At 47.8% G+C, this 110,829-nt stretch overlaps 2 protein-coding genes and 1 long non-coding RNA gene across 4 annotated transcripts; 2 read left to right on the top strand and 1 right to left on the bottom strand.

Annotated features, from left to right (window-relative positions):
- Positions 1–10,550: 10,550 nt before the first annotated feature.
- Positions 10,551–76,918, bottom strand: LOC135908555 (endothelin-converting enzyme 1-like). Of its 2 annotated transcripts, XM_065440350.2 has the most exons (5): positions 76,588–76,918; positions 73,703–74,034; positions 16,399–16,590; positions 11,971–12,228; positions 10,551–11,278 (listed from the first exon to the last, which is right to left on the bottom strand). In XM_065440350.2, the coding sequence occupies exons 1-4, from the start codon at positions 76,903–76,905 to the stop codon at positions 11,982–11,984; spliced, it is 1,089 nt and encodes a 362-aa protein (XP_065296422.1). In that variant the 5' UTR covers positions 76,906–76,918; the 3' UTR covers positions 10,551–11,278; positions 11,971–11,981. The 2 variants fall into 2 exon arrangements, with proteins under 2 accessions (XP_065296422.1, XP_065296414.1); XM_065440342.2 differs by lacking the exons at positions 10,551–11,278; positions 11,971–12,228; positions 16,399–16,590 and adding an exon at positions 65,932–68,048.
- On the top strand, positions 38,985–41,215 carry LOC135907358 (uncharacterized). Its single transcript, XR_010565982.1, has 2 exons — positions 38,985–39,411; positions 40,844–41,215. It is a non-coding gene; the product is annotated as an uncharacterized lncRNA (long non-coding RNA).
- Positions 44,510–50,127, top strand: LOC135908564 (mucin-1-like). The gene is made up of 3 exons (XM_065440366.1): positions 44,510–44,942; positions 46,868–47,294; positions 49,456–50,127. Exons 1-3 carry the CDS (start codon positions 44,671–44,673, stop codon positions 49,858–49,860), a joined length of 1,104 nt encoding a protein of 367 aa, XP_065296438.1. The 5' UTR covers positions 44,510–44,670; the 3' UTR covers positions 49,861–50,127.
- Positions 76,919–110,829: the final 33,911 nt, after the last annotated feature.

Raw genomic sequence — 110,829 nt, forward strand, 5'->3', positions numbered from 1 at the left:
CAAAATTCAATTCTTGGGTTTTACGTGCCAGAACCACGATATGATTGTGAGGCACGCCGACGTAGGGAGACTCCGGAATAATTTTGACCACCTGGATTTGGCGGAGCCACCAACTTGATCGGGGAGCCTTCGGTTCCCCCCAATCGAGTTCCTCAGGACACCCTAATAAAGTTCTTGTCACTGTCACCTGGAGTTCTTTACCGTGCACCCACTACACCGGACAGTGGTGTTTTTGCATTTCGCTCCCATCGAGATGCGACCACCGTGGACCGGATTCGATCCCGCGACCTCGGGCTTATAGTAACGCAACGTCATAGCCACTATGCCATCTCGGCGAATCAATCCAATCCACCATTTGGCCTTTATATAGAGTGCTTTCTAGCTTAGCAAATAATTTATCGTGTTAGACGTGATCGAATGTGTTGGAAAAATCTAAAAAGATTAGATCTAATTGTGGTCTGTTATCAATGCAAGATGATATATCGTGTGCAAGCTCGATTAGTTGACTGAAGTTGGACCACTTGGGGTTATTTAACGTGCAACTAAGTCTAAGTACACGGGCGTTTTCGCATTCCGCCCCCATCGATATGCGGCCGCGGTGGCCGCGATTCGATCCCACGACTTCGTGCTTAGCAGCCAAACACCATGACCAGAAATCTCGCTGACAGATTCTTGGTGTACTCTGCCCCTTATCTCTATTTTTCGGCGCTTGAAATCCTTGTGCTTTCATCAAGCTAGAGACTCAGGTCCTCTAAAGCCTTTTTCTTTCCTTAACATTTTTTTTTCAGTCTTTTCGTATACGCACCCTGCCACAGTTGAATTGTTGACCACAATATGACATATGTGCTTCGGGCACGTATGCCCAAAGCATACGTGTGAGAATTAACTGCGCCTAAATATTCGTTCTCGATCGTGTACTTTTCAGGTGGCTCACGTATGCGGAGAAGACAGCGCACTCAACAAATACATACAAGTACGGTGTGCCCTGGACAATACCGTGGAACACAGGTACGCGCCGAGAGAAGTGTCACGAGGGAAGTGATCCCATAAGGAGATGACGGGGGCATCGACACGTAAGCCCGCTGCGCGAACACACGCGCTGTTCGTAAGAAAGTGGCGTACGATTTCATATGCTGTAATGATACGCAAGAACGCGCTCGCCCAATGGAGAGTGCGACGATTCCAGCCATCGAGTCTGTTGCAGAATCAGTTACGGAGTTACGTGGCGAGGTCAAGGTTTAATGAATAGGGAAACTACCCTGCGACAGGCTATAAAAAAAGCAAGCATACGTCAGCACTCTTCTGGCGGACCAACTCTGGGCTGTGCAGCAGGCCCACGATGCGGCCGAGAGGCTCGGCCTTCCGGTTCCCACGTGGGAGCGGCCCACTTCGTGAAGTCTCACGATCTGCAGAACTTCATTAAAGTTTTGCCGTAGCATACCATACGACAGCCCGTAAACGTTTGAAGGTGAATGCCAAATTACTTTAATGTAAGAATTTATCTATATTTGATAAAACCATAAAACATAACAGTTCATCAAGTATAAAGCAAAACTGTCATCACTGCGGCCGGTTTTCGCTATTTCTATGCTATCTTGGCACATTGTAGTTTGGGCACCTCGAACAATGTTACGGATATCTGACGCTACCGGGGTCACTGTTCTTGAAATATACGACGTGCGACCGCAAGCATGTCTTGTCATGTGCTTCCTCCGCTGACAACAAGAAAGGCTGAGCCAAGCAGAGAAGCGTACAAGGAATGTCGGAGATAGAACGCCTCGTCGCCTTCTATTGTGAGACAACAGGCCTTGCGTGGCGAAAGAATCACCGCTGCGCGGCGTGTCTTACCGTTGTGCCGCGGTGACCGCAAGGCGCAGGGACTTCAAATGCCGCGGGAGAGAATCTCAGTGCGCCACCTACGGCCGACGCTACAAGCTATTTCGGCTTCATTCGTAGGGCAATGCACTCTATACTGTAGAACAACAAAGTCACATCATTCCTTGGTTTAAACGCAATGGAGCGAAGTTAAAACACTCGCTAAACTCGCGAGTACTGGGTGCCATGCTGCATTGTTGTTTGAAGACTGGCCCTATATGCCCTTCTATGAGGGAATAAAGCTAGGCTGTATCACACTAAGTCGACAGAACAATGCCGACAAGACGCCAACATGACCACGACGTCAGCGATGAGTGGACTATACAGTCGTGAGGCCTTGTCGCTGAGAGACATTTTGTCGCAATAGGAAAACAGCAATGCCGACCCGACCAATGACAACGACTCGTCATAGTGTGTCAGGTTTTCGTGGAAACAACACCGGCAAAAACCAGTCTGCCACCGTCGTTCAGCCGGTTTCGGAGTAGGCGGCCGCTGAGCGAGGACATCGTACAGGCAACGCAATTTACACAGCAACTACGCTTGTATATTTGTTTATTCACACTCAAAGTGATTCGAAACGTTCTGATGACGCTGAAATGCACGATTGTCCGCCCTGGCCAGCTGCCCGCATAGAGTTTTAGCCAATGTCGATGTTGTTCAGCGGATATAAGGCCTAGCATAGCGTACTATTTCGTGCACTCATTTGTGACCGGCCTGAACTAAAGGATAAGAAGACGTAGGAAACTGCTTTTATAGTTCAGTCTTGTCGATAATGACTTCAAATACAGCGCGCTTTACTTCGTATCGTGCCCACACAAGATGCGGTAAACGGCGACTCGGCGCGGAGCGATTGCTAAGTCACCGTTCTCGATTGAACTCGCCAGCGCTTCCATGAACGAAAGGCGACTACGCAGAGGCATAGTTTCATATTCATAGTTAGGTAGGCCTATTTCTTCACATCCTATGCCAAACGGGCAACAAGTGATGGCTGCTACAGCACCGATAAAAATAGAAAGAACGAGTGTTACCAGCCGGAATCGGCGGGGAAAATTCTACGGCAGCCTTGTCGGTGACGGCCCAGCCGTCGTATTACCTTCTGTCGACTATGGGCGTCAGCGCCGTGTGACAGGGGCGTCGATACTATGAGTATTGGTGCCGCGGGAAGCCGGCAGAGGAAAATCGGTGCCTTGTCAACTTAGTATGTGACCAGATATTTAGGAAACACCTAGAGTTATGCTGTTTCCTCATAGAGTGATACTAACTTTATGAGGAAACCTCTTTGTTAACAGTTTAGCTCCACCAAAAAAAAAATGAAAGAAAGCATGCAACTGCATGTAACGACAGAAAGCTGTGCTAGTTGCTAAAGATTCATTATGCAAAAAAGGGCGTTCGTGTTGTCCACTTCTCTACTCTTGTGTCCTGTCTGCACGCCTCAACTCTTTTTCGCATAATAAACTGCATGTACATACTGAAATAGCATACGCCTCACTACTCAGCCCAAACCATGACCGCCATTCCAGCAAGGGTTAAAAGATAGAAAAGGAAATGCACTAACGCAATAGTTCTATTTAAGAATGAAAAAATGTATGTCTGCGTTTGTGACGGAAGGAGTGCTGTTGGGGACCTTTTTAGCCAATGAGGTAATGTGGGCTCTGCATAGCAGCGGCATTAATTATGAACGAGCTTCTGTTGCTCTTTTTAATGCTCGTCGAAGTATAACTTCGCAGTCGTATTATTTTGAATGCGTAAGGTTTAAAAAAATGATAAAAGCAAATATACTTCAGTTTTGACCCTTAGGTTTTTTCTTTGCTACTTGGATTACTTAGGCTTACATTTCAAATTACCACAGGAGTTTGTACTTCCTCAAGTTTACTCATGTAGCGCAATATAACGCTCATAAATATGCATAGCGGGCCTTTACCGATCTCTGTTTTAAAGATATCAATGCTCATAAATGAGAAAATCTACGCAGCAATTGAGATTCGCGCGTATACGTTCACAACCTATGGCTATCGTTACAAATACCGCCTATTCCTGGACAGGTAGACAAACTGCGCAGTCGCTCAAACTGATAAATTCACTGAACGTCAAGCAGTGTAACCTAAAAAGAATGAACAGGTATGCTATCTTACATACCAGTCGAAAGGAATTGCTCAAAGCGTCTACAAAAGCGAAACATCACATGTCTTATAAGCGTGCCTGAAGAGAATAACTGCTGCCTCACAAGAGCCGGCAATGTTTAGTGAGGCTATTAGCAGAAAGGGTGATTTTGCATAAATTGAATTGGTTTCTGCAGGGATAGATACTCTTATATTTACTACGGACTCGCTTTCACATCACTACGACGTGTCTGAAATAAGCAGCATTGCTAGAAACGTTGGCCTTTAACAAAGGTAAGTAAGGGTTGAAATGATGTAACAAAAATATATCAAACATTATTCTATCATAAAAGAGAAAATAGAACGTATTTCAAGAATGATTCAACTATTTCACTTGCACTAACTTCAGAAAATGGGTTCTGTCCAGAGTTTACAATAGCTTAAGAGATTAATTGAATTTTGTTCCTTTGCAACTTCTTTATCAAGACTTAGGACTAATAGCTCTATTCTTAAACTAACGTTTCTAAATGTTATGATTATCCAGGCTTTTTACACAAAACAAACTGCATGCCTTAAGGGAACATAGAACAGAGCGCTTGAATAGCACGTGGTATAAAAATGTAATATGTAGAAATTTAGTGCAGTCATTGTTAATCCACATTTCTGGGACAAGCCACTAGAGTTTTATTTTACGCGTAGCCGGATTCTGCAAGGATTTCGCACTCATTCATCGTGTACTAGATGCGTGCATTTCATTTCCACAATTACATTGAACCACAGCCATAATCACGTGTGATAGCTTTTTGAAAAGTAGTTTGCTGAGGCCAATTAAAGGTACAAAGTACGAAATCTCACAACTGAATGCTCATTTGCACGCACCGTTTGACGCTGTAGTAAGTGTGTTCTGCAAACGTCTAAATAAGTAACTTGAAAATCAGTGTGACTGAAGGGTTACTTGAAATTCGATGCATTCGGTTCTGTTTGACCTTACCATTCTAAAAAAAACTGCTGAGCACTGTTTTCCAACGTCAGAATTTCCAATCCTTGTGTGGTTTGCGCACTGGATTATGGTTTTGTAGTGCTGCACGGATATTAAAAACTTGAAATATAAAGGACAATCTCGCAATTCATGCATTCACATGTTCACATATCCACCGTTTAAGTCAGCCTGCACGAAAACTTTAAGCCTGTTCTGCAATAAGTTACAAATCATACTGCAAACACTCGGAGCATGTGTTTGAATATGTTCAAAGCATACTGTGGACAAAAGTTTCAGGCAACAAGTCGCACGTCTTCGGAGCCTGGCTATTCAAATCATTTTGCGATGTCAGCGAAATAAAGTGTCCTCCTAAATTGTAAGAAGTACCAGCATCGACAAGAATGTCACTGTAGACTCTTACGCCTATCGTGAAGTGCTGTGTTTTCCCGCTCCGTACAAACCAGGCAGCCTTCGCCGGAAAACAAAACCGGAAAGTGATCGGAATGACAAAATGTAAGGAAAGCAAAGAAATTAGCTTGTTCAGTGCAGTTTTTAAGTCTCTTACCACTTCAATGTTAATTCGCGGATAAAGCCACGAAGGTCAAGTGGCAACACGTTCAAATAATAGACTGTGCGAGCACTTCGTTGCGAGGCATGGAGCTGTCACCGCAGTTTTTAAGATGTTATTGTGCTAGGCATAGGCGTGGTGTGATATTAGTCCTTTGACCATAGAAGCTGGATTGATAGCGATATTTGGTTATGCGTATGTTAGTAAATTCCCCCTTGTCATGTCAAGTAAATAATTAGAGCTTCTGCCCATGAGAAGAAACGTGACTAAGCATTTTAATGCATTGGCATTTCTTTTTTTGTGTGTGTACAAGTGGTACAAGTGGTTATGTTTACTCAGGAGGTATTGGTGGGCTAGGTGGTAGGCCGCTATCGTTTCAAAGACAGCACTTGCTGAGACCTGGTCAAACGCTAAATCCTACACTCGTCAGCGGTCGTGTTTGTGTGTTTTAATGTTCGTCCATACCTCAACAAGTGCGTAGCTTTTGAAACGATGACGGTCATTTTTACGCACGTGTTATTTAACGCACTTAGCAGGGGGTATAGGTACTGCTTTGATACTTGCAAATGAACGTAGTTATTGGAAATTAGGATCACATGCGTGCGCTAATATGCATTTACTGTGTCCCCTTCTTGTTTGCGCTACACTGGCATTGCAACAGAAAATCATAAATATGGTTCAAGGAAGTTTGGGAGCCAAGGCAGTAATGTTTGAGGGTGTCTTCGTGTTTTCTGGTACGTGCGGCTGTACTGCTTTGAGACGTGCTGTACAATAATTAAGGGAAGCAGCATAGCTTCTTCTCAAGATTTCACAAAAACTTTGTACTATTTCGTCAATAATCATGACAAATGAGTGAAGTCAATGCAGTGCAATTTAGTGTTCAGGAATAGGGCAGCTAAAATATTCATTACAACCGCTATGGGAGTTAGTTATCCGAGTGTATAGCTCCTCTTCCCTCCCGCGATTTCTTATATCCCTTACACACGAGGCACGATTGATCACGATCGAGCCCTATGGAGATCGAATTGTTCGGTTGTGATTGGCTCTGTTCCACAACTTGCGCAAAGGAGCTAATCGCGCTAGACAAGATATATCTTGATTAGGCTCGAATGCGATCGAAAGTACCCGTGTGACACCTGCATTAATAATATGCAGAGATTTAGGAAATTCTTCTTGGTAGCTGAGAAAGATCCTAAAGACAAAGTTGGAGTTTAGCATTCAGCTTAGTATTCAAGGCCCTACCTTATCCGACAGGTTTAACATCATTGCCACAGTGGATGACCTTGGCCAGCACTGTCCCAAACCATAGCTTAGCACCGGCTTCGTTATTACGACGCGTTAGACCAGAAAAACTAAACCGCTGGTCACCACCCGATAACCCCGTTTACTGCAGATCGCTTCGCAGCATGAAAGCCTCCGGCTTTCCTCTCGTAGACATGACGACACTTACCTGAAATATTTTGACAGATTGCCTGCCGATAGTCCGAACAGCTGGTTTCGCTCCTTTTCCACAGTGGTGACACATGTCGTCTGCACTGTAACGAAGGCACAGAACGAGGCTCGCACAAGTGGGAGCATCCCAGTGGCGAGATGCCTTTTATGCATCGTTACGGGAGCGATCGTGGGAGAGTGCGCGTTGTTATGAGCGCGGTGCAGGCCGCAGCGACACGGATGAGGTGCCGTCCCGGAGGAACTTGGTGTTCCGGATGCTGCCGTCTGCCTCTGTTTCGGCTGGCCGCCTGCGGGCACAAAAGGCTTACTCGCGCGCACACGCCATCCCACAGTCTCGAGGCGCGAGAATAGGCGTCTTCTCTCTCTGGGGCAGCACAGGCGTCGTGGCCGTGGCCGTGTCGCGGCAGAATTGCTCACGCGAGACTTCGCTCCTGCTGCGCTGTGCAGACCTGCGGGACCTTGCCCGGCCCCGAATTCGGCCACTGGCTTGATCTAATGCGGGCTACGCTTTCTTCGATTCGCATTGTGGACAATACGCAAAGAGCGTCGTTCCATTGTCTGTGAGGGAGTTCCCGGATAAGAGCCACATAGAAGGTCTAGTGCCAATGGACTTTTCTGCACTGTGATCTCATCTGTGTCCCTGCCTTGGTAGAATCGTCGAGACGGGATCGGGCTTGCTCTTGGCTTCATCCGCATGTCTCAGAGGATTCAGACACATGGGCGTAGGCTACCCGTGCTTGAGCACTTTCTTTTTCTGGCAGCCTGCCTTCACCAACCTTTCGGTGGCCTGTAATTTCTTAATGTCGTCTTTCGTTTTTTTTTTTCAATTTGTTTTGGTATTGTGCTCCGAAGACAGCGCAAAGAGAAAGCCGCCGCGCTGTTTCCTAGGATACAAAAAGAAAATCTCCTTTCTCTGTATGCTTATCGAATGCTTCGAGCAATCCGGATTCGGTGACGACATGACACATGATAGAACCCGCCATGGAGCACGCCACGTGGTATATTAAAGCGGAGGTTGGTGGGATTGCTTATACTGCCCAAGGAGCGCCGTCGTTCTCCCTGCTGGCTCTGGATTTCCTACAGTGACACACCGCGAATGTCTAACATTGAGCGCTCAAGGTATATTTTTTGTGGCTATTAAATCATCATAGTAAAGTTTAACCTTAATTGGTGCTCCGCAACAATAGGCTCTCCAGCTAGGAGCCAGCATTGGTCAGAACCACGGGACAAAAAGATTTATGAACGTGTGAGAAATATCATGGCGCATGCTAATGCGGTGTTTACGTATGTGCGTGAAACTGCCACTGTCCGTACTGAAAAGCATAGCGTTGGCAAGTCAACTTAACAGGAAAGTATATTTGTTAATTTGATACAATAAAACTTCTGATTCACTTTTTTGAGCAACAAGTATATTATAAATTACTGTAATATAACGAAACAAATTTGAGATTTAAAAAAAATGATTTCCATTGTCAATGTCATAGGTGTATCTGCAGCCCAGTATAAACAAAGTAAGTGAATGTGCTTTGCAATTTAAATTCACTTTTATAAGTAAGATATTTTGAATTTTGGTTCAGGAGAGTTTATAATCCTTTTTGAAGGCCCGGGAGATAGATATATACCGCATTTCTGACAGTACTGTGACACGCTCCTTAGCATTACCCTAATTAACATTCCACTGTTATTGCCCTATTATTCCCCTATTCTGTTTCTTGCTACATGAGCAATACTGGCACAACAGAAAAAATTATTGCGGATAATTTCAAACAAGGTTCATAGTTTCATGACACATGTCTAGGCCTCTTTTTTATTAAAACGTGATGTCTGTATGTCGTTCAAGCGAATAGAAATGCCGTTTATAGGCTGCTTGCTTAATACTGAGGTACCTGCATTTCATATGTACATAGCTTTATGCATCAAGCAACGCCATCAATTGGCAGCGTTAACTTTCGTTACACCGCTTTTTGTCGTAATCCTGTCGCTAAGGCGGTCTATTGCTGAGCCCAGGCTTACGAGGGGGTTCGATACCCTGCCGCGACGGCTGCATTCTGTTGGCGGTGTGATACAAAGCCACCATCATGTTTCTGCACTTGAATGGTCTAAATCCATCCGGCGCCGTTCCCACATATATAGTGACTCTCAGAGACTACGTATAATGCGTGCTTGGAAGCCAACAACAGTTGCAAGGCACTACGTGGGCCAGTAGCCTCACCCAAGCAATACAGCAAAGGCCAGAAAGGCCGTCTTAGATTTATTCATTGGAATCTACTGGACTCCCAGCTTTAGCTTTGTCGCAGAATCGTGAAGTTGTATACACGCACCGCCCTTCTCTTCATTGTCACCTATCGAAACTGGTTTTTTTTTACTTCACCCATTTCTCCAATGCAGAAGAGCACGCTACTAGGAGCCGGCTCTCCCTGCCTTCCTGTTCATAAGCCATTCTCTCTCTGCCGTGTTACTGCCTGTTAATCAGTCAACCAGCTTGCCTCTCACGATTACTTATCATAGGTGAGTTTTTCGTTTTGAGAACAGCCGATCAAAACATCGCTTGTCCCGTTGAACAGGCCCGGCAGTCGAGGATGATATTGACACGTGTACTTGTCTTTGTCGGGCGACCACGTTTCACCTCTTAACTGTTGTCGCACAGCGCGGGACGCGCCTGCGTGCGTCCGACGTTTCTGGGGGGGGGGGGGGGGGGGGTTGTCGATGCTTCTACCCGGCTGTCTGCTGTCGCTGAACCTTGTGTTGTCTGGTTTTATCGCGTGGCGCGGGTGGTGTGGAACTTTGTGGAAGGCACGCGGGTCCGAACGATTAGTCTGGAACATTCGACGAATGCTCTATAAAAGCCGACGGGCTTGACCCGCTGATCAGATTTTCGACGATCGCCGACCGTGTTCGCCGCTATCGTTGTGCTATAAGTGTAGCCTGTTTTGTGGGCACAGGTTCGCCCAATAAAAGTTAGTTTTGTCTATCACAGTATTGCTACTGTGTTCTTAACGTCACCAGCACGTGACAATATGAGTACGATTGCAGCACGCAAAAGCACCAGCGGGCATAGAATGGGAATAGTGTGCACACATACTTGAAATTTTCCTTACTATAAACTTCTCTTGAGGAATGCACTAATACGGAAACGCTGATGGTCAACTTTAGAATAATGGTGGCCATGTCTGTTGTTGTTTTACGTGACGAATTGTATAAACAGTTGTGCGCACAAAAGTGGGTTTGTTAGCCTTCGCCCTTGGACTGAAAACCAACAATATTTCTACGTGCTACTTTACCAATGCAAAATTTTTATCTTCGGAGAGCATGAAAACCAATAAGTCCATGTTAGGGCCTGCGTTTTATAAGGATGGCCTATCGCGTAAGTTTTTGGCACCGTATATATTTACAGACAGAGTAAACAGACTCATTAAGAAATAAACAATGGAAACATAATGAGACCATTTCGAGCCGCACACTAGCTCAGGACACTCGCCGTACAAGAGGAGTATACAGTGTTGGCCACAAAAAAAAGGCAAAAACAGATATCCATAATTTTCACATAGCCATTTTATTAAAAAAAGGCGATACACGGAAATATGTTACTGATTGACGAACGCACACACACAGACAGCGAAATACTGACCCACGAGATAGCAACGAACATTTTGAAGTGATGAAAGTTGTCGACTGTGTGGCGTGGACTCATGGTTTACGGACACAAAGGAGAAAGCTAACACACAAAAAAAAGGTACGAAAAGGTTCAACTTGGCCGGGCCAAGTTGAAGAAATAAAGTCGTGTTGGGTGGAATAATTTTCGTCGCTGATAACTTCTATGAGCTCCGAAAAGGGAATCAAAATTGAGTGTTTAAATGTGCAGAAAGCATTGAGTAAAGTGCGTATCAAACTTCATACTCTGAGAGGGAAGTGCATTTCAGTCATCACAGTTGCACTTTTTAATAAGTAGATGTCTGTGAGGGCGAATATGTAAGGACGGCAGAAAGAAACCTATACAAATCTATCATTTGACAATCTGTAATCTCCAGATTGACAGTTGGGAATGAACTTTAGAAGGACGAAAGCACATTGCATAAAATAATTTGCCTGAAATTAGGTGAACCATTCTGATGGCTAACGTGGTGAGTCTTATGGCGCGTCGCTCACTGCTGACTGACGAATGCCCAAGTGGAGGTACGACTCTCCTCAAGTGACTGACGCAGGATGGGTACCGACGCTGGTGCAGTCATGCAAAATTATCGTCAACCTTCGGTGTGGCAGGTGTCGCAGAATCCAGTTGCGTTGAATGTGGAGCCCTTCCTTTGCCTGGAACACAGATGCACAGAAATCGATTGACGGAAGGAATTTTACACGTGGGAACGAATTTAAGCAGGCTATGATAAGTGCCCTAGAGACAGTGTCACTAATGACAACACTTTTGTGGAACATACAGGTGTATTTCGCTTTGTTTCCTTTTCAGCCTAAGCTTGCAGTGAGGATTCAAAACAACTATTCGCTAACCATACTGTCGAATCCCGTGAATGGCCCACGCGATCGCACTTGTTAAGGAAGTGCACTACGACAAAGAAGTTTTGTGAATGGGGGACCATACTCACAAAACAGATGGTACGCTGGAGCAGTCCGTAAGCATGGGTTCGGTTATTCACGACCCCGAACATTTTATTGGTGGGCTGGTGCGAAGCAATGGGTACGAGCCAGAAGTTTTTAAAAAATCACGACATTATTCGAAGGACACACCTCTTGCCGCCAAGCCAGTAAGAAAAAAAATTACAAATGATAATACCGGAAATCAGTGTACAAGCAGACCTGATTTAGGATTTGTCTTTAAGTTTTCTAATGTTAAGAATCGTACGCATCCCGACATACCCAGGAACAGACGCTGGCGTACCATAGATAAAGCCATACATCCGACAAACGCAACAAAGATTGTTGTTGGTCACGTTAACGTTAATTATCGAGAGCGTAACTTGCGCCTTCGCTGCCTAGAGGACACTCACCGGTCTCGGAACTACTGCTTGGCTCGCACTACTGTCGGTTGTGGTGACAGGCTCTGCGCGGCTTTCTTGATGGAGGTCGGCGCCTCGGTCGCGTAGTTGTTCCGACTGGTCACCGTGCCCTCTCCGTCACCAGCGAAGCCCGTGAGCCCCTGGACGCGGCCAAGCAGCCCCCTCATGTGCAAGTCGCTGAGTCCCCGGCGAATATCCTTGGCCCGGCCGTGCACCGAGTGGATGTTGGAGAAAGGCATCAGGATGATTCTGCACGAAGGAACCCACAGATGTCATCGAAGGCGCGTGAAAGGGTATTAGTCGTTAGGCTCAACGTTTCCGTCGAATTCATTGACGTTTATATGGCATTCCGGTTTTGAGCCAACGAAACACGGCTGCATACTGTGGCTGTGCATTTCAATGCAGCGATGCTGGCTACACCATCGACGAGAAAGGGCAAAGCGCGAGCTTATACGCGCGTGCAATGCATATCGCAACGTAGTAAAACATTCTTCTTTATCGTAGCGACATCATTCTTATTAGCTGGGACCACATCAGATCGGTGCAATGTATATCGTAACGTAGTAAAACATTCTTCTTTATCGTAGCGACATCATTCTTATTAGCTGGGACCACATCGGATCGGTTCGCTATCGTTATTCTGTCATGAGTCATATCGTCTTGATAGATTTCGCTTAGACGTTTGTCCTCTTCAACGAGGGAAGTCTCACGCATTCAACAAAAAAAAAACGCCATCCATCAAATTCAAGCAGAATTGTGCTACACTCGCAAGGATGGAGTATCTTCTTCCTAAAGCTCCCACGCATGACAAAATCTAGTGAATTCTGTCCCTTTTTGTGCTCTATATTCCTGCACTCGCACAGAATAGTGTTCATTTTTACAATTCACTTGAGCGCTAGCATTCTGCTTCTGTTCTGTGTCTTGCCTTCTCTGTACGAGAGAAATATAAAAATTAAAGGCACGGAGGTCAATTAGACGCACGTCTGGTTTGATATACCGTGCACTAAGTGCACAGGCCGCCATTGGAATATGAACGTGGCAACGCTTAACGCTAGAACGTTATCTAGTGAGGCGAGTCTAGCAGTGCTATTGGAGGAATTAGAGGGAAGTAAAGGGGATATAATAGGGCTCAGTGAAGTTAGGAGGCCAAAAGAAGCATATACAGTGCTAAAAAGCGGGCACGTCCTGTGCTACCGGGGCTTAGCGGAGAAAAGAGAACTAGGCGTCGGATTCCTGAATAATAAGAATATAGCTGGTAACATACACGAATTCTATAGCATTAACGAGAGGGTGGCAGGTCTTGTTGTGAAACTTAATAAGAGGTACAAAATGAAGATTGTACAGGTCTACGCCCTTACATCCAGTCATGATGATCAGGAAGTCGAAAGATTCTATGAAGACGTGGAATCGGCGATGGGTAGAGTGAAAACTAAATACACCATACTAATGGGCGACTTTAATGCCAAGGTAGGCAAGAAGCAGGCTGGAGACAAGGCAGTAGGGGAATATGGCATAGGCACTAGGAATATCAGGGGAGAGTTATTAGTAGAGTTTGCGGAACAGAATAATATGAGGATAATGAATACCTTCTTCCGCAAGCGGGATAGCCGAAAGTGGACGTGGAGGAGCCCGAAAGGCGAGACTAGAAATGAAATAGACTTCATACTCTGCGCTAACCCTGGTATCATACAAGATGTGAACGTGCTCGGCAAGGTGCGCTGCAGTGACCACAGGATGGTAAGAACTCGAATAAGCCTAGACCTGAGGAGGGAACGGAAGAAACTGGTACATAAGAAGCCGATCAATGAGTTAGCGGTAAGAGGGAAAATAGAGGAATTCCAGATCAAGCTACAGAACAGGTATTCGGCTTTAACTCGGAAAGAGGACCTTAGTGTTGAAGCAATGAACGACAATCTTGTGGGCATCATTAAGGAGTGTGCAATGAAAGTCGGTGGGAACTCCGTTAGGCAGGATACCAGTAAACTATCGCAGGAGACGAAAGATCTGATCAAGAAACGCCAATGTATGAAAGCCTCTAACCCTACAGCTAGAATAGAACTGGCAGAACTTTCGAAGTTAATCAACAAGCGTAAGACAGCTGACATAAGGAAGTATAATATGGATAGAATTGAACACGCTCTCAGGAACGGAGGAAGCCTAAAAACAGTGAAGAAGAAACTAGGAATTGGCAAGAATCAGATGTATGCGTTAAGAGACAAAGCCGGCAATATCATTACTAATATGGATGAGATAGTTCAAGTGGCTGAGGCGTTCTATAGAGATTTATACAGTACCAGTGGAACCCACGACGATAACGGAAGAGAAAATTGTCTAGAGGAATTCGAAATCCCACAGGTAACGCCGGAAGAAGTAAAGAAAGCCTTGGGAGATATGCAAAGGGGGAAGGCAGCTGGGGAGGATCCGGTAACAGCAGATTTGTTGAAGGATGGTGGGCAGATTGTTCTAGAGAAACTGGCCACCCTGTATACGCAATGCCTCATGACGTCGAGCGTACCGGAATCTTGGAAAAACGCTAACATAATCCTAATCCATAAGAAAGGGGACACCAAAGACTTGAAAAATTATAGACCGATCAGCTTACTGTCCATTGCCTACAAACTATTTACTAAGGTAATCGCAAATAGAATCAGGAACACCTTAGACTTCTGTCAAGCAAAAGACCAGGCAGGATTCCGTAAAGGCTACTCAACAATAGATCATATTCACACTATCAATCAGGTGATAGAGAAATGTGCGGAATATAACCAACCCTTATATATAGCTTTCATTGATTACGAGAAAGCGTTTGATTCTGTCGAAACCTCAGCAGTCATGGAGGCATTACGGAACCAGGGTGTAGATGAGGCGTATGTAAAAATACTGAAAGATATCTATAGCGGCTCCACAGCCACCATAGTCCTCCATAAAGAAAGCAACAAAATCTCAATAAAGAAAGGCGTCAGGCAGGGAGATACGATCTCTCCAATGCTATTCACAGCGTGTTTACAGGAGCTATTCAGAGACCTGGATTGGGAAGAATTGGGGATAAAAGTTAATGGAGAATACCTTAGTAACTTGCGATTCGCTGATGATATTGCCTTGCTTAGTAACTCAGGGGACCAATTGCAATGCATGCTCAATGACCTGGAGAGGCAAAGCAGAAGAGTGGGTCTGAAAATTAATCTGCAGAAAACTAAAGTAATGTTTAACAGTCTCGGAAGAGAACAGCAATTTACAATAGGCAGCGAGGCACTGGAAGTCGTAAGGGAATACATCTACTCAGGGCAGTTAGTGACGGCGGATCCGGATCATTATACGGAAATAATCAGAAGAATAAGAATGGGCTGGGGTGCGTTTGGCAGGCATTCTCAGATCATGAACAGCAGGTTGCCATTATCCCTCAAGAGAAAAGTATATAATAGCTGTGTCTTTCCAGTACTCACCTACGGGGCAGAAACCTGGAAGCTTACGAAAAGGCTTCTACTCAAATTGAGGACGACGCAACGAGCTATGGAAAGAAGAATGATAGGTGTAACGTTAAGGGATAAGAGAAGAGCAGATTGGGTGGGGGAACAAACGCGAGTTAGTGACATCTTAGTTGAAATCAAGAAAAAGAAATGGGCATGGGCAGGACATGTAATGAGGAGGGAAGATAACCGATGGTCATTAAGGGTTACGGACTGGATTCCAAGGGAAGGGAAGCGTAGCAGGGGGCGGCAGAAAGTTAGGTGGGCTGATGAGATTAAGAAGTTTGCAGGGATGGCATGGCGACAATTAGTACATGACCGGGGTTGTTGGAGAAATATGGGAGAGGCCTTTGCCCTGCAGTGGGCGTAACCAGGCTGATGATGATGATGATGATGATGATGATAATGATGATGATGATGATGATGATGATGATGATGATGATGATGATGATGATGATGATGATGATGAAGAAGAAGTAAGGGAATAAGGAAACAAACGGAAAGAGAAAAACAGGGATCATTAGCTTCTTGCACACACTAGATGTGCACATTGCACCAAATAAACAGATACTGGGGCCATTCAACTTGGGACATTCAAGCGAACTAGTTACTTCCTGAGTTTGCGACAGACAAGGCTATACGACCCAATAAAGCATCGTTGTCTGTAAAGCGGGCGATAAATTTACAAAAAACAACAACCACAGGAGGGTTGTCAAGCAACTTTTCAAGCTTGACGCCTCTCCGGCAGCAAGAAAAGAAAATACTTGGCTGAAGTAAGGGTATGTGTGCTTGAGAGAGAAAGATATCGCTATTCTTTTTGCCAACTCTCCGAGCCGTGGTCGCTAGTAACACGCCGTGCGCTGCTTTCGACTTTGGAAATTCCTTTGAAGTGTTGAACGCGCTTTAAACGGAGTCGCGTAGGCCTGCTTTGCAGTGAGAATCACTTGCGTACCTGGGTATATTGTGGACGTGGAAGCGGGCCAGGTGGATAACCTTCTCCCATAGTGTGAACCATCGGTTCAGGCGGTCGGGCTCGAACACGTTCTGCACAAACCGGTCGAGGATGGGCAGGGCCTGCGCCCTTTGCGCAAGCACCAGGCACACCAGCAGCGCCAGGGCCCGGCCTGCCTCGCGACGCCGCCGCCTGCAAACGGAGGCAGGGACCGGTCAGAGAAAGCCGTGTGGGCGCGCACACTGTTCAGTACATATCCGCCTCTGTCGCAATGGCTCCGTTCCACTCTTTTTCATTGATTCATTCATTCAATTCCCACTTCTATTGATTTATATACTCGCACATGCTACGTCTGAACCTTAACGTTAGATTGTGGCCAAGCCTCACAAGCCAAGAATTAATTCCAGTAAGCACGAATTGCTCCTTCTTTTGGGTCGGGAAGAGCACAACACAGCGCGTAGTTAAAAGTGGTGAAGAGAAATCTAAACACCCCCTTACGCTGTGATAACGGGTGTGGGGAATTGTATGTACAAAATGTTCACAAAGATATCTAGCAATTACGTTTCTTCTTTTTTAAGCTCCACTACATTTACGATTTTAAAGTGTATTCGATTTTATTCAGTTATTTTTAAACGAGTTGTCGTGCTCACTGGTGAAAAAAAATGCCGTGATTAGCATTGCGACAACGAAACATTCACCCTTCATGAAAATTTCTAATGTCTGTCGACATGTTCATACACTTTCACATTAGTCAGGAGAAATTTTGTGTAGTCTTCTAAGTGCTTAACAAGGTTCCAAAGTAAATTGGCTACCACGTTTCTGGTTCATATCACATGTGCAAATTTCTTCTGTGTTTCTGACGTGCTGCTTTACAGATCAATTTCTTTTATTGGGTGACAAATTTTCTTATTGTATAGTGCATTTCATATGAGGATTCGTTAGAATTTCTTTAAATCTTATTACTAAGTGAAAAAGGTGCGCAAACGCACTTCGAAGCGCCAGCTACCATGACTAGGATAAGAATTAATCACGAACTCGTCACATTCCGCCAGCAATTGCCGCCGGAACGCGGCAGTTGCTGGCCATTCTACCATGTCGATGGTCACACACACTGCCTACACTAGTGTCAGCATATTGCGCGTCGGCTGGGCAGGTGAACTTTCGCTTTACGAGTAGAAACTAGAATAATTGTTACCCCTTTAAAGCAGAGGAAAGCGCTTAATCACGCTCGCCACCTTTTGAGCTATGAAGGGTCATTGTACAAAGGAAGCAACACTTTACTTGAAATCATTGTGGCCAAAACTGAGCTCTGGATGCTTTTATTCGTAATCGGAATTGCTTATGTTGGAGCCCAGGCGCGCTGATCACTAACTCAGTCAGTGCGCTAGGCCTAGTGCCCGGCAGAAGGTAATGGTCACAACCTTTTAACGGCGTTATTTTACCACAAAAGCGTAAAAAAAGAAGAAAAAAAAATACTGCGCTTTCTGGTTCCTGTCTAGTTATGGAAAAAGTATTCGATGGACATTTTTTTGTAGTTTCTTGGTTAAAATTAAGAAGCCCGGATCTTAACTATAACACGTCCAGGTGTTGCATTACAGTGGAACATTACAGCGAGTGTGTGCGCGCGCGAGTGTGCGTCCAGGCTTGCACACGTTAGAGAAAAAGAAGTAACGGATTAAAATGAACATTACCTTATCCAAAATGTAATTGATTACAGTGGCTTAATGGTCAATTGTCTTATGAACGCGATTGAGTAATGACAAAAATGTGATCGATTACGCTTACGTTAATTTCCTCCCAGTTTTATTAACATCGCACGAATACTGTAAATAGAACGAGTTGGCCTGCATTTTTAAGCGTGCCCTCTGCAGTCCGTCACATGCATGTGTTCACTAACAAATACTCTTCCAAATTTTCCTTCATCATGCTCGTTTCTTGTGAAGACAACAGCAGTGACACTGAAAACTCGCTCAATGTGTGCACTGGAGGGAAGGGCTTCGTCGTAGCGTAGGAACACCTGTAGTGCTGAGCGCGGTTGCTATATTAGTCGGTGCCAACCTAAGAGTTACAAACAAGCTCCACCCACGAACATGCAGTGCATCTGCTCTTCACCTCCGAAAGGGAGCCGAGCAAGCTGGAGTCAGCTTTAATTACCAAGCTCTGCTAATGCAAACGCTAGGCTAAGGGGAAAACAAAAGATGGTTGTATGAAGCTAAAATGTCACTTTTCGCTGAGCTATGACATCAGGATCTCTCATAAAATTTGCTGAGACGTTCAGGTTTTATTCTGAAATCAGTCGCACAGAGACCGACCTGTACAGAGAAGACAATTGTTTTCAAAAGCACACGGGAAACCACTTTATGTCAGGTAAATAAGCGAGCCAAATTGTCTGGCGAATTGAGTTTTTGAAGCTTAAGTGGCGAAGCCACTGTCGAGCAGACACCATTTACAGTTTTGATTGCTTCTTTATTTTCGTTATCAGAAGTACGATGCGTTGTATGTGCGATACCTTATAGTGTACTCCAATTTCATATCACAGTTGTATGCGTGCCTGCGGGTGAATAAACTTTGCTGTTATGAATGCAAACTGCGTTTGAGTCGGACAGTGTACAGATAACCCTTTAATTCTTAACTCGTCACCGGCGGCATATGCCGCGATGTTCGCGTCTGTGTTCTCAACGAAGTGCGGCGGTTGATTGTTTCTGGATTTCGCACAAGGCTCTCCCGGTGGGGTCAATGAAAAGCTGAATAAATTGTCCGCATGTAATTTTCTGGCGTCAACTTCCCAAGTGGCCACTGCTGTCGAGCATCAGGAGCACTGGTGCGATTCATCGGCCAAGATTTGCCGGAGCTTTGAAGGAGCGTTAGCCATTTCGAATGAAACTGCAGAATTGTAAAGGGCCGTCACGGATCTATATATATATATATATATATATATATATATATATATATATATATATATATATATATATATATATATATATATATATATATATATATATATATATATATATACACACATATATATATATATATATATATATATATATATATATATATATATATATATATGTGTGTGTGTGTGTGTGTGTGTGTGTGTGTGTGTGTGTGTGTGTGTGTGTGTGTGTGTGTGTGTGTGTAGTGTGTGTGTGTGTGTGTGCTAGATTACCGAGGCCCAACTCGTGTACAACTATTCTCGATTAACTGTTCAGTCGGGCACCCCAAACAAGTGAGAAAAAGAACGCTGCGTAGTTGTAAATATTATCATAGCCTATGGCTATGATACTGTTCACAGCGCTATTCACGACACCACATTGCTCATGCGAAATTTCGTGCAACATCTGCACGCGAAGGAGCATGGCTTGCGGCGAATATCGCGGTGACTTGATATCCAGTGTCTGAAAAGGCTACCATATGACCGCAAACAAATAAATGGAAATATAAGCGCCACTTTGCCAAGAAATCACTGTATCAAGAGTGAGGAATCACGCGGTTACCTTGAGATACATGGTGATAAGCTTCATAAACGCAAAACTAATATGAAATCAATCTTCTCGAGGTTTAGATGTGGGACATCTAACCTTCAGCGAAAAGCGAATCAACCTTCGCGCTGAATATGAAAGAAGCAACCCGTAACGCTGATTTCAGTTCCTAAAGCAAATGGGAATAACGTTGCAATCGTGAGAGGGGTATTTATTTACAAAAAGTCGGAGAGGTGGGCCTGAAGTGCACTGCTGAAATTGAGACTGTCAAGTGTTTTGCGCGCCAAAGCCGCTCGAGCAGGTCCAATGTCATCATTGGGAAAGCACGTCTGGGCTGTTTAATGTCACGGCCACCTCATTTCTATAAACGCTGCCCTCTCGTGCTCAAGTCTAACATTCGGCATTTGCTAATGGTTGTAAATATGGGAGCTAGATCAGACAATAAGCATAAGCTTCTGGAACGGAGTGGCAGCTTACGGAAGTATCTCTGGCGCATGCCCTTCATCATGTCTCGCGGAATATGCCCCGAAAACTCTCTCCCCACTAAAGATGCTGGATGTCAGCACGTTTTTTACGACAATTTTCAATTAGTACGCAGCTTAGGAGCGAAGTGTAGCTGTACTTCATCGCTGGCAGCGATTCTTATAAATTCTGTCTGTAGTTGCATGGAATTTAGTAACGCGCCACCCGCCGTGGTTGCTCAGTGGCTATGGTGTTAGGCTGCTGAGCACGAGGTCGCGGGATCGAATCCCGGCCACGGCGGCCGCATTTCGATGGGGGCGAAATGCGAAAACACCCGTGTGCTTAGATTTAGGTGCACGTTAAAGAACCCCAGGTGGTCAAAATTTCCGGAGTCCTCCACTACGGCGTGCCTCATAATCAGAAAGTGGTATAAACTTTTTTAAAACAGGGTTGAAGTGCCTCAGACAGGCTGGCCAACGTTTCGATAGGTGGACCTATCTTCGTCAAAGGCGGCCTCGTCATCCTCGGCGTGTTAGTTTTAAAGGGTTAGTGTAGTGACGTCACGTGCGGGTGTTGTCGCTGGCGGCTGGTTTTAAAGAGAGAGATTACAAGAGGGAACAGGCGTTCTCGTCCGACGTCTGTGAGCCTCATTCTCAAGACGAAGGGACAAGAGTGTGAGAGTGGGCACGCGGGGAGGAAAGAAAGGAAATAGAAGCGGACAAAAGGGGGGAAAAAAGGAAAAAAAAAAGAAAGGCAGGGGGAGCCAGGGCCGTGCCAAGACACAACAAAGGGGGGGGGGGGTGAAAGAAAAAGAAAGAGAAAAATGAAATCTTTAAGAAATACGGGGGCTTGGGAGCGTGTTGGGGATGCGAAGGGTTAGGAGGTATTCTGGGGAGTCGTTGGCGGCATGTTTTTGAGGCATTAGAACGGCCGGTCAAGCAATAGACTCGACCTATTGCTTGACCGGCCGTTCTAATGCCTCAAAAACATGCCGCCAACGACTCCCCAGAATACCTCCTAACCCTTCGCATCCCCAACACGCTCCCAAGCCCCCGTATTTCTTAAAGATTTCATTTTTCTCTTTCTTTTTCTTTCACCCCCCCCCTTTGTTGTGTCTTGGCACGGCCCTGGCTCCCCCTGCCTTTCTTTTTTTTTCCTTTTTTCCCCCCTTTTGTCCGCTTCTATTTCCTTTCTTTCCTCCCCGCGTGCCCACTCTCACACTCTTGTCCCTTCGTCTTGAGAATGAGGCTCACAGACGTCGGACGAGAACGCCTGTTCCCTCTTGTAATCTCTCTCTTTAAAACCAGCCGCCAGCGACAACACCCGCACGTGACGTCACTACACTAACCCTTTAAAACTAACACGCCGAGGATGACGAGGCCGCCTTTGACGAAGATAGGTCCACCTATCGAAACGTTGGCCAGCCTGTCTGAGGCACTTCAACCCTGTTTTAAAAAAGTTTATACCACAGTGTGCCATTCCATCTGCCAGCCCCTTTCTTGTTTTTGGACTTTCATAATCAGAAAGTGGTTTTGGCACGTAAAACCCCAAATATTATTATTATTATTAACGCGCCAAGCTTCGACGTGCCCGCCAAGATTTCTTAAGTACGAAAGCATCCCTAAATACTGACGGTGTGGCGGGATTCACGCGTCATAATTATGTGCACTATCATGATTGATCAGCGGCTGCGGTCGCAGCGACCGCGGCACGCTGATCTAGTTCTTCGGCTCATCGCTATGAAGACTCCACCAGCGCTTCAAGAAACTAGCGCAAGGAAAGTCGAATATCGACTTCCAGACTTACTGGGTGTCCACGGCAACACTCGATGCGCGGAACCAACCTGTGGCTCTTTCCGGTGTGTGGACGCCACGCACACGCGCCATGCTTCAGAAGCATCAGTACACGTACGCGCTGGCTTGGATTTCGTGGTTCTTGGCACAGACAACATTTCTGATGATGAGTTTCAGTGTACAGGTGTTACTGTGAATCTCAGGGGTGGGACTACGACGGTGGCAAGTATATACAATCAGCCTAGAAGTTCTTGAGATACCTAAACACATGAGTGCTTAGTGTCTTGGCGTGGTGCAACATTTGTGTTATGCGCAGATTTTAATGGCCACCATCCGCGATGGTGTTCCCGTCCTCAGGGCAATCGTGGGGCAAAGATTAACGAGCTCATTAACAAGAATGATTTGCAAATACTGAATGATGGTTCACCTATACAGTTATAGGCAGATCAAAGGAGCAACGTACTATAGACCTTGCGATGTCAGCGAGAGCCGTGTGCTTAGCCTGGTAATGCGAAGCTGACCTGTGGTGTTCAGATCACCTACCCATTCAGTCAACACTGTGTCGACGACATTGTGTCAACACAGACAGACTACGACGTTAAGTTCCGTCAGGTGATCTTAGAGGCACTATCTCAGGACAGTTTGTTCAAACTGATGACTGAGTGTTCGCGACGAACTACAGCACAACGACGACGGAGTATTGGCAAACGAACTCCGATCTTAAGCTTTTGCGGCTCCGCGCAAGTCGACGTCGCGCTTAGAGGCGGGCACAGCACTCTAAAACGACGCACCGACTGGACTGTATAACCGCACTGATGCAGCCGTATGGCTGCATACAAAACAGCTTTGTCGCAAGAGCGGGGCAGCCTTATGTTGTTTGCTGCCTACTGGAAGTAGTTTTGTAAGTGTATGGCACATTCAAGTCTTAAAGAACCCTATGGCTGTTTTGTGCATAGCGACTGGCCAGTCACCAAAAATTCTAGCGGAGGCATTTGATGAACTTTGATGAACGAGAGCCGTGTGCTTAGCCTGGTCATGCGAAGCTGACCCGTGGGGCTCAGATCACCTACCCATTTAGTCAACACCAACACATACTGCTGCCCACCAAACTGATGACTATGCAGTGAAAACTGGGACGTTAAGTTCCATCAGGCAATCTTAGAGGCACTATCATAGGACAGTTTGTTCAAACTGATGTGTGAGTGTTTGCGACAAGCTACAGTACAACGACGACGGAGTACTGGCAAACGAACTCCGATCTTAAAGGGACACTAAAGTGAAACAATAAATCAATTTACACTAATAAAGCATTGTTTGAGAATCCTGCAGGCAATCATTTCAACATAATAGTTTGATTATTAGATGAGAAAATGAAGGTCGAAGTATCAGTATTTGAATTTCGCGCCGAAACCCCGACGCCGGTACCTTAGTGTGCCGTCAGGGATTCCAAAGTATGTTTTCGCATTTGGGCCGCGTTGGCTGAGTTAAGCTTCCCAAAACTTGTCATGTTGAATATTTGGTTCCTTTAGAACACAATGTAGTCTATCTGTACAGCTATATATATTTAGTAGCCCCTAGAAGATGCCATCAAAATCCATGACGTCACAGCGACCAGGTGCAGGAACTTGAAGGAGGCGTCGTCACCCTTCTTGCGTTTGTGCGCTTTTTCAGGCTTACCAACCGTCTTATCGTGGTGCGAGTGGTGCTTTTGGTGTCGTAGAAAGGTAATATATTGATGCAGAAGAAATCATTTTTCTCTTTGGTGTCCCTTTAAGCTTTTGCGGCTCCGCGCATGTCAACGCCGCGCTTAGAGGCGGGCACAGCACTCTAAAACGACGCACCAACTGTGCTGTATAACCGCAATGATGCAGCCATACGGCGGCATACAAAACAGCTTTGTCGCAAGAGCGAGGCAGCCTTATGTAGTTTGCTGCCTACTGGAAGTAGTTTTGCAAGTGTATGGCACATACAAGTCTGCAAGAACCCTACAGTTGTTTTGTGCATAGCGACTGGCCAGCCACCAAAAGTTCTAGCGGAGGCATTTGATGAACTTTTCGTCTCTCCTATGTCTAGTGACACCACAAATGGCGACCGTTCTTCTTTGGCAAGTCAGAGTACCAGAACTGCTTCCTATGGCCCATCCTGCCAGATGGACGAGGCAGATTTCACTCTTGAGGAGCTGCGACACGCGCTCAACCTCTCCAAACGCCGCACTGCCCCAGGTGAGGATGGTGTGACGTGCCAAGCATAGCGCAACATTGATAAGAGTTTTCATGACCGTATATTGGACGAGTATAATAAAGCATGGAGAACCTGCGTAATCCGCGCTGAATGGAAATCGTCCGTGGTAATGCCAATTTTAAAGCCCGGGCGCCCTGCAAGACACCTCAAGTCCTACCCTCCAATATCCCTAAATTAAGTTGTCATCAAGTTAAGGGAGCTAATTTCCCTGTGTCGCCTAGATGTCACGGCTAGGGAAGCTAATTTTTTCCCTAATGTCATGAGTAGCTTTCGTCGCCGCCGTTCAGCTCTGGACCGCATTGCAGACCTTGTCTCAGCGCTTCAATTTGCCAGAGGAAACAAGCACTCCGCCAACCACGCTCTTCCTAGATATACAACAAACTTTAGACTGGGTTCCGCATAAGGCGATATTTGCGCTCTTGCAACCGTGGAAATTTCGGGTCGTCTGCGCCGCTTTGTGCATAATCTTCTAACGGAGCACCAGATGAAAGTGGGTGTCGGCGGATTAACAAGTGAAGTGCGGTCTCCCACAGGGCAGGGTATTATTGCCGCTTCTGTTCAACACAGTACTCACCGCGTTTCTATGTCGCTAGCCCCGGGACAGTGACCTCCCTGCTGACATAGCTAGCTTTGCAGATGAACTTGCTCTGTGGATAACTGGCCCTTCGCGCCTTGATCCGCAGTTATGCGCGAGCTTGCCAAGAGGTCTGAACATGACTTCGGAGTACTTGACTGAAGTTGTCCTGCAAATATCACATGCTATGTCGTCTGCAGTAGTATATCGTCCAAAACAACGCGCTCGTCGAACAATGAGCTGACCGTACCTCAGACACTATTTGTTCTATTTCGGCATTCCTTAGTGGCGTGACCTGAAGTGACCGGCCCTACGGTATGTGGCCTGTGCTGTGCGTGTTCTGCTTAATCATTTGAGATTTGCCACCTTGCTCTTTCTTTTCTTTTCTCTCCCCTTCTTCCTGTCTTCCATTTCTCTGTTTGTCTCCTCCTTTCTGAAGAGTACGCAGGCGGTGTGCCTCTTTCGGTGGCAGTTTCCAGCCTGCTCCTCGCTTTCCCTCTCCTATCTAGTGTATATATGTTTTCAAACAAATAATAATAATAACACTTAACTCATTTGCTTTTTTAATGGAGGCCACAAATTTGGCGAGAAAACAAGCATTTTGGCTACTTTTGGCCACTTTTGGATAGTTTTGACTTCCGTGTTGTTTCCTTTTTTTTCAGTGCCCAACGGCAACACTGATCATAGGCCTACCAAGTCGTCGCGTGCCAACGCCACAGTTCACTTGGTGCAGGCACAAGGTCAAAGATACAACAATGACATTGGCACCGCAGTGATAGCTGTTTCTTGCCACCTGTGATCCCTTCTATTTCCCTTCCCTCCGAACCCCGCTCCCGTCGTCATCGCCTCAGAATCTCTGCTTTCGTGGAGCACGCGCGCCCTATTTTTCCCGCGTGCGCCTTCGCCACAATTTTTGTCGGCTGAAAGAAGTCTCTCTGCGGAGGCTTCAAACCAAGATAGCCCTACACCGTCCATCATTTGGGCCTAGTGTCTCCCACCTGAAGACAATCTACGCAGTGCCCCGCTCCTGTCATTGCAGGGGATGCACGTCGTCCATTTACGATCATGCCTTGGCACACAGACGGTCCGTGATAATGATCTCAAGGATGGTAAGAACGAATACTAATGGCGTTAACGTTAATAAATTTATAAATGTAATGAGTATGAGAGCTGGCTCATGGATTACTAATTTTACAAGGCAATGTTGCAGTGGCCGCTTGAAACGGAGCTGTATGTCCATCTATAATGTCAATTCCACATTATGCTGTTCGACAACACACACAAATTAAAAAAGAAAGGACTGCTGCGGACTCTCACTAGAAAACATTAGTGTTGCTCTTTTTTTTTTCCCCTGAATTACGGGGCTTCGGTATGTTCCGGAATCAAGGATTGCAGCGCGAGGCCGATTTGATCAACAACTCGAAGCAGGGGGACACTGAATATTTCAAGTCAGTTCTGCAGAAGCCCGCTTGCGGGCTTTTTGCGAAGTCGAGAAAGCATTAATTGATTGAAGAAGAGTTATGGGGTTTGATTAGACAAGCACAAGCCTTTACATGAAAGATGAATGTTTCTGGCAACTTTCGTTTCCACAGGCGCGGGATTTCAACTGATCTCGCCAAAGAACTAATAATCGTTCCTTGCGCCCTTCGGCCGAGATACCCACACAGCAGTGCACAATGGCGAACTCTCGACAAACGGCCTTGTTTGTTTTGCGTGTGGTCTACCTGCAGCCACGTCACATGATTTTGCCGGCGCCGCGCACCATCTTACCTTCGTGGCTTTACGAAACAAACATGCAACAGCTTCTGTGAAGACCGGTTTTCCTTTCGTGTTCTACCGATTCGTATGCTTTATTTAAAGAGGGATCAACCGTACCTTTTTATCGTTACATCCTGTCACCTTCATTTATCATTTGAACGGTGCCATTCGATCCTCTCATCAACATATGCTTGTTGGTATGAGAGATGGTCAGAATGGGACAAAGAGGAAGCAAACGAATATAATTACGATAAATCGTGGCACTTTGGCCGCTGTTGTTTCATTGCGATAGCAATTACTTGGACGTTACAAGCGAATTTTTGCCGTCATGGCCGCCGTGAGATTCGGTATATGCGTGTGTTTCGAAAAAAGTTTCTTTCATCAAGAGACGATACGAACACTGAGTCACAATCACGGCACAATTCCACCTGGACGATAACGTATACAACGTGCGCAGCATTGCATCATCATCATCATCATCATCATCATCATCATCATCAGCCTGGTTACGCCCACTGCAGGGCAAAGGCCTCTCCCATACTTCTCCAACAACCCCGGTCATGTACTAATTGTGGCCATACCGTGCCTGCAAACTTCTTAATCTCATCCGCCCACTTAACTTTCTGCCGCTCTCTGCTACGCTTCCCTTCCCTTGGAATCCATTCCGTAACCCTTAATGACCATCGGTTATCTTCCCTCCTCTGATTGCTGTGTTCATATAGGAGGTTGTGGCCAAGTACTGCACCAGGGTGGCCAATCCTGCTCTGGTGAGGGAGTGCGTTACCGGTTCTGGTCACCGGGATCAGGCCACACTCATCAGCATAGCATACACGGCACATTTTCAAAGAAGTGCCTGAGTCCTCAGTCGCTATATTTAGGTATACGTATGCTATGTGCCACGCCATGCTATATTACATGCTGTGTATGCGTGTTATATTGCCATACCATTCTATCACTGGAGTTGCTCCTACCAGGTCTTACATTGCTGACAAAATTGTTCCTCAAAATTTCAAGAATGGCAGCTCACAAACAAATATCTTGAACCAAAACAAAGAGAGTGCATGCCTTTCAACGTAAATCTTTTCAGACTTAAATATTAAAAATGCGAAACAATAACAGAGCTTGCTGTGAACATGACGTGCATCCCAAACAGTCCTCCTCTAAACAGTCCGCACCCCACCATCCAGTTCGCCACCATTTTCTCCGCGCCACTCGTGATTTCCAACACAGCTCAAACCTTAAAATGATGAAACTTTATTGGAGCGGCTGTGTACTACCCCCGAGATCGGTCCAAAAGAGAGGTTTGAAACATAGTCGATACGGAAAAGTGGCGGTAAGGTGCCTAAGAAAGACGTCGGCTTTAATTAATAAACGTAACTGAAATTGTGCGATGTCGTGATTCAAATAGAGGGCCGCTAGCACAATAGCGCGTATTTAATTAGTCCGCTTACGTTTACGTCAATTCATACTGCCACTAGAGGTACGAGTTTTACAATTTACGTAATATTGCTTCGCTCTTATGGCGAAACTGCAATATGTTTCTTTCGTAAGTGCTTGCCGTCAACAGTAGTACACTTAATAACACATAAATTAAGATCTTTAGGAAATAAGGCGATCAAGACTGATAACCAACATGGATTCTTGATCATTCTTATTTTGATGACAGTCGTGTACGTCCAAAAAGTCTCAGTTTCGCCCGAAAGGTGAAGCATTGATTGCGATAGCAAATTCATTAACAACACTACGAGGCAAGGCGAGTAGCTTTATCGACCGTATAAATTGCAGTAAACGTTCGCTTGCTAACTAAATAACAAACACGGTGTCATGGGCGCACACTCAAACATGAACATATATCACTCGATGACCGCGCGTTACTCGCTGTCATGAACGCTGGCGCGATAAAAAGCGGCAGCAGCGGCGAGCGAACGCTTCGTGCTGCCTTTAGATTCAACACGAAACTTGCCATTGCGCTACACCTAACGCTAGGCGCGCGAGAACGCCAGTGCGCACGACGCCACAAGTCATCTCGGCTCGCGCGGCTTTTGTATCCACCGCATATATCAGCTCCAGGATAGTGCGCGCGGCCGGGCTAGCATTTTAAATTTTTACCCGCCTCTTTCCGTCCTTCTCCCCCCTTCACAGCCTTTTGCACACAACACTGGGCGAGTGGGGCGCGCCAAACTATAGTGTACTAGAATACACTATAACCAAAGCACCATCCTTCTCCGCTACCCCTCTCACGCTTTTACTCGCACCTACGGCGCCACTAGGCGCGATAGGATCTTATCGTACTTGGACTTTATACTGAACGCCACGGCGATGGCAGAAATTTTCCTGGAGTGTTTGTAGAATGCGTAGCGCAAGAAATGCGGCTATTTATCAGATCTAAATGCAGTTGTCGCGTGTTGGCAGTCGCACACATGTCCCAGCTGTTGTTTTTCATCGAAGAGGCGCATGCTACACAAGGAAAGAAAATCTTCCAAGAAAAGGCATTATAGACACGCAGTTTTAAGGTGTGATTGGTATTTGAAAATAGCTTTTCTGTTTCTGTCATTGTTCTCACTGCCGTCTCAGAGAAAATAATATCAGCAGTAAGCGAAATAAAGCAGCGCGCAATTAATTTTTTTACTGCTAGTGGGAATACAGTGGCGGTAATATTCAATTTTAAGTATCAGTTCTCGCTGTTTCGGCTAAGGAAGAGATATTTAAGGCAAACGTGTTGCACATTACCTTTCTGTTCTGAAGAGAACTCACTGTGCTTTTTCCAAGCATCCCGACTTATATTTAGAATGAATGTACTTCCTTCAACAGGGTTAACGGGTGTAACGGGCCTGAGAATCTTTTTTCCAAGTTTCACTGTCCCCTTTTTCGCAGTTAGTTAATCGCAATATTGTTCATCTCACCAATATATTTCGGAAAACGCGGGCATAGTTGCCTTAACCTATATACAGCAATAGAGGAATAAAGCGGGAGACTTAGCCCGTGCTGCAATAAGTGCTCTTGAACACATAACAAACAAGAAATGGAGAGACAGCGAAAGAGAGAGACAAAGGAAGGAGAAAGGCAGTCAGGTTAGACAGAATGGAAAATTCCCTTTGCTACCTTACGCTGGGGAACAAGGGTAAGGGAGATAGAAAGATAACAAAGCAGAGAGAAAGAGTAACTGGGAGCACAGACACACGATCACAGCCAGTCACGATCACCACACGCTATCACAACACAAGAACAGGTGCAGTGCAATGAACACCTTTTAGTGCTAAACTGATTTGAGCAGGTCTGTTATCCTTAAAAACTGTAGTAGCGCCTTCGTCGCTTTCTGCCTGCGGTGGTTTATGAGGTCGGCATGCGAAAACGGTTTGCTCTGATAAAGATATGTGATCAAAGAGAGCTAGCGCAGTTGCGAGCAATTGTCACTCTACAATGTCGCGAGGACGGTAACACATAACGTGTTGAAGGGTCTCTCGCGACCACAGTCCACCAAACGTAGCATGGCCGGCCCATTCAAATGAGAAAAACAAGAGACTTCGTAACAAACAAAAAAAGTAGAGAGCATGAAGGCGACTGTTGTTCTGGTGGCTTCCTGTTCTTTTTTTTTCCGAGCGTTATTAGTTTTCTCACTTGCATATCAGTAACCGCTCTGCTATTTCTGCGATTACTACGTAGCATCAACAAAAACAAAAGGCACATGTCTGTTTTGCTCTAAGTGCATGCGACCTCTGAGTGCACGATGACTACACCAATAAAGCCTTGAAAAACTTGCCGATTTGTATACAATTTGCTCTGCAATAACCGTACGAAGTACAAGGTGTACGACAACAGCGCACGCACTCCGAGACTCGCTAAGAAGTGCGTGTCTCTCCTCTAGGTAGTTCCCTCTCGAGGTATTACAAATACTAATTCCTCTATCTACTAGGAATCCAGGAGCCTTGTAGAGCTTTATTTCAATTTTACTCTTTCGTGCCTAGACTGCAGCCTTTAGCACTGATTCTCCCAACTGGTTCGCAGTAAATATTACTTGAACCAATCATTGTCTCCGCGTTTTATTGCGATAGCAATTACATGGACACTCCAAGATGATTTTCACCGCCGTTGGGCTCCGCAAATATTTAGGTAAATGTGCTCCATACGCCCGTTATGACGTGCGCGGAGTAGACATAAGGGGATTTATGCGTCGTGGTCGATGAAATGAAGGAGCGGACGACAACGACGATGATGTACCAAGACCAGTGGCTGCGGTGCATTGATGCCATGTGCACGTGAACAGCGGAGAGCCGAAAAAAGAAGCTGGCGAAAGGGTGCGTGACAGAGTTTGGAGGGAGACGGCGAGCGTGGTAGACCTGGCGGAACCGAGAAGATTCTGTCCGGAGAGAGGGATTAGCGGCCTGCCGAGTTCTTGGCCAAAGTTCTTGGCGCATTATCAAACTCCATCCCGCAGCCCGCTGCGGCGAACGTCGCAAGGGCGTCCAACCTGTGCACAACCAGCGTCTCTCTCGCCGTGCCCAAGCTCCGGGTGTCGAACGCCGAAAGGGCATCCGGCCGTTGCCTACTCCACATCCAGGCCCGAAGCAGTGCAATGCCGTCAACATGCAGCCCCTTCATCAGGTGGGCACCATCGTCGAACATCGCTGCCAGCAAAGCTGCAAGTCCCACAAGTGCCCACCGGATGTGCCATGACTCGGTGACAGTTGTTCATTACCCGATATAATGATATTAGAACGTTGGTGCTGACCCCTAGTTTATTTGTACACCTTGTATTCAGCTGTCCTGTAGAAGAAGAAAATGAAATAAAGAATGGTCCGGCCGTATTTGTTGTGGTAGCCTCAGGTGGCGGCTCAAAGTCCTAGAAACAGTGTAAATATATTTTTTGTGTTTTCCGTGCATCTGTACAAACGGCCTCGCCTTTAATATTTGTTTTTAAATGCGTTGTTTTAAAGACTCAGTGCCCTTCCATTCTGTGAAGAAAGATGACCATCGAAGCTGTGTTGTGGGCCCCTTACTAGCGAACTGAACCTCTGCCACGGGTCAGCCCAGTATTGCACTATCTTCGGGATCGGCCCACGTACGGGGAGTGTTTAACGCCTGCTTAACCTCCGCCTTGGGTCGGCCCGGTATTATACTATCTTCGGGATTCGCCCACGTATGGGGAAAGCTTAACGCCTACGTCACCTCCGCCGCGGGTCAACCCGGTATTGCACTATCTTCGGGATCGGCCCACGTATGAAAAAAGCCAGCAGATCCCACACCCTGTGGGAATCGATGTTATGCGAAGCAGTGTGCGGAAAGCCAACCAAGTTAACGAAACGACCATGCTAGCAACAAGACGTAGCCGGCTATATGATAACCTATATGACAGGCATGTCATGACATTCACGTCATGGCCTATCATTTATGTACGTCATACACTCTTACCATAGTATGCCAATTTTGGTGCATACCAAGCCTTAGACGGCTGTTTCATGACCATGATGACACGCATGCCATGACATTCATGTCATAACACATAATTTATGCTTGTCGTACACTCTTGCCATACCATGCCAATTTTCGTAGACACCAAATTAACGAAACGACCATGAGAGCACTGTTGTGCTAGAGCTCCAACAAAGGTTCGCTTTGCCGGCATGCGGCTGAAGCTGGGCGCCGAACGAATTCGCCGGGCCCGACGGCGGGTCGCGTTCGGGTTACATCCGGTGGCGCCGCCGGAGCGGTGCCGTTGAACCACTTCACCGGGATCGCCTGATGCAGGTGCCTCTCGTCCATTGGTCGAAATTCGCACAGCAACCCGTGGTGGGTCCTGATTGGAGGTTCGAGCCGATGGCAACTTCATCGACTCCTGTGGTTATAAAAGCCCGAACCACGGGACGACAAGAAGGACAGCAAGCAGAGGCGTGCTCCCGTTTCTCACCGCACGCTTTAGTGCGAGTCCACTATGCACCGGCCTCTGAGCCGTTCATGTAACGCCCTTGTACATACTGCATATAAATGTTTCGTTTTATCACCGTCGCCTTGGATCCTCCTTCGCAACAGTGGCGGCAGCGTTGAGACGTCTCCGTCACAACAGCACCAAGACGCAGGCGGCTATATAGAGAGACACCGTCAAAGGGGCAAATGTTCGCCATGTTTCGCATTTAAAATTGTTGTTCTGCGCACTACGCACGACGCGATCCGCCAGATCATAGCCATAGACAGCTTCGCTGTAAAATAATTCTAAACAGGAACCGCATAGCTTCCTGCCAATACCATGCCATCCTGTATGACATGCTGCATTCGTGGGTCATATTGCCACACTATTTTATCACTAAAGTTCTTATACCAGGACTTCAGTTCTCGACAAATTTATTTTTCAGAATTTCGAGAATGGCAGCCCAGAAACAAATGACATGAAACATAAAAGTGACAGCGAATGCCTTTTATCTTAAAATTTGAAGCATTGTTGAATATTAGATGTGCGAAACAATATAAGGGTTCAAGCCGGAAAGTAATATACTGGCGCGGCAGGCTGCACTATCTCCGGTATCGGCCCCCGAAAGAGGTTTGAAACGTACGCGATACGGTATTGTGGTGGTAAATCGTTAAGAAAAATGTAATAGATAAGCATCAATCAAATTGTCCAACGGCAGAATTCGCTCAGATGACCCTAAATCACAACCGCTCGATCCTCCAACCATTAGGCCACGGGCGCATGCCTCAGCAAACTAAATAGTACATCCTTAAGAATTTCCCGCTTTCAAGTCAGCGCGTTGAGACGCTTGGCACGTTTTATGAACACGCCACGCGAGTGCACGTCAATATCATTAATTAAACATAAAAATGCTGATTACTGATTCCTTTCGCTTGAATACGTTTTCTGAAGAACATCACTCGCACTACCTGCAGAATTTTCCTTTACGTCAGAATTTGGACGCCAGGCGTCCAAATGTTTACTTAGTTGGGTTACGTTTATACTACAATTCATACCACCACTATGAAGCTACCAGCCTTACACTTGTATTATTCTAACATGTATAGCCATCGCATTCATTGCTTCGTCATTAAGGCGAAACTGATTTTTGGCTATGCAAAGCTTCGAACTTTGCACGACGGCACTGTAAGGTAGATAAGGAGCAAGAAGATATCGCCTCATTCTGCTGTCAGGCCAATTGCAAGTGAATTTGAACTTGTCACAGATTTCACAAAATGACAGGACACTTATGCATGCAATAGACATGTAATACCTGCATCACCTTCTGCATGTAATACGTGCATCACCTTCTGTGATTTCGACGTGTTCACACACATATACCTCTTTTATTTGGTAAAAGTACGACAGCTGTTGCACATTCACATTCATGCTCATGTGCAGAGGGCATAACACATGCTTCAACAGTAACTTAATCCATCTTAAAATTTTGAAGCATCATCTAGCCGTTCCTTCGCACTTCGAGAACTAGGAATACCGACCAATTCGTGCTATTACTTCCTGGATGGTTTATGTTCCACACAGTTCTTACAAGGCTACTTTAATCCTCTGTGTTTACACACACACACACACACACACACACACACACACACACACACACACACACACACACACACACACACACACACACACACACACACACACACACACACACACACACACACACACACACACACACACACACACACACACACACACACACACACACACACACACACACGTGAGTGAATATTTTGTACAGTTACTGGAGCTCGTCAGAGACCGACTTCTGGCGAAATAATACAATCCTGACAGCGCTGATTGCGACCCACTGATCTAATTGTTCGCGCGCTTTCGCGGGCTGGCGAAAATTCAAGAATTAAGCGGACGTTCGCGTGCCATCGCTGCACCAGACGACTCACCGCAAAAAGGTGCCCTGCTCGTGTGGTCGTCTCCGCTGCATGGTCAGCGGAACGGAATCCCGGCGGTGCTCCTGACACGCACCCGGAACGTTGCCGGCTGTGTACACACTCCTCTCTTCCACGCGTGAGACAGTAAGCGAACGTCGGCGCCGGGGGCAAAGCCCCGCGTGTGAACAGAGCAATCGAGAAAACAAAAGGGAGGCCGAAGAAAAAACACCTGATCCTCCTGTCGAGACGTCCAGGACGGAGTCTTCATCCTACTACCCCCCCCCCCTTTCGAGGCAGCGTGGCGGCAGAGAGGGGGCGGGGTGGTGCCGGCAGCCGCGAGTACCGCTAGGTGCATTTCGACCAATCTGGAATTTCACGGTCTCTGGGTCACGGCTTACATTCTCTCTCACCCCATACCCCCCCCCCCCCCTCCAATTCCTGGCCGGCACCCATGCGTCGTGGATCGTCTCGCCCTCTTACCACCTCCTCTCCCCGAACTGTCTTCCTCCTCTTAGTTGAACCGCTCGCCGCAACATCGCTTATATCGGTTCTCTTTTGTACGGACGCACCGTTCGGGAGGAAGGTACACAAAACTAGAAACACAACCGGAGCGCGTAACGCGGCGGGGGGCGTCAGAGGACGGAACGAGATGGCGGAGGGAGAATGCGAGGAGGAAGCGAGAGATGCCCGCTCGGCTGCGGAGGCAACCGACCGGTTCTCCTCTTCCGTATTGCTGTCCCGCGAGCGGGACACCGGACGAAGCGATGTGTCTGCGGCCGTCGCGCCGGGTCGCCCGCCCTCCCTCTCGCGGTAGTCGCGTGTCTATAGGAAGGAAGGAAACATTCGGGCTCTTCTTTCTCTCTCTCTCGTCATCCGCTCAGCTGCAATGTGGAGCAGGCGTTGCCGAAAAGATGGGAAAAAAAGGGCCGGTTTCCGTCTCATTCTGACGGTGTTTTTACTTGGTCCCGTTTTTCTTCTTGCTTGGCCAGCCGCCTATGCGCCCGCATTATGCAATGCTTTCTGACCGCTGCGCTTCAGTTACCGCTCGCACAGTTGAGTTCTATAAAATGTGAGAAGATACCGTTATTTTTCTTTTCTTTATTGCTGCTCTTGTTATTTGCCTATGTTAGCAGCGCCGAAGTTGACTGCGAAGCCTGGTAGGCTGTTACACGACCGTCACTTTAAGTTATATTATTTTCCCCAAGTTTTTCTGAAACAGGGTCAGTTACGGTGTGTCTGAAAAAGATAATAATAGCTGCGCGGGCCCGAAAGATTTACTTGCGAGGTTCACGTGCTTAAGCCATCGGTTTAAGCGCTGCAGACCCGTTACCACTTGTTCGAAACATGCTGGTGAGTGTCTCGCAATCTTGGTGCAGGCGAGCAACCGTCGTGAACGACAACCACGAACATGTCGGATGACATTTCTTGCAGGCATATTTTATACGTATACAGGTGCAAAGCTCTCAGATAAGTTCTTATATATAATTTTTTGCTGTCTTGGCGGTTATGGTACACAAATTACTTTTTAAAGAAATGTGCATATAGACGGCGACACACATCTGCACAATATCTTCAGGCTTGGAGTGACGCCTGTCACCGGCGAAAGATGCTGAGAGCGAGTGGGGCGATGCTAATCCAGGTACAACCAAATTTGGAAAGCTCACTAAGCTTTAACAAAGACGTTCCCTCACCAGAACAGGAATTGGCCTCCCATGGTGCAGTATTTCGCCACCCCCTCCCAAAAGGCTCACTCATTTGCTCAATCGCCCTCACTCCCCAGCAGCTGCGGAGCACCTGACCAAGGCGGCGGTCAGACCTGTAACGCAGCAGAGGGTGCTAAGAATCTTTTTGTCAGGACAGGCCGCCAATGGAAACTGACCCTTGCAACGTTTAACACCCGAAACCTCTCGAGTGAGGCTAGCTTAGCAGGACTCTTTGGGGAACTATCAGACATTGTTTGGGATATCATCAGCCTTAGTGAAATTTGAAGAACTGGTAAGGCTTATAGATTGCTGAATAACCAACATGTCCTCTGCTATAGAGGTCTCCTAGACAAGAAGCAATACGGGGTAGGATTTCTAATCTATAAGTACATAGCGGGAAACGTTCGCGAATTCAGCAGCATTAATGAGAGGGTAGCTCTAGTCGTAATCAAACTTAATAAGAGGTATAGATTAAAGGCAGTACAAGCCTACGCTCCAACATCCAGTCACAATAATGAGGAAGTAGATCAGTTTTATGAAGATGTTGAATTAGCAATGAGAAAAGTGCAAACTAAGTATACTGTAGTAATGGGCGACTTCAATGCAAAAGTGGGGAAAAAGCAGGCTGTTGAACAAGCAATTGGCAACTACGGCGTCGATTCTAGGAGCGCTAGAGGAGGGATGCTGGTAGAATTCACAGAAAGGAATAAGCTTCGAATAATGAGCACCTTTATCAGGAAGCGTAGCAGCAGGAAGTGGACCTTGCAGGCCCTAATTGTGAAACAATAAATGAAATTGACTTCATACTGTCTGTTGATCTTAGCATAGTGCAGGATATAGAAGTGAAGGGGTAAAGTGCAGTGATCATAGGTTGGTGAGGGCTAGCATTCACCTCAATTTGAAGAGAGAAAGAGCAAAATTGGTCAAGAAGAAACAGGTCAACCTAGAGGCAGTAAGGGTAAAAGCAGACATATTCACGCTGGTACTTGCAAACAAATATGCAGCTTTAGAACAGAGAGATACCTTAGAACAGGGTGTCCCAAGGTATCATGCACTAAGAAGTATTTATTCTTTTTTTAAGTAAACCTTCTATAGGGACGGTACTTTATGTCTGTTTATACAACTTCTTAATGTAACAGTATTACGTGCGCTCTGCTAGACTTTCCTTTATGTTAGTCAGGTCGTGCACTAAACGTCTTCTTGAGAAACTCATTTTCACGTACTTCTCCCATCAAGTTTAGGTGAAAGCTATAATAATAATAATAGTGTCGAAATAGCTCAAGCAAGCGTTAAAAATGCCGCAATTTCTCATGAGACATGCATCCGATTAACCGCGACACAAACCACCACGCGCATAACGTCAATAGCAACAGCGCTGAAAAAAAGAAAAAAAAAACAATGCGCTGTTTCTGTAATCGAACAACCGCAACGACCCGCGTGCTGTATAGCTCAGTGGCTATGGCGTTGCGCGGCTGATCACGTGGTCGTGGGTGCGATCCCAATCCAGGCGGCAGCATTCCGATGGGCGAAGAATGTTAAGGTTATCCCTTACAGAGCACTGGGCGCACTGCAAAGATCACCAGGCGCATGTTCTAAATTAATTTGGGGCCCTCCTCTACGGCGTCCCTCATATAGCGTATACCATGCAGTATCGGGACGTTAAGCCCCCAACCCCCCCCCCCCCGCCGCCCCTCGCCCCATTTAATTAATTAACGATCACCACCATCTTGTGGGCGACCGCAGCATCTCCTTCGATGTCGCGGCTTTCGCCGACGTCGCCGTTCCCAGACCGGCCGCCTTCGCCTCGGAAAAGCAGGCGCCCTTTACCCCCGTCACCAGGTCCCTGGATCGTGGAGGACGTGGACACGGAGGCCGAAGAGGACGCGTCGTTCCCGAACCACCGTCCCCGCGTGCTCAGACGTCGGCTAATCCGACACCACGAGTCCGTGCGGGGTCTCCTCTCGACGGGCGAAGTTTGGCGGCGGACCAAAACGCCCGTGGGGCTGCTGGAGGCTATGGCCCTGCTCTCCGGTCTGGTCGCGGCCATGTTCCTGCTCAAGAGTAGGAGCGCTGACAAGTGAGGAGATCTGAGCCGACGCCCCGCTCTGACTACGCTCGGGTATCAGTTCTGATATAAACGCCATACCTTTAGAATTATTAAGCTTGTAAGAGTTGGGGTTCGGGCATGTCAAAAGGGGCAGCTGGCCCATGCCGTCGTCCGACTCATCGACGCTGAGGACGTTGTTGAAGGGAGGAACATGTTCTCATCGAGAACGAGGAGTACTGAGCCTGTTTACTACATCTACATGAAGAGTGAAGAACGTTACGTCTCATCAGTTTAGGATGACTGAATTGAAGCACACTGAGGAGCCAAAAAAGTCCGCTTAAGCCTCCTCTGTCCTTCCTAGATCAATAGGCCAGGATCCCTAGACCTAGGCCAAAATTTACCTAACTCAACTCTAAGTATATGTCTTTTTATTATACTCTTTCTTTTTTACTATCCCTATTAACGCAAGGCTTACTATTGTATTGATCACTAGTCTTACTCATGTATCCGCAGTTTATTTTTCATCTTGGAGTATATATTTATTTTTGTTTTTTTGTGTTAGTTATCTATTAACCAATTTCTTTTATTTATTCAATCATATTACCACCCGGTTTGTGGCCTATCCCCTATACGGGGTTTGTGCCATTGATTGAGGCTTCATCATCATCAGCAGCAGCAGCAGCAGCAGCAAGGTTTGGGCACGGGGGCTAGTTGGTATTCCATGGTAGCTTCCAGGTAACATCGAGTGCCGACAAAGCTCTTCCCGAAGAAGAGCTACTCGCACGTGCTGAACGCCGACGTGAACAAAAAGCGGCGGTGCGAGCGGCGCGCCTTCGACCGAATACCCCTGACGACGATCGGGCCAGGGAGGCGAAACGCAAGGGCGACGCACACGGAGGCCCCGCATATCGCGCACTGCAAAACGCACGCCGCCGTCGTGAAGTCCCACCACCGGAACGTTTCCCGGGTGCGTGCGACGTCGAGGTTCCGGAAAGAGTTCATCGAGAAACCCGTTTGGCGCCACCTGTGTCGTGTGACCGTCTTTGGTTCGCTGGAGACTTGGCCACGGCGTGCGTGATCGCGCAATGGAGTGAAATGGCCGCCGGTGCGTTGCGGTGGTGCATTCCATTCGAAGACCCTAAAGATAGCAAAACCAACCATAGCGCCAGCTTCGCTGGACTTCCCTCTTCGCAGGGTGGAAGGGCTCTGAATTGTTTTTGTGTGTGTTTTAACGCTTAGTTTTGGCATATCTGCCATAAATAAATATAAAGTTAGCTCACTACTAATTAGGGAGCAAGAAGAGCACAAAAGAAGAACAGCAGATTTCATTAGCAGAATCCGAAGAACGAGCCATTGGGGCTTAATCCACGTAGAAAGCTCGGATTTTCTAAAGACTGGGTGCATGTTATCTCGGTCGCCCTTTATATACATGCACGCATACTGGCACGAGTTAGGAGTCTTCAATTCCTCTACTTGCCATAAATTTTACGACGTGGTAGGCGACCAAAGGCCATGGGCGTCGGCTGTCGAGAGAATGGGCAGTGATGAGGCGCGGCTTTGCAGAACTAAAAATTTATTACACAGCGAAGGGCATGTGTGCGTAAGAAACGACGGGGCCACTTATAGCATACTCTTCGAGCCCCCCGATATGGCCCGAGTTTCCTACATAGCGACATCAGAATGTCCTCGGGATGCTTTTTCATTTGTTGCTATTCGGTGGTCTAGGCTAGTACCTCCGAAAGCGGTGAAGGCACGAAGGGCAACAACAACGTGCCCAATGTTCTCGAAATGCTTAGTCATACGCTTTGTACGACCTTAACATCTGTCGGTTGCAGGCGGGGACTATTGTTTCCTTGTCGAAAAGTCAAGGCACCGGCTGCCCGTATGCGGCAACGGTCAAGGAAGCGGAAAAAATAGCACGTTGAACTTCGTTGGTGAATTGAATCGATGAGAAAGAAGTACGGGTCAGGCACGCACGTCTAAAAGTGATAACTTACAGGATTTTTGATTAGTATCAATGATATTTAAGCTATAAATTTAAGTTTTAAAGCTCACTTTTCTTTACACGAAGTTGAACTTCTATTGTTTTATTTTTGGTTATAATTTATATTTAGATATTGATAACATTACCCTCCACAGTCTTTATATTTTGAATCTATTATTTCTCCTTTGTCCTCTCACGGCCACTCCCGCGAATGGGTACCTGCCTATAATTCTGAGGGGATCTTCACCTACTAGCTAGGGTGTCGGGGGGTGTCGGGGTGTGAACAGAGCACTAATTTGGGCCGGTTGGTAGACATCTCGGTGGCGAGACGCAGTTCTATAATAGGACAACACGAGACGATAAGTACGAGTGTTGTCAGGACGTTTTCTTCTTAACTGATCGCACACAGCCTTGACAAATTGAGCCCATCGACAAGCCTCTCCACTTGTGTAGAAAATGAAGAACCGCCATTGCGTAATTACCGGCGCGAAATTTCTTCACGCCTCGAGCTAAATGTTCAGTGTTTCTTTTCCTTTCTTTTCTCCTACTTTAGAGTCGTTACCTCAGCTCCTGCCGAACGTAGGTGGAAGACCCTGACAAGCGATTCGGAAGAGCAGAGTTCTACGCCGCCGGAGGAACCCTTCTCCGCTGACCTGCGGCTGCTCTGAAACGTGATGACTACTACTACTACTACCAGCGACGGGCAGAACGTCGAAGACGATGACGCGAAGTTGACGTGATGAAAGGCGTGCTCATACGATGGAGTCATTCGCGGTATATCCACACCGTGTGCATTCCTTGGCTCCGCGAATATCAGAGTTGATATTGCTTGGGACAAGGAATCGGGTCACGTATGAAGAATCGAAGCTGTTGTCATAATGCGATCGGGAGGAAGATTAAAAGGGAGATGAGCATTGTCGCTTGACATTTTTCGTAATATTTTATTGCAGCACTCTACAAACGAAGTGGAGATCATGTTACGTTAGTTCACTTAAAATAGCATCAGCGCCATCTACATGTCGAAGCTGCATCTACATCCGCACAATTATTTCCTTAGTTAAAGGGAAGCCGCGAGACATTGTATAGTACCGAAGAAAAGCGTTCATCATTATCATTTTAATCAATTATAACATAACACCGCGAAGTCGAAAGGAGATGACACAAGTTCCAACTATTTTGTAGTATTGCTAATAAGGTTTTTTTTAATGTAATCAAGTGTGACCATTTGAGCAATTTTATATCAGTAGAGCTTGTCGAAGCTGCATTAAGCGTTTTCACGTAGTCATAACGTTAGCCATCGACGTGGTTTTAGTTGTCCAGACAGGTTTATGAATTAGGCTTTTGAAGTGTAATTCAGTGACGACACAAAGTTAGAGGGCGTTGAATTAACTTCCAGTTGAGCTTCCATGACCTGCCCCCAAGATCTCAGTGTACGGGTACTTTTTCATGCAAAAACGCTGAGTTTGTACTTGCTCTACAGCTTTTTCATGGCTAGAACCATTTCTTCTCTCTCTTTAAATTCGGTGAACTTGCATCACTGCACAGGGACTAAGAATATTAGGAAAAGCAACAACTAAACACATGCAATTGCAACGCCGTGTGAAGCAGGCACTGCAACTGTTAAAATTATGGGGTTTTACGTGCCAAAACCACGATCTGATTATGAGGCGCGCCGTAGCAGGGCACTCCGGTATAATTTTGACCACTTGGGTTTCTTTAATGTCCACCTAAATATAAGTACCCGGATGTGCTTGCATTTCGCCCCCATCGAAATGCGGCCGCCATGGCCGTGGTTTGATCCCGCGACCTCGTGCTTACCAGCGCCACATCATAGCCACTAAGCAACCACAACGGGAGGTACTGCAAGTGTGACTTCGAAATTAGACACATATAATCAAATGGTAATGGCCAATACTTCTTTGCAACATAGACTTGAACTTGACCCCCTAAGAATCTGGCGCCTCATACGATATTAACCATTTAGGCGCCAGCAAAAAATCCAAAATGCGTTCAGAAAATGACTTTTTGCACATCTAAATAACATAGTGTGTGTGTGTGTGTGTGTGTGTGTGTGTGTGTGTGTGTGTGTGTGTGTGTGTGTGTGTGTGTGTGTGTGTGTGTGTGTGTGTGTGTGTGTGTGTGTGTGTGTGTGTGTGTGTGTGTGTCTGCGTGCGTGCGTGCGTGCGTGCGTGCGTGCGTGCGTGCGTGCGAAGTGTATATGACATAAGGGTAGTAAATTCACGACTTCCATCTGACAATACACAAATTTATGCGCTGGTGGAAGGTTCCGTCCATCTAGCTTCGTTCACTTCCACGCCATATCAGAACTATCATAGTATTCTGCGAAATCAGAGTCATCGGATATGTCTATAGTACAGAAAAGACAGCCATTATTGTCAATACTTTTATGGAAAAGCAAATCATGTTCGGAGGTCGATGACGCAATCAAATTAAAGCTACGCTTAGACGACGGCCGCGACAACACGCGACTGGCAGCCGCCATATTTTTTTTTATCTCTACCGGACGAAGCTACCCGAACGGAGTCTGTAAGACCATTGTAGGACCAGAGTCAACTAAAGTGAATTCGCGAGAACGTCAAAATGAATTTGACCAGCCCGGCCCCTTTGTGGCACTTAAAAAATTTGAAGGACGCTTAAGCTTCCCCTTTAAGAGTGGAACGCGATAGCATTCATAAATCCCTGACTGCTTCTCACGCTTCCCGGATACTGCAGCGTATGTAACCGTAACGTTTACCGGGAAACGCTCGCAGCGAACGCTATGCACGGAGGCGGGCTTTCGGGTAGAAATGCGGACTCTTGCATGGGCCGCGATGCGGCGGAGGCGAGCGCCATCTGGAAGTGTTTCAGGGAAGCAGGCACGCCGCTTCGTGGACTCTGAGGTATTTCGAACGATGTATCCAGTCTATGCATTGTAGAAACGCTGAAAAAGGGTTTGTTTGAGTTTTCGCGTCACAGAATTAAGTTTTCTCGTATATTCAAATTCCAGTCCGAGAGCTATCATGTCTGCAGGTCGTAGTTTACGATTTTCCCACGTATTATAGCTCGATAAATTCAATTATTTCAGTCAATTCCTTGCGTAACATGGAAGGCCTGGGTAACGACGCGCCACGCTGGACACGGGACGCCGACACCGGGTTTTCTGCGACACGGGCTCCTTAACGCTGTCGCGTTAAAAAGGGCTCCCAAACACGTGCATGAGGCAGTCTCTACCGTGGCAACAATTGCAAAAAGCAACTGTACCCGAGTAAAACTCGTCTCCGGCAATTAAAAGGGGTCAAGTTCCGTTGAAGGTTTCGCGACCTGAAAGGTTCATTTGATCAAATGCGCTCGATCTGACGTAATTTTTGCAAACGAGACCTTCATTCGCAGCTGCCCATCACACCCGAACGCTTCAGCACCGCTCTCTGTATGCAAACTGCCGCGTCACCACCGAAGTCAATTACAGCAGGAGAAGAAAAACTCAGTACCCTTCCACTCTGTGAAGAAGGGTGACCAGCGAAGCTGTGTATGTGGGCCCCTAAATGGCGAACTGCGCTTCCACCGCGGGTCGGCCCGGCATTGCACGGCATTATCTTGAAGATCGACACACGTAAGGGTACTTTCTTGCTTGCCACACCAACCACGACACGAAAATTTCCTTGGAAGGTAGAGGTATACAGCTTCGCTGTAAAAAAAGCGCAGCGTTTCCTTGCGATGCACAAAGCAATGCAGATAAAAATGCATCGCGCTGTATGCTATTGGCTAGCGTGAATGGGCGTGAGAGGCTGTCCACTGTGAACGAACCCATTTATCTGCATTGCTTTCCCTCCGTAGCCCAACTATGTCTAGAATATTAGGCTTGGAAGCAGCATACTTTGCAGCATCTAATTATTAGGTAAAACTTCTAATGAGCATGCGTTAGCTCATATTTTGTGAAACGCTGATCGATTAGTTCCCGTAACCAGACATCAAGTTATTGACCTTAGCAGTCATTCTTTGCACGCACTGTAAACCATGTACGTTGAATAAATTACATTTAGCATTATTGTTCCCATCAGCGACCTATTCCACGTAGCGAGTATGAGCATACAGTTCAGGGACAATAAAACATCATGTTCCTTAGTTTCTGTTCCTCTTCATCTCAATCATTTAGCGTTAATGTTGACGCACCCAATGCACTTGTACCAGCGTTACTGTATCCTTGGCCTACTTACCTCAGTAGATAGGCGCCGCAGTCAGGGATCGTCATCGTCACCATCATTACCGAGCTTCGCACCGCATTCGTCCCTTGATCAGTAGTGGGCATACACCATCGGCAGAGGGAAACCAAAGCCGTGCACTCGAGGAGACGTCTAGCTAGCTCTACGTTCTCCTGCATCTATGTCATCGTCGCCTCCGCCCCTGCGGCAGCCATCGCGGCACCCGCCACCAGTCGGCCTCGGAAGAACGCCGGGGTTTGGCCGAGACGTGCCGCGCTACGCCGGTGAGCTGTCACCGTTTCTCGAGCACGCGTTCCTGTCGCCTGGCACTTCGAGTACCGCCTGGTTGGCCGCGGCGTCGTCCCAAGCGTCGCCGAAGCCTTCTGCGTCAAGTTTATCCGCGAATGCACCCCAAAGTAGTTCGGACATCGACCCGCTTCACGAGTCATCTGGGTGCGTCTAACTGCATACGCACGACGCGTATTTCCCTATTATCTAAGTCTGCTGCTTGCAGAACTAAGCGGTTGCATAAAAGCTGGATGATCCGCGATCAGGTGGCTCAGGCAGGCTTTCTGACGTTGTCGTTGACGGCCTGGTCAATCCTGGCGTGATAGCTTTAGTGCTTAGTAGAGCGACGTCAAGTGGCGTTGCCCACCACTGACAACATCACGCTAAGATAACACGCCAGGAATGACAAGATCGCCATTGACAAAGAGAGGCACACCTGTCGAAACGCCGTCCAGCCTGCCTGAGGCACTTTTATCATAACCATAGTGCGTTTCCATGTGTTAACCAACTTCCTGGGCTTGGATTCCAAAATCAAAGTAAGAGAACGCAAGAACTGCTGTCGCTGAACCTTCTCAGCCAGCCTAGAAGTAAATCGAGAGTTTTGAGTTCCTATAGCGCATGGCGATTCCGACGTCTATCCTTATCACGTGAAGTTCAAGAAGTTTGACGGCTATGGGAACTTGTTGCTTACAGTGACAGGTTTGCGAAGTTCCGGAAGAGCCATCCAAAAAATGCTTCTGGGTTAACAGTTACCGTAAAATGATCGTGACACTAATTTGTCGTGCTTTTGATGAGGTTCCCTGCGAGCTACAACTGCATAGTTCCAGTTCTCAAAACACCACCTTTCGTAAACAGTGAGTGATTTCCCAGTGAGAGACAATCCGAATGTCTAAAACAGCCAAGGGTGCTGCATTGCACTCGAAACCTTTACGAATAAGAAAGCTTACAGGAGTATGACAGCCAAACTACTCAGGTAATAGTGAACACTTGACGCGAACTTGAGGTTAGCGTAATGTCAACGGCCCGCAAGGGCTCGATTGTTCGTTTTTGGCAGTCTGCCTTTAGAAGCTACTAAAAAAGTATCCCATGAAACTCGAGCCGCGAGAAAGAAACTTTCAGACGAATGAAACTGGGTTAGAGCAAATGGGGCCGTCACTCTGAAGTCTAGAACCACGACTTGCCGATATTTCTGAAACGAGGAGTATATAAAGTAAATGTGCATTGTGCGAGTGCTAACGTACGAGCTTGGGGCTGGGACATGCACTAGAACAAATAACCTCGAGAACACGCTAAAGATCGTGCAACTAGCGACGGAACGGTAAGTGAAAGTTCTAACATTATGAGACAGAATGACGGTAGTGCAGATTAATGAGTAAACCGGCATAGCATACATTGCACTTGCGTACGAGAGGAAGAAGTGCAGCTGCGAAGATCGTGGAAAGCGTACAGAACAGCTAGCCAGCGATCTGTCAGAATAACAAAAGAGGCGCCAATAACAGAGAAAAGCAGTCGCGCATTGCGCAACATTCATTGGATGGCGCAATGAGTTGGGGGCGTAAGATGGAGACAACTTATGCATGACACCTGGGTTCTTCATGATAGCCCGCTGAGAGAAGCATGGCTTGCTTCTGATATACCGATGAAGCGTTCCCATGCAACATCGTAGTCGAATATTGCGGCCTAACCGTGCCATCTTAAAAATCTTTGCAGTCTTCGGGGCTTTTCTTGTCCCAAAACAATAATCGCCATCTATCTTGCCCGCATATACCTTCTTCAACGCTGCGCGCCCGGTACTTCCAAGTCGCCAACGACATGCGCGTTATCAACGTGACATAGCATTCTCGACAGGAAATTAGCGAGCGCAGTTTTTTCAATGCAGGAAACGCAGGCAAGGCAGATGACGATTACCGTAGTGGGTCAAGATAAGCCCCAAAGGGTGCAAGCTTTTATTTAAGAGTGTGTATATTGGGCCCTGCCCTGAGCGTTCGCGTGGCCACCCCCGCCCATTCCCAAACCACTCGCTCACTGGGCACTTCCAATGCCTCCGCAATCATGCACTGATATGCCACGAGCATGCACGTACTCCGCAGGGATCCCGATAGCGGCAGCGCTGGCAGCTTCAGAAGACAGAGCAGTGGTGACAGTGGCCCTTCGGCTGGCGGAGAATCGGCGACCACGACGACGGGCTCATCGGCACCCCTGGTGACGACCGCCAGGTTGCGCGAGGATCGCCGGTCAGTCTCACGCCTGATGATGGCGCTGGCCATCTTCTCCGTGATCTGCTCAACGGTGATAGCCCTTTCGATGGTAGTGCACGCACGACTCGACAGCAGGCTGCTCAGCGACCGACGCGGGGGCAGCGCCTCCGACACGACGCCGGAGCTGGAGGTCAGCTTTGAGCCGTCCGGAGAAGGCGCCGGTGCCAAGAAGCACAAGTCCGTGGGCCACAAGTCAAGGCCAGCCCGAAAACGGAACCCCGGAGAAGCCTCGACTCAAATACAGCCGCACTTCTCGATTGTACATCTCACTTCAAAATTATTTTACGACATTCTAAATAGCTAGTTATGTTTCGGTTTTCTTTTTCCTTTATACTTCTCATTCGTAGGCCTTCGCGGAGTTGAATTTCCAAACGCGCTCAACGTTCTCGCTCAATGACTTTCGCCTGACACGCCCTATTATCAGAGAGGTCCACCCGTAGTAACGTCACTGGCAGATAATGGTGAGCTGAACACAAATTACACTGTATCCCATGTAGTATATAGCCTTGGTTCGGAGGTGGTTCGGAGTAATAGTGCGATTGAATGGATTTCGCACAACATAGTTCTACAAGGTTGTCAGGGACGCCGTCGAGCAGAACGCTCAGAAAGAACCAAGGACACCTAAGCACATCTTATGAGTTGTGAGTGCGAAAGCATTAATGTCCATTTGAACGCCGCTGAGTGGTCGAGTTATTAACTCCTTGCGGGCAAGGGAGCGCGTTGAGACGCTTTGCGCGTTTTCGTTCGTCCTTATCGAGGTGCAGTTAGAACGCAGATGAGAGCTTCCGGACACGATGTCAGGCTGCAAAACACCGTGCACTTACATTTATATGCACGCCAAAGAACCTCAGGTCAAAGAATTTATATGCACGTCAACCTCAGGTTCTCTCTGGGGGTGTATTCTGTAAGAGTCCACCTTGTGGACTATCCATTTGGGCCGCTGCTGATTGGACGCAGCTGTATGAGAGAGGAGGAGACGAGCCGCCCTAGCCAATTAGCAGCGGCCGAAATGGACAGTCCACTAGGTGGACTCTTACAGAATACCACCCTGGTCAAAGCGATACCGGATCCGTCCAGTACGCGGTACCTCAAAACGCGCAGTGCAGTTTCGGTATGGGAAACTCCACAATTAAATTTTTATGCGAAGCATATTACTAGAGCTCAACCCAGCTCCTCAGGCGTGGCGGTGTCGCCTTCAATACCACGTGACACCGTGACGTCACGACAGAGGAGAAACGGGGCTCCAACTCGCGCCGTCGCTCGCGCCGTCGCGGCGGTATATAAGCAGCTGCGCTTGCCTCTGCTAGACACTCACGAGGTGAGATGCGTCCTGGAGACAGAGCTGCTCGTTGGAATGAGAAGCGAAGGTTGCGGCGTGCTACAGAGACTGTTTCTAGGTGGCTTTGGCTCAACTCTTCCAAGATAGGCTGGGTGGGAATCGAACCAGGGTCTCCGGAGTGTGACACGGAGATGCTACCACTGAGCCACGAGTACGATGCTTCAAAGCGGTGCAAAAGCGCCTCTAGTGAATGCGGTGTCGCCTTAGAAACGAGCTGTTTCTAAGGCTCAGGCGTGCGTCGCTTGCTCAGGCGCACATTTCGTTGCCGCGCCGAACGCTGCGTTGCTCGACGCTCACCGCGTCCAATGCGGGGCGCGTAGTCGCTGCGCCGTAGCCCATTGTCTTACACCCCTTGGCGGGTCGACGGGAACGCTGTCGCGTTCCACTCTTGAAAGCGAAGCAGATTAACGCATGAGTTGTTTCTTCGTCTAGCCGAACCAAATATAGCCAAGCAACAGCAGTTCACCAGGCTGAACAGTGGTTCAACAACTAAAATAAAGACTAGTATGCTTCGCATCCTGGGCTTAACCTTAGCTAAGCCACAGCCATTTTTTTACGTTCCTGCGAAGAGTATCACTGATATAACGACCCTCCCACACGGTTATCACGACGACCTTTACAACGGTACAAATTCTGGCATTTGATTAAAAGCAAAAGTTGCGTTATTTTGTCTATTCGGTTATTTTTGGCCAGGTAAATGGGAAATACCCATCGCAGTAAAGTATGCGAAATCAGATTTTTTTTTTCAATCTCCGGTGCAAGGTGCTCTGCCATACTATCAAAATCAGCATGGCTTTTGCGCATTAATGTAGAAGTGTGCATATATGTAAAAGTTGCCGCGATAACAGTATAACATATGTGAATCCACCCTTCCACGTCCCGCGGTTCACTGTTCCACGGAATTCAGCATTTTGTGCAAAAAATCGAATTCGTGTCGGTACGATGTTCGGATATCAATTCCAATCAACACGAGTTTTCCGACTCGTCGCCGTGATTGATGCGTTGAGTAATCGCATACGCACGGAACAGTTCAAGACAATCTCCCGCTTACGCTTTTTTTTCTTTCCGATCGCTTTTTCAGGAGACGCATGCACCGTTGTCTGTCAAGGCGAATTCGTCGGCCAGACTCAACAATCGTTCCACCGGCCAGTCGCTACACGAAACAGTATCCGCCAGCCAGACTGCTTCCAGTCTTGCCAAGATTACCAGTTCCAGCTACACCGTCAGCTCGGTCAACGCCACCAGCTCGGCTAACCCCAGTCACACTGTCAGCTCAGCGAGCAAAGAGCCGGCGACGAGCGGCATCAGCTCCCGCGACGGAGTTCCTGACACGAGCAACGCTGGGAATGAGGCAGCGTCACCCAATACTTCAAGCAGGGCGACGACTCAGGTCGTGGAGCTAAATCTCAGCGATGCCGGTAAAGGAACCACGCTTGCTGAGGCTCCCAGAACCGAGAAAGTAATCATGCCTTCTCTCAAGCGGTGAATTTGTGGAAGCGCACAGACTACTGTTTAAAGGCTGCCGCATCGAGGAAGCTGCTTCGAACAATATCGTTAGGTTTCACACAAGAGAACAAACATTTATATAGTGGGCGTTTATTTTCTTATTTGTAATAGACTCTTCCGAAATCTCCAGTAGTAGTGAGACAAACTCAGTCTCCACTGTGGTGCTGTGCGGATAAGCGGAGATAATCACATTGCTGATAATATTGATCATGTAGCTAAATAAATATTATCGCTGATCAACTTTCTATTTACCGCTTTAGAATCAATCTATACCGCGTTAACGTCAACGCCTGTATACGTCAATGCATTGACTTCACGGATTTGAATGTATTTCCTCGCTCATTTTGGTCGTAATGACGCAGTAAGTGGCTCTATTACGGTGCAAGCAAAGTGCGAAGTACTGCCTGGAATTTCCGATCACTCTGCTGTGTTGTTGACCCTTTCGGGCGTCTTTGTGAAGAAATCTCTTGATGTCACTTCCGTGCTCAACTTCTCGCGCGCAGATGATGTCGCCATATTGGATATGCTTTCGTTTAGTTTTGACTCATTCCAAGGCAGCAGCGCAGACATTCATACACTGTGGAATCAATTTAAAGATCTTTTAAATGATTGCATCAAACGCTTTGTCCCTTGCATGCTAAAGAAAAGGAAAGGCAACTCTCCTTGGATTTCACGAGACACATTGCAATTAAGAAGACGATTAAAGCGCGTGAAGACAAAAAGAGCTACCGCAATAGACTTGGGCGCTTTGCTTACTAAAATTTCCGAACTCTCTTTCGAGCTAAAAATGAAAGTTTCTTCAGATAAGCAACGCTACTCTGGGGAGAAACTTCCTAAATTTAGTTCAACATCTCCTGAAACGTTCTGCAGGCTAATTTCTCCCAGTAAGCAAATTAATGATGTTTTCGTCGTAAATGGTGTTTTGAGCAATGATAGTGCAGTAATAGCAGATGCATTTAACTTACATTTTAGATCTGTATTTACGCAATACAATGGTTCATTGCTATAATTTCATGCTTCATAGCCCCCTATGTCTGACGTTACTATTAATGAGAATGGAATACTTAACATGCTCTTTAACCTTGATATTAAATATCACCCGGTCCAGAAGGTTTGCCAAATGAATTCTTAAAGCGTTATGCGCCATGGGTCTCTAAATATCTGAGTCTGCTCTTTTCTAAATCACTAAATGAAGGCGAGATTCCAATCGACTGGAGAACGGCAGCAGTGAAACCTATCTTCAAAAATGGTAATAAGCAGCACGTCTTGAACTATCGTCCTATTCCTTTGACTTCAACATCATGCAAACTTCTGGAGCATATAATACATAAACATCTTACTGAGTTCCTTTCAAAGAATAAAATATTATCATGCCATCAGCATGGCTTCAGAAAGGGCTTCTCTACATGCACACAAGTAATAACTACTGTACACGATTTCACTAAGGCAATAAATTCAGGTAAGCAGGTCGATGCAATCTTCATAAACTTTGCGAAAGCCTTTGACAAGGTTTCCCACAAAACGCTACTCCACAAAGTTGATGTTACTCTGATTAATGCCAAAATTGCTACTTGGCTTTCTGCATATCTTTCAAACCGATATCAATATGTTTCATTTAAGAACCATACCTCTCGGAGGCTTCCCGTTGAGTCTGGTGTTCCACGGGGTTTGGTGCTCAGACCACTGTTGTTTCTAGTTCTTAATAATGATATCGTTAATGACATTCCCGTGAAAATTAGTATATATGCGGATGATTATGTAATGTATTCAGAAATATATAGCGTCAGTGACCAACTACGACTAAATGAAGCTTTTGAAAAAGTTGTAAAATGGTGTAGTGACTGGAAAATGGCTATCAATTTTGACAAAACTGTATTTATGAAAATTTCGCACAAAATTAGAAATCTGCACTTCCAGTACTCGGCATGTAATGTCTTGCTATCTGAGGTTGAGCACATAAAATATCTTGGTATTTGGATTTCTAAAAATCTTAGATGGAACAAACACATCAACGCTGTATGCAATTCCGCCAATCAAAAGCTTTTCTTTCTCAGGAGGGCTTTGAGACTGACAACACCTGAAGTTCGCCTTCTTGCATTTAACACAACTGTGCTGCCGCTTTTAGGTTACGGATCTATAATATGGTATCCTGGTAAAAGGTATTCAAAAGCGGGCGGTTCGTTATATATATAACAGCTTTGGGCGCACGTCGGTGACAGCCTTGCTAAGCAGAGCCAGTCTGCCAACTCTAACCCAAAGGAATCGTGTTCTCAGATTGAAATTTTTGTTTCAGCTCATTGAGGGATACTGCAGCGCAGATATTTCTGGGATTATTTCCTTTTCAACAGGTTATGCTACAAGGCAACGGCATGCACTAACAATTATCCCCTTCACTAGCCGCAAAAATTGCTTTCAATGCTCATTTTTTCCTAGGGTCTTAACTGAATAGAATCAGCTGTCCAACGATGTGGTGTTGCAGCCATCCCTGAATTTGTTTATGTAATTTTCTTTTTTGTTCGCTCTGTTACATTTGCACTTGCAGTAGATGCATTGATTCAGTTGTACTCGAAGCCTATATTTTATTTCATGATTTATTTCGTGTATTGTCTTTTTACTAGTACATATAATTTTTCTTTTGTTTGGCCTGGTAATCATGTCATAATAATGTATCCCCAACCTGCGAAAATCCCGTAACGGGATTGCAGTATTTGTAAATAAAGAAATAAATAAAAAATAATTGCTCACTGAGTAGACCGATAAAGATACAGTGCGAAGCAACTTGAGAAATAATAATATTGAAACGTGCAAGGCTTTAGAAGAAAAGAAAAAAGTTTGAATTGTCGCGACGGCGCATCACAAGTCGCTGTAGGCGTCGAAGTCCATAGATATAACAAAATTATTTTTCAGCAGGTCTGATAGCGCCCACACAGCGTGTGTACTGTCAAATGCTCATATTCTGCGGCCTAAAGCTCACGGCACTATGCGAAAACGCGAAACATTGTGTGCAGACATGCATGCAGACGCAGAATCAGTCACCGCGAACCCGTGCGATCGCTGCGTTGAGGCTTCATTCTGTTATGCTCCACTTGATTATACAGACAGCCTAACATAAGAACATTTTTCACATGATTTGCTCTCCGCGAACGCTGACCTTTCATGCAAGAAGCATGAAAGGTCACACATCCTGTTTGTTTCAAGAGGATGTGTGCAGGGTAATAGACTGGCTGACGCAAAATTCCATATATTTAAATCGGCAAAAAACAAAGCTTATCTGTTTTAGAAACCCACACAAACGAATGCTCCTAAGGGAGTCTCTCTTTTTACATAACTCTCATTGCACTCCGCGCACATGTAATGCTATACCATTTGAACATGCAATCAAGTATCTCGGAATAATATTTGATGAGCATATAACATGGAATGATCATGTGCAGTATATATGTAACAGGCTTAGAGCTGCGTCTGCGATGATGTACAACCTAAGAGGTAAAACTTCGATGCACTTGAGGCGCACCATATACATGGCGCTGGCTGAATCTATTATAACCTACGGTATTACATTGTATGGAACTTGTTCTGATCACAAAATGGGAGCCATAAACCGCATAATTAAAAGAATAGTAAACAGTGTCCCCTGCGGAACTATGCTGCAACAGGCTGACAAGGAGGAACAATACAATAGGCTTGACATACTGGAAATGCGTGAACTATTTTATTACACTGTGCTCACACGTCATTACTATGCAAAGGATTTCAAAGTACCTGTCAAGAAAAACGTTGCCCTAAGAAAGACAGAAACATACATTAACCCACGATGCTTTACACATTACGGGAAAAAAGTAAGGGGATATTACGTGCCGCAGATATTTAATGAACTTGGAGAAGCGCTTGGAGATTTAAAAACTAAAGGAAAATTGACTAAATCAATAAGGAAATTGTGCTCATCATTGCATATAAATCACTGATGGCCTCTTGCATGTGGAAGGTTGCTTTCCTAATTTGCTCCTTAGATATTCTGTGAGTTGTCGTATGGCTCATTGTCAACCTATTATTATGTCCTTTATTTTTTTATTTACTTAGTTTTAATTTTGCTCGAGTTGTAGTCATTGTGTCTCTATAATTTTGTATATTATGGTTAGTACGTACTAGTATGCCTTACTTCATTGTATTGTGGTACACGTTCGATGATTCACTGTGCTGCCTGAACAACCAACAAGCACGCTGTGCTTAGGTTGGACAGGAAATGAAAACCTATGTACCAAATGAAGATGAATAAAATTTTTGATTTGATTTGATTTGATTTGAAGCCGCTTCGGGGGAGTAGATGGCGACCGCGCGCAGTAGACGTTCAGCGTACGTGTTCATTGCCTGTAAACCATTCTGTGCTAAATAAATTGTGGGTTTAGCTCACCAAAACCGCAATCTGACTATGAGGCACGCCATAGTGGGAGGCTCCGGAATGTTCTAGAGCAGCTGGGGTTCTTCAACGTTCCCATAAATCTAAGTACACGGGTGTTTTCGCATTTCGCCCCCATCGAAATGCGGCCGCCGTTGCCATTCTGTGATTTATTTTTGCCCAAGATTATTATTTTGACAGTAAAAAACTTCCCTCGTTTCGAGAATACTTACATAAATGTCCAGGAAGGCTCCCGCGTGGCGTTATTTGTGAGCGTCGACAGCCCCGCCTATGAGGAGCGCGCCGCATTCTCTCATACTGCGCAAGAGAAGCGCTTCCGAGAGATAACGACTCCGTAAGTCCTCGCCTCCAATACACAATGAAAGCGAGGGCATTTGCGACACAATATGACTGAATCTGGCGACCCAGTCACTAATTATCGCTCACATGTAGCGCAAAAAACACCGTTTGCCATAGCGGTCCGAGTATTGCGCTTCAGTTACTGAGCACGGTACAGCGTTGTGCTTGGAATCCACGGACGGTGTTCGAAGGGGTCTCGCGCGGGTGCAACGTGACTCCTGCTGGATAGAAGTAACACAGCCGTGTCAGCTACGAAACGTCTGACAACGCTGGCCTGACTAAGAGCGCCGCCAGTGGTGTTTGCATGCGTTGCACATCGCTGGTGCACGAGGCAGGACCAATAGGAAACTATAGGGGAAACCGTCGGCGTTCGGAAAACGCGCCAAGCGTCTTCATGCGCTGGCTTGCGTGCGGAAAATTATTAAAGGGACACTAGAGGAAAGTATCAAGTCGAGCTAGATCAACGGAGTATTCGTCTAGAAGAATATCATCGTTTTATGCGTTCCAATAAATCAATTTTTGGCCTATATTAAATTTCAATTCAAACCGCCCGTGCCAAGGCGGAGGACTTGACGTCATCTCCACGTGACCACCCTCTATGTGGTTATGTCCTTTGTATACTCTTTATTTAGCTCTAGATGCGAAGCGTACTGCTTGCCGGCTGTAGGTGCTCAGCTTACGTGAGTTATTCTGTCTGTCTGCTTGGGTTCCGGCAGCTTCCGCTGCGAGAGCCGGTAGGGTGGCCAATTGCCACAACTTGCCGCTTCGGTCGTTGTAAACAGAAAAAAAAAGCGATGCCATTCACAGTGGCGGGTCGCGGTCCCTCCCTGTGAATCATAGATGCTGATGCCACACATAAGAGGTACCATAGTCGACAACAGATGGCGCCACTCCGATTCTCTATTGCGGTCATTTTCTCGCTTTGAAAAGCTATTTTCATTACAAATGAAGACTTCGTTATTACAGAATCATAGTCTTTCAATCTAGCTCGACCTAATATTTGCCTTTAGTGTCCCTTTAAGGACGTTCTATGTCACCCCTTGAGGCATGCATGTCTGTTGGCGTAATGGTTAGCGTAGCGGGCGTCTGTGCTGGCGGTACTGTGATCGAATCCAACCAACAGACATTTTGAGGACAAGGTTTCCTAACCTTCGCGTACAACTTTCTGTGGCAATGAAGGAAAAGCTACGAAGACAAAGCGCGCACTAGCGAAGGCGCTTCTGAAAGTAGTCTGACATATTCATCCATATTACTTTAAGCTGGAGAAGAGGAAGCAAACACCTTATTTACGACAGCTAAGGTACACAACAGACGCCACCGAGTCTTAAAGTTGATTAATTTGGCGGCTTTTCCCTTCTGCGTCTGGACAAACGCGAAGCCATCGCACGTGGTAAATGCGTGTATTGGGCGTCTGTTCCGAGAACCCAAAAGTGCTGCCAAATGGTGCCGAACTACTAGGTGCCAAAGCACGAGCGGAAACTCGGAACTTCTAGCTTTCCCTTCATTGTCACAGAAAGTTGCGCGCGAGTATAGCTAACTTCACATGGGCTTGGCGTATACATGACCTGGGTATCTTGTAACCACTTTCAGCAAAAAGAAAACGACACTTTCACCCGTCTAGAGCATCAAAGAACGTCGAAAACGCTATAAAAATGTAGGTCTCAGCGATACAGGAAGCTAGAATTAGTCATAAAGAAGGTTAAATTACAGTAAGGGGCGTAATTACCGTCAATATTGTCGAAAAATAACATTACACTATACTCCTGTAAAGGGTGCACCGCCGCAGATACATGCATGTTGGGGCAAAGCCACCGTAGGGCACATTTTTTTTTTTTAAAGTGCGTTTGCTTGGACTAAGTAGAGCTCGCGCGAGGCAATAGCGTCTGGAAGGTGTTTTCACCAGTGCTCACAAGAAGCTGGAATCAGTAGAAGGGCAGGTAAAAATTGGTACGGGTGTAATTAGCACCCATATACTGGACAACCTGGCATCTTGGTCAAACAAAAAAAAAGGTAGGGGGGGGGAGGGGGTCAACAAGTATCGACGCTAAGACCAGGTCCACGTAACTGCGCGTGAAATATTATATGAATAAGATACGAGATGGGCGAATAAGGAACGTGAAAGATAGGGGAGGAGGCAGGACAGAGGACATATAATGCATTTTTATACGCAATCACTTGAACCACCATGTACGTCTACCTTGTCTACCTGAGCTCCGACACATGGTTCAGCCGCCCTTTTTTAACTTGTGTTTACTTATTTGTTTAATTTAAGATAAATATGCACATATATCTTCAACATGACCGCGAACAGTGGACCTAGGGGCAGCTTCCCAGTAGTACACATCGGCCTACATTTTTAGGAATCACACACATTTAGGAATTTTAGGAATCTCCTCGATCAGCCCACGAAAATGGTGGAAACATGCCCGATACGGAAGAGGATTGGTAACTCGCTTAGGAGGCATTCTCTCGCATGACAAAAATTTTCCTCGCTGACAGTTTTTAACCACGTCGTGGCTGCGTAACCAGGCGCGTGGGGACGCGAGGTAGCCCCTGCGTAGCCCGAGTGCCGATATCTGTCCGAAACAGATCTCCGTGCTCGCGCCGCGTTTCGACGCGCGCGAGTGTGCCGCACCGTGCTCGCATGCGGCAGCACGCAGACGCGAGCTTGCGCGCGTCGGCAAGCGCATATGTGTTCTATTATACATTGCACGAGCGTTCCAAGCCGGCTTTCGCCACGGTTCATCGACGCGGCACTGTTTTCCCGTTTGATCGCGCTCTTCTCCGATCATCGCTCCACGAGGCAAACACATGGAGTTACTGCGGCAGCCTTATACAGTAAGCCTACAAACACACGACGCGCGCACGACTCAGCGACAAACTGAAAGATCCGGCTGGTGCATATAAAGGGAGATTACGCCAGTGTAGGGAGCGTTCATATGAACTCCTACGCCCCGTTTTAAGCGTGTTTGTCTGCGGAGGTTCTCTTGGCCAGCATTCTGAGGCACCTTAGATTTGGCAGGGCGTTGTTTCTACTGCACAGCAGCAGTTGCGTCGTGTGCTGCGCCGCGCCAACATGTTGATCCCGCATATTGTTGAACACCCGTTCTGGGAGATTCAGTTCAGCGTTCAATCTCGCTGTCCCACACTAGCGCGGGGAAACGCGCCGGGCATGCCGAAGGCGGCAGAACCCGCCAGCATTGCCAAGGCCAACACTTGCGAGCGTCTTTGCCGCCGCGCAAAGCAAGTGATTTGCTATCAGCTGAAATCAGCGCGGCTGCGGTCATCGACGCTGCAAGCTATGTTTCCTTGCAGCGTTCACCCGCGCGAATGAATCGCTACACGAACATATGATGACGTCTCAAGTTTATTAAAGCGAAGATTGCTTTGCCTCTTCCTTCGACTTTGCCACTGCTGCTGTTGCTGCTGTTCGCTACGCCGCTAATGCCGGTCACGTCAGTACGTAGTGGAGAGGAACGCCACTAACGCCGGTCGCGTCAGGACGTCGTCGAGATGTGGCCGTGCCACAAAAACATAAAAGGCATGCGCTGTCGGTGATTTGTTTTGTGACATTTGTTCATGAGCTTTCGTTCACAAGATTCCGAGGAATACCGTTGTAAAGAACGCAAGACAAGGTCGGCGCCCCGTGGCGGGCCTGCGCAGTTATGGTTCAGGGCCGGTATTTTGTAGCGATGCCTTTTCCGATTTATTTGCGTTTTCAGGTTGTCCGCGCTTGGCCACTGGTCAGAGTGACGGCATAGAGAAAGAATATGGTGACGGTCTGCTCACATTATCAACGCAATCAGGCGGCCGTGTGTGGTGGATGATAAGAATAGCATAGAATAAGGCATCGCTACAAAATAGCGGCCCAGAATGATTATTCCCCAAGCAACGCGCACAGCGTCGACACCGCATTTTCTGCGACACGGGGGCCTTAACGTTATCGCGTTAGTGCATGACAGGGTTGTGCCACAAGAGAAAGATGACCAGAGAAGCTTGTGTGAAGATTTACGCCGCGTCGCCTCAGCATAATGCCTTCTGGACGCATAACTAGGCGTGACCTCTCTCAAATGCTCTGCAGGAGCTGCCGCGCTTGTCTCCGTGCTTACCCGCCACAGCAACGCGAGTAGAGGGAGGAAGTGGGGAAAATGTTGGCGATGGAACAGAGAGAGAGTGAGAGGAAGCAGCTTTGTTAGCTACAAGGTTACAATCCAGAATGGCGCCGAAGCGTGCACTTAGTGCCGACGAGACGATGGCTCGCATAAAGCATCGAGCGGAGCAAGAACAAACACAAGCGAAGCTTGCAAGGGAACATTTCACATCCCGTCACGGCTTTCGTATGCCGTCAACATATTGCTACGGAAGAGTATTTGCGATGACAAAGAGGCGAGCAGGGTGAAGACGACGACGACGATTAGAGGCTAGCGCGGGCTGTTGCCTCTTGCACAGGAGTGGTCTGCCGGTATCCCCTCTATGCTACCTCTGCAATGAACCGGAATCTATAGATCGTTTTTTATTATCCTGTCGGCGATTTTCTGTTCATCGAAAACTATGTCTAGAAATCCGACTTCAAAATTTAGGATTGCCTTTAAACAGCACTGCTATTCTCTCCCTTGGAGCAACAGTATTGGGATACAGCCACAGGAACGTTTGCCTAGCCATTTATCATTTTCTAAGGGGCACAAAAAGAACGCCTTGTTAATAGTTCTTAGTTTCCACAATTGATTTACTTCTACTTCAGTCTAGGAAATTCAAAAAGTAAAAGCACAAATGAACAGTTTAAATCCTTCTGGTATGATTATTCAAAAAAAATTTTTGCTTACTCAAGTTTAAGCATATGTTTCTTTTTTATTATTATTCTTTTTTTAGTATTCCTATCAACGCAAGGTTTACCACAGTATTCATCACTAGTTTCACTCATGTATTCACAGTTTATTTTTCATCTTGTATTATATTTTTATTTTACTTTTTGTGTTCGTTATTTATTAACAAAATTTTTTTATTTATTCAATCATATTACCACCTGATTCGTGGCCTATCCCCCATAGTGGGTTTGTGACATTGATTGAGGCTTCATCATCTTCATCATCATATTGCCTCTTGGCCAAGTGCGGCGTATTGCCTCGTAAATATACTTGTATATAGCTTTTCATCGGCGTCTTCCTACGTAACATATCTGGTGGAGGTGGACGTTCCCTGTACCTCGTCACGAAGCTTCGCAGTGGACGGTACGTCGGGCCTTCCTTGATGGCTCCCGGCGACGACAACTCGACTCCGCCGCCTCCGACACCTGCTGCCACTTCGACGACCTACATCACTCTCCCTGCTCCCCGTGATCCTGGCGTATTCTCGGGCAAAGATGGGGAAGATGTCGAGGACTGGATCAGCCTGTACGAACACGTCAGCCGCAATAACCGGTGGGACCCTACGATCATGCTCACCAACGTAGTCTTTTACCTCGGTGGCACACCTCGAGTTTGGTTTCGGACGCACGAAGATGAGCTCACCAGTTGGGATTCGCTCAAGCAAAAGCTCCGAGACTTGTTCAGCGACCCCTACGGTCACCAACTTGCCGCGCAGAAGGCGCTTTCCGGCCGTGTGCAGACGTCAACAGAGCCCTACGTCACGTACATTCAGGACGTCTTGGCTGTGTGCCGCACAGTTGACGCACACATGAATGAGTCCGACAAGATCTCCCACATAATCAAAGGCATTGCCGATGACGCCTTCAACTTGCTCGTTTTTAACAACGTGGCGTCGGTGGATGCAGCTATATTAGAGTGCCGCCGCCTGGAACTCGCTAAAAGCCGACGTATCGACCAGCAGTTTGCCCGTCTGCCCAACACCCCAGCGACATCTTCCTGTGCCGACGCTCCTCGTCCCAAAAACACTGGTGATGTTACCAGAATCGTCCGGCGTGAGATCGAGGCCGCTTATCCGGCTGCCTTCGACTCCAGCCCCTCCAATGCACCTGCAGTCACGGTTTCCCTGATCCAGGCAGTTGTCCGCCAGGAGTTCGCAAACATGGGTCTTCACATCATCTGCTCGGCCCATCGCCCTGATACCCACCCGGCTTCGTCAATTCCGCCCCGTCCCGCATCTTCTTACCCACCACGTTTCCGCAACACATCTGAATGGCGCACTGCAGACGACAAGCACATTTGTTTTCACTGCCATCGAATCGGGCACATTTCTCGGCACTGTCGCAGTCGCTGAAGTTCCCCGAACCGTTCTACTTATACTGCTCACTTTCGCCCCCCAGGTGGCCCTTCTCGTCCCTATACTGCCCACTCCGATAATGCCACCACAGATTCTCCTGCGCCTAACCACCCCTTTTCTCGTTCGCCTTCGCCCCAACGACGACAATCTCGCTCTCCCTAGCCACATCGCCCCTATTCGCCGACTCCCTTCGGACGCCGCTCCCAGCCGGAAAACTAGACGATGCAGCACCTCGAGGTGACGCTGCATTGCTCCCTACGCCGCCAAATCCTCTACTGACGTTGCCCACTCATCTGAACGTTCTTGCCATGCAAGTCGACGGTGTTTCTGCATCTGCTCTCATAGACACTGGGGCGCATTTGTCGGTAATGAGCGCTGACCTTCGTAACCGGCTGAGGAAAATAATCACGCCCGCCACGACGCCTGTTGTCCGTGTCGCCGATGGCGGAACAGCCTCTGTAATTGGTATGTCTGCCGCCCGTGTCTCCTTCGCCGATCGCTCCACTATCGTGCTATTCACAGTCATCGCCCACTGTCCCCACGACATCATCCTCGGCTTAGACTTCCTCTCCGCGCATTCTGCTCTCATCGATTGTTCCGCCAGTACTCTCCGCCTTGACCTGCGTGTTCTGGATCCCGCTGAACCACACCCCAGTCGCCTCAGTCCCGTCGACTTCGTTTGCTTGCCACCTTCGGCACTGACTTACGTTGACTTCGTGTCATCCCCACCAGTCCCCGTCGGTCACTACATCGCGGCTCCTATGCAAGCCGCGTCCTCCTTACACACGGGAGCACAGTACCTCATACAGTTTCATCTATTGCGACGAATTGCGTCTGCCTGCCAGTGGTCAATTTTGGCTTGACGACACAAGTGCTGCCACGCGGGATGTCTCTGGCCCAGCTTTGCCCATTGGAGGATCACTCAGTAGCATCTATTGCAGTAGACGACAATTCAGCCGATCCTCCTCTACCATCGCAGTCGGCTAGTTGTACCATCGCCGACTTGCAGAAAATGATTGCGCCCGACATGCCGTCCGAGCACGCTCGGGACCTCTACCGCGTTCTGTTTTCCTACCACGATATTTTTTACTTTGACGATCGTCCTTTGGCCCAAACTAGAGCTGTTAAACATCGAATTAATACCGGCGATGCCCCTCTTATTCATCGCCGCCCGTATCGAGTATCACCGGCTGGGCGTCAAGTTATTCACGCCGAAGTTCGCAAAATGCTTGCCAAGAACATAACTGAACCGTCATGTATAGTCCATGGGCGTTACTTGTTGTACTGGTAAAAAATAAGGATGGATCATGGCGCTTTTGCGTGGATTTTCGGCACCTTAACAGGTTTACCAAAAAGGATGTGTATCCCCTACCTTGGATTGATGACGCCCTTGATTGCCTCCACGGTGCTCTCTATTTCTCCTCTATTGACCTTCGCTCCGGCTACTGGCAGATTGTCTCGGACGATCTCGACCGCGAGAAGACTGCCTTTGTAACACCGGATGGTCTTTATCAATTCAAAGTGATGCCGTTCCGTCTATGTAACGCTCCTGCCACTTTTCAACGCATGATGGACTTCCTTCTTCACGGTTTGAAATGGTCCACGTGTCTGTGCTACTTGGACGACATTATAGTATTCTCCACAACGTTCGCTACGCACCTCGAGCGCCTCTCAGAAGTCCTGGACGTTTTTCGGCGAGCCGGTCTGCAACTCAACGCATCGAAGTGCCAATTCGGCCATCGCCAGATTACCGTCCTTGGACATCTCGTTGACGCGAACGGAGTGCAACCGGACCCAGGCAAGATCCATGCTGTTACGCACTTCCGTGTTCCAAAGTGTTTCAAGAATGTGCGCAGCTTCATCGGCCTTTGCTCGTACTTCCGCCGTTTCGTAAAAAATTTCGCGGCCATAGCACGACCGCTAACCGAGTTTTTGAATAACGACGCGCCTTTCCAGGCGGGGGGGGGGGGGGGGGCGATAACGAGACCTTTGCATTCTCGCTTCTAATCGACCTTCTCACAACTCCTCCCGTTCTGGCCAATTTCGATCCTTCTGCGCCTACCGAAGTCCGTACTGATGCCAGCGGGCAAGGAATTGGCGCAGTACTGGCACAACGCCAGCGCGGCCACGACCGTGTTATCGCTTACGCCAGCAGGCTCCTCTCGCCCGCGGAGCGCAGCTATTCCATCACTGATCGTGAGTATCTGGCCCTAGTTTAGGTGTTTGCGAAGTTCCGCCCATACTTATATGGCCGACCCTTTCCGTTGTCACAGACCATCACGCGCTTTGCTGGTTATGCTCACTGAAAGATCCTACAGGAAGACTTGGTCGCTGGGCCTTACGCCTCCAAGAATATTCGTACTCTGTCACCTACAAATCTGGCCGACTACACAAGGACGCTGACTGCCTGTCTCGCTACCCGGTAGACGAGCCTGACGACGCCGACAATGCTAGCACCAACGGCATTTTCTCTGTGTCTGCCTTCGCTAACATCGCCGATGAGCAGTACCGAGACCTATCGCTGCGAGTACTCATCGAGCGTCTGCGCTCAACACCTATCGACGCATCCGTTCGCCGATATGTCCTCCAGGGCGGCATACTGTACTGATGGAACTTCCTCCCTGATGGCTCTGATCTTCTTGTCGCGCCAAAACATCTACGACACACTGTGCTCTTTGAGGTGCATGACGCACCCACTGCTGGACATTTTGGTGTAACCCACACGTACGACCGCGTCCGCCACCGCTTCTATTGGCCTGGTCTCACTCGCTCCGTCCGACCCTATGTTGCTGCCTGTGATACCTGCCAGAGTCGAAAAACACCTCAGGTGCTACCTGCGGGTCATCTCCAGCCGATCGCCGTCCCTGTGGAACCATTCTTTCGTGTTGGATTAGACCTCATCGGTCCCTTTCCCACGTCATCCTGTGGGAACAATTGGGAAGCCGTCGCAACAAATTACGCCACCCGATACGCTATCTCGCGGGCTCTCCCTACCAGTGCGCCACTGACGTCGCGGACTTTCTCTTGCGTGACATTATCTTAGTGCATGGCGCCCCGCGACAGCTGCTTACTGACCGTGGTCGTAACTTCCTCTCGAAAGTTATCGCCGACATCGTGCGTTCCTGCACCATTCAACACAAGCTGTCTACCTCATACCATCCTCAAACCAATGGCCTGACAGAGCGGTTACACCGTACTCTTACCGATATGCTGTCCAAGTATACGTTTCCAAGGACCACCACAACTGGGACATTGCCCTTCCTTACGTCACATTTGCGTACAATTCTTCCCGGCACGACACCGCCCGATTTTCTCCATTTTATCTACTGTACGGTCGCGAACCGACCTTGCCTCTAGACACGGCACTTCCTCCTGCTGCGATCTCAACAAGCGAGTATGCGCGCGACGCCATCGCCCTCGCGGACCATGCACGCCAGCTTGCCCATACTCGACTGAAGGCCTCGCAAACCACTCAAAAGCGTCAGTACAACGCCCGGCACCGTGACGTATAGTTTTCGCCTGGTGCGCTTGTGCTCCTGTGGTCGCCCTCTCGTCACGTCGCACTTTCAGAGAAGCTCCTCTCGCGATATACGGGGCCCTACCACGTGCTCCGCCAAGTGACGCCTGTGACGTACAAAATTGCTCCTGTGCGTTCAGCCTCGTCCTCTACTCTGGCATCTAGTGATGTTGCGCACGTCAGTAGGCTCAAGGCCTACTACACTGCTTCCGAGTCCGGTGTTTAGTCGCTCTGGGACGGTGCTTTTGCCGCCGGGGGTAGTGCTACGGAACAGTATTTGCGATGACAAAGAGGCGAGCACGGTGAAGACGACGACGACGATGAGAGGCTAGCGCGGGCTGTTGCCTCTTGGCCAAGTGCAGCGTATTGCCTTGAAAATATACTTGTATATATCTTTTCGTCGGCGTCTTCCTACGTAACAAGATCAACGCCAAATAATATCAATCAACGCAAACAGCAGACAAAGCTTCGCCTACATAGATTCCCACATATACGTGCGTGGGATCTGCATCTTTCTTTAAAGAAGGCGAGCCGGCACATGACGCGATAGGAAAGGGTGACGAAAGGTTCTGCCGCCAACCTAACTTCAATAAATTGACTTTACCCTGATGAAATAGGAGTTGCACATGAAAGAAACGTTTCGATTTTTTTTTCTTAATTTTATGCCCATATAATAACCTCGTCACAGTGAACGCCATGATTGCCGGCTGTTTTATGAGAGCGCTACAATAGTACCTACAGCTCATTATATATGTCTCCAGAATGGATGTTCCCCCAATGGGCCAGTCTCTTTCTCTTAGAATAGATGCTGGTAAACCGTGATCACGTTAAAAATCCCCAGGTGGTCGAAATTAAACGAAATCCCCACTACGGCGTGCTTCATAATTATATCGTGGTTTCGGCACGTAAAACACCAGCATTTATTCTTTTTTATTAACGCGCACCGCCCTCGTACATTATTCACAAGGCATAGCTTACACACCGTGCACGTATTTTGCATGTTCCGAAAATGTCAACGAGTACTGAAGATACGTACGCGCTGGATGATAGGTGGGGAGGCTAGCCGAGGGAGAGGCTTAATATGCAATGATATATATATACAGGTCTAATATATAACGGGAGATCACAGGTCAAGAGATAGAAATCTGCCCCACTTTTGGCCAAGCCCCGTGAGTGGATATGGGCCAAAGGCTGTAACGTCATCACCATAAAAAAAGCGCACACTCATCCACTTGCACAAGAGCTCGGTAAGCGGCAGCCGTGAGCACCATGAAAAGAACAAAGTGGAGCTTTATGGCATCGTCAATAACCAAATGTCCTCCAACTTAGTCCTTTTGGCTGCACCGCATAAAGTAAATGAGCTGGACGTACTACAGCACCAGGAATAATAATAAACGTCTATATTATGCATATGAAAATTACAGACCATGTACACAACTGCGGTGAACAATTGATGCAACATCCCGGTTGTGTAACCACGCGCCCAATGAGATAAAAAAAGAACTGAACGGAGTAATAACAAACAGTGAGGCCTGAAATAATCGCTAAATTATACTGCCGTACTACCGGTCACCGCATAACCATGGTTTACTCGAATACCTGTAATAACGTGAGCAACCAATGCCTTGCTCAACTATTCTCCAAATCGAGCAACAGTGTGCAAGGAACATCTATGTTTTCTATGCAGCCCTTCTATCCATTTACCTAAATTGCAATTAAATATGAGACAGACGGCGTCAGCACCATCAAAGAGACTTCCGCACAAAAAGGAATGAAGGCCATCAAAAGGGCGGCTTTCGATTGTTTGGTCACATTTTACTAATCTCAAAGTGGCCTATACGGCAGTCAACTATGTCGCTTACAACTCATTTACCAATACGTATCGCCGTCTCGGGTCGTTCTCATGCACGCAACAATGTCCCGCGCTCTTCCCGCTGCATGATGCGGCCGCGATGCCCTTCCCCGTCAGTGCCACAGTGCGCACTTGCCGGCGAGGTTCATTCGGTCGCCGGAGGAGCAGCCGAACACGCGAGAGAAGTGGGCGCTGTGCGCGAGCGGCCACTCGCAGTCGACCTCTCCCCGAGGCTTGCCGCAGAGAGGCAGGCACTGCACGACGAAGAAGAGCTCGTCGTCCGTGAGCTGGACGAACCTCGCCCCGGACGCTCCTCCCTCGCCGCCCTTGTACGCCGACCACAGCACGGACGAGGTCATCACGACTGTTCGGGTCGTGACGTTCAAAACCGACGGCGCCGTCACGCGCCGCCGAGCGCACGTCTTCAAGCGCCTCGACGCCTTCGCGAGAAGTCGCCGGCAACCGGACCTCCTCCCGAGGAACCCCTCGACGAGGCCGGTCGCCACTCGCAGTCCGAGTCCGCCGTACTTGGCGCCCGCTGGAAGACCCGACGAATAGAACCACGGGTCCAGGTCGTCGAACACTGCGCCGGAGAGGAGAGACCGCCTGCGTGCGGATGACGCCGGAGTTTCTTTTCCCTTCGAAGGCAGATAAGTAACGGCGCTCTTCGTGAGCGACCAGTTGATTAACGGGTTTTCGGTCATGTCCGGCAGAGCGTCGAAGCCTGCCGGGTTTAGGAGCGCGAACTTGAGCAACGCCGACTCGCGCAAGGCGTGGACGGCGTCGGAGCAGCTGCCGCGGTTGAACGGACGTCCCGACTTGGCGGTGCCCATAGCGCGAACGATGCCTCTCGTGACTTTTCGCAGGTCTTCCATTCCGTACTTGCCGCCCATCATTTCCTCCAGGAGATTCCCTTCGAGCACGTTTGGAAAGAAGCGCCTTGTTTCAGCGAGGCAATAGTGTCGGTGCGCGGACCGGGAGTCGCGGGTCGCGTAGTACAGCGACACGATGCGCTTGTTGGTGAACGGCACGACAGCCTGCACGCAAAGCCAGCTGTAAAATTCCATGAACTTTTCTCCACCGACGCTCTTGTGCCGCGAGAAGACGGCGTCGAAATACCGCGGATTTTCCACGACGACGTCCACCTTCGAGCGGTCGGAGATATTCCAGTACTTGCGAAGAACGGCGCCCCAATCCTCGGCTGACAACGACGGAGTGCGATGGTTAATCATTGCTGCGTTCGTTAATATCGAAGCATTATTCTTCCGGTTGCCGCTGGAAATCGCCAACCTTAAAAGCTCGAAAACAGCCACTTCTTGCGCGTATAGATCACGATACTTATCGGCCGAGACCGGACGGTTGTCGCTAGAGAAACCTTTGTATACAGCGTTAAAGTAACGCACGGCATGGTTCCGATTCATGCGTCGACGGCGAGCCGCGATTTCTTCCAGGAGCTTCTTCGTCGGTCGGATGGTCGCCTTCTCGCTCGCACTCGCGAACACGAACTCCAGCAGCACGGGCAGTCTGATCGCCGTCGACATGTAAAGCATGGCGTCCAAGGCATTAGAAGAGGACCCGTTGCGTCTGGGCCAAGTGACGCCGCCTTCTGCTAGCAGCCGCTTCGCGCTGGTCAGGTGACCCAAGCTTGACGTCACGGTGTTGTAACAAGCGCCGAAGAAGCGGGCCGCCTTCTGCCTAGCGTTCTGACCCTCGGTCGGCACCCGTGTCGCCAGGGCTCGCTCGGCGACTTGCGCCACGAACGCCTCCCGGAATACTTCTCCCAGCGGCCGGGAGTTCGCGTCCAGCCAGGTTCCGCAAGAATACCTGGACAGTTATTTGGATGGTGAGGTGCGAAACTCGGCTCACCGGTGTTTCGTAATAAACGAGTTCGCGGTTACGAGCACGAAGCAAGGAAAAGTGCTTTTATGAAATAATATTTCGAGTTATCAGTGGACGAAGGTTTCTAAGACACTTGTGCGCGTTACCGTAAGTACCTCCTTAAACGGGCTCTCAAATAACGTGATCATGTATTATAATATCGGCGCTCTTGCGTTAGTTGCAAACCAACACGGCAACCAACTAAAACCTGCCGTCGCAATTCTCCTGTCAACGTTCGCTTGGTTACCGTCACCTGCATGGCAATGTGCTAGTCCAAGTATATCGTATATTTACACGTGGCTAACAAACGTGATTTTCGCACTACCAAAAACGAAATCTAGATTATCAATTTCGATCACAAAAGCGCTGTGAATATTCGCCTTCGCGACGTGCGCTCGGTCGCCGGTAGGCCGTCTACGTGAACGATAAACTCTCGGACGCTGTGGAGCGCAGGCTGAAGCACGGAGACAGCCCTCGGTGTTCACTCATGGTGCATAGAGAATAAAAGTCCTTCGTCATTGGGGCAGAGGCGAAGGGGCTGTAGTATACTCCGTTCCATACACAGCAGTCAACGCTGTGGAAGCTACGCAAGAAGTTCGGTCAAGAAAAGTTATATCACTCCGCGCGTTCCGTCCTTGCTTGGCTGCGCGCCAACAGCGTTCGCTCGCGCGAGCATTCACGTGAGGCTCCTCGTGACGGGTTGCAAATAAAAAATCCGAAAAGAACGACAAAAAAATGGCTGTGGCTTAGCTAAGGTTAAGCCCAGGATGCGAAGCATACTAGCCTTTATTTTAAAGCGACAGCGTTAAGGAGCTCGTGTCGCAGAAAAGCCGGTGTCGTCGGCGTCGGCTCAGGCGGGCGGCGCTTGCTCAGGCGCACATTTCGTTGTCGCGCCGAACGCTGCGTTGCTCGACGCTCACCGCGTCCGATGCGGGGCGCGTAGTCGCTGCGCCGTAGAAAAGCCACCTAGAAACAGTCTCTGTAGCACGCCGCAACCTTCGCTTCTCATTCCAACGAGCAGCTCTGTCTCCAGGAGGCATCTCACCTTGTGAGTGTCTAGCAGAGGCAAGCGCAGCTGCTTATATACCGCCGCGACGCCGCGAGCGACGGCGCGAGTTGGAGCCCAGTTTCTCCTCTGTCGTGACGTCACGGTGTCACGTGGTCAGCCTTGAAGGCGACGGCGCGTGTTGGAGCCCCGTTTCTCCTCTGTCGTGACGTCACGGTGTCACGTGGTATTGAAGGCGACACCGCCGTGCCTGAGGAGCTGGGTTGAGCTCTCGAGCGACGGCGCGAGTTGGAGCCCCGTTTCTCCTCTGTCGCGACGTCACGGTGTCACGTGGTATTGAAGGCGACACCGCCGCGCCTGAGGAGCTGCGTTGAGCTCTAGTAATATGCTTCGCATAAAATGATCTAAACCAACACATTGGCAGCTGTGTACCACAGCGTGTTTACTTCTAAGGATTAAAACTTGTTTCATTCGATACTGAGCCTATATAAACAACAGTCGCGCGCAATTGAAGTAAAAAAAAAACATCGAACTATATCCAAGTGCGAACGAAGCCAGCCCAAGAAGTCTCTCTAGCTTTTACAACGTTGACTGCTACCTATGGAACGGAGCATCGAAAGCCTTCCCGCCCGGGCTATGGCGAAGTTCTGAAGTTCACGACGCGCAACTAACAGCATTCCTAAGAGCTGACTTTTCCACAAAAATTGATTATAATCGCGGAAAACTTTCTGTGGCGATGAAGGGATAGCTATGGGGTCAAAGCGCGCACAAGAGAGAGCGCTTCTGAAAAAAGTCCCGCGTTTTCATCCACGTTAGTTTAAGCTCGGGAGGAGAAAAAAACACCTTATTAGTAGCAGTTAAATAGGACGAAACACACCACTGAATGTTAGAGTTTACTTATTTTGCGGATTATGCCTTGCGCGTCAGGGCAAACGCGAAACCGTCGCACGTGGAAGCTGCGTCGCTTCGGCGTCTTTTCCGAGCAACCAAAAGCACTGTCAAACCCTGGCAGACTACTTGGCGCGGTAAGACACGTACAAAAGCTCCACCCCCGTAGCTTTCCCTTCATTGCCACAGAGAGTTGTCCGCAAGTGTAGTTGCACATTGAGCTTGTTGGTGTGACACGCTGAAGGCCTTAGACGCAGCACACCCGATTATGGACACACCAACGACGTAGACGACGACACAGAACACAGCGCCAAATGTGTGTGTGTGCGTGTGCGTGCGTGCGCGCGCCCTACGCCTAAAGCCTTCTGTTTCTCGGAGTTTAAACGTTTTATAATCCCGCTTCAGTAGGTTATTTGCCTTCCGTTTTACCTCTGCAGCAGAGAATGTATACTGAAGGAGAAGAAAGCCAACGGTGGCGAGTTCAAGCTACAGCGTGCAGCTTACGGTGACATGTCTTTAACCAAGGAAAAGCGATCTCGTCACAAAGAAGCCAGCTGACGCTGGCCAGAGCTGGAACCGGCAGACGGCGTGAGCCAGAGATCGAGAACGAAAGCGGAAGAAGTGCGAAATCATATAACGTTGTTGGCGATGTCAGGCGTTGTGGGCCTTTAGAGCACCGGCGCCCCTCTTGAACGACAAGTTTAAGTTTTGATAACTAAAGAAAAAAAAATGGCTGTGGCTTAGGTAAGGTTAAGCCCAGGATGCGAAGCATGCTAGCCTTTATTTTAGTTGTTGAACCACTGTTTAGCCTGGTGAACTGCTGTTGCTTGGCTATATTTGGTTCGGCTAGACGAAGAAACAACTCATGCATTACTTCTTCGCCTTCAAGAGTGGAACGCGACAGCGTTCCCGTCGACCCGCCAAGGGGTGTAAGACAATGGGCTACAGGGCAGCGACTACGCGCCCCGCATTGGACGCGGTGAGCGTCGAGCAAAGCAGCGTTCGGCGCGGCAACGAAATGTGCGCCTGAGCAAGAGACGCACGCCTTAGAAACAGCGCGTTTCTAAGGCAACACCGCATTCACTAGAGGCGCTTTTGTACCGCTTTGAAGCGTTGTACTCGTGGCTCAGTGGTTAATAAAGAAAAAAAAAAAAAACTCGTGGCTCAGTGGTAGCGTCTCCGTCCCACACTCCGGAGACCCTGGTTCGATTCCCACCCAGCCCGTCTTGCAAGAGTTGAGCCAAAGCCACTTCTCCTCTGTCGTGACGTCACGGTGTCACGTGATTTCATGGTCACCGCCGCGCCTGAGGAGCTGGGTTGAGCCCTCGTAATATGCTTCGCATAAAAAAGAAGAAGCAGTGACTACAATGGCGGAAAGAGCGTGGTCGAGTTCCTCCAACACCCGTGTACAGCGCGTACCACCACGCAGCTCTAGCCTGGGCTACCGCTTCACAATATATGAATGCGTTCACTCCTCCAGATGCATTTCCGAAAGGTGTGCCATCACCACCGCAAGTGCGTTCCGGTCTGTCCTCGCACTAAGTGGCTGGTATACATTTAGTGAGAAGCGGAAGTTCGAGAAGTGGAACGAGTTCGATGTACATAGCCTGCACGGCTTCATGTTTTACACGCAGTAACACGGACAATCATCCAGAGTTTTGGGGTGAATAGTAAAAGAAGGATCTAAGCCGAGCAGCCCGAAAAGAGCTTTCTCGAGTAAAAAAAAAATCAGCCAGCTTTACCGAACAGATGCTAAGGAAGCATGGCAAGAAAGGTTTTCAATGTTAATTTATATATATGATTTGATCGTCTCCTTGGAATCCGCAGCAGCAAAGCGGTTTCGGAACATGACGTCAGGGAACAAGACAAAATTTCGTTGCATTCAAGGCGTCTGCCTTTAAATAAAGATGTCCAGCGTATGCCACATACGACCATAGGCATCGCTAATTTAAATTCCAGGATGAGCAGCACAGTCGCGAGGAAATTTTATTCTTACGCGAATTCCATGCTTTGCAAGAGTCTGCGGTCGGCTGCGTACATCTCTTTCTCCATATTTTTCTCTGCTTAGGCGATTACGTCCGACGCTTATACGGGGTGATCATTTCCAAGTTTACCGAAATTTTCAGAAATTCGAACTATTCCGCGTTTCAATCCTTCAATATAACCAACTGTTTTTCAAAAGTCACTAATTGACTTCTTAATTACAGTAAAAGCTCGTTAATTCGAACCGCAAGGGGAAGCCGCTTCAGTTCGAATTAACGAAAGTTCGAACTAACGAAAGTGAAGGAGAGCAACAGTACACTGCGATTTGGAAGCAGTAGGGCATGTCAGAAATTTGGCGTGTCAGAAAGTGATGGCGTGTGCCGCGGGCACACGCCATCTTCAAGTCGAAGCTCTGGGTCTGACTGTGCCACACCACCGATGTCCACCGAAACGAACGTTAGCCGAGGCTTAACACCATCACAATGAATCGCGACGGCCGATACCTCCTAAGCTGAAAACAGAGGTGCGCAACCGATGAAGACTGCCGAGACAAAGACGCTGAACATGTGAAGGTGGCGAAGGCCCTGATTCGTTGGTTCTTGATTGCAAGCGCAGCTGCGACGTACTTGATTCGCTGTGTTTTGGCGCTTGCCGTGCCATCTCCGCATAACATTAGCAGCTGTACAAGATTTGCAAAGCCTCCGAGATTCGCAACGGGCGAGAAGTCTTGCAGGTTACGTAGAACGGAGAGGCGGCAGCCGCCGCTGCCTTCTGGCTGACCCCGCGCCGGTTAGATTTTTTTCCGATTTTGCCTTCTCTCGCCGTTCTCTCTGTTTCGGAGGAAATACAGCCTTGTGTGTAGGCAGTAGGTGCGTTTCTCTGGCCGTGTGCCAGGCGAGCGTAGTTCGAATTAGCGAGCGTAGTTCGAATTATCCGTGAGGGAACCTTCTCGCGTTCGAATTAACGGACTTTTTTATACATAGACTTCTGTGGAGCTTGGCCGGACCAAATCGTACAGTTCGAATTATCCATAAATTCGAATTATTGAAGTTCGAATTAACGAGCTTTCACTATAATTACTTCATGGCACATATTGCAATTTACGAATTGTAGTCGGTGAGTTTGCCAGGCGTGTCCACTTGGAACGAATTTCCAGAATGACGCCAGTTTGGATACATGCGCCATCAAACTCGCCGTAAAAAAACATGCACAGTTGTTCCCCTTACTTTTTTAACAAAACGTTGTTTCGTGCATTGAAGCCCAAAAGCGAATGGAACGCCCGTGTATTTCGTTCCACACTTTGTGCAACAACATGTCGAAACTGTTTTCATTCTGGAAATTCACTTCAAGTGGATGCGTCTTGCCAATCCACCGGCCGCAATTCGTAAAGAGCACTGCAACCGGGAAGCTATTCATTAGGAAGGTAATTAACGATTTGTTGTCAATTAATTGAATAGGTGTTCCGATTTCCCCCAGTACTAATGTCCGCCTCTTCGGATAATCCTGCTCAGGGACAAGAATTATGTCAGAGGTAATGTTTTCTTTTTTTTTTTATTTCTCAAAACTTAGAAATGTTCACGCCGCATATATTAGCCTACTCTTTCAAGTCTATGTTATCGGGGACTATTTTCCGTGGGCCGCGGTGACTTCTATGACATTAGGAGAGGGTATTATTTTTTACAGCTAACTACAAGACAAGAAATACGCCGTAATTTTCGCGTACCTGTAAAAGCTATTGCAGGGAGACGCGCGCTGGTCGACCGCAGCTTGCAGCAGAGCCGCTGCTCTGGCGCACGCAGAACCTCTGCAGGCAGCCGCAGCTGCAGCAGCGGCGGTCGTTTCCAACCGAGTGGCCCGCGGAGTGTGAGAGATGCTGGCGTTCACCAGCGCCTTCGCTTCCGACGTGCCGTGGTGCCACCAGAGCGCTGCCGCCACTGCCGCCACTGCAACGACGTATAGGACGCCCAGCAGGCAGGTCGTCGCCACGGATCGGCTCGCCGGCTTGTTCTGGTGCGGCTCTTCGTCGTCCTTCCCGGAAGGTTCGCTCGAAAAGCCCTGCGCGAGCCAGAACAAGGGCCCGATGTGATACAAGCAAATGCTCGATGCTATTCTTTCGCGTCATCCATCGCTCGGAGCCGGAACATCGCCCGTGACAGCGTGGGCAGCCTGCTAGGACCACAGACAGAGCGTGAATAGGAATAGCATTGGAAGAAAATCATTACATTATACAGGCCCAAGCTTCCGAATCGAAGACGAAGATACCATGCGAAACGGTCACTTAACACGACCGAGCGACTTGGGGTAACATATGGGCTCCGAATAAAAAACAAGTTTTCCTTTAAGGAACGCATATACTGGGTGAAGACTCGCAAACAGTTACAAATTGGCGAAACGCGCGACACTGAATGCACAACGTAGCAGCCAGACCACGCAGCTAAGTCACCTGGTCAGATGGTCAAGATGTCTGGATGTTTCAGCTGTTTAACGACTAGGCTGAGCGATAGCGTGCTGACGCAAGTAGCGCCCCACCTGTGAATTGCGTAAGCTTCAATGATCTCGCGCATTCTTTGGTCCTTAAGTCACCTAAGGACTTGGCACTTCTTAAAGTATGGGGTACAGCCGCACGAGGCTATATGAATGGCTAGGTTACTTGCACGTCCTTTATCGAGAGACCGTGCGTGTTTCATATGGCGTTCGATGAGGCACTGTGGTGTTACGTTTTGCTGATTTGTAACTGTGTGCGCATCTTCACCAAAGTATGTACGTCCTTTCAGATAAAACGTGTTGCTAGGGGTGTGCGAATAGTCGAAGCTTTCAATAACGAAACGAATAGTGTCCTATTCTAGGGGCTCTACGAAACGAATAGTCACTATTCGTAAATGCGAATATTTTTTAATATATTTCGAATATTTGAAAACGGCGTATGCACCCAAACAAACATGAAATTGAAGAAGAAGTACCCCGCGCGCACAGTACAGATAGAAAACATGAGCGATTGGTTAATGGAGCAGGTTATGTCGAGTAAGTATCCATACTTACAGGCTGTACAAGGATCATTCGCACTCTCTGGAAAGCACTGCGAAACTACTGTGTGAGCATTAGGAGCAAACAAAAAACTACTTGTTTGCGCCTAATGCCCCATTAGTGTTTTTAATAAACAAGGCTTCATAACTTACTATGTAATGACAGAAACTTACCAACGTTAAGAATATTAGGATGTGACCGTCGTTTTGTAATAGTTTTGATGACGGCTATTCATTGTCCGAAAACGATTCTAGAATAATTCCATATTCGATTAGATTCAATTCTGTCATCATTCGATTCGTATTCGGTTCGGTACCACTGTTCGCACACCCCTACTTGTTGCTATAGTCTGCGTCCATGTGCTGTCTTTCATGTGCCGTCATTTCCTGCTCTTCACAACATACAACAGTGCTACTAGTACTACTACTACTACTACTACTACTACTACTACTACTACTACTACTACTACTACTACTACTACTACTAGTGAGTGAGTGAGTGAGTGAGTGAGTGAGTGAGTGAGTGAGTGAGTGAGTGAGTGAGTGAGTGAGTGAGTGAGTGAGTGAGTGAGTGAGTGAGTGAGTGAGTGAGTGAGTGAGTGAGTGAGTGAGTGAGTGAGTGAGTGTGATGAGTGAGTGAGTGAGTGTGATGAGTGAGTGTGATGAGCACCTGTACAATTAAAGTAATTATAACAGCTTCCTCCTAACAGTTCTCTATCGAAACTGAATAATGATTTCGTGTTGCGCTGTGCTGCAAGTGTAAGTCTTACTAATCTAACAAGAGTGATAGCTGCTTTATGGTGATTATGCGTTGATAACCCGGTGCCGAATCGAAAGAAAATTAACAATATCCTTTGTTCAGAAGCGATTAAACACACGCATGCTAGCTCCCCACCGGACGCCGTAAACCGACTGACCCACAAATGCAACAGCTGAGCGTGACCACGTAGCCTATTCATTAAAACGCACTTATGCGTTTGGCTGTGGCGATAAAATGCCAGGTGTTGAACATTTTTTACGCCACCGAAGACTATGGTAGATGTCGTCGTCCTCGGACAAAAATAAAGCGTCCTGAGTCCTTCACTCACAGCCAGGGAGCGAAGGATGCTGTAGAGTGTGCGCGCATTTACACCGCCTAGAATTATTTTGCAAGCACTGAAATCACAGTAAGCGAACATTCTCGCGTCTCGCTTCCAACCGAATGGAGCCGCTGAAGCTGCAACTGGAACATGCACTAAGAAAAACAAAGCCATGGCTTCGCATCAACCACATCCTCCATAAACAAACGTCATTTCGTTCGTAGCACTGTGACTGCATTTTAAACGTTGATCCGTTAGCAGGAATGCTGAATTTGCTTGCCGACGTTTCGATGTAACCGTAACAAAGCAGCGTTACTATTTCTTTCGCGAGCATTTAATGATGTGACGTGCTTTCACGAATAGCAAAGATCTCACAGCCGTGAGCTTCAGCGCCATGAAGAGTAAATGACGCTATGAAACCGCGCGGCAATATCGCAGATGCGAGGCTCAAATTAACGAGAGTACCAAGCTCAATTGAAGTTTTGCCACAGTTCTGACATACTGACTTCTCTTTTTGAAGATTTCACAGTCGCGGCTGCTTCCCGGGTATCTGTCGGTGATCCGATGACGGCTAGTGGCTCGGAACCTCGCCGGTGCGAGGACAGGGACGGGACGATTTGCGATTTGGCCACCGGCGGCAAGGACATTGACCTCGCCCTGGGGATATCTCGTTTGCTTTCCTTAGCATGACCTCCAGGGCTTTGCGCTCCACTCTGTGAGCACTGGCTCTGAATACCGGGCACGTTTTCTTCAGCATGACGTGAGGGGTCTTTGTTTGTGGACTGCGAAGACGGTGCCTCGTTCTCGATAGCGTTGTCTTCCATGGCGAACGAGCACTGCCGGTTGGTCGCTGATGATGACGATGAGGATGACCTCAGTAACTGTCGCACGTACCCACCGCGCAGAATCGGTACGAGCAGCTTGCGCAAATGAATGAATGGATGAATGAACTGACCTGTGCTTGCGGAGAAGTTGGCACCACTGCGAATCTACCCTTCTTCCAATCCCCTATCTCCCAACAGGTAGGGCCCAAGCGCTCGCGCGCAAAAGCAGATAAAAAGATAACCGTCTCTGTGCGCGCTTCGCTAAAAATGACGTCTAATCGAGTAAGCCTGGTCGTACTGTGTCAGTTCACGTCACAAACGTTAGTGCTGGCACCACCGACATTGACAGATTTAGCTAAACGTAGCTCACGGCCGGTTCGTTCTCTGTGTATACGCCGAGACTCAACATAAGATTGCACCGATCTATCCTTATTATGGCGAAGGCCTTTATATGCCACATGAAGTGAAAAATTCGCCGTCAGTTGATATGATCCGATGGTACCAAAAGCCACGTGGCCAAGTGATGACGTCACGTTCTCGGCACTGGTCCTGTTGCGGCTCGCACTGCAAAATCCCATGGTGAACAGCCACGGCGTCGCACGGAGGCCGTGGCTGTTCCAAAAAAGCCGACCTTGCCCTCTCCCAAAATTGTATTAAGGTGCATTAAAAATGAATTAAGGTGGATTAAGGTTGGTACAAATTAGACTAAGGTGGATTAAGGCGGGTTAAGGTGGATTAAAGTATATTTTTGATGTAGGGTGACAACTTGCAGAAGTCATTATGCTTTCGCATTCAAATCACGTAAGGATACTTAAGTGACTGTACCTTTATCTCGTCTTCACGATCCGGGAGCGACGTGCAGACAGCTTGGTGGCAAAACAGCGATGACGCGAAGCTGACAGCTCTCCGCTCAGCCGACTGCGACAATGTCACCCGCGTGTCGTACTTGTGCTAAAAATAAATCAACTGTTCCTAATATACATTAACGATCTTCCATTGCATGTTTCCTCTCAGATTCGTATGTTTGCTGATGATTGCGTTGTCTATCGAACTATTACTAATAGTAATGACTGCATTTATCTTCAATATGACCTGAACAACATTACAGCCAGGTGTGATCAATGGTTAATGGTACTAAACAATAATAAATGTAAATCTATGTCTATTTCCCGCAGCCGTAATCGGCCTGACTTTATCTACACAATTAATGACACCCCAATCGACACTGTAAACTCTATTAAGTACCTAGGCATAACGATCACGCATGATTTAAACTGGTGCTCGCATATAACTAACATCATATCATCTGCTAACAAAACCTTGGGATTTCTGAAACGCAATCTCCGCAACGCTCCTCAACAAGTAAAACTACTAGCATATAAAACACTGGTTAGGCCAAAACTCGAATACGCATCACCCATATGGCATCCTCACCAGATTTACCTCAGCAACGCATTAGAATCCATACAGAACCGCGCCGTAAGATACATTCACTCGACATACTCATATGATATCAGCGTATCACCATTAAAAGTAGAGTCTGGTTTGGACACATTAGCGCACCGTCGCCGTATCGCGAGCTTATCATTATTCCATAAATTCTTCACAAGCTCGCTTCGCCACGCACCTTACATTGTACCACCTTCACGCATATCGCTGCGCACAGGCCACCCACTAAATGTTGCTCGCCCTAGTGCGCGCACTGTCACCTGCTCGTCATCATTTTTTCATCGTACAGCTAAAGACTGGAACGGCCTTCCCCACCACGTCGCTGCCATCACCACCTCATCTGCCTTCGTGGATGAAGTAACGAGTATTCTGTCTTCAAAATAAGATAGTGGGCAACCTCCTGTATTTTTGTACCACCCACCCCTTATGTAATACCCCGCAAGGAGTCTTTAAGGTAATAAAATGAAATGAAATGAAATGAAATTGATCACTTCTTTTACTGTGATTAGCATTCTTAGGATACTGCACGCACTTTTCGGAATGTATTTATATGTCTAAATGTAACCATTTTCCTTTAGCACCAAATTGGATACCAGGCTGTACGTCACTCGTCCGCTCAATGTGATAGCTTGAGAGCTTATTTTCTCCATCGTGGGAAAACGTTAAAGAGACGGCGCATTCAATAACTGGGCTCCATTGTTGTTGTCGCCTTCAACACATGGCACATACCCACGAGAGCGGATTGGTTCGCAACGTAAGCATAATATTAAACCCTTGCTTCCCGTTAACTTCTGAACTTATTAACTTATTGGAGCTGGTGCGCCTCTTGAAATGCGCCAGCGGGTATGACCACCTGTGACTGACTTAGTGGTGCACGCTTGATGATGATGATGATGAAGCCTCAGTTAATCTCACAAACCCACTGTTGGGGATAGGCCACGAATCGGGTGGTAATATGATTCAATAAGTAAAATAAAATAAATTCGTTAATAAATTATTAACACACGAAGAAAAACGAAAACAAATAACCCAAGATGCAAAATAAAGTGTGAACACATGAGATAAAGTATTGATCAATACTATAGTGAGCCTTGCGTTGATAGGACTGTTAAAAAAGAAAGCAAGAAAAAAAGTAAGGTAAATTATGAATAATAATAGTAAGATTTAAACTGTGAATTTGTGTTTTTACTTTTTGAATTTTCTAAACTGAAGTAAAAATAGATCAATTCTTGAAACTAAAAACTATTAACAAGGCATTCTTTTTGTGTGCGTAAAAGTGGAGACTGTGACCTTCTTTCTTCCTTCTCTTCTTTCAATCCCCTTTGCCGCTTCCCCAGTACAGGGTAGCCTACCGAGCTCAGCCTGGTTAACCTCCCTACATTTCCTTTATGACTTATATCTCTCTCTCTTTCTCTCTCTCTCGTTAACTTATTAATCAATACCACCTATATTTAAATAATAATGGCTATACATTCACTTTTTTCCGTTTTTTAAAAGTTATCATGCCAATTTTTGACAAAGCTTCCAGATTCTCGATTCTAGATTCTTCTAGATTTTACAAAGCTTCCTGCAGCAATGACGTACTCGTGCACAATCTGACACGCTTCCTTTCGGGCTCGATCAAGGGTACTTGCACCAAAAGATAACATATTAACCACCGAGAGAGGAAAGCCCACGCGCAATAGGGGCTGCTATAAGCATGTCTTTCTTTCGTAATTTTATTTTCGGCAATAGAGGATGACATGGTCTAATGATTCTGTGTCCCCACATGACGCACGAAGGTTCGATGGTGCGAACCCAGACCTACTCATGTACAGATTCAATCGCGATATTCGACATCGTAATAGTGTGACGGAAACCACATCGTCGAGAGGGACCCGACCGGACATTCCAGAGGAACGCTAAATGTCCGTAATCCGGTGCAGCAAGGAGGGGCTCATTTTTTTCAACCGAGGTATTCTTGTTGTCTTCGGAATCTTGTCACCGCCAGCAGGATAAGGTTGGGCACAAAGAAACCTACTGACCCACCAAGCACTGCCTTTGTCGAGCTGTCTGTAATCTGAATAGGTGCTACTCCACGATGTCCAAGTATTCGCAAAATCTAATTTCTTTAACATGAGGTGGAATGAGAAAGTGTAGCGGCAGTAGTCAATTATTCATGCTTTCTAGCGACAAAATAACTGAGAGGTGGTTCGCGAGCAATACTATGTGTGACACATTGTTGGGAATTTTGTATACGGCCAAGCATATGCCATGAATCCGGCCACACATATTGAAGCATAATCCGAAAGACGGATAGCAAAGCTCCATAATAGTGTTTCCGAGCAAATGACTACCACCGATTTCTCATCTTTCTGTGTGGCCTTCGTATGCAGAAAAACCTTCCAGATACTCATTCAAGAGCCCGACTAGAGTCTATTTCGCTGTCAGCTTAGCATTCTTTGGAAAGACGTAATCAGGCTTACAAGTATTGCATCCTTTTATTGAATTGACATGTTGAATTGATCGGTGGTTGACGCTTATTTTTGCTAAAAGTCTGAGCGTAAACACTACCTGAAGAAGCTTGAATCTCGGCCACATACAATCCAAAAATAGTGCTGGTTGTGCGACAAACTTCGCATAAATTGTGCCGTGAACCTGGCCGTACGTCGTAAGAAAAGTGTTTACTGTCAGTAGTTGAAATCTCGACGCTAACTCTGGTATGTTTGCTTCTAGTTATAACACGGAGCTCGCAGCATACATAGGGACACCAAGACACGGACGTCTCTCTATATAAATACAGGTTCCAACTTTTAATTTCGAGAGCCAGATATCAGTATAATGATATCTGGCTCTCCAAATAAAAAGTACAGCATCCCTACGCATACCAAACTTCCTCTTGCATTTGCTAGTCAACCGGTCGAAAACGATTTCACCTTTTCTCACAATGTCTTTTATATGAGGATGTCACTCTAGGGCCAGGGTCGTAAATGACTCCAAGTACTTTATAGTGCCTTCCAGCGGGATCAGTTGATCCTGATAAACACAGAATAGAAAACCGATTGATGCGAAGAGAATACAAGAAGGGCACTTTTATTAATGTTAAGAACCAAGCGCAAATTATCCAGCCACACCACAAGAATATTTAAATACACCGGCAACTTTCGGGGGGTAAATAATGTGTATATCTTTAGCGGAAGCAAAGAATGCAATGTCATCTGTATACACAAACAGCGTGATATCCTGCATAATTGGAATATCATGTAGTAGTATATTAAATAGCGGGGAAAGCACTGAACTCTCAGGTGCGCCTCTGGTCTGGGTGAACGACTCAGAATGATGATTTCCATCGTTGCAGAAAAATGTTCTTCCGTGGTAGAAATCCCAGATCTAAGCAATGATAGACCATGCAGTGTTTAAGGCAGCAAGTTTATTCAGTATAATGCTATGCTTTACGCTGTCATAAGCTTTTAAACATTTAGAGTTACGAGGGCCGAAATAAGCTTCACTTAAGTGACCGTATTTTGCTTTCTAACTCGCGCGGTCCAAATATAACAATCTCTGCGAAATCCCATCTGAACGATGCTTAACGCATTTTTATAAATGTGCTCTGATGGACATAAGGATGATAAGCGACCCTTTCAATTAATTTTACCCTGTCAGAAGTCACAGCAATTGGCCGAATGTGTTCAAATCCTTTTTCCGGCGCTCCTCAGGAGCAAGATAATTTTACTTCCACTCGTTAGGTAGCCATGTTTTCCCAAGCAAAATGTTCACAATATTTATCAACTCTCCCGTAAATTTATGTGTAAGAATTTGAACATGCAAACAGATATCCCATCATACCCGGAGCTGCCGTTCTCATACAAGCTATGTCAGACGTCTTCATGGACATTGCTCTGTGGCGGTATCCTGAACAAAATTTAGCAATTCGTCTGGAATTGCAACGCAAAGCCGCGCGCTATAAAACTAATTAAGCTTAGCCTTAGCTTCCACTGGGGTCAGTATAACGGAGTTCAAAATGCGGCTGACAGAAGGTTTCTTGTTGTGCTCCCTGAATCTGTGTAGGGCTTTCCTATATTTAGGTCAGATAAGTGAGTGTTTACATAAGGGCTCTAATTATCCGTAGCTTTCGCAGTTGTCCGCCTAAACGATGCAGCATAAAATTTGTAGTTTCTCCAATTTAGGGCGCTCTGATTATGGAAAAAGGCTTTTCCACGCAGATATCGTAAAGCGATATCCCTTTTCCCATTCTTCAGTCCGGCACTGGGAACCTTTTTTGTTGCTAGTAGGAACCCCTATAGTAAACTTGGGCTGCTCTGTTGCATGAACCAGACATTTTAGAACCTGCTCCGCGTGCTAACGTTATCAGGCGAACTGAAGGAGTTAATAGCAGACTCCACAAGCTTTCTATATGTGCAGCTGTTGACAAATTTCATATTTTATGACTGACTCTCTGCAGGAAACACATGATAGAAAAAGTATAGGGAAATGATCACTGAAAGTCCCACTATCAAGAGATGTCCATGATGACACGCTGACTCCAGCAGCTGCCAGAGTTACGTCAGTCCCGGAGCTTGAATCTCGGTGCTCGGAGCACAAATGTTGCAGCCGCTCTACTGCAGCAGGAAACTCTATTTTGGATCATAACCACGACCACAAACGTCTCGCACTCGTATAGGAGCGATAACTCCATGCGATGTAATCTGAATTGAAGTCCCTTGCAAGGACACCCTGTCCGACTTTCTCAATAGGCCATCAAAGTAGTCTTTTCTACGGGCGCCCGTAGGAAAGTAAACGTTTGCTATAGGTAATAGGAGCCCATATGACAGACAGACAGACAAAGAACTTTAATTACAAGGTCCTGAGAAGCTTTGCCCTAGGGCAGAGCTGCGGGCCGCTCCCACGTGGGGACGGGTAGGCCGAGCCTAACCGCCGCATCGTGGGCTCTCTGGACAGCCCAGGTTTGACGTGAAAGGTCTGAGCTCTGGATGGCAGAGCTCCATTCTTCTTCTGTGATGCGATTGGGTCCCTGTAACGAGGGGCATCGCCAGAGCATGTGTGCGAGATTGCTAACAGCCCCACAGTCGGGGCAAGTAGAGCTAAAAACCTCTGGAGTGATCGTGTGGAAAAGGGCCAGGTTTGGATAGCACTTAGTTTGAAGCATGCGTAAAGTGGACGCCAGAGGTCTAGCCAGTTTGCTGTGAGGGGAAGGATAAGTCCTCCTACCCAGGTGATAGTGCGTAGTAATTTCGCTGAAAGTTGTGAGAGTGTCCCGAAACTCGAGGACCCCGGAGTCTGAGCTCGATCCTGCTCCCGCGCGGTGGGTTAGTGCGCGCGCTTGGGAGTGGGCAATGTCATTAAGATTGGGAAACGAGTCAAGCTGGGGTTCGAGGTGAGCCGGAAACCACGTAATGGTGTGCGGAGAGATGATCTTGTTCTTGAGAATCTTGTGAGCCTCCTCAGCGATGGATCCTGAAGCGAAAGCCCTGACCGCCGATCTCGAATCAGTGAAGATTTGTGATCTTCTGTTGTCTAGGAGTGCTATAGCAACTGCGACCTGCTCCGCTCTGGCTGGTGTTGAGCACTTCAGGGAAGCCGCATTCACTATCTGTCCATTGTGGTCAACGAGGGCAATAGCGAAGTTAGACGACTGTCCATATTGGGCGGCGTCGACAAAACATGCCGAGTAGGGATCGTCCTTGGTACGCTTGAGGAGGGCGAGGGCTCTTGCCCTGCGTCTGCCTACGTTGTGTTTAGGATTAACGTTACGAGGAAACGGTGCAACTCGTATGTTGTTCCTTTGATCTTCTGAAATTTCATATTTCCGCTCTTCCAGGAGGATAGGGTTGATCCCAAGAACCGCCAGGATCTTCTTTCCAGCCGGGCTACAGGATAGACGGGCCAGTTGGGCTGACTTCTGGGCCTCAATTATCTCGTCCAATGTGTTGTGCACTCCTAGTTGCATAAGGAGATCCGTACTCGCCCGTAACGGAATGCCTAGTACTTTTTTAATACTTTTTCTGATGAGCGTGTTTAATCGTTTCTTCTCGGAGTTATACCAGTTGTGCATGGCTGCCACATAAACTATATGACTCATGAGGAAGGCGTGGAACAACCTGAGGAGGTTGTCTTCCTTTAAGCCTCCACGCCTATTCGAGACTCTGTTGATAAGTCTGATCATGTTCTCAGTCTTGGCTGTGAGCTTGTTGAGTGTCGTATTGTTACTGCCATTGGATTCGATGAACATGCCAAGTACCCGAATGGTGTCTACTCTGGGGATGGTACAGCCGCCTTTAGTGTGGAGCTTGATGTTTATTTCTGACAATGGTTTCCAGCCTCTAGGTTTGGGACCTCTCCTGACTGGCCTGTAGAGGAGGAGCTCAGACTTGCTCGGGGAGCATCTAAGCCCCGTATTTTCCAGGTACATCTCTGTTTGATCTACGGCCTCCTGTAAGCCTGATTCAACAGCTCCTTCGCTTCCTCCGGTGCACCAGATTGTGATATCATCAGCGTAGAGCGTATGATTGATCCCTTCTATGTTGGAGAGCCTTTCCGATAGTTTCTTCATGGCGATGTTAAAAAGCAGTGGTGAGACTACCGCTCCTTGTGGCGTGCCTCTGGGGCCCAAAATGAAATTGTCGGACTTGAGGTCACCGATTTTGAGCGTGGCCTTGCGATCCCGTAGGAACGAGCTAATGTATCTGTGAAAGGCGTCTCCCAAATTGAGCTCGGAGATGGAGTTAAGAATGTGAGCATGGGATACATTGTCAAAGGCCTTCTCCAGGTCTAAGCCTAAGATGCCTCTTACATCTCTTGTGGTGTTGTCAATGATTTGACACTTGATAAGCTTCATCACGTCTTGAGTTGACAGGGCCGGACGAAAGCCAATCATGTTGTACGGAAACAATCCTTGTTTCTCGATGTGCTTGGAAATTCGATAGTGTATAACATGTTCCGCTACTTTCCCCACGCAGGACGTGAGTGAAATGGGTCTGAGGTTTGAGAGACTCGGGGGCCTTCCAGGCTTTGGAATGAGGATGACCGAGGCCATTTTCCAGGACTCCGGAACAAGCCCTCGTTCCCATATTCCATTAATCTCCTCTGTCAACCATTCTATAGAGCAGTCGTCCAGGTTTCTGAGGGCCCGGTTGGGGATGCCATCAGGACCAGGGGCCGACCTGCCATTTAGATTCTGGAGAGCTTCCCTTACTTCGCATGCCGTGAAAGGGTTATCTAGCTCGGGGCAAGAGGAACCTTTGTAGGGGGGATAGTCTTCGTCACTCGAGTTTCCCAGTGGCAGATACATGCGAGCGAGTTTTTCGAGTACGGTCTGCAATGTCTCTGATTGTGATGCCTGGTGTAGAACCTTCGCTATCACTTGTCTTTGGTTTGACTTGGTGTTGGTATCATCGAGCAGATGCTTGAGGAGGTTCCATTTAGCTCCAACTCGCATCTGGCCATCCACGGAATTGCAGACCTCATCCCACTGTTGTCTGCTCGAAGTTTGGCAGTGATCTTCTATAGTTTTGTTGAGCTCCGCGATCTTTTTTCGGAGCCTTCGGTTGAGTTTCTGCCCTTTCCATCTGTTCAGCAGTGACGTTTTAGCTTCTAGAAGATGAGCGAGGCGGCTATCCATCCTGTCTACCTCCAATTCAGTCTGGATTTTCTTTGTCGCCGCGCTGATATCTTCCTTTAACTGTTCAGCCCACTGCTCTAGGCTAAGTGCTGAGTCATGTGTTTGTGCTCGCTCTTCCCTAACCTTGCGAAAGTAATCCCAATCTGTAATAGTGAACTCTTTGAGGTCCCCGCTTCTCACGTTGACGGAGGTGGCCAGGATGTTGTGATCACTGCCAAGGTCCACTTGGAGGTTGGACCAAGATGCCGATTCCACATTCCGTATGAAAAAGAGGTCAGGTGTGGTATCCCTGGAGCAGGAGTTGCCGATCCTGGTCGGAAAAGCCGGATCTGTTATAAGCGTGAGGTTATTATTGACTGTAGTTTGCCATAGGTCAACGCCCTTGCGGTTAGCTTGTTGGTACCCCCATGCTTGATGCGGAGCGTTAAAGTCTCCGGCCACCAGTAGTGGGAATGTCTTGGCCTTGCTTGTAGCCTTGTTAATAATTGCCGCGAATCTTTGCCTGAGGTCTTTGGGTCTACTATATATGTTAAGTATAAATATACTTGTCTTGAACTGTCCGCTGGGGATGATTTCAACGAGCGAGTGCTCAACCTTATTGGATTCAAGATTCAAATCGTGGGCTATGAACGCACATTTGTTGGTAACTAATGTGCTGATTCCCCTCTTCCCATCACCATATTGGGTATGCGATTTATAGCCCGGTAGGCTGACCGTATCCGTGAGCGTTTCTTGTAATAGGATTACATGTGGCTTTTCCTGGTGGGTCCGAATGAACTGTTGGAGAACATTCCTTTTACGATGGAATCCCCTACAGTTCCATTGCCAGATATTAATTACCCTGTGATGTGCCGCCATGGTGGGACGTAGCAGTTAGCTTGTGTTATAAAATGCTGCGAAGCGCAGCCGCTGCCGACCTTTCAGTGTCGGTGTTATTTACTTTGTCCAACGATGTAGCTGTAGCCATTGTAGAGCCCATATGGGAAGAATGAAATAGATAGCCAACATTTCACATTCCGAATTCATGATTTCTTTATTTATAACAGCCTTGTGAAACATATTTATGTAAGAGACCACAGTAAATGTATAAACCTCCGCCAGGGCCATCGATTCGGTCTACTCTGAAGACGCGAAAATTACAAAAAAATAAAACGGCAGGTTTCAGCCAAGACTCTTGTAAAATAACCATGTGTGGATCATACAGCATTTCCCAAGGACCCACATCTACGCAGACAAGGAGAAAGAAGCAGAATGCAGCGTCCGGCCGTGCGCCAGAACAGATTGCCCGCGGCGGCTCCGGCGAGCGCGAACCAACTCATCAAAGGGCCATCAAACAACGTCCAGGCGACCAGACTCTCGAGGCTTCCCCAAGGAACTCCTGGGCGAGCCGTCAAAGCACTGCCGGTGCCCGAGGTCGTCACTGCGGCCCAAGCCGGGACCCCGAAGAAGGCGCGCGCAAGTGCTCGAAGGGGAGCGGCCATTGCAGTGAACGACCAGACCACGACCACCGTTGATGGAGGAGGACGACCCGCCTCGCCGCCCGGCGGTGGCCCAGCGGGTGGCGACAACATGATCCAGCCGCGACGCGACAAGCAGCCTGGCCGCGGTCTGTGCGTGCTCTACGTGACTGGCGCCGGCACGGTGGTGCTTCTCGCGGCCACGTACTACTTCGTGCAGGGCCGTTCTTCGGGGCACCAGAAGGAGCCCGTCCTGCTCGTGGCGTCGCAAGCGTCGCCTTCTCCGTCGACCGCTGCGTCGGCTGCCACTGAGGCGAGGACGCCGACGTTCGACGGACGCACGGCGTCGCCGAACTCGATTACTCCGGTTGAGACCACCGACGTGCTTCCGCCTTCGTCCGCCACTTCCAAGAAGAAGTCGAAGAAAGCGGCCACGACACCGGCGACCCTCACCACAACGAACCTCTCGGTAGTGCAGCGGGGAGAGTCTGCGAACGAGGGGGAGACACATGTCGCGCAGCATGGGCCTGGCGACGTCGGTAAAAATCGATCCAATGGCGATGGTCTCGACAAACGTGCTCTTCTCCGCGGTGAACGGAGGGGGGCAGTCAGGAGTCACTCCAGTGTCGTCGAAGCAAGAAATCTGCGCAAGTATCGGCGGTGACAGAACATACATTGAATACAATAAGTTTTACGCAGTAAACGTCTTGCCAGTGGCTCGTGAAGTTTGGAACAATATGTACTGTGCTTTACTGGCGGTCGTAGTCACCATGTTTCGCGAAATAAATGTTCTTTCTTAAGAATTATCTTTTTTGCTGTTTACCGTGTATTGTAGTTCTTGTGGCCTCATGGCATGATGACACTTCACGATGTCGTTGTCAAAGATAAGATGGACTCTGTCTCATAGGATATTAACCTTGGTGCTGCATGTGGATGCCACCTCGTGAATAACGCATAATATATAACGTGCCAGACGTCGTATTTCAGAAAAAACAAGATGTAACAGTTGTAGCAGTTATATATGTACAGCCTTCCTTACAGAAATCCTTGGTCATTCCTCAGCTTTCACTTCTTGTTATTGTCGTCGTCGTCGTTGTATAGTCCCTCTTTTCTTGTTTTTGTTCTTATTCTTTTTGTTGTCGTTTCTCTTGTCGTTATTCTTGTTCATGTTGTTGTTGTTGTTGTTGTTGTTGTTGTTGTTGTTGTTGTTGTTGTTGTTGTTGTTGTTGTCATCGCGCCACCACCACCACATTTTAACTATGGCTCACACGCACCGAGCAGCTTGATCATCCGCTTCTCCTCTTCGCGCCGCCCATTCAAGAAACCTGATTTATTTCACTAATGTATTGTTTTATTCGATTATTGTCCATGCTCCTTAATATACAACCAACAAGAAGCCGGCGCGGAACAACAAGATAAGGTTTTCTTACGTAGCTTCATGGCGCGGATCGGTGGCTACTGTGATATTACATGTTACTGTTAGAAAACATTCTTGAAGACAACAGTTCTGCGGGCCAAAATTACAATTGGCAACGGCCGGCAAGTATCATAGGCGCACCAAAGCAGAAAGAAAAACTTTAAAATAATTTACTGTACAACCTTCACGGTGTTCACGGTGTTCTTACCCTCGCTGCTAATCCTATATTACATATTTTGTGCATGTTGTAACAGGAGGTCCCCCTGACAGTTTTTACTTTGGGACCTCCTTCTGTATTACATTTTCTTTGTAATTGTATTGTATTGTGTAATAATAAACTTCAAACTTCAAACTTCAAACTTCAAACCTCTCTACAACGAAAAATGCAGTGCCCTTCCATTCGGTAAAGAAGAATGACCATCGAAGCTGTGAATGTGGGCCCCTTAATGACCAACTGCACCTCCGTCGCGGGTCGGCCCGGTATTGCAGTATCTTCGGTATCGGCGTGCGTATGGAGAGTGCTTAACGCCTGCTTCACATCCGCCGCGGGTGTGCCCGGTATTTCATTATCTTCGGGATCGGCCCACGTATAAAAAATGTCGGTCTATGTCCACGGAGAGGAGATCGACCAGAACCTAGCCATAAACAGCTTCGCGGTAAAACAGGGTATCTGCGCAACGAACGCGCGCTCTCTAGCCGACTATACGCACTTCACAATAGCAGAAAAAAAAATAGAGCGAGAGAAAAAAAACATCCTTAATGAGCCTAAAGATGCCTTGATTTGCAGGAATGGTTCCCGCTTCACGGGAATACATGCGCCATCTGGGCTGCGACCGCCCTCTCAACCAAGATGATCTGCGTCCCACAGGCGGGAGCTGGACAGCAGCGTCTCCCGCTGCTCTTGGGTGTTTGGGAACTGCTACAGACTCAACCGCAGAACACTCCCACCACAGCATCCACCGCTCACGAAGACGCAAGAGACAACATTCAGCAAAATTGAAAACATCGTGTGTATAATCCACGCCTCATATATACCGGGTGCTCAAAATTAGGCTTTATGGCTTTCTTAAAATTAGGCACTGGGAAGCACGCGAATGCCACCTGCGCAAATAAGTTATGTGGCCTGGGGGACACAAAGTAAGATGATAATTTTCGCTGTCAGCTGCCCAATTCATTAAAATTGAATAATTAATTTTCTTCTGGCTGTAAGTGGGTATGTTTGTATTGAAAAGTTAGAGGCAGTCGTGTTTCTGCACATTATCAGTTGGAAGAATTCTTCTAGCGTGGCTGTGCTCCGAGATATCCGACTGCAATTTTTGATTGTCGCTCCCATGATTGCGCATGCGAGAGAGTGAGGATAGGCGCAAAGCTCCTCCCTGATGTGACGCGGCTGTTGCGTGCGGCGTTTAGTCTGACAACAAAGCGGATGCATACGCAAAGGTTATAACATATTCTCCTTAACGAATATGAAGCTGAAGCTGCACCGCTGGACGAAGCAGCTTCGTCCAGCGAAGCTGCTTCATTTGAGCAGTCGCAATAGAAATTTCCGCAGTTCACTTTATACTTCAGAGACAAAGAAAGCTTCTTGATGTAGACAAATAATGTCATACCGAGATGTGCAGCCTCCTTATGTGATTCGACCCAAACAATTATTGTAACTATTTTTTTTTTTGCAGGTGCTGAAGGAATAAATCCCCTTTCTCGATATTCAGCAAAATCTACAGTGCCTCCTCTCCATGAGTCCCATCATCTGTGTCTATTTAGCACTTCTTCCATTCTGTCGCCCAATATCGGCACAAAGGAAATCTTGCTGAGAAAAACAGTTTCACAAGCTTGGGGCTTTCCCCAAGTTCGCAACTCCGCTAGTGCTTCAGCCACAGGGACTCGTGTATTGCCGTTTATGCCCTTATACGGGACACATAACTACGCTACAAAACAATGTTGTTTGGTACGAAGCGTTCCGGCTTCTAATATCTCATAATTTTTATTATTTTACTTTTCCTCTACATGTTTAATTATTCACAAGGTTTCTTGTAATGCTTGCAGCCTTTTATATTTCTCCGGCAAAAAAACAGATAGTTTAATATGTATATTTATGTTTAATATGTATATGTTTAATATGTAGTTTGTATGTATTATAAGGTTTTAAGTTGATTAAGATCGTCATCATGAGCATGAGTGTATCTTTTATGTTCACTGCAAGAAGAAGGCATCTCCCAGTGATCTCTAATTACCCCTGTCTTGCGCTAGCTGTTTCCATGTTATGCTTGCGAATTTCCTTATTTCACCTCACCGCCTAGTTTTCTGCTGTTATCAACTGCGCTTCCCTTCTCTTGGCACATATTCTGGAACTCTAACAACATACTACCGTTGATTGCGCTACGCATTACATGGCTTGTCCATCTCCGTTTCCTCCTCTTAAAAGACAACTAGAATATTGCCAATAGAATAGCAGAACTAGAACACAGTCGTCTGAAGTACAGCCTACAAAAATAATTTTAATATCGCCTGCTTCTGGAACAATCTTCCGTAGTGGGTAAGCACGACTGCTTCTCGCGACAAGGCGCAAAAGAGAAAGAATGTATACACCGCCCTGCCGAAAGCACCGGATACGCCTGCCTGCCTGGACGACATCTTCTGGCCATCACGGCGGCCTGCTGAGTCCTTCGCGAGAGGACAGCCGCTGGGGAAGCGCCTTTATCTGCGGCGGCAACAACCGCACCGCGTACTTGTTCGCAACCGTAGCGGTCGTGGCCATCGCCGCGCTCATAGTGTTCCTCTGGCTGCGCCACACGCGCCACTACGCCCACGCGACCTTTGCGAAAGAACAGCTGCAGGAACTCGACGTCAGCTGCGAGCTGGAGCTGCGCCGGCTGCTCAACAGCGAGCCCGAAGGCGCGAGGGCCGACCCCTGCGAGGACTTCTTTAGCTTCGTCTGCGAGTCACGCAGCACCGCAATGCGGCCCTTGGAGCAACGCGTCGCTGCTTTGGCCGAGTCCAGCGAGCGTAGCGCACGCCACGGCGACCACGATTCGACCACCACCGCCACGGCCGCTCTTTACAAGTCCTGTCTGCACTTTGTTTCGTCGGACGGGCTGGCCTTCAGCAAGGAACAACACGCGAACGAGTTTTTCGATGTCGTTCGAACAGTGACGAGAGGCATGATACGACGCCTTGACACGCCCGCGAGAATCGTCCAGTTCCAGGCCATCCTGTCCACGGAACGGGGCCTGCCCACGTACTTCTTCTTCGCGACGAACGGGCAGGGAACTTGGTTTCTTGACGTTCGCCCGCCGCTGTCAGGCTTCGTGGACAACGACACGCTGAGTTTCCTGCTCGAGGCAGCCGCCGAAGCTCTTGGCATCGACAAGAGCGACGAGAAAGTTGTCGTGGACAGGATCCTCGCCGTCGACAACGGTCTGCGGACAACGTGGAATTCCGCGCGCCCCATCAGGAAGGTGTCCTTGGAGACGCTGGCCAGCGTTGGAGCAGGCTGGAACTTGTCGCGCGACGACTGGCACGTGGCCTTCGACGGCAGTCCCCTCGTCTACTCTTCGGACTACGACGTGCTGGTCAGGGGCTTCGAAAACTTGGAGAAAGCGCTGGAGGCCCTGTTCGCGCGCATGGGGCGGAAAGAGGCGGCCGTTTACCTCCTGGCACACATTCTCCTGCCGGAAGAAATGCTTCTCGCCCACGTGCATCGACGGCGTCACGACCTTTGCTTCGCACTTGTGCGGCATGTCATGGGGGACATCTGGGACCAGCTGGAGTCTGCGCTCTTCTATCCTGTTGACGTGACGAAGGACGCTCTGTCATTGACGCTATCCATGATGACGAGCATCGAGCGACGGCTCAATTTCGCCAACCGCTCGAACTCGTCTGTCGACAATGACCGCCCACTGGCAACGACTGTACCCTTGAGCGTGCTTGCACCAAGACCCGTGAATCTATCGAGCCCTTCTGTGCGCCTCCTCGTCAGCAACATTCATGCAGACAGCCTCTATCGGAACCTCATCGAAGTACGCACGCACTTCGCGACCCTTTATAAGCTCAAGTTCAGTGACCTGGCGAGTCTGACCGAGCCAGTAGCGCTCATCGACCATGACGGAGGCGTCACCGTGACGCTCACGCGCCGTTACCTACGGGCGCCCTTCTTCTGCCACGGGTCTCCTGAGCAGCTGAACGCCGCCACGCTAGGCGTCGCAGTCATCTCAGAAGTGCTCGAAGCGTCTCTGGATCTCCAGTTCTGCGGCGGCCAAGGTGTCCTCGAGAAGTGTCCGGCAGCAGACTCCGACTCGCGCTCGAAAGCTTTGCCACACAAGGGCGCGATGACTCGCTTTGGCACTTGCTTGGACGGGACCGTTCTAGGCCTCAACGCTTCCGACGTCGGCGGGTCGTCGGGTGATGACTTCAAGAACCCGCTGGTCTTCTGGACAGCAGCGTTTCAAGTGGCAGAGGACTACCTGAAACGGTACAACACCGTTAACGAGTCTCCACGGGCCCCGCATCGCGCCGAGACCGCGGTGGGAAAGGCGTTCTTCGAACGCTATTGCTACTATCTGTGCGAGCGTGAAGACCCGTTCCAACCGAATGGTAGGAGGTACTGGGCCAGCCTTCTGTGCAACGCGGCCGCCATGAATTCTCCAACGTTCGCGGCCCTCTTTGGTTGCGCCGAAGGTCAGACAATGGCGCCCCGTCACCGTTGCTTCCTTAAATGATCGAGAAGTTCGCCACAGTGATGTAGCATTCTGAAGCAGAAAAGAACTGCCTTATTCTTGTTATACATCTTTTCGTGATTAATATGATTAAGTATGTGTTTAGATTAAGCGCGCACTTGTTGCGACATCTCTAAATGTAGGTGACGTACATAGTTTATCATCTATATACTTAACCCTTACGGCAACATGCACACTGTTCCAACCTTGTGGTCATGCCTCAGGTTGTCCTTAGAACCCCCCCCCCCCTCCCTCCCACCCCTACCCCGCGTAATCGATGGATTCATTAAAGGGATTGTCAAACCAGTGATGTGCCTCAATAAGGCTCCGTTCTGGCACTGTTTTGTTCAATGTTGCCGTCCACCTGGTCATCGAGGCAACCTAGGGTCATCCGGGCAATAAACACAAAAGGTACCCGACTATCAGGTTTCACGCTCAGAAGCACAATCCGACTATGGCAGGCGCCGTAGTGGTGTGCTCCTTTTTTTTTTTTTTTTGAACATCTCGTGTTCTTTAATGTGCCCCGAAAGCTCTGTCCCCTTGAGACACAAAACCCATTAACGTCTCGAAAAAACTAAAAACGTTTCCAAAGAGTTTTTCCGAGCGGGAAGGAAGACCGCGAATACACGCAATGTGCCTTGAGCACACAGTCGCAGCAATATAGCGTGTATTCGCTGGCTTGTTTCACGCTCGGAAAAACTCTATTATGTAGCAGGTATTGAGCAACAGAAATCTGTATCGGAAGTTTTTCATGTTGCTCTACAATTTTCTCGCTGACAATTTTCAGCTAATTAGAATATTCGAGAAGTTAATAATTATTTAGGCCCAATTATGCATTTAGGAGAAACGCAAAAAATAATCTGAGTACCTCCAAGCGACAGTGAACATTACCTTGGTTCTGTCCAGCCGCGTGGCGTTTCCATATTCCTAAATCTTGGTGCGTGATAGTTGGGACACCCTCTATACATTGTGTTTCAAGATTTTATGCGAACCATCACGACCACAGCCACGGCGACAGCGACGACAAAAATTCGCTTGGAGTGTCCAGGTAATTTCTATCGCAATAATAACCTGGGTGGCTTGAGTATGCTATGATATGCTATATTCTATTAAAAAACATTACTACTGTCACATGTTCACGAGCAATTTTGCATTCTGTCTGCGTTTGAATGCGACTGGGATTCGAACACTCGACCTCGTGCTCCACGGCAGAACGTCATAGCGACCACGGTTGGTGTAAATTCCGCTATAGTCCACTCGTACAAACCTCAAAGGGCCCCCCACCAGGTCTGGCCATTTTGAGCTGACAATCGCAAAGCACACATTGCGCGATAACGATCGTGTCTGCAAAGTATTACACCTACGCGCCGCGGAAGGATCTTAAATTTCAAGACGAACGCCGCTTTTCCTTCTCCTCGCGGCCGCCGCGCTACAAGACGGACGGTGACGTAGTCATGCCCCTGCGGCTACGTAGTAGTGTCCGCAGTGTGACGTCGCTCGTGGTGACACGTGACTAAGAGAATCATTCAAGACATCTGTTATCTGCGCGATCTGTTGCTTGAATTGACGAATTGAAGTTTAGAGAAATAATAAAACACCCAAACGGAATGTCTGCGTGCTTTTTGTTTTACTTCGCACCAAAATAAGAGAGATGTACTTCCACTTCGTCTGCTTGTTCCCACGGTCGTGCAGTCACGTGCGCAGGTACCAAAACTATGCCATTTTCTACCATGCTACAGCGCGTGATCGTGCTCTGCGATCCGCTTGTTCTGCCTCAGTATTCGTGCAGCACTACTGAATTATACCGCTAGTCATGTTTCCTAGTGCACAGCGCGCAAAATCGTGCGTATCGCGAAAGAGACCACAGCTCGCGCGCGAAGCCGTCGGTGGAAGTGCGTAGCGCGGAAAAAAAAAAGCGAGTAGAAAACACGTGCAGGCGGGGCCTGTGACGTATGCGTCACTTGATCCTCGAGGTCCTGTATGGGAGAACGAAGGGAAGGAATTTCGCTTGCGTAGGCTAGACGGGGCGAGTGGAGAGAGCGTCTTGCTTGCCAGTGGAGCCCGCCTGCTGAAATGATGGGTTCGCGGCACTGAAACATTTCTATCTCGGCCATTAATGAGCCGATTTGAAAATTTTTTTGGGGCTGAACGCTCTCTAGAGGACACGTAACAATTTCCATCGTATAATCAGAATGTGTTGCTATGAGGCCTGGTGAGGGGCCCTTTAACAGGTCATGTCAAAATCGCCATACGTTAGCGCCATACGTGTAGACCATATATAAATGTATTTCACTGTGTACAGACAACCTGACTCAATTTTTCTTATTGTTCAGCAATCCACGTCATTTTTCACTAGACAGACAAGTAAGCTGGTCATCGAAACGCAGACATTCCAGGGTGATCGCAAGGAACGTATTAACGCTAACTGAGAGCAAGGGTGAGGAAAATAAGGAGAAAATTACATACAGAGGGTAAAAAAAAGCCGCTGCGTTTTACAAGGCAATAGTCGAACAACCCGCCCGTATCTTGGGTCATTCCACACTAAGTGTCCTAGACATGTTGCTCGACCGTCTCAGATTTCCCAGTAAAAGAACTTATGGCTATTTATTATCCTGCTCACACTCATTTCCCAGGAGCACTTTCTTGCTGAAAAAAAATTCTTGTCATGTGACATACTTCCAAAGTTTGCTCAAGTAAGTGAAACATGATTCTGCGGGAAAATTAATATGAAAGTTATTTCAGTGTGTAACGCTGCACAAATTCGTTCGCTAACGCTACAGTGGTTTGCATTCAATGCAGGGTGTTTCTACGAAGACTAAGTAATATTTAAAGATGCACATTTTGAAATAAAAGGGCGGTTCTTTCGGAGACATGCCGTTAGAGGTTGCGACGGTGGGGGGATGGTTCATACGTGGTAATTAGTCGCTAAGCAACAATAATGTATAATTTATATATATATATATATATATATATATATATATATATATATATATATATATATATATATATATATATATATCACAAGAAGCCAACAAACACTGACACCAAGGACAACATAGGGGAAATTACTTGTGCTTAATAAACGAAATAAAGAAACAATAAAGTAATGCATATTAAAGTGGATGAAAAAACAACTTGCCGCAGGTGGGAACCGAACCCACAACCTTCGCATTTCGCGTGCGATGCTCTACCTATTGAGCTACCACGGCGTCGTTTCCCCATCCACTTTCTTGGGTATTTATGTGTCCTAGTAGAGCCCTGGGAGTGTTAGCCAGCGCCACCACTCATAGACCTTGGCGGCGGACGTGGAACGTCTTTTTTGCCGCAGGCGTCACCAGAACGTGATCTTTTAGGGTGAAGGCAACTGGTCAATAAACCCACATATGCTACCTGAAGGTATCAATGTTGCCGGATTCGAGACCCTCGTTATGTAATGAACGAGAAGAAAGGGGGTTAACCGAGGGGCCCGATTTTTATTAGTCCTATCATAAGAAGCCAACAAACACTGACACCAAGGACAACATAGGGGAAATCACTTGTGCTTAATAAACGAAATAAAGAAACAATAAATTAATCGAAATTAAAGTGGATGAAAGAACAACTTGCCGCAGGTGGGAACCAAACCCACAACCTTCGCATTTCGCGTGCGATGCTCTTCCAATTCAGCTACCACGGAGGCGGACGTGGAACGTCTTTTTTGCCGCAGGCGTCACCAGAACGTGATCTTTTAGGGTGAAGGCAACTGGTCAATAAACCCACATATGCTACCTGAAGGTATCAATGTTGCCGGATTCGAGACCCTCGTTATGTAATGAACGAGAAGAAAGGGGGTTAACCGAGGGGCCCGATTTTTATTAGTCCTATCATAAGAAGCCAACAAACACTGACACCAAGGACAACATAGGGGAAATCACTTGTGCTTAATAAACGAAATAAAGAAACAATAAATTAATCGAAATTAAAGTGGATGAAAGAACAACTTGCCGCAGGTGGGAACCAAACCCACAACCTTCGCATTTCGCGTGCGATGCTCTTCCAATTCAGCTACCACGGAGGCGGACGTGGAACGTCTTTTTTGCCGCAGGCGTCACGAGAACGTAATCTTGATATATATATATATATATATATATATATATATATATATATATATATATATATATATATATATATATATATATATATATATATATATATATATATCACTTATATCATAATATTGTTATCATTATAATATAATAATATTAATAATAAAATTACATTATTATATAATTGTATAATTATTATATAATATTTATTATTATTATTATTATTATTATTATTATTATTATTATTATTATTATTATTATTATTATTATTATTATATATAGGTACTTTTTCCTTAACACTTATTTTCATCATAATGGTGAAATTATGATGGAATCAAGTGGGACTGTTAAATTATGGGGTTTTACAAAACCACTTTATGATTATGAGGCACGCAATATTGGGGGATTCCGGAAATTTCGACCACCTGGAGTTCTTTAACGCGCACCTAAATCTAAGTACACGGGTGTTTTTTCACATTTCGCCCCATCGAAATGCGGCCGCCGTGACCGAAATTCGTTCCCGCGACCTCCAGCTTAGCAGCCCATCATAGCCACTAAGCAACCACGGCGGCTCAAGTGGGATCATTAATGTTATTAGCTGTGGCGTATCGTTCACGATATATAATTTAAAAAGGTCGCAGCTTCGCCCGAAGGGCGAAGCATCGATTGCAATAGCAAATTAGCGGGCGGCTATGCTAAGTTAGGATAGTAGTTTTATCGGCCGTATAATTTTCTAAACATTCGCTTACCAAATAAATTAACAAGCGTGGTGCCATGCGCGCATAAGCACACACGAGCACATCTCACTCGATGACCGCGGAAACTCGCTGTCAAAATGCTGGAGTGCGAAAGCGTGGCAGCTGAAATATTTATATCTCGGCTATTAACGAACCAATCTGAAAAATTTTTGCGGCTGTACGCTCCTGAGAAGGCACGTGACAACTTCCATCATATAACCGAAATTTGTTTAAGGGGCCTGGTGAGGGGCCCCTTAAACCCGGAACACGCTTTTGGCACTCCATTTTTTGGTGGCCTTACCTTCCTGGTATTGTATTTCAGGAAACAGTGAAAAACAATGAACAGATATCTCATCAAGAAGAACAGACTTTCCAAAGAGGATGACGAAAGGACGCGCAATCCACCCGGCATGGAAGCTTCAACGTTCAAACCTACCGAGGTTCGCCTTAGCGGTAGAGGTCCGACACCTGCCACTGTAACCATTGCATCCGCATGCCCGCAAATTGTCGGTGAGGATCTAGTCACTAAAGTTAAAGCACACCAAGGAGAACATTTCCAACCAGCTCGGAAACATGCACACAAATGGCTCCTGTATGATGTAGGGTTTGGAGTACGGGACTCGCGGATGAAAAACCCAACTTGGGAGGATTTATTCTACATTATGTACAGAGAGGTGAGCGACAAGTATCAGACGTACAGTCATTACGGGCCGGCAGCAACTCGGACGCTGCGGCCCGCGGCAAGAAGTTCGAGAGAGGTGAATCAGGGAATCAGGGCATGTCCCAGAATTCTGTCCCAGAATCCTCAGGTCTCTCTGGAAGGCTTCTTATAAACCCTTCGAGCACTGCAAGTCACGTCATGTTTGACCAATGGGCGAGTCCACTCCGATGACGCCACTTTCAGCCAATGGTAGGCGCCCGTGTCGTGGTGTCACACCTGGCGGCTTGCTGCGGTCTTGCATCGCAGACTGGCAATGCACTTCGAACAAAGAGAAGGGGAGGGCTGCACCTGCTTCATTGTCGGATGCCCACCTGCTAATCCTGGCGGCGCCCGAACTTGTTGGCATGTAAACTCGTTGCCTTAAACTTGTCTGCTCGGCCGCTTCTCTGGAATGCGCTTTCCTGCTTCTGCATTCCTCAATTAGCTGTGCTGCAATCCGATGTGGTCTGGGGAACTCGAAGTAATCGCAGGAACCAGCTCCATATCTAACAGCTCGTCCTCGCCCCGGTAGTTCTGAATGGCCGGTGAACTCAATTCGCTGGCCATGAGGAACGCTGATAGAAGCTGCAGGGTACTGGGGTCGAGCCACGTTTGACGAACTTCGGGATCCTTGGCCCTGGAGAACAAACGTCAAACAAACAAAACAACACAGCGCTGCCCCACGTGTAAGCGCAGGCTCTTCGCCCCTGACTCGCCAGGCTATTACTGAGTCAAAATGAACCCTGATCTTTTATTTCCCCAATTTTGACAACAGTTCCAACCACCCTTCCAAACAGCTATCCATTTCCCCTCGATTGCCGACAAGACCAGAATACTATTGTTGTTGCAAAACAAAAGGGTCGTTGACGATGCAAACAACAAATGAAAACAGCCGAACATAACTTAAGTGGCCTAACTACACGAACAGCATGTTTCCAATCTATCGCAGTGGCGTACTTATCGCACGTAATGGTGCCACTGAACAATCTGGTCAACCTCACAAGTACCTAATCACAAGCGCCCTAGCCTTGTGGTCACTAAACAAAACGCGTACTTGCGTTGTAGGCAAACTTTTCATTCACGCTTACTCACGTTTCTTTCCTGAAAGTCCTACAGGACACGTGACATAAACGAACAATTAAACTTGCGGGACTTACACACTCCGCAGAACTCTTAAACTAATGCGTCTTAATAACTCGTTCCACGCATACTTATCAGAGAAGTCAGAATACGGCTGCCCTCACACACACACTAGCAACCCAGTCATAAAGTCTGCTTCCTTCCGTCCACACAGGACACGCGCAAATGGAACTAAGAACGCTTCTTCGTGCAAATCATGCACTCACTGAAAATCTACGCGCTTAACCTTAAAAAATTCAAAAACGCTTAAAAAGAAAGAAGGTTAAATAACACACGCGCTTTACCATAGGCCTTTCAACGATAACCTTGACCTTTAGGTTACTCACACTTACAAAAAGAAAGCCTATTTACTTATTAATGAGCATCTCGCGAGACTACATGTTTACACAAACGCATCTTTCAAATCACGGAGCTTCTCAAACGAAAACACAAAGCTCAAACCTTACACATTGAAAGAAATCCTAGTCTCAAATCGCGAAAACTTTTCGATGCTCAAAAATAAAAAAAAACAACACGTTTTACTTCTACGGAAGGGCTCTTGGCCTCCCTTTCCAAACGCTTACGTCTGACTCATACTTTGAGTCTAACCCGGGGTGGACGTGGTCTGAAAGCTACTCTGGCTGCCGGGAGACAACAAAAGGGCTGATTCACTATCAGCTCCCCCAAGACGTTACGGTCTCCTGCCAATTTGCGTCCCCGCGCCCCGCTTTCAACACAAACTCGATTGACCGCGTCGCTACTCCCCACCTGGTCTCGTCCTGCCACCTTGCGTTTCTTCGAACTGCACGCTGAGCTGTGAAAAGAACTACGGAACGACGAGGAGCTTAACTGCCTCGTGCCCTTTGTCCGCGTCCGTGCAGAACATTCTTCGCGGTCCCCTTTTGACCGGTGGCTCGAACGTTTTCGATGCGTCAACATCGTCAGAGACGACCGCATCTTCTTCCTCGCGCCCTTCCCTTTTGGGTTTCTCGCCATCTTTGGCGGCGCTACATTAATTACCGACTTTCGGTTTTTACCGCGCTTCTTTTTAAGGCGCTTTCTCTTTGCACTAGCCTTCATGTCGCCTTCTCGTGCCTCGTGCTGGCCGGTACACATTTCGTCGGCCCGGATCGGCCTCTTACCCGCACAGTCTGAGTGATTTACATTTAAATCAACCCTCTCTCTGCCTCGACTGGCGCACAGCCCAACCGACTCTGGCACAATGCAGCAGGCTTTACTCGAGTAAGACAACTCGCACTCTTGCGAACTGCCCTCTACTACATTGCCCAGCGCACGCTGTGCATCGGCACACAGCCCGTCGGTATCGATCGCTGTCTCACGCGCACAGTCCGAATGATTATCAATTGAACCATCCCTCTCTAGGCTATCTAGACTGGCGGAGAGCCGCACCGATCCCTGAACAATGCAGTTGTTCTCTCGTGAGCTACGGAGCTCGCCACCCCGAGAACTATTCTCAACTGCATCATCCAGCTCGCACTTCATTTCTGCACGCACATCTGGCTCTACATAGGTGCTCGCTTCTGTCGCGTCAACAGTACCCTTTTCTTTGCTAGCAACCTCGCTAACATTACCAGCGACGCACACGCTCGGTAACTGTGCCAATTTGTTCGCAGCTGGCCTAGCTGTCTCCACAGTCATCTGTTGGCACAGCACCTCGTCGCTCTCACTGCGGCCTTTAACGGCCTCTGTTGCCACTAAGGCATCGTTAGCAGCTAGCCTTTTCCCTTCACTTATGAATCTGCAGCCAATCTCACAGGCACTACTCTTTTCGTCGGCTTCTGGCGAAAATCTGCTAGATGCTTCCTCATTCTTTCGCTCTGTACTACTTACAGAATTCTCAGACAGCCGTTGTCTCTGTGCCAATAACTGATCACAATACTGTATCTCTTTGATCAGTGCTGCCTTCTCTCTCTCATACTTTTGCTCTCGCTCACGTTCGCGTTCATTCTCACGTCCGTGACGCTCACACCTAAGAGTAAGTTCTTGAAGCTCCTGCTTCCGTTCATTCTCGCGTTCTTCACGCTGACGCTCACTCCTAAGCTCACGACGCTCTCGCAAACGTACACGACGCTCTCGCTCCCGTGGCTCCTGTATCACCTCCCAAGCAAGCTCAATGCTTTTGTCATCATTGCCACTATCGTTAATCGCCTTTATGATAGCTGGCGTTTCCATCCGTTCGTCCGCCTCAACTCCCAAATCGTCGCACACCAACAACAAGTCTAACCTCGTCAACCTTCTAAGATCCATGGCAGCTGCCCCGACAGGTGGTTAAAACTGTTTTCCTTAATTAATTTGTGCAAACACACAATGCAACAAACTCCCGATTCCCAGAACTATCAAAATTGAACACACAACCTTTGAGTCTGGCGAATCATAAGGAAAAAAACCACGCGCTCACTTACGGTTGCAGCACTCTGCCATCCGGTTCATTTGTCCGCTGTTCCCGGTTCCTTCCGGACTCCCTGGGTCGAAGGCTCGCTCCTTCTTCGATACTCCCAGTCTCTTCGGACCTCTTTCGACGAAGGCTCTCTCTTCTTCGTTCTTCCCGGTTCCTTATGATCTTTCTCGATGAAGGTTGATACGTAGCGCTGCCACCAGCTGATGCATTCGGAGGCGATCCTACCGCTGCCAACCAGATGTCGGGGTTGAAGTACGGGCTTCGCGGATGAAAACCCCAAACTTGGGAGGTATTTATTCTACATTTGTACAGGGAGGGTGAGCGACAAGTACCAGTCGTACAGACATTACGGGCCAGCAGCAACTCGGACGCTGCGGCCCGCGGCAAGAAGTTCGAGAGAGGTGAATCAGGGAATCAGGGCATGTCCCAGAATTCTGTCCCAGAATCCTCAGGTCTCTCTGGAAGGCTTCTTATAAACCCTTCGAGCACTGCAAGTCACGTCATGTTTGACCAATGGGCGAGTCCACTCCGATGACGCCACTTTCAGCCAATGGTAGGCGCCCGTGTCGTGGTGTCACACCTGGCGGCTTGCTGCGGTCTTGCATCGCAGACTGGCAATGCACTTCGAACAAAGAGAAGGGGAGGGCTGCACCTGCTTCATTGTCGGATGCCCACCTGCTAATCCTGGCGGCGCCCGAACTTGTTGGCATGTAAACTCGTTGCCTTAAACTTGTCTGCTCGGCCGCTTCTCTGGAATGCGCTTTCCTGCTTCTGCATTCCTCAATTAGCTGTGCTGCAATCCGATGTGGTCTGGGGAACTCGAAGTAATCGCAGGAACCAGCTCCATATCTAACAATGAGGCGTCAGTGGACAAGGTATTTTGTGAGACCTTTAGCACTGTCTTTGAGATAAACATTTTTCTTCCAAATACTCGAAGTTCCATGGATAAGCACTCTCGTTTGACGTTTGTGCAAAATGAGCTTTCTAACTCGAAGAAAGCTCTTATAAGATATAGAAGTCATGAGGCCTCGAATATGCATCGTGCAACCACGCGCGGGACCGCAGCTTAGAAAAGGGGGGTGAATGTAGGAACTGCTTGTGTAACTGGGAAGCAAGAAGAAATGGAAGATGCAAGGAAAGCGCCGGTAGCGACATCATCTTCATTACTCAGCATATGCCAGGGATTCGCAGCATGTGGTCAGCATGATGCACAAAGCAATAAAGACTGCTTCTGGAACTCCGCGCCAATGACATTCCAGGACTGCAATCATGGCTTTCTCGAACCAAGTACAGACAGATGGCTCTCCACGACATTTTAGACGAAATGTTGGAAATTTTGGCTCGTGATGGTGTATGGTCAATCAAAAATGAGGTTCGTTAAGCGGGGCACAATGCCATGATCATGGATGAGACAGCGGGCATATCTGCCAAGGAGCAAGTGTCGATCTGCTTTCGTTTTGTCCAAAAGAACTTGGAAACACATGAGCTGTTATGTGGATTTTATAACAGTGCGGACACCAGAGTGGGCAGTCTTTTTGCCCTTCTAAAGGAAGTGATCTGCCATTTAATCTCAGCATTGGCAATTGCCGTGGGCAATGCTAAGATGCCGCTGCAAATATGAGAAGATCGCACGGTGGGCTGCAAGCTCTCATACAACAGGAGGAGCCGAGAGCACTGTACGTACACTGTCTTGCACACATACTTATCCTGGTGCTGCAGGACATGAGTCAGAAAGTGGAAATGTGTCGCTATTTCTTGGGCATGATATCAGAAATGATAAACTTTGTTACGTGCTCCCCAAAGTGTCCGGATATGTTCCAGGCATTTCAGGAAAAAAATAAGAGGGTAAGCTTGCAAAAGTTTTGTCCCACGAGCTGGACGCTAAGGGCCACTTCTATGAAGTCGTTTGTTCAGAACTATGGCCCCCTGATCTCGTTTTTTCGTGGCCTAGCATCAGAGGAACGGAACGACGCCGGAGCCAAAGCCACTGGATTTTTGAAAGCGCTGTCAAAATTCGAAACATACTTCATCCTCAAGCTCATCCTCATGACACTCGTGTTTTCGCGATTAGAAACAGTAAGTACTGCGTTGCAGAAACCAGCACTGAGATTTGATCAAGCAGAAAAAAAAATCAAGTGCCGTCAGGGAGCGTCTCAACGGACTTATGACGGAAGGATTTTGCCGATTTCGGAACGAGACACACGCATAGGCGCGTGAATTGGAACTAAATGTTCAAGAGAAATAAGCTTCTGTGTCAAGGCAAAGGTAGACACCACGACAGATGCGAGCCGTGACAGAGGTTCATCATATTCATCATCATCATCATTAATGGCGGTATCACAACAGGTCTGTAACTCACCACTATGTTACACCAAGTCATCGCTCACATCACGATCCTGCTGTACCTCACGCATTCCCTTCGGTTGAGGACATGTACCGCCAGCGGTCCTACAAGGTATTCGGCACAGTAGATTCCTCGGTGGACAAGCATCCACCGGAAATGTGGGAGCCCAGGACACAGATTAAGCAGTTTTTGACTCGGAATGGTGACAGCCCGTACTTGATGAAGTTCTGTCGGCGAGATCTTGACACTGAACGGCTTTCACCATAGTATGCTCATAGATATAGCAAGGCAGCGCAATACGCCCTTGAAAACGTTTCAGGATGTTGTAGAGATGCTTTCGGGCGACAACTACGAGCAGTTGCGAGATCTTTTGCCCGAGGTGGCTAGGTTTGTCAAAACTGCTTTGACTATCCCAGTCACGTCATGCAGATCTGTGAGACCATCTTCAGGCTTCCGTCGCGTCAAAGCGTACCTGACGTCAACAATGGGACAAGCACGTTTAAATCACATAGCATTTATCCATGGACACAAAGAGCTCGCCCGCAAAATAAATCGCAGTAACATCGCGGACGAGTTTATTCAGAGACCAACTGTGCGCAGAAACATTCTCGATTGTTGGGTAGCCTTTGCATAAAAGTACAGTGAACTTCATCACAGTATAATGCTCCAGCTTTATTCAAGCTGTCACAGCCCCTGACCTTAATTTATCCCCTTCCATAAAACCTGCATTTTGCCGCTTCGACAACCTCTGCCCTTTGAGTATTATTGTCTTTTTGGCTGTGTCGAGTTTGGTAGATCGTTTACATTTTTGAAAGGCAAAGAAATTTTAGATTTTAGATTTACATCTTGGAAGGCTTTAGATTTTATGTGCTCGTAGTGCCCAGTGTTCTAGACACGAAAAGTTTAAACTCGCTTTAAATTTTGAATTGCTAGCTTCTTGTGGAAATGTTTGTATTGGTCAGTGGTTCTTGGGGTTTCTCATTTTTTAATATTTGAATTGTTAGCTAGCTGAGGAAACGTTCGTGTTGCCCAGTGTTTTATCTCACTTTGACTAAGAGTGTTATGCATGTCCACCAAGAGTTTACATGTTTCTTCATTTATTTGGTATCTTAAGGACCATGCGCTCATTCGTATATAATCGCTGCACTTCAGAAACAAATAAAACTGATATTTATACATATTTCCTCTCTGCCTGCGTATACCTCTTGCCAAGGGGCATGGGCGGGAAGGGGGATATACGAAGGAAAAAAGAAAGGGTGCGCATTACTGTCGACAGCCATCGTGAGATTACGCTTAACTTCCAGAGCGCAGCTCTTATAGGTGCCCGCTCCTGCAGTGAGCGTCGCCGTCGGCCTCGGCGTAACCGAGCGAACGAGCAAATCAGCGAAGGATCAACGAGCGAACGCGGAGCGGGAGATGAAAGACGCGAACCACGAACGGCGGAGTCCAATGAGAGCGGCCCCTTCAGTGACGTGCGCGCGGGAAACTGGTGTCATGCGAACCCGCCCGATCGCTCGATGCGTACTTGTATCTGGTCTCAGCCGGACCGCTCGCTCCGTACTACCGTCTGCCCGCGTCAGCTCTCGTTCGCGCTTGTCCCGATTGTCATGGTTTGAGGTTGTGCTTTCTACAATGACGAGTCTAAACCGAGACGTCCCGATGGGAAGTTTTTGAAGACAGTGCGCCATATCCGGTTCTGTACAATACGGACCTGGTCCCTGAATTCAAGAACGCGGAGGCGACACCCACTACTTCATTCTCCTTGACATTGCACGCTGCGACGCCGCAACAGAACGCACCAACATGATTACGATCAGTGGCAACGAAGTCATCTTCGTAAGACATGACTCGCGTTAAGAACGAAGGACGAAGAACGTAAACACAGCGACCACCTGTCAACAGACGAAGGAAAAAGCACGCGACATCTCGCACCTACAGAGAGGAGGCGATATTTTCGTGCTGTCACTAGTGTGCCGCAGCTGCTCGCCGCCAGTGCGTGTCCGCTCCGTCGCAGCTGCGTTCTAACGCCGGTGGCGCGCCGCGCATGCTTTACCGCTTGTGTGATAGGGCTTTCTGCGGCGGCAATCGCTCCGAGATAGCGCCAGAGTAGCGCGCATCTGTTCACCGATGACGCCATCGATAAGGCTTGCGGCGAGAGTGTCAAAACAAAGCGCTGCATGAGCGAAGGTCTGTCTGCGGCGGCTGCTCTGAATCGCGCCCACGCGTCACCCGTGCGCTGCCTCTCGCGTTCTCCCTATTAGCCATGCAGTCGCGCCACACTTCGCTAGTTAGCAACATGCCGCACGAGGCAGATTGTGAGCGCCAGCGAATATATCGCGAAATGAAAACACGTATACAGCTGCGCTCAAATTTCGTCTTCGAGATTATTGTAATCGCCGGTGAATTTTTTTTTTTTTTTGAAGGCGCTGACATTTGTGACGATTACTGACTCTACTGCACCGTGTGCAGTTGTGTCTCATTCATGCATCTGAAGCCTCTGTACGCCATACATAAACGAACTTTACTTGAACGAGAACTCTTTGAAAGAGACTGTTAGTGTATTGCATGTTCTCCGGTTTAAACATTACCTAATGCAACAATTTATTCTCTTTTTCTCATTCTAATGCTGTGCTATAAATCAGGCGAATAGAGCATCCATTGTCAGCAAACGCCGACACCTTCTCTAGTTATATTGATCACTATAAAGAAAATTCAAAAGCACAAGGGAGTCCACAATCTCGCTTGAAAGATCGATCGCTGTCTCCTTCAGTTTTCGAGGCACTGTCTACTACGCCCGTCAATCATGTCATGGACCCTCGACTGCCCATAGACGGTCAACCAATTCTCAATGAGCGCCTGCTAATCCTGAGTAAAAGTTCGAGCACGCCTTTACAATACGCCACTCCAATCTTCTAGCAAGCGGCGAAACGGCGGTCTTTAGCCAGTTTCGCTTAGAGGCAACTTTGTCAGACGCCAATCTTGAAGGATTACCTTAGGTGCAACGCAGAAATGAAATAGTAAGTTAGCTGCAATCGACCAGGCAATGCTATCGGCACTGCACCAGCAGCAGCACAGAGGAAACGTTATATAGCTTGAGGAGATCGCCGGCTCACCCTCGCACGCTTTGACTCGCACGTACAGCACACGGCGCGCGGCGACGCTTTTATCGCCCTCAGATTTTATGCGGAACCTCACGGCGACGCCGACGGTAGAAATGCCTCTGGAGTGTCTCATTGTTATCGCAGTAAAAGCGACGAGAGAGAAAAGACGCGAGGAGAAAAGCGGAGAGGGGGGTGCAGCGGCACCTTGAGGCGGAAAACGGAGGGTATGGCGAAAGCGCGAGAAGCGCGGTGCCGTGACGGTAGCTACGAGATGACGCCAGAATGGCGCGCGTCGTGCGAGAGGTTTGTCGACGGATGCTTCTGTGAATCGCGCTCACGCGTCAGCAACGCGCTGGTTCTTGCGATCTCCAAATAATCGAGGCAGTCGCGCTACACTTGGCCCCTTTCGCAACGTGCCGCACTAGACAAATTGTCTACGCCAGCCATCATATGCCAAAATGATGGCTGGCGCCGAGTGATCGGAGCTAAGCTCCATATTCGCTGTGTCTGCGTCATGATGGGACCTCGTGTCCGTCTACATCCGGTTGTCTTGAAGCCAGTGCCCAAAGCCTGTACACCTATCCGCCAGCCACCTGGCAGTCGACCCATAGAAACAAGAACCAGCTGTTCGATCCCAAGCGAGCTCTATCGAAGCAGCGGGCGCTGCGAGCATTCTGTCGCAGCACCGAAGATGTCCGGTGTTCCAGTAACCACAGGCGAGCTCGACGTTTCGACGGATGGGTGGAGGCGTAAGCTAACGCCTCTCCATACTACTGCTGATGTGATAAGGAAGCTTAGCGTACACGTACTTCAGCGGCCTGATCGGTCTGCACGGTCCACCCACCTGTTGGCGCAATGCTTAACCAGTTAAACAAAGAGCTGCTGTTGCTTTAACCAAGTGTAAACATTTAAACATTTACAAATACGTGTTCATGATTACGCGCCTTAAAAACTTACACCAGCAGCAAAGTGGACTGCACTTCGGTACTGCTATATGAGTTTGGTTGATCTCTGTGCTACCAGGTGCCTGCACCGTGCTGGCCGTTCACGTTTGTGCCTCCGCTTATCCCGTAAAAGGCCCAGGCCCAGTCCGCTTGGGCTTGCGTTTAGCCGAATACCGAGCACGCGAAACACAATTGTGGTAGTAATCCTCCGGCGTAAAGTGACGGCTGCAAACGCACAAATCCTGGCGCCGGTCAGATACCGACCTTCCGACGCGCTGCAGCCACTCCGCTGCCTTGCAGAGGGACACGATGTGAGTGAGTGAGTGAGTGAATAAACTTTTATTGTAGGTCCGGCGAGGACGCGAACTCGTCGCGCACCCGGCTAGTCCCACGTCGGGACCGGCAGGTCTAGCCCACCGGGCCGGTCGCGGGCACCCCGGACAGCTAGGATTTGCTTTTCTAGAGCGGGGCTACGCAGAAGCGAGTCCCACTCCTCCTTGATGAACTTGGGGTATGTCGACCCGCACTCCCAGAGCATGTGGGGTAGAGTGGAGGTCTGGCCGCAGGACGGGCAGGCGTCGTCGTGATACACGTCGGGGTAAGCCTCGTGGAGAGCGGACAGACACGGATATGTGCTGGTCTGTAGGAGCCTAAGCGAAACGGCTTGCGCCCTATTCAACTTGGGGTGAGGGGGTGGAAAGACCCTTCTGGACATGAAGAATTATTTAATAATCTCGTTGTGAGTAGCAGGAGCGTCCCTGTGACCGTAGATAGGAGGGGAGTCGGTGCTCCTTATAGAGGAAGCGCGGTCGGTGAAGTCACGCGCAGCCTCGTGGGCAAACTCATTGAGGTTCGGGGGAGCACCCTCGACCGATCCTACGTGTGCGGGAACCCAGTGAATTGAATGGTTTGCGAGAGCATGTGGACTCGAGCCGCTAAGACGAAGAGCTTCCTTGGCGATGCAACCCTTTTGAAAAGCCCTAACTGCCGTTTTGGAGTCACTATATATTTCGGACCCACGACCGTCTAGCAGGGCGAGGGCGATGGCGACTTGCTCGGCGACTCCGGGGTCTGAAGTGCGAATCGAGGCGCTATTGGAAATGTTTCCGCTCGAGTCGACCACAACGACGGCAAAGGTCTTTCCGTCACTGTACTCCGCAGCGTCGACGAAGCTTGCGCTAATGTCGTGTCGCTTGATCTGTTTGAGGATGGCGGCTGCTTTGGCCTTGCGTCGGCCCTCGCTGTGGACGGGATGGACGTTTCGGGGCACAGGGGCCACTACGAACTTGTCTCGAATGCACCTAGGGATCGGGGTACTGACCATCGAGAATTCCGCAGGGTGGTAACCCAGCTCTTCGAGGATGCGTTTACCTGCCGCTGTGGTGGCCAGGCGACTGAGTTGCGTGCGTTCTTGGGCTTCGGCAATCTCCTCGGCGGTGTTATGTACCCCCAGCTTCAAGAGATCCTCGGTATGGGTCCCGATGGGTTGCCCGAGAGCCCTCTTGACTATCTTGCGGATAAGAACGTTGAGCTTGTCTCGCTCCGCTCTGAGCCAGTTGTGCATAGAAATCGTGTGCGTGAGGTGGCAGAGTACGAAGGCATTGATCAGCCTGAGAAGATTGCTTTCCTTCATGCCTCGATGCCGGTTTGCGATTCTGCGAACTAGGCGGAAAGCGTTGTCCGTCTTTGCGATAATCTTGCGCAGAGCAGTTCCGTTTCCGCCGTTGAATTCGACAAACATGCCCAGGACCCGAATAACGTCGACCCTGGGTATCATCCCCCCGTCACAAGTGCGAAGTCTGATGCTGCTTTCAGACTG

Source organism: Dermacentor albipictus, chromosome 1 (genome assembly GCF_038994185.2).
Source record: "Dermacentor albipictus isolate Rhodes 1998 colony chromosome 1, USDA_Dalb.pri_finalv2, whole genome shotgun sequence".
Classification (NCBI taxonomy): domain Eukaryota; kingdom Metazoa; phylum Arthropoda; class Arachnida; order Ixodida; family Ixodidae; genus Dermacentor; species Dermacentor albipictus.

Coding starts and splice junctions, on each gene's coding strand:
- LOC135908564 (XM_065440366.1), top strand. CDS start 44,671: ATGTCATCGTCGCCTCCGCCCCTGCGGCAGCCATCGCGGCACCCGCCA. Junction 44,943..46,867: donor CCGCTTCACGAGTCATCTGG/GTGCGTCTAACT, acceptor CGTACTCCGCAG/GGATCCCGATAGCGGCAGCG. Junction 47,295..49,455: donor TACAGCCGCACTTCTCGATT/GTACATCTCACT, acceptor TCGCTTTTTCAG/GAGACGCATGCACCGTTGTC.
- LOC135908555 (XM_065440342.2), bottom strand. CDS start 76,905: ATGGAAGACAACGCTATCGAGAACGAGGCACCGTCTTCGCAGTCCACA. Junction 74,035..76,587: donor TGAAATCTTCAAAAAGAGAA/GTCAGTATGTCA, acceptor TGGCTCGCGCAG/GGCTTTTCGAGCGAACCTTC. Junction 68,049..73,702: donor CCCTGCAATAGCTTTTACAG/GTACGCGAAAAT, acceptor ATAACTGTCCAG/GTATTCTTGCGGAACCTGGC.